The sequence below is a fragment of the Pseudorasbora parva genome, chromosome 2, assembly GCF_024679245.1.
Source record: "Pseudorasbora parva isolate DD20220531a chromosome 2, ASM2467924v1, whole genome shotgun sequence".
NCBI classification, from domain to species: Eukaryota; Metazoa; Chordata; class Actinopteri; order Cypriniformes; family Gobionidae; genus Pseudorasbora; species Pseudorasbora parva.
Genome location: NC_090173.1, coordinates 15111688 through 15255866, shown reverse-complemented (window position 1 = coordinate 15255866; position 144179 = coordinate 15111688). Strand labels below are relative to the sequence as shown.

The 144179-nt window shown below is 40.6% G+C and overlaps 5 protein-coding genes across 5 annotated transcripts in view; 1 reads left to right on the top strand and 4 right to left on the bottom strand.

Annotated features, from left to right (window-relative positions):
* Nucleotides 1–41161, bottom strand: part of metrnla (meteorin like, glial cell differentiation regulator a) — a 96845-nt gene extending 55684 nt beyond the window's left edge. The window contains exon 1 of the mRNA XM_067456941.1: nt 41133–41161. Coding sequence (XP_067313042.1) covers nt 41133–41146 — 14 coding nt within the window. The 5' untranslated portion in view covers nt 41147–41161. The remainder of the gene's footprint in view (nt 1–41132) is intronic.
* LOC137050837 (uncharacterized) lies at nt 22405–27411 on the bottom strand. The gene is made up of 2 exons (XM_067428788.1): nt 25923–27411; nt 22405–22605 (listed from the first exon to the last, which is right to left on the bottom strand). The coding sequence occupies exon 1, from the start codon at nt 26957–26959 to the stop codon at nt 25982–25984; it is 978 nt and encodes a 325-aa protein (XP_067284889.1). The 5' UTR covers nt 26960–27411; the 3' UTR covers nt 22405–22605; nt 25923–25981.
* Nucleotides 41162–46958: 5797 nt separating the features above from the next.
* Nucleotides 46959–113034, bottom strand: tbcd (tubulin folding cofactor D). Its single transcript, XM_067456907.1, has 39 exons — nt 112406–113034; nt 111065–111115; nt 110877–110974; nt 110689–110790; nt 108934–109080; nt 107999–108054; nt 106594–106726; nt 104135–104180; nt 103898–104030; nt 103669–103811; nt 103533–103593; nt 103311–103385; nt 103130–103224; nt 95307–95463; nt 83267–83324; nt 82959–82988; nt 82736–82821; nt 77912–77992; nt 77769–77842; nt 77503–77620; nt 77365–77425; nt 77251–77273; nt 77118–77149; nt 73766–73828; nt 73545–73621; nt 73382–73463; nt 71293–71411; nt 71119–71210; nt 70797–70937; nt 69291–69374; nt 69041–69199; nt 64286–64424; nt 56637–56758; nt 55503–55580; nt 55177–55266; nt 49544–49631; nt 49353–49465; nt 49175–49259; nt 46959–47133 (listed from the first exon to the last, which is right to left on the bottom strand). Exons 1-39 carry the CDS (start codon nt 112572–112574, stop codon nt 47119–47121), a joined length of 3576 nt encoding a protein of 1191 aa, XP_067313008.1. The 5' UTR covers nt 112575–113034; the 3' UTR covers nt 46959–47118.
* Nucleotides 97376–101339, top strand: znf750 (zinc finger protein 750). The gene is made up of 3 exons (XM_067428787.1): nt 97376–97885; nt 98916–100186; nt 100320–101339. The coding sequence occupies exons 2-3, from the start codon at nt 98964–98966 to the stop codon at nt 100957–100959; spliced, it is 1863 nt and encodes a 620-aa protein (XP_067284888.1). The 5' UTR covers nt 97376–97885; nt 98916–98963; the 3' UTR covers nt 100960–101339.
* A 609-nt stretch (nt 113035–113643) lies between the features above and the next one.
* On the bottom strand, nt 113644–120091 carry fn3krp (fructosamine 3 kinase related protein). Its single transcript, XM_067428786.1, has 6 exons — nt 119812–120091; nt 119159–119310; nt 118953–119044; nt 118791–118873; nt 118562–118684; nt 113644–114322 (listed from the first exon to the last, which is right to left on the bottom strand). Exons 1-6 carry the CDS (start codon nt 119962–119964, stop codon nt 113984–113986), a joined length of 942 nt encoding a protein of 313 aa, XP_067284887.1. The 5' UTR covers nt 119965–120091; the 3' UTR covers nt 113644–113983.
* Nucleotides 120092–144179: the final 24088 nt, after the last annotated feature.

Genomic DNA, 144179 nt, shown 5'->3' with positions numbered 1-144179 from the left:
AAGTCTTTAACAGTATAAAATATACTTTTATACTGTAAAAAGTACCCCCCTCCCCACCCACACACACACACACACACACACACACACACACACACACACCAAAGGCAAAATACAGACAAAAAAAAAAAGTCCATCTTCCATTTCACACTTTTTAAGAGCCCTTAACCCTTATATGAATAAATGTTTCATAAAACCAATCATTACATATTCAGGTTTATCACAGATGGGTTTTTATCCGTCACTATGATATAAAACTCTCCTGATATTAGAGTAACAGTTACAGAAGAAATGAAATAAAGCTTGTTTCCTTGTGGAGCTTGTAAGGGTTCAGTTTGAGCAGATGTTTTCCACCATCATCACTGTCCTCATCAGAGCTCATTTCAGTACATTCAGCATCTGCCTCATATTCACCATCTCAAACATATCCTCAAAACTATCATTTTCAACATCTTCAAAATCAATATTTAGATCTCTGACAGCTTCTTCAGCAGATCCGCCATCAGTGACAGTGACAGTAATATCTGATTGTGTTCAGTTCTTGCTCTGCAGTAAACCTCTGAGCCATTTCAAGTTTTTTTACTTGTAATATGTTATAATGCTACTCTGTGCTTTCACTCAGCGCTACTATGAGACACTTGTTCACACTGCAGTGAGCTAGATGGATATTAGGCACGGTAAAACATGGTACCCGCGGTAAATCAAGAAAAACAGATTTAAACAATAAGAATAACTGTGTTGAGCTGTATAACAATGATTCGTTTTCTGTTGATAAATCAGATTAACCATCAGCTCTGTTTCTGTTCACCATCAGCTCTGTTTCTGTTCTGTTTTCTGTGTTGGTTGATTGTTTGTAGTATTCTATATTTTTACTTGTTATTCATTTTTTGTTGTTATTCCCCCCCCCCCTTGTTGCACTTTGAGATTCTTCGGAATGAAAAGTGCATTATAAATAAAATCTATTATTATTATTATTATTATTATTAAATGTCTCAAAACAGTTGCTCACCTGACTCATAAAACACATAATATATTAATGCGTCTTTGGTGTTTCCATGGTTTCTACAAAACAAAACTTAAAAACGAGTGTAGAGCGGGTATGATGTCATTGATAGGCGACAAACGGCACATTTAAATAAATGCAACATATTTCTCTGGATTTAAACATTCTTGGAAACATTTGGGATAATGTACACAAGTCAACAAAATACACTCTTAAAAATAAAGGTTCTTAAATATTTGTTTGGCACGGTGTATGGTTCCATGAAGAACCTTTCCATTGCACAAAAGGATTCATTGCAGTGTAAAAAGGTTATATAGACTATAAAATGGTTGGGAAAAAATGGTTCTTTTTACAAAACGATTATTTGGGGAACCATGGCATCACTGTAAAAACCCATTCTTCCTAGAACCTTTATTTTTACGAGTGTATATAACATTATTTGAGTGGTTTTTGGATATTTGAATCCAAAAAAAGCTTACAAATTGTACCTTTACACTGCCAGTTAGTTAATTTAGCATAGGGTTTAGTGTTAGGGTATATCATTTTTCAAACACGATAGAGCATTAACCTTTTAGCACCACTCATCGGACATTTCATTTCCGAACTGCTGCAATACAGACAACCATGTAGCCAGATTCATGTTAATCTATTTCACAGACTGAACATTTCATTTTGAAAGTGTCACGTTTCGCCGATGAGCCTCAGTCGGAGCCTCAGTTTTTACTTCTGGAAACCTTTTGTTATGCTCTCAATCAAGTCCTCAATGTAGGACCAATCTAGAGAAAGACTAAAATGGTAGCTAATTTCAAACTAGCTTGCTGTATAGAATCAGAGCTGGCTTTCAAAATGTAAACAAGCGTGGCTTTGTATTTATTGGGTGACATAGATAACACAGGATTGTGTTTTGTCTGCGCTAGCTTTGAGTAGCCATGCTCACAGTTTATCTCTGCTGGGGAGTGATGTGACCTGTCAACAGGCTCAAATCTTGGGAAAAAGAGGCTGGGTTTCAGCCAAGGCGTCTGCCATTAAAAACACGAAACCTCAGTGAGATAATGACCTTGATTCACCCCGTGACTGACAGATCTTCACCCCCACACCTGCTGCACCGTAATCTTGCTGACTGTTACTATGGCATACTTGTACGAACCTGCATCTGTGTTAAGAGATGGTAAGTGTTTTTCGGCTCTTTTGTGCTTGCGTAGAGCCGTAAGCCCTAGGTATACATCCTGTTTCCAAAGCGCGCAGTGGGGCCACGCTGACCCCCGAGGGCCACACACGCATGTGGGGCTGGCAGAGACAGACACACATCCTGGTCCTGAAACAACAGGTCAGGCAGGCTCGGAGGGAAGAGCACCCTGCCTGTGGCCTGGGCCATTGTGACACTGTTTATCACCATGGATCTGTGCCCAACACAACATTTGCACATGTCATTGTTCCTACACATTGTCCACGCCTTCTTAGTAAACATCAGCAGGGAGTGTGTGTGTGTGTGTGTGTGTGTGTTGAGGGAGTGGATCAGGATTACAGTTATCACTTCTTAGCTTATTCATTTATGTTGAATAAGAAACTGTAACCATCTGCCTTTGTGTATGTAGTCCTATTTCAAGAGTACGCGTGCTGCTATTGTATGTAGTGTACAAGTATGCACAAGGTGCAGCTTTTCCTGTTAGCATATACTGCATGTGGAGTACTAAAGGGATGATGTCAAAATATCGAATATCAACCCTTTAATGCATACCTCTGGTCTTTTTGTACATTTATTTTTTTGTAAAAATGGTATAGGGTCGCTAATGACCCGAGGTGTGTAACAGTGTAAGTATATTTTTTTTTCTGCACAACAATAATTTAATCTTTGATGGCTGAATAAGTGCAGTTCACCTTTACTCCTCAAGGTGTCAGTGTCTGATACACAATGATGAAGTGTCGTTTCACTCACAGTCACAGCAGGCAGAAAACAAAAGAATAGGAAGAATCCTCAGCAAAACTTGAAATGGCTCAGAGGTTTACTGCAGAGCAAGAACTGAACACAATCAGATATTACTGTCACTGATGGTGGATCTGCTGAAGAAGCTGTCAGAGATCAAAATATTGATTTTGAAGATGTTGAAAATGATAGTTTTGAGAATATGTTTGAGATGGTGAATATGAGGCAGATGCTGAATGTACTGAAATGAGCTCTGATGAGGACAGTGATGATGGTGGAAAACATCTGCTCAAACTGAACCCTTACAAGCTCCACACGGAAACAAGATGTGCTTTATTTCATTCTTCTGTAATTGTTACTCTAATATCAGGAGAGTTTTATATTATTGCAACAAGTAGAGATCCATCCATGTTAGATATTGATCCGGGTCACTAAAGACCCAAATATGTAATAATGACTGGTGAAACATTCATGCATTTAAGGGTTAATTTAACACGCCTTACCTAGATATTTTCCTATGGGTTTTTATAAGGTCAGTGGTAAACTTGATGTTTAGTTCAGTGTAAACTACACACACTTCAAACATTATTAGTTTCTTTTTAAAAATAAATATAACAGCTTCAAAATTAGCATTTTTAATATCAGTTTACATTGCATGAGTCAAGTTATGTTAACCACAGACCTTATTTCACTCATAAATTAAAACTCCCATTATAAAAAACAAAAAACTACAACAACAACAAAAAAACAGGAAATTCTCAAATGAACCAGCGATGATTTAGACTTCTGGGTTTTGACGACATACCTGCATGTGTGTGTTGCATTCTGACTCTAGAGTGTGTGAACACTGTGGTAAACACGAACATTTCTGGTATGGTCTTTGTCAGTTATATGTTATTGTTTTTTTATATCTTTATTTGTCGGTCTAGATGATTTAGGACGCAATATTTATGCACTCTGTAGCTTGCAAAGATTTAACAAGTTCAGCCAGGAAAGAATCAATCCTTTGAGTTTTAGAGTTTCATTGAAATGGTTTAACCGGTTCACATAAAGGATCTGAATGAGTCAACAACTTGTTGAACCGAGAACCATCTTCTTTGGAAACTTTTAATAATAATAATTAACAGTTAAAAATAAACTGACTATAAAGCAGCTACTAATTCCTCCAGCTCAAACTGCCGACCATGGCAACTACAAGGTCATGGGTTACTTCCCATGATAAGATTAAAAAAGTATCTTGAATGCAATGTAACTGCTTTGGATAAAAACAAATGCCTGCCAAATGCATACATGCAATTTTGCAAAAATGTCAGGACAGTAGTGAAGCTTTTTTGTTTTAATAGTTTAGCTTTCACAGTACAGTTACAAGCTGCTTTTTCCAGAACTTCGTAATGTGGTGTGACAAAGCATTTCTAGATTGCTGTTTTTAATCTTATACATTACATTCCACATTAATCCTTGAAACAAAGCAGCTGAGACAATAATCAAACACGCTCTACTAGAATGTCTCTTTCACTCAACAAGAGCATTTGAATCATTGCTCAGTTCTTGAAACTCCCTGTGTGTCATTTTGTCTTATTGTTTGTATTTAGCATATTACTGACATTTAACCATCTGTTTTGCATCTTATATTAAATCGCACGTTAGAGTAAATTTATGTGCATTAATGCTTTATACTGTCACCCAAGTTGCAATTCTTTGTTGTTTTAGTGCCAGATAAGTACAAATGTTTTTTTAACTAAAATATATAATCTGACAATGATTGCCCTGCAGTTAAAGGGTTAGTTCACCCAAAAATGAAAATGCTGTCATTAATGACTCACCCTCATGTCATCCAACAAATGAAGATATTTTTGTTTAAATCCGATGTCTCAGAAAGGCCTTCATTGACACCAATGTCATTTCCTCTCTCAAGACCCATAAAGGCACTAAAGACGTCATTAAAACTCCATCTCAATAAAGTGGCTCTACAATCATTTTATAAAGCGACGAGAAAAGTTGTGCGCAAAAAAATCTAAATAACGACTTTATTCAGCAAGTTCTTGTCTTCCGTCTGGACTTCTGACGTGAACTCAGTTAGCACCGCGACGCATGTGCGAGAATATGATGTTTCTCACGGTTCGGGTATACAGGAAATGCACATTTTAGCACCATTTTGAGCACTACGCCAAGACGCAACGCACAATAAATGTAGAATTCAACAGTTTAGATACGCCGTGTCTTCCTCTGCTCGTAAACTAAGTTCCTCGCTTCCGGGTCATGTGTCAGACGTCATATTCTCACGCATGTGTCGTGGTGCTTCGTGAGTTCACGTCAAAGGGCCCAGACGGAAGACAAGAACTTGTGTGTGTGTGTGTGTGTGTGTGTGTGTGTGTGTGTGTCTCTGAAACATCGGATTTCAACAAAAATATCTTAATTTGTGTTCCGAAGATGAACGGTTCACATGGAAAAAATGTTCACATGGAAAAAGAACATGGGAAAAAAAAATGACCTGCCTTCTTTTCTACATCAATCTGGGAGAGTTGGCGGTGTTGGGCACCATTCAGAATTTAGTTGAGAATAACTATTAACTTCCAATTAAATACATTTCAATTGACCTAGCAAATAGGATGTCAAATTGAATGTAAGAAAAATACATACATGTGTAATTTTAAATAGAAAAGCAAAGGTTGATGAAAGTATGAAAGCTTGAAAAAGTATGGAATCTTTTTTCTATCATGGCATAAAACAACTTTAAACAAAAGATATCTTTTTCCTCGCACACTTCTGACTATTTTTCTCACAATTGCGATATAACTCACAATTGCAAGAAAAGTCAGAATTGCGAGATATACATTTGCAATTGAGAGACGTCAGTCAGAATTGCAACATTTAAACTTGCAATTGTAAGAAAAGTCAGATTTGCGAGATACAAAGTCCAATTCTGAGGAAAAATTTGGAGGGAGTTTATATCTCGCAATTCTGCATTTTTCTCGCAATTGCAAGTTTAATCTTGCAATTCTGACTGTTTTTCTCAGAATTGTGTTATATATAAACTTGCAATTGTGAGTTATAAAGTCCAATTCTGAGGGAAAATGACAGACTGAAGTAATGTCAGAATTGTGAGGTAAAAAGTCACAAATACCTTTTTTATCTTTTATTCAGAACTATTTTGAGTACATATCCCACATTATGCTAATGCAGAAATCAGTCACTCCATCAGAGTTAATAAGAACGGTTCGCAATAGAGCAGAGACTCATAATGGAGCTGTTTGACAGGCTCACAGCAGGCCCACTGGAGCAGATAACCGCAGAATTCAAAGCCCCTTTGTGGCGGGCGGAGCGGGACAGGCCCGTTTCCGGCTAGCGCTGCTCTGATCTCACCAGCCAGCGAACAAAAGATGTGCTCCATGTGCAAGAGGCAAACCACATCACACATAACTCTGGCTTTCCTTTACACTAGACAGCAAGTCTCTAAATGTACACAATATCTGATTTGAGCCCTTCTCACCCCGTCCTTCCTTCCTTTGTCTAAACCACACAAACATGCTGCGGCGGGCACAGGGAGTAGACTTTGGTAGGACACTGGCAGGCTGTAACTGCAGGCTTATCATTGAATCGCTTATCAAACATGTGCAGAAGAAGAAATGCAGCCCATTTAAACAAAACGTCCCGTCAACAGTGTAAAGGGAATCAAACCTGCAAGATCAATGGAAAAACGGCAACGAGACGTTGGGATGTAACATGAACATGTTCATAAAAACCACTTATGACAAGAAGGAAGCGGTTGGGATGGAGTTTTGCAGTTGTTCCCTACTTTCCACAACAATAACCGAGCATGGAAGTCCACAGAAACCACATCCACAACCCTGCTGACATGCTCAACATCAATTCTCGCTGACAGCCTGCTTGGTTCGGCCACTCACACCCAACAATAGGAACGCCTTGCAGCCTGGCTGAAGACAGTACAATGGCAGCATTCATGATACAGCTACAACACCTCTGCAATGGCATCAACCCATGACAGTGACTCAAGATCTGACTCAGCTCAGCTGGTGCTGTCCATTGCTCTGTGGAAAATGTGTACTCAGAGATGGAAGCCATCCTCTAAAGTGGAGGGCTGATGGAAGTGATTATAGGCGTCTGGGCGTAATTCAACTCCCCTCGGTCTCGGTTCTTAAAATAGCGTGATGGAGGGGGCGAGGGGTTGAGCGGATGTGGGAGTTCCTGTGCTCTGATGTGGGGGCTGGGACCACACGAGTATGGCGGCATGCCCACCCCCTGGGGACTTGATACGCACATGCCATCCAGCTCAAATAAGGAGACCTGCAAAGATCTTTCAAATGGATGCACCCCTTAAAGGGGTGGTTGCATGCTATTTCACTTTTTTAACTTTAGTTGGTGTGTAATATTGCTGCGTGAGCATAAACAGTATCTGCAAAGTTACAGCGCTGAAAGTTCAATGCAAACGGAGATATTGTCTTTTAAAGTTATAGCAGTTTATTGCCTACAAAAGCGGCCGGTTTGGACTACAACAAGCTTCTTCCTGGGTTGGTGACATCATAAACCCTCGCTAGTCTCCGCAGATGTGACTTCTGGCCGTAATGGTAAGGGGCGTGGCGTTTCCGGAAACCTGTGCTTGGCACTTCAGCCAATAAAAATACAGGAAACTTGGCCATCTAACCAATCTAAGACCATTGCGTTTTTCAGAGGGATGGGCTTCATAGAAGCAGGAAGCAGATGAGCCGTTCAGAGGACAGTGGAGACAGCGGTGTGGAATAAAGGCCTTATATAAGAAAAATACAGCGTAAAAAAAAAAAAGAAGTATTAAGACATGTTATACTGCACCCCATAAACACAAACAAGCCTAGAAAAAAACACGGAAACACCCCTTTAAGGGATAGCTCACCCAAAAATTACAATTACCCCACGATTTACTCACCCTCAAGCCATCCTAGGTGTATTTGCCTTCTTTCAGATGAACACAATCGGAGTTATATTTAAAAATGTCCTGGCTTTTCCAAGCTTTATAATGGCAGTGAATGGAAGCCAAAAAGTTGCACCCATCCATTATAAAAGTACTCCACTCGGCTCCGGGGGGTTGATAATGGCTTTTGAAGCAATGCGTTTGTGTAAGAAAAATAACCATATTTAACAGGTTATAAAGCTAAATACTTATAAAGCTAAATATAACAGGTTATAAAGCTAAATAAAGCTAAATAATGTAGGCTCCTACGAGTCTACACCCCCACCAGAAGCCTTCGCTCAGCTAATGAGTGAAGGCTTGTGGTACCATCACAGAGAGGCATGAAATCCCTCTCTAGAACTTTTTCTTTCACTGTTCCTGGTTGGTGGAATGATCTTCCGTCCTCCATACGCACGACTAAATCACTCGCTTCATTCAAAAGACAGATAAAAACTCATCTCTTCCATGAGCACTTAATCTTACATAAAAAATAAAATAAAATAAAAAACTCTTTCCCCCTCTACTTCTCCTTACTTCTTCCCTTTTCTGTTTTTTGCTACTCTGAGCGGTATACAAATCTTGGTATTTGGGGCACTTTTTGTGTTTCTTTGCCTCTTCTTGACGGATCGCTTCCTGTTCGCCTGAGTTGTAAGTCGCTTTGGATAAAAGCGTCTGCTAAATGCATAAATGTAAATGTAAATATGTAGCATAAGCACTTAGAACTGCGAGAGAAGAACTTTCTTCATAAGCGGGTATGACGAAGGCTAGATATTTTACTAGATGGATTCATTTTTTTGGGTTTCAAATTTTGGGCTCCCATTATAAAGCTTGGATTGGCCAGGACATTTTTGCTTTTTTTAATATAAATAATTCCGATTGTATTCATCTGAAAGTATATTCGCCATATACACCTAGGATGGCTTTCGGGTGAGTAAATCATGGGGTAATTTTAATTTATGGGTGAACTAACCCTTTAACAGCAAACACTGGGGTAACACATGGAAAATATAGACGAAGTAATCTTAAAAGCTCTGCTGTCTATAATAATATATATTTGTGTTTAGAATTGTAAGGTAGCAACAGCAGATGGAAAACTTCTACTTTGAATTCTGGCAAAGCTAGTAAATGAATCATTCACATACATTTTTTTATCAGATATACAGCGGAGGTTTTACTGATGCCATGGTTCACAGTGAAGGAATGAAAAAGCTCCCTGAAAATGATTGCATACACTTTATCACACTCTCAAGGCTTTTGCTAATTCGTGGTTAATTCGTATGAGTTAGTACAATCTCATTCTTATGCCCTACTGCCGGTTTGGTTTAAGAGTAAACATTTACTCTCTCCCCCCCCCCCCCCCCCCCCCCAAAAAAAATGGTATGCTTCTGTATTAATCATATTGTACAAATTCATACAGAATTGTCACCTCATAAAAAGTTGATGATTTGCCAAGACATTTGGGTTGTTTGTATGCCGCATAACATATTAAACTTTGTTTGTAAGAATTTTTGAGTAGCCTATTTAACACCAAAGAACTTGGAAAATGTTTCATGCTTTGGTCAGATTTTTATAGCCCACATAAGTAATACAAATAAATAACTTCACAGTAATGAAATATTGTTAAGCTCAAGCATATTCGGTTTTCTTGCTACTAAGTTTGTCAAATCTTTAGCATCTAAATCTTCTAGATCTTCTGAACAACTAGAATTTTATTGTAAACCTGCACACACTTTGGTAAATCCAGCAAGTACTTCAGCCTCCAAAGCATTCATCTAAAAAAACACAAGACTAACAGCAGTAGTCTCTACAAAATGATAGATTGGGACCATTGTGCCTGGTTCCACTACCTGGAAATAAATAAATGCATGCAGTCTGTAATTTGGGCTCCTGTTAAAGCACACAAGAAACTCTTTATAAAGACCAGTAGCGCAGGCAGCCAACTCAAACCAGAGTCAGGTCAGGTAATCATCAGTGTGTTTGACACACATCCAGCCATATCCATGAGGTTAACCATGCAGACAAGACAAAATACCCATCAGGAACACAGACAATCAAAGGGATTCAGCAGAGCTCAAATCAATCCCTAATTCTGAAAGCAGGGTTAGGTTAAGAAAAGACAAATTCGTTGCTTTCAATTAATTTCAGTGCAACTTCCTTTCCACTTACACAAAACTAAGCTGGAATGGCATAAACCTTACAAACAAGGCCTAATCTGTGTGGTTCCATAGATAAACATACACATTCTTCTGCCGTCAGTAGCAATCATAAATAATAATCAGGTGAATGTTAAAAAACAAAATGGCACAAAGTGACAGCGTCCTTTTGTTTCGTTTTTCTGGAGCCCCAGCATGCACTTCACAAGAGTTCATGTGAGCAGGAAATGCACAGGCATTGAATTAAATAACCCCAAACCCTCCCCATGCATCATATGACAGAAAATTATAACCAAACTTTGTAAAGCATAAACAGACAGACAAAGGGTGAAACACAAGGGAGATAATCTAATTTGGGTGTCCTGTGACGTGCATTTGACTCCCTCTCTCAGTCCTGGAGTCCTTGAGGGTGTGCGCTTTTCCATTCGTTTTTGATCACAAGTTCAAGGCCTTAGACTCAAGCCCCCCGATCAGCGTTGTGTCCTTTGTTTGCACCTATTTGGCAGTCACAGCATCATCACATGCTTTATCAGCACAGATCGTAATCTTTCCTATACAAGACAACGTCAGACTACAGTATGTTGCCCTGCGGGGCAGGTTCTCTCACTTTAGTGAATAATGGGTGGTGTAGCCTAGCGGTTACAGATCGTGTGGCTTTGGTTAAAACTGTCAACTAAATGAGAACGCATCAACATTAGCATTGCTGCTGTTATATACAAAAACACTGGTGAGTGCACAATAAGAGCATTGACCAATGTCTCTGTTTAAGCATTTACTGAATCTAATAACACCATAAAAGTGGAAAACTCATACTGACATAACAGACGGCGCTCTGAAATGTTGGAGAAAGCAGAACAGCGCCTATGAAGAGTTTCTTTAAGAGAAAAAACAGCAGGGAGACATTTTTAACAAAACAATGCTAACTACAGTCTGTAAACGCAAAAGGTTTATAGGGAGGAAAACCTTTCCTTAACTAATTTTCCTTAAAGCAAAGCCTTTGCCACCTGGAGCTCTCTTTCAATGATTTATGGGTGAAACTATTAAACTAATGACATCTGAAGAGTGTGCTGTAATTTAAATCTTTCTAATGGAAGTCTACTGAAGTGATTCTAACAAAATGAAACGGAAAGGTATGTAAACAAAGACTTCTGCCATGAAAAGTATAGTAAAAATAAGCCTTGTCAAGGGAGATTTTATGGAGTGCTGCTAAACGAATCAGACAAGCCGTGCAAGAGTCGGAGACTCGCGTTCGACATTTAATCAGGGTTTCAGCTTGACCCTAGAGCAACGAAATCCTGGATCCAGCTGTGCCTAAGATCCAGAGGTGTCCAGGGCTGGCCAACAGGCCCAGAGTGTGAGGAGCCCTGCCACTGACCCCTCCTGGCCTCCCTGTACGTGTTTGGATTGGCTCAACAAGATCCCAGGGAATAGCCGTTAATCTACAGAAGAACCTCTTTTTAATTATCGGAGAATTCTGAAGGAATTGAATAATGAAATCCAAATGCTGGGTGCGGGCAGGAGAGGGTACAAGGGAGAAAGGAGATACGGCTCTGTGGCTAGTGCTGACCCCTGGCTGATCCCACACGTGTATGGCCTCCGGTAGATTGACTCCAGGTAGAGCGGGTTACTGTGAGCTGGAACAAAAATCCTGAATAACATTCTGACTAATGGGATCACACTGGTCCTGACTACGTTATCCACCAACACCATGAGAGACCATCTCTTCCTGATGCAGTGCAAGGATCTGGAGTGCAGCAACCTTTGAACCCGCACTGATTGGCCTCATGTGAAGCGAGCCATGTATAAAGGCAAAAGTCCAATGTTAGACGCCTTTTGCGGGTTGAGATCTAATAGTAGTAACTCAATAGCGCTACGCGGCAGACACACCACAGCACACTGTCAAATCCGCATACAACATAATACCGGAGCAGCCTCATTCATCTTCATTCAATGTGACACACAATCATGATTATGATGCATGGCGTTCCATCTGTGTTCCTACTCCCAAGACGCAAGGGAAGTCTGGAAAGATAGAGTGGACTTACCATGAAAGGCGCTTCGCTGCAACTTAGAAAAACACCACAAAAGCAAATTACAACATCCTCCTATCATTTGCATCTGAGGACAACACACTCTCAGTGATTCTCAGTGGACCACCCCAAAAGTCGGACTGACCCCTGTGTCTCTGGCTGCGGCTGCTGGAGTTAGGCCAGACCAAACTAGTTGTCCTCCCTCTACGGGACACATCGCAGTGAACTGGCTCTACTGCTGCTCAGCCAGGCGCCGGAGGACCGTTTCGGCAGCCGTTGGCTCAGCAAGAAACAGACTCGAAAGGGGGTGGGAAGAGCGCGAAGGCTGACATCGTGCTCCCAATAAGGCTCAAAACACACCAGAGGACGCAAGGAGCAGACAAGGGTCAGGGGACCAGCTGGCTGCTCTTTTGGTGATGAGCTCATTCTGGACAAGAGCCAGACAGGCCCTGAAGCTTGAGCTTTCCTTATGAGGTCACCACTAAAACACACTCAAACCCTGCTGAGCTAAACACCGTCACAAAAGGGGTCGAGCATTGATGGAAGCACCACGGTATTTTACTTTCATGGTAAGCACTACGTCACATTACGCTAACGAAGAAGGTCCTGTTAGGCAAAGAGCAAACAGTACTGGAAGAAAAAAGTCCTGAGAAGATATGAACCAAAAAAATAATCAGTGTCAATCACAGGGTGAGATCATGGCAGGCTGGCGAGGGAGGTCAATCGGAACATTTTTTGGCTCTCAGGGAAGATTCAAGAAAGTGCCAAGAGAAGGCTGCTGTTGTTGTTTTTTAGATTGCAAGCATGCTTTAAATTGCCAATCCAATTAGCAAGAGATGAGGCCTATATTCCTGCTTCCCTCCACCACCTCGTCTCCTCACACTCACCTGGTTACTATCCTTACCAGAGACAAAGGGGGAGTACTCTGGGTAGGGATGTCCCGATCCGATCACGTGATTTCAGACTCGATCGGACGTTACCTCTCGATCAGGACTCGGATATATATGTATTCTCTATCTTTTTTTTTTGTTTTTTTCAAACATCAATATTTATGTGGTGGCACAGAGTTAGACCCTTTTAACTCCACACAGAAACAGCAACGCGTGCGGCATGACGTCACTTTTTGTTGTTTAAATCAAGCCTTCAGCACCGGCAGCACCCCTCTCAGAAACTGAAGCCTCCGCCCAGTATAGCCGCACCTCTGTGTTTTCTAATGGACGCGAGGCAAACTAAACAATCAAATTACAATTCAAATATTTGTTCCCCAAAGTTAGTTTATGTCACTGAAGGCAGTTATCATCATTGCATTTACATTTACATTTACATTTATGCATTTAGCAGACGCTTTTATCCAAAGCGACTTACAACTCAGGAGAACAGGAAGCGATCCGTCAAGAAGAGGCAAAGAAACACAAAAAGTGCCCCAAATACCGAGATTTGTATACCGGTCAGATTAGCAAAAACCAGAAAAGGGAAGAAGAAAGGAGAATTTTTTTTTGATGATTTCATTTCAAGTGTTCGTTTTTTAAAATAAGTTTCGTTTTAGTTAGTTATTTGATGCTATAAAACGGGGTGTGTGATGTCATGATTGACAGCTGTCTTCTCTGAGTGAAGTTGTCACCGAGGCACTAACAGACTTTTTTTCAGGATTTTTGGGAGCAGATTGGAGCTTTAATTTCTTAATTTCCAAAACTGTTTATTTCACACCAACATAATTAATTGTTCTGCATCTGTGAGAGTGTGGGCGGGCTTTTGATATCGCCGTTGTACTTCCTGCTCTATGCAACTCTGGTCCCAGAGTTTTTTTTAATATTTACTGTTGCACTAAAATCCAAAAGTGAAGACTTTACATTATTTATTACTTGATTATTCAAGCTACCTCACAGAAGTGCTGTGTTTGTTAACAGAGTTGTTGAATGTTAAAATAAGGTGAATTAAATAAAAAATAAGGAACATCCTGGATCGTTTTTTCGCTCTTCTTTATTCTTTTTTTTATGTATTATAGAAGTATCGGATCAGGACTCGGTATCGGCAGATACTCAAAATCAAATGACTCGGACTCGAGGGCAAAAAAATCTGATCGGGACATCCCTAACTCTGGATTCAGAGCCTTCCCGCCTCGGACAGCACGCCAAATACACATTCATTTACTTGATCTGATTATTTGCAAATACGTACTCATGAAAAGATAATAGAATCTAAAGTGGGCACTTTAGTAAGTGCACCTGCACTTTTGCAAATGCAAAACAAAAGCATGCAGATCAAGAAGCTCAAGAGGTTTAGTTGTTGTTGAAGCCAAACATCAGAACATGACAATGAGTTCAGTCCTTCAAGGTATCTATGGGATGTGTTAAAAGAGCAAATCAAATTCAGAGCTACTTCACAGAAGCTTCTTAGCTATGCAAGCTCGATTGCATTTTCCATTGTGTTCTCGAAACTCCTCAGACCACAATCATAGTTATGGATGGGAACAACACAATCACATGAGAATTCGTATAAATAATGTGTGCAATGTCGTGTAATGTATACGTCAAAATACATTTTTCGCGTGCATATGATATGCACTTTATGCACAAGCCCACCCCCCGCATAAAGTGCGTATCATAGGCACGCAAAAAAATAATAATTTGGCGTATACATTACACGACATTGCACACATTATTTATACGAATTTTCAGGCTCATGGGAATCGAAAGGACTGGAAACGTCCTGACTTCTCTTAATGATTCGCAATCCTTAAGGGTGCCATTAACAAATTTGTTAATTAATTCTGAAGAAGAAATATTTGGAAAAGAAGAAATCTTATAGCATTCTCTTCACTCAGAGGTCAAAATCAGAACTACACACTCTAAATAATGCTGGGTTAAGACTGTTGGATAATTTTTGTTGGTTTATTTGATCACATTTTAAACACCATTGGGTAGTTTCAAATTTCCAGTCGTTGGGTTAAACCTGCTGGGTCGCAATACTTGGTTGATTCTACCCAGCGCTTGGTTGTTTCACGTGCTTCCCGCCCGGATTCGTTTAAATTCGCTCCCAAACTGTCATTTTGAGGACAATGCAAAAGGGAAAGCCACTGGTTGCAGATTTTTTAAGATAAGTTCATATATTCATTAATAATCATTTTAATTAGCATAATTATAGTTTTTTTCTACTTCGAGGCAACAATTCTTAAGCTTACATGACGTTAAGACGACAAATGTTTTACCTCAGAATCCGATGCAATGTAACATTACTGACTCGTGTTAGTTTAGGTAGGCATGTGAGATAGATTAATACAGTTTGTGATTACACAGAACCATGATCCCCTTACGAAAATTGAACATGGTTATATGTAGGGATGTCACAAGTACCAGTAACGTTACTTCGGTACCAAGTACATTCTGAAATGTAAAAAAATGTGACGATAGTATAACATCGACTCACAATTAGACTATTTGGTCCCGCAGCTGCGTTCAGTCGCGTCACGCAGGGCTCCAGACTGTAGCCGAATATATACCAGTGTCTGTGTATATTAAATACTATTTAAATATTACTCTTCCATGTTTTGCTGTGTGAATGACGGGGGCGCGTGTCATATCATGCACAGAGACCCAAAAGTCACGGCAACCCGTCAAAATAAAAGTTCGATTTAAACGTGAATAAATTGACAGAATATGTTAGGTTTGTAGTTGTCATTGTTGTCAATGTTAACACATTTGTGTATTGTACCATTTGTCAAGCAATAAAAATGATTGTTTTAACAGTCTAAACATACATTCTTCATTTGTTCTTTCATGATTGTCTAGTTTTGTAGGCTAATGCACAGGAGATTTTTTAAGAACAACCCAGAATAGCAAATCCATTAATGGTAAAAAAAAAAAAAAAATTGACTACTTTTTGGGTTTTCTCAACAGCCCAGCCTGCTGGGTTAAAATACCACTGGGTTAATTTAACCCAGCAAGTGTTCTGTCCAATATTTACCCAGCACTGGGTTGCTAATTGGGTTGTTTTTAACCCAGCCATTTTTAGAGTGCATTTTGACATTTTTTTTCCCTTTTTAGGAAGCGTCATAAATGCAGTCCTTTAAAATTGGCTCCAAGTATACATCAAATAAAAATATTAAACCAAGCTAGAGCAAAACTCATAATATGTAGGCCTACAATATATACACAATCAAATGAACAGCCAGTCAGTATCTACACAGAATCACAAACTGTCTCAATTTAACTGGTTCATTTCCAGTCAGCCTGGATGCAAGTTTTAACTTTTTGTTTAGTAAATTAGTGAGATTATGTATGCACTTCGATTGATTCACAGCGTCCCTCCTTCATTTAAAAAGAGCTGGATTATAACCTTTATCTCCACACCATAATCTCACAGTGATTAATCTTTTTGAATCATTAAAATATTTAACGAGTCCAGAGACTGTAGTGTACACCACAAGTTCTTAAAGGTGTGCTCAAAATGAAGTGCTCATAAACGTAACGTCTTCTCACTTTAAACTGACTAAAGGCTTGAACTTAGCAACAGTAGGCCTGTTTGATGTCACAGCTTAACAAGCGGGTGACACTTTTAAAAGCAACTTTATGGGTGCCTTGAGGATTGTTACTGCTGGAGGATCACAAGAACAATACACGGGACTCAATGCTCGCTATGCACTGGCGTCAGCCTTTAACTACTGGTGTAAAGTGTGTTTCTTGCCTTACTCTTCCTGGAACATCTGACACATACACACACACACACACACACACACATACACACACACACAAACAGACACACATTTTTTAGAGGAATCTGGTAACTTCAGACAGAAAGTGACAAGGAAATGAGAGGCTAATTGGGGGCAGTCTACTTTATCGGAAAGCAAGTCTACAGATTCAAAGAGGACAAAGACACAGGAAGCCACAATATTCGTAGACCAGCACGACTCAGTAGCTGATTTATTTTAACATGATAAGACAGAACATATGTGCTATAATGCAAACAAAAACTTCCCGGCACATTCAAACACCAACAGCCTGGGTGTTATGACACCAGGCATAGTGACACTGGTTTTAAAGGAACAGTTCAACCAAAATGTAATGTTTTGCGAATATTTACTCAGCTTTATGTTGAGTAAATGTCCTCAAGTCAAACCTATATTACTTATGTAAATCACAGGTAACACTTTACAGTAATGTCCCGTTAGTTAAAGGGTTAGTTCATCCAAAAATGAAAATTCTGTGATTGATTCCTCACCCTAATGTCGTTCCAGACCTTCGTTCATCTTCAGTACACAAATGAAGATATTTTTGATGAAATCCGAGAGCTCTCTGACCCCTGCATAGACAGCAATTAATCAACACTTTCAAGGTCCAGAAAGGCAGGAACGACATTGATAAAATAGTCATTGTGACTCCAGTGGTTCAACCTTAATTTTATGAAGCGACGAGAATAGCAAGTTTTTGTGTGCAAAAACAAACAAAAATAATGAATTTATTCAACAATTTTGTTGCCCCTGTTCTTAGTCTTCCACTGAGTTTCCATTGTAAACAATGTTCCCTCTCATTTGTTGTCTCGCTGAGCAAAACTTCTCTCTATTGAGCGGAGATTTTGGTCTCCTGAGCAAAAATATTCTTCATACCAAATGTGTACAGCATACGTGAACACACACAAAAAGTGGTTTCATCATTCAGTTATAACTTTTAATTTTAATGTGCCATTTATATTTTATTTAACCCTTGATGTAACTTAGTGATATATTATATATATATATTCTCTTAAACTCCGAGGACCCTGTACAGGGACTGGAATGACATCGTCATGTATATACTTCCCATTTTAAATGTCTGTGGAGGAGCTCTGATGTCATATGTGGTACCATTTGAAGATTAGATATGCATCACTTTGGCATTTGTTTTACACAAAGTAATGTATTTACACTAAATTACTCTGGTGCCATTTCCCACTGGATTTGGCCTACCCAAATGGAAAAGCCTCCCATACACACATACCGTTGTCTAAGTTCAAGTTATTTTACAGGAAACCATTTAGTTACATAAAACACTGCTAAAAGGAATAAACATGTAAGTATATGTTGTGTAAGCTGTTATAACCCCCCCAAAAAAATTAGGAGCTCTTTTTTTGTTTATTTTTTATTAATACATTTTTGAAACTGTGTAACTCAGGCCATGTGTGCTCTAGGACCCTGCAGACACTCTGGGCTGCTTCCAGCATGTAAAATTAATTTAATGACACTGGAATATTGCATTTATATCACTGTATATGGTGATGGGAGGGGGTGGTGGAGGAGGGAGGGGAAAAAAAGGGGGGTCATCCTTTCAAAACCCATTTGAATAAATCTTGCTTACAACATGACACAGACAAACTTCTTTTTTCCACTATTTTCTGTAATTTAGTGGAAACAGCCCAAACTGTCTGCAGGGTCCTAGAGCACTACAGGGCCTGAGTTACACACTTTCAAAAATTAAGTTATGAAAAAAAAAATCAAAAAGCGCCTCCTTTTTGGGGGGGTTATTACAGCTTAGACAACATATACTTACATGTTTATCACTTTTAGCAGTGTTTTATATAACTTTAAAGGGTTTCCTGTAATATGGGGAACTTTTCAATTAGGGTAGGCCAAATCCAGGTGGAAATCCCAAAAAATGGCCCTGAGTGTAAGAGGGGATATATATATATATATATATATATATATATATATATATATATATATATATATATATATATATATATATATATATATATATATATATATATATATATATATATATATATATATACACACACTCTAAAAAATGCTGGGTTAAAAACAACACAAGTTGGATTGAAAAAGCCAGTAGTTGTTTTTTTTTTAACCCAGTGAATGGACCTATTCAAACAACCCAATTTCAGAAGTCAAATCAAGTACATTTTAATTTGACAGAGATTGTTTTTTTTTTAAATGCTGTTAAAAATGTAGTTCACCCAAAAATGAAAATTCTGTCATTAATTCCTCACCCTCATGCCTTTCCAGACCCGTAAGATCTCCGTTCATCTTCAGCACACAAATTCAATTTCAAACACAAAACACTGTTTTGTGCACTCAAAAACTATTCTCGTCGCTTCATAAAATGATTGTAGAGCCGCTGTAGTGAGATGAGCTTTGTATCGACGTCTTTAGTGCCTTTATGGGTCTTGAGAGAGGAAATGACATTGGTGTCAATGAAGGCCGTTATGAGCCATCAGATTTCAACAAAAATATCTTCATTTGTGTTCTGAAGATGAACGGAGGTCTGACGGCTGTCGAACGACATTAGGGTGAGGAATTAATGACAGAATTTTCATTTTAGGTTGAACTAACCCTTTAACTGTACAAATCTTCTTTGCTAAAAAACTTATTAAAAACGTCCTACATATTTTCTATATCAGGTTTTATTTATTTTTTTATTTATTTTTTAATGGCAAGGATCCCTAAACAATCCCCTTGTGAGATAAATTCTTTATAAGGCTTACAATATAATATAATTTGAACAGCCTATAATATAAAAACTAATTGAAGTATTTTAAACTGATATAGGCTATTATATCAGTTTAAATGTTTAAATTTGTATTAAAAAAAAATACAGTATACAGTGAGTATTTCCAAAGGAACATGTGAACTCTTTTATAGTTATCTAAAAATCTCTGAAACCCAAACCAACTGAAGTGTTACTGATGTGTTTTGTGTTTGCACGCTACACACTTTTTTCTGTATTTTTTTTTTTTACAATGCTGGTAACTGTACAAATATTCACCAAGAAAAACGATATCAATTGTTTTTTTAATGGCAATGATCCCTAAACAATCCCCTTGTGAGATCAATTCTTTATTAGGCTTACTATATAATATAATTACAACAGCCTATAATATTATAATATAATATAATATATATAGTAAGTATTTAAACTGATATAGGCTATTACATAAAAAAAGAGAAATAAATAACCGTGAACTCTTTTATAGTAATCTAAACCACACACACGTTACTGATGTGTTTTGAGTTTGCACCATAGACTGTAAAAATAAAAATGGAAAGAATAGGTTAGTGTCCGTGACGTCACCCATAGGATTCTGAAGAGCAGTTTTTTTTATTTTATTAAATGCATAAAGGAACAATAACAACAATTTTCCTCATTGTCACCACAATAAAGGAATAATGCACCATGGTCCTTTGTTAACACAGATACTGTAGTTCTCATAGCTTTTGTTTTTAGAAAACTCAATGGATTCAAAATGCATTTGTAAACCTTTAGTTACTGTTGTTACGTCCGACAAGTTATGACACTCTCACACCACACATCATGTTCTCACGTAGTAAAAAATAGGCTACATCACGGCAAAAGAGGAAAATGACAATGTGCTCACAGGCAAGACAGAGCAGTTTACTTCTGATATGAAACAGTCTCAACTTTCACATTTTTTAAAAAGATATTTAAACAATAAATACAGTTTTGTGGCTCTTTACTATGTCGTGATCGCTGTAGCACCTCAGTTAAAGCTGCTTGTGATCATCTCTTCCTTCTAGTTACTTTATAGCATCAAATAAACATGAATGAAAATCAGAAGGACTGTTGATTTAACTGCGGGAAAACACCAGTACACACCGTTTTTCCAAGTTCAAGTCCACTGAAGTTAATCTAACTCCCCTGACTGCTTTGTTGGACAAAATTATGATTGGTCAGATCGCCTGTCAATCAAACTCCAGGCAGAGTGAATTTACATAATCTAACTAAGTGGTTTAGGAGTATTTTTCAAGAACCGATGTTAACAAATGGAACCATAATGTAAAGTGTTACAAAACTGCACTCTTTTTCATGCAATTACACTCTACTCTATGACTACTTTTATGATATGATTTTTGGCAGACTTGTCATTTTTTGACTGAACTGCCCCTTTAAGAGTATCTGTTTATACTTCATATTAGATTTAAACAGAAGCAAAGAAAAATGAGCACAACACATTGCTTCATTTCAAATGTAAACAGAAGCAAAAAAGAAAAGATGTGAGCACAGCACATTACAAACCTAAAACGGATCATAAAGCTAAAAACATGTCAATTAGGCTAATCTATGACCTCATTAGCAAGTCTAGATTTGACATCAACCGCATGTCAGCAACCAAATATGACCTCTCGAGTCAATTAGCGAGATAATCTATAGGCGTCTTTCTGCACGCGCTATATAAAAACGGCCTGCCTATTAACCTGTGGTCTATAAAAGCACACGACTTAGCAATTAGCCCACATTCCCGGCGCGATCCAGCAGTCTCCGTCCCCAAATTACTATAATTCCTAACAACAACGTGGCAATTTCTAAGGCAGGGAGCGCATGCCTCTCAAACTGTTCATTAAGGCTTTTGGAAAGATATAAGAAAAGTGGTTTCCTGGAGAATGACCGCATCAGCTGTCATAATCATAATTATAGCATCTCTGCTATTTCTACTGTAATCATATAATTACAACATATCTGGTATTGAATCATATAATTACATTATTTGGCCATCCTCACAAAAACATATCCTTTCTTAGGCCTCTATATTTTCGAAAATGAAATATCTGTGGGTGTCCACAGATATTTATGAGCGAGCCACGTGTTTGGCTTCAGGACCTCTTGTTTGAGTCCGCTAGCTCTGATATAGATGATAACATGGTGATGAACGGGCAAGAATTTCATATAGCCTATCTATTTTCTTAAAAACATTTCCTGTAGATTCACATCCCGCCACACATGGGGATTGAGATCTGAAAACATGATTCTTTTTGAAGCAGAAACCCCTATCTGAAAACAAACAATGGCTCATTTAGTTTTTTAACAGCATTGAAATCACAGTTGTCTCAGCTAGTTTTTCATGTTTTAGGAAATTTATCTCTTTAATAAAGTGGTTCTTGACTCTGTGTGAGATAAAATGATATTTTCCTCTTTTATAGCCTTTGAAAGTTATTAGTGCCGGCAGCTGCCATGCTTTCAAAACAATGAGTTCAGGCAAAACTTTGATTCCGTAAATATCTTTCTAAAATGTCTGCACATTTTGGATGTTCCACTATACCTTAAAGGGATAGTGGTGGCCCAGTAGTGCAGCCGTACTAAATTAAACCAAAACACAACGAAATTGCCACAACACAACGAAATCGCCGCAGCACAACGGAAACACCACAACACAGCGGAAATGCTCCCGACCACGAGGGGGCTCTCGGAGTGCAATAAAGTTAGTTTCCCTTGCCATTGCTCTATAGATTGGCCAGTCTTACAAAGATTTAAACACTACGGTCATTTTTAAGTGTGTAACTGTAGCAAAGTTCGTGAATGTGAGGAAGGAAGAGGACACGGGGGTTCGGCTAGACGGTGGTTGCTCTTTTATTTTGTAACTCAATAGTCAAACACACTCAATAGTGTGGCTTCTCTCAGACTCAAAACAATAGCGATCACTTCCGGGTCGGCACTTCCGGCTTCCGGCAACTCAGTCTCTGTATGGGTTTGGCAACAACCGTCCTGACTCTCTCTCTCCCTGGTCTCTGGTTCCGCTGGTGTTTTATCCCGTCTCCGCGCTCATTACTGGAACAAGAGACAGGTGTTATTAATCTGCGTCCAACCCACTCACTTACCGCTCGTCCCGCGGCCCTCTCTCCCGCTGCAGACCTCGCTGAACCACGCCCCCCTTGCCACATACCCCCACCGCCCGACTCAGGCCGGGGAGCCGTCCGGCCTGCAGCCCCCCCCCCCCCCCCCCCATTTCTGGAGAGGAAATCGGCCACAGCCATCTGAGCACCCGGCCTGTGGACCACCTTGAACTTAAACGGCTGAAGAGCCAGATACCAACGGGTGATCCGCGCGTTGGTATCCTTCATGCGGTGGAGCCATTGGAGAGGAGCGTGGTCCGAACAGAGAGTGAACTCCCGCCCCAGGAGGTAATAGCGGAGAGTGAGAACGGCCCATCTGATGGCCAAACACTCCTTTTCTATGGTGCTGTACTTAGCTTCCCTCTTGGAGAGCTTACGGCTAATGTACAGCACCGGCCGCTCTCCCCCCTCCACCTCCTGGGCCAGGACTGCGCCCAGCCCCCTGTCCGACGCGTCAGTCTGCAACAAGAAAGGGAGAGAAAAGTCAGGGGAGTGTAAGAGCGGCCCGCCACATAGAGCAGCCTTTACTTGGGTAAAAGCCTGTTGACACGGCTCCGTCCACTGGACCGTATCTGGTAGCCCCTTTCTAGTAAGATCCGTCAAAGGGCTGGTGAGGTCCGAATAATTTGGTATAAACCGTCTATAATATCCCGCCAGCCCCAAGAACTGTCTTACCTCCTTTTTGGTCTTGGGCCTCGGACAGGTTGCAATTGCGGCAGTCTTATCAATTTGGGGACGCACCTGCCCATGACCCAAGTGGAAGCCCAGATACCTTACTTCCACCCGCCCAATCGCACACTTCTTCGGATTGGCCGTGAGCCCCGCTCTCCTCAGCGACCTCAGGACCGCCCTCACATGCTGCATATGCCGCTGCCAATCGTGACTATAAATCACTATGTCATCCAGGTACGCAGCAGCATATGCAGCATGGGGACGCAAAATCCTATCCATGAGTCGCTGAAAGGTTGCGGGCGCCCCGAACAAGCCGAAAGGAAGCGTGACAAATTGGTGTAATCCAAACGGCGTGGTGAAAGCTGTTTTTTCTTTGGACAATGGAGACAAGGGGATCTGCCAATAGCCCTTTGTTAAGTCCAGTGTCGAATAAAATCGAGCCGTGCCTAACCGATCAAGCAACTCGTCAACCCGCGGCATTGGATACGCGTCGAACTTCGACACAGCGTTCACCTTGCGGTAGTCCACACAGAACCTGACCGAGCCGTCTGTTTTGGGGACCAAAACTATCGGGCTCGCCCAGTCACTGTTGGACTCCTCGATTACTCCCATGTCGAGCATTGCGCCTAATTCGTCCTGAACTACTTTTTTCTTGTGCTCAGGCAAGCGATACGGCCGGCTGCGAACTACCACGCCCGGCTCGGTCTCGATATGGTGCTGAATCAAGTCGGTACGTCCCGGTAGGGGCGAGAACACGTCAGCGAATTCCGCCTGCAATTTCGATAAATCAGCGAGTTGTAACGGTGAGAGGTGATCTCCCCCAGGGGCCAACGCGACTGATTGTGCTTTAATGCTCGCCTCTGGCCCGAGATCATCCTCTCCCCCGATCACCGTTGCCAACAACACCGATTCCACCTCATTCCATTTTTTTAGCAGATTGAGGTGGTATATTTGACGTGCCCCGTTCCTATCGGATCGTATCACTTCATAATCGAGCTCTCCTATCTGCCGTGCGACCTCAAACGGCCCCTGCCACTTTGACATTAATTTTGAGCTCGACGTTGGGAGTAGAACGAGCACTTTCTCTCCCGGTGTGAATTTGCGTAGTTTAGTACCCCTGTTATATGACCGGCTCTGGCGGTCCTGGGCTTGCAACAAATTCTCCCTAGATAGCCGCCCCAATGTGTGGAGTTTTGTTCGCAAGTCCATGACGTACTGAATTTCGTTTTTGGCCAACGAAGGCCCCTCCTCCCAAGTTTCTCGTAGGACGTCCAGCACCCCCCGTGGCTGCCGACCGTAGAGAAGCTCGAAGGGGGAAAACCCCGTGGAGGCTTGCGGGACCTCGCGCACAGCAAATAAGAGGGGTTCTAACCACCGATCCCAATTTTTGGCGTCTTCCTGTACGAATTTACGGATCATGGATTTAAGAGTGCGATTAAATCGTTCGACCAAGCCGTCTGTTTGTGGGTGATAGACGCTGGTTCGAATGGATTTAATGCCCAATAATCCGTACAATTCGCTTAACGTGAGTGACATAAACGCCGTGCCTTGATCAGTGAGGATTTCCTTCGGAATCCCCACCCGGGAGATTAAACGAAACAGTGCGTCCGCAACACTCTTCGCCGAGATGTTGCGGAGAGCCACTGCTTCCGGATATCGTGTTGCGTAGTCCACGATAACTAGCGCAAAACGATGTCCGCGTGCGGATCGCTCTAATGGCCCGATGAGGTCCATCGCAATTCTCTCGAAGGGGACCTGCATTAATGGAAGGGGGCGCAATGGCGCTTTTGGGGCGGCCAGTGGATTCACCAACTGACATTCCGGACAAGACGCGCACCACCTGCGCACATTGTCATGAATGCCTGGCCAAAAAAATCGGGTCATTAAACGATTCAGCGTGGCCGCCTGTCCCAGGTGGCCCGCCATTGGGTTAGAATGAGCCGCCTGGAAAAGCATTTCCCGGCGGCTCTTTGGTACTAACAGCTGGGTTGTATCTAGCTTTGTCTGAGTGTCTTGGGTCACTCGATACAACCGATCCTTAATTATGGCAAAATATGGATACGAGACAGGCAAGGCAGGTTGGAGAGACTGACCGTCAATCGATCGGACCTGTTGGAAGGCATTTTTGAGGGTCTCATCTTGTGACTGCTCCAGCGGAAAGTCATCGCGGTCCGAGAGAATCAGTCTCTCGACCCCGCTCGGTTCCGCTGAAGCTGTCCTCAAGGGTCCCGTCTCAGTCTCCCCAAGCTGCACTCGCGCCGCCCCCCTCCGAGCCTTTTTCTCCCAAGCGGCATCCGCGCATAACGACCCCAATAACGCCGAAAAGGCGGGCCAATTTGTCCCCAGAATTAGCGGATGCCGGAGGTGTGGACTAACCGCCACCTCTACACTATGCTTTTTCCCCCGAAATTGTATCGTGACCGGGACAACCGGGTATTCCACCACATCCCCGTGCACACACCGCACCTTAACCACGCGGCTTGTATCCAATGCCCCAGGCTGCATCAGGCTTTGATGGATCGAGGTTTGGTTACATCCTGAATCCACCAAGGCCTGATATGTACCCCCCTTGATACTCACAGGAATTTGGTACTCTCCTGCTTGATCGGGGGTGGTCCGCTGGACGTCCGGGATCCGGATCATTGTTCCGCCCCGGCGGCGGGGAGTGGGTTGGAGGATGAGCGCGGAAAGGGGGCGGAACCAGAGCCATTGTCACTACCAGCCCCCAGCGGCCCCGCCCCCCTGGGCGGGACCCGCGAACTCCCGGACGGTCCAAGGCCCATCCCACCCCGGCCTCTGGGGGGGACGCGAGGAGGGCCTGGAGGGCGGGACCTGGGGAGAGGGACAGGTCGAGAGAGAGAGAGAGAGGGGGGAGAGAGAGAGGGAGAAGTTAGTGGGGGTTCGCCGACCCCCGGGCACGCCACCAGGTGGTCCTCCGCCAAGTTGATGGCCGTCTCCAGCGACGTGGGCCGGTGGCACTGGACCCACTCGGCGGTCTTCCTGGGGAGCCGAGTGATAAACTGCTCCAGCACCACCAGATCGACAACATGGTCCACGTCGCTGCCGCCGGCCAGAAGCCATCTGCGGCACTCGTCCCGGAGCTGTTGGGCCAACGCGAAGGGTCGACCGGACTCACCGCACTCCAGGGACCGGAAACGCTGACGATGTTGTTCCGGGGTCCGGCCGACCCGCTGAAGGATGGCCTTCTTTAGATCATCGTAGTCCAGGAGGTTCGCGACCGGTAGTTGTTGCGCGGCCGCCTGGGCTTCTCCAGATAGTAGGGGGATGAGGCGCACCGGCCACTGTGCCCGGGGCCACCCGCAGGCCTCCGCGGCTTTCTGGAATAGATCGACGAAGGCCTCCGGGTCTTCTTCCGGCCCCATCTTCTGGAGGGGCACGTGACCCGGTGCGCTGGCCCGTGCGGCGGCCTCGGCGCGGACCTCCCGGTCCATCCAGCTCCGGAACCGCTCGCGGTCCTCTTGCTGGCCTTGGACGATCGCCTCGAAGCGGCGCTCCTGTTCGGTCCGGAGGTCCAGCAACGCCTGGTGGTGTTCTTGGTGGAGGACCGCGAGGGAGTTGATGACATCCGCAAATGGCGAGGCGGAGGGCGTTGTCATGGCGGCGGCACTGTCCTACTTCCTTCCCGGGTTTCGGCACCAGTGTAGCAAAGTTCGTGAATGTGAGGAAGGAAGAGGACACGGGGGTTCGGCTAGACGGTGGTTGCTCTTTTATTTTGTAACTCAATAGTCAAACACACTCAATAGTGTGGCTTCTCTCAGACTCAAAACAATAGCGATCACTTCCGGGTCGGCACTTCCGGCTTCCGGCAACTCAGTCTCTGTATGGGTTTGGCAACAACCGTCCTGACTCTCTCTCTCCCTGGTCTCTGGTTCCGCTGGTGTTTTATCCCGTCTCCGCGCTCATTACTGGAACAAGAGACAGGTGTTATTAATCTGCGTCCAACCCACTCACTTACCGCTCGTCCCGCGGCCCTCTCTCCCGCTGCAGACCTCGCTGAACCACGCCCCCCTTGCCACAGTAACCATTGTATATCGACAGGAAATATCAACTCAAAATCACCTACAGGCATTATAGCTGCATATTTATACTCAAAACGCTTTTACTCGCTGCCATGGCGCTTGATGCCCAAGGGAACATCTGCCAATTCCACCATGCAGTTGAAACATGTAATTTGTATGAATTAAAATTACTTTTAACATTCAAAAACAGACATGTTAAAATCCCACAGCTTTTTGTATTCTAAAAAACTGACTAAATGCATAACATTAGAATTTGAACATTTAAACAAAACAAAAAAAGTAATTTTAATTAATAAAATTATACGTTTCAAACACATGGTTGGAATTGGCAGACGTTCCCTTAGGCATCAAGCGCCGTGATCGTGAGTAAAAACGTTTTTGAGTATAAATGCTGCTTTAATGCATGTAGGTGATTTTGAGTTGATATTTCATGTTGATATACAATAGTTACACACTTAAAACTGATCGTAGTGTTTAAATATTTTAAGACTGGCCAATCTATAGAGCAATGGCAAGGAAAACTAACTTTATTGCACTCCGAGAGCCCTCATGGACGGGAGCATTTCCGTTGTGTCGTGCTGTGGTGATTTCGCTGTGTTGTGGCTCGTTTCCGTTGTGTTGTGGTGATTTCGCTGTGTTGTGGCTCGTTTCCGTTGTGTTGTGGTAAATTCGTTGTGTTGTGGTTTAATTTAGTACAGCTGCACTACTGGGCCGCCGTAGATAGCTCACCCAAAAATGAAAATTAGCCCATGATTTACTCACCCTCAAGTCATCCTGTATATGACTTTATTCTTTCAGATGAAAAAGAGCGGAGTTATAATAAAAAAGTAATTGTACAAATTGCAAAAGTCCATAAAAATGCATCTGTCCATCAAATAACGTGCTCCACACGGCTCTGGGGGGTTAATAAAGGCCTTCTGGAGCAAATTGATGCATTTATGTAAGAAAATTATGCATATTTAAAACTTTTTAAAGTAAAGTTCCAGCCGATCGCCTTCCGTGGAAAATTGTTGAAAGTGCCTTCTTGGAGTTCAAGATGCATACGCGTAAGCCTTTTGAACTGCCGAGACACTTTCAATACTTTTTCCAGAAGCTGAATACGGAAAGCGATCGGCCGAAACTTTACTTTATAGTTTTAAATATGGATTTTTTTCTTACATAAATATATCAGTTCACTTCTGAAGGCATTTATTAAGCTCCCGGAGCCGCGTGGAACATGTTATTTGACAGACAGATGCATTTTTATGGACTTAAAAACAGAGCAACAAGCACTGCATTTATAAAGCTTGGATTAATCAGGACTTTAATAATATAACTTCGCTTTTATTCGTCTGAAACAAGAATGTGTCATATTCACCTAGGATGACTTTAAGGTGAGTAAATCATGGCCTAATTTTCATTTTTTGGGTGAACTAACCCTTTAATGAGACTCAAGGTCCGTTAAATGCAGACCCACCACAGCTTCTCTTCATAAAACCCTGGTCATTATCACAAAGGACTTGCCAACCAGCCTGTAGCCACGAGATGTTAATGAGCACAGGGTGTCTTTTCTCTCTCACCAGTTGTTAGGAGCTCCAGGACTTGTGTGCTGTAGTTCCACCTAGGCGTAATTAAACATCCCACATATTTATATTGATTTTATAAAGGGCCCCACATAGTCACCTAGGGCTGTGTCCAACAGAGCTGGATTTATGACTCACTGTCCAACCCTTCTACTTAATGAGATACAGAAGAGTTGGTTCCTATTAGAAACTGCTGAAATAAACATAGCAAATTAAAAATATATGTACCATGTGGAAACTATCATCTGGGTATGTACAAGAATATCATTACACACAAGGCCCACCACAAGAGGCGAACATCTGCTCTTTCTTCGTACAACATTATCCATTGTGTGTGTGTGTTTTCCCCACAGTATTGTTATTTATATAACTTTTTATGTAACGTTATCTTGATCCACTGAAATGCAAATTCAGCTGAAAATGTTACTTGTAAAGGCACATCATTTTACCGAATAATGGAAAACTGATTTGTTAGTGGATCTATTCAACAAGTGTAAGGATAAAGCAATGATTTATTGAACATTAAAAATATAAATACAATAAAATTCAAGAGTGAGCTAAGGTATTTCATAATGGTGCTCAAAAAGTTTTTATGTATCACATTTTATGAGTCGTTCATCTGTTTAGCTAAAGTGATAATTACATAATTATTATGCAACAGTGGTCCTTCCCAGGTCCAAGTCACCTTTGTTTCCACTGGTCCGGGCCAGCCTCCCTCTCCTGCCTCAGTCTTACCTCCGCTAGCTCCCTTGTCCACTCTGATGATCTAACATCTACCTCACATCTTCCTGTTGCCAGCTCCCCTAGCTCTGCCTCTGGGTGTCCGGCTCAGTTCATCTCCACTTTCCCTCCGGCTCAGTTGGTCTCCACTTTCCCTCCGGCTCAGTTCATCTCCACTTTCCCTCCGGCTCAGTTGGTCTCCACTTTCCCTCCGGCTCAGTTCATCTCCACTTTCCCTCTGGCTCAGTTGGACTCTGCTTTCCCTCCGGCTCAGTTGGTCTCTCCACTTTCCCTCCGGCTCAGTTGGTCTCCGCTTTTCCTCCGGCTCAGTTGGTCTCTCCACTTTCCCTCCGGCTCAATTGGTCTCTCTACTTTCCCTCCGGCTCAGTTGGTCTCCGCTTTCCCTCTGGTTCAGTTGGTCTCCGCTTTCCCTCCGGTTCAGTTGGTCTCCGCTTTCCCTCCGGTTTAGTTGGTCTCCGCTTTCCCTCGGGTTCAGGTGGTCTCTGCTTTCCCTCCGGTTCAGTTGGTCTCCGCTTTCCCTCGGGTTCAGTTGGTCTCCGCTTTCCCTCGGGTTCAGTTGGTCTCCGCTTTCCCTCCGGCTCAGTTGGTCTCCGCTTTCCCTCCGGTTCAGTTGGTCTCCGCTTTCCCTCGGGTTCAGTTGGTCTCCGCTTTCCCTCCGGTTCAGTTGGTCTCCGCTTTCCCTCCGGTTCAGTTGGTCTCCGCTTTCCCTCTGGTTCAGTTGATCTCCGCTTTCCCTCCGGCTCAGTTGGTCTCCGCTTTCCCTCGGGTTCAGTTGGTCTCCGCTTTTCCTCTGGTTCAGTTGGTCTCCGCTTTCCCTTTGGATCAGTTCATCTCCACTATCACTCCGGCTCAGTTGATCTCCGGTTTGCCCACGAATCAGTTGATCGCTAATTTCCCCTCGGATCAGTTGATCTCTCCTTTCCCTCCGGCTCAGTTGATCGCTGCTTTCCCTCCGGCTCAGTTGGTCTCCGCTTTCCCCCCGGATCAGTTGATCTCCGCTTTCCCTCCGGATCAGTTGATCTCTGCTTTCCCTCCGGCTCAGTTGATTGCCGCTTTCCCTCTGGCTTAGTTGGTCTCCACTTTCCCTCCGGCTCAGTTGATCTCCGCTTTCCCCCCGGATCAGTTGATCTCCGCCTTCCCTCCGGGCTCAGTTGATCGCCGCTTTCCCTCCGGCTCAGTTGGTCTCCACTTTCCCTCCGGCTCAGTTGGTCTCCACTTTCCCTCGGGTTCAGTTGGTCTCCGATTTCCCTCCGGATCAGTTGTTCTCCGTTTTCCCTCCGGCTCAGTTGGTCTCCGCTTTCCCTCGAGTTCAGTTGGTCTCCGCTTTCCCTTTGGATCAGTTGATCTCCACTTTCCCTCCAGCTCAGTTGATCTCCGCTTTCCCCCCGGATCAGTTGATCTCCGCTTTCCCTCCGGCTCATTTGGTCTCCGCTTTCCCTCCGGCTCAGTTGGTCTCCACTTTCCCTCCGGATCAGTTGATCTCTGCTTTCCCTCCGGTTAAGTTGATTGCTGCTTTCCCTCCGGCTCAGTTGGTCTCCGCTTTCCCTCAGGCTCAGTTGGTCTCCGCTTTCCCTCCGGCTCAGTTGATCTCCGCTTTCCCTCCGGATCAGTTGATCTCCGCTTTCCCCCCAGATCAGTTGATCTCCGCCTTCCCTCTGGGCTCAGTTGATCGCCGCTTTCCCTCCGGCTCAGTTGATCACCGCTTTCCCTTCGGCTCAGTTTGTCTCTCTAGTTTTCCTCCGGCTCAATTGGTCTCTCCAGTTTCCCTCCGGCTCAGTTGGTCTCCACTTTCCCTCCGGCTCAGTTGGTCCCCACTTTCCCTCCGGCTCAGTTGGTCTCCACTTTCCCTCTGGCTCAGTTGGTCTCCACTTACCCCCAGCTCAGTTGATCTCTCCTTTCCCTCCGGCTCAGTTGATCGCTGCTTTCCCTCCGGCTCAGTTGGTCTCCGCTTTCCCCCCGGATCAGTTGATCTCCGCTTTCCCTCCGGATCAGTTGATCTCTGCTTTCCCTCCGGCTCAGTTGATTGCCGCTTTCCCTCTGGCTTAGTTGGTCTCCACTTTCCCTCCGGCTCAGTTGATCTCCGCTTTCCCCCCGGATCAGTTGATCTCCGCCTTCCCTCCGGGCTCAGTTGATCGCCGCTTTCCCTCCGGCTCAGTTGGTCTCCACTTTCCCTCCGGCTCAGTTGGTCTCCACTTTCCCTCGGGTTCAGTTGGTCTCCGATTTCCCTCCGGATCAGTTGTTCTCCGTTTTCCCTCCGGCTCAGTTGGTCTCCGCTTTCCCTCGAGTTCAGTTGGTCTCCGCTTTCCCTTTGGATCAGTTGATCTCCACTTTCCCTCCAGCTCAGTTGATCTCCGCTTTCCCCCCGGATCAGTTGATCTCCGCTTTCCCTCCGGCTCATTTGGTCTCCGCTTTCCCTCCGGCTCAGTTGGTCTCCACTTTCCCTCCGGATCAGTTGATCTCTGCTTTCCCTCCGGCTAAGTTGATTGCTGCTTTCCCTCCGGCTCAGTTGGTCTCCGCTTTCCCTCAGGCTCAGTTGGTCTCCGCTTTCCCTCCGGCTCAGTTGATCTCCGCTTTCCCTCCGGATCAGTTGATCTCCGCTTTCCCCCCAGATCAGTTGATCTCCGCCTTCCCTCTGGGCTCAGTTGATCGCCGCTTTCCCTCCGGCTCAGTTGATCACCGCTTTCCCTTCGGCTCAGTTTGTCTCTCTAGTTTTCCTCCGGCTCAATTGGTCTCTCCAGTTTCCCTCCGGCTCAGTTGGTCTCCACTTTCCCTCCGGCTCAGTTGGTCCCCACTTTCCCTCCGGCTCAGTTGGTCTCCACTTTCCCTCTGGCTCAGTTGGTCTCCACTTACCCCCAGCTCTGTTGGTCTCCACTTTCCCTCCGGCTCAGTTGATCGCTGCTTTCCCTCCGGCTCAGTTGGTCTCCGCTTTCCCTCCGGCTCAGTTGGTCTCCACTTTCCCTCCGGTTCAGTTGGTCTCCGATTTCCCTCCGGATCAGTTGTTCTCCGTATTCCCTCCGGCTCAGTTGGTCTCCGCTTTCCCTCGAGTTCAGTTGGTCTCCGCTTTCCCTTTGGATCAGTTGATCTCCACTTTCCCTCCAGCTCAGTTGATCTCCGCTTTCCCCCCGGATCAGTTGATCTCCGCTTTCCCTCCGGCTCATTTGGTCTCCGCTTTCCCTCCGGCTCAGTTGGTCTCCGCTTTGCCTCCGGCTCAGTTGGTCTCCGCTTTGCCTCCGGCTCAGTTGGTCTCCACTTTGCCTCCGGCTCAGTTGGTCTCCCCTTTGCCTCCGGCTCAATTGGTCTCCACTTTCCCTCCAGCTCAGTTGATCTCCGCTTTCTCTCCGGATCAGTTGATCGCCGCTTTCCCTCCAGCTCAGTTGATCTCTACTTTCCCTTGGGCTCAGTTGGTCTCCGCTTTCTCTCCGGATCAGTTGATCTCCACTTTCCCTCCGGCTCAGTTGGTCTCTTCACTTTCCCTCCGGCTCAGTTGGTCTCTTCACTTTCCCTCCGGCTCAGTTGGTCTCTCCACTTTCCCTCCGGCTCAGTTGGTCTCTCCACTTTCCCTCCGGCTCAGTTGGTCTCCACTTTCCCTCCGGTTCAGTTGATCTCCGCTTTCATTCCGGCTCATTTGGTCTCCACTTTCCCCCCAGCTCAGTTGGTCTCCACTTTTCCTCCGGCTGTGCCTCAGTCCTCCAGCACCCTGGTTCCGCCTGAGCCCCTCCTTGTCCTCCAGGAACTAAGGTGTTGTTCGGTCTCTTTCACTTTTCAGCTCCGCCTGGGTCTCCACCTCCACTAGCTCACCTCTGTCTGTCATCTTCCTGGTTCCAGCCTCCCCACCATGGCTTCTATGTCATCTCCGCCGTTTTGTTTTCTGCTGCCCTCTCTATGTCCACCTCTCTCTGTGTCTGTTTGGGGAGGAGTTTTAATGTCAGATTTATGTTCCGCTTGTTTATTTTAGTTTTGGTTGCCTTATCTGCCTGCCCATCTGTATTAACTAGTTAGTTTCCGTTTGTTTCCATGGGTGTGTTTTATGTTTCCTGAATTTCTCCAAAGTGTTCCCTGTTGGATTTATTAAGATTATTTCTTGGAATCTCTAGAGTAATGCTATTTGTGCATTCATCTGTGATACAGCTTATACCGTATAAAACATTTTCAGGAATTTGCAATACTGTTGGCATGATATAAAATTACTCGTACCTCCAGATAAGATACTTACCAGCATGATAGTAGGGCTAATTTGGTTATGTAATTGAATATGATGGCAGCTGAGATAATGAAGTTGGATTAAAGACGTCTTTCTTTTCCTGAACAAGACAGCTATAAGAAGAAACTCCACAAGGCCACATTTTCGAATGATGTTTCAGAGACAAGTGCTGCTTCTCTACAAGAGTACACATTGTTCTAGCCAAAAGCATAATAAAAATGGATAATAATCAAACTCAACAGGTCTGGAGGAGCAGAGTAGAGGATAATTTTTTTAAGCTACACCTATTTATTTGTGCTAGCTAGTACACTGTAAAACAATTTTTAAAAATAAGTTACCTGGTGCCTTAAAAATTTGTGTTAATTGAAATAAAAAATTGGAGTTCATACAATGACCATTTTTGTAAAGACGCAGTGTAACATACCAAATTGTGCCATTTTCACGATTTATCAATTTTTTTAATGTGGTTCAGATACAATACTAATTTGAATTTCTATTCATTAAACCAATTTCCTTCACTGTATCAACTTCAAAATTTTAAGGCAACCAGGTTACTTACATTTTAAATATTTTAGTCTGTAGCGTAACACGGTTCTCCTCTACTCTGCTCCTCCAGACCTGTTGAGTTTGATTATTATCAATTTTTAATGTTTTTGGGGAGAACAATGTGTACTCTTGTCTTTGAAACATCATTCCAAGAAGTGGCCTTGTTGAGTTTCTTAAACCCACAATAAACCAACAATATATTTTTTTTACAGTATACTTGCCATTGTCTTTGTATGCAGTGACATCTGAATTGTCCGCATGGTGCAGAGATGTAAGCTTATTCATTCATACATGCACCTTACTCTCAGAGGGGCAGTTACCATGATGCAGTGCGACAGGGGATGCACTTATTCATATACGAGATCAAACTAGCTTAATAAAAGAAGCTTTCCCAGAAGAATTGAAGCTGCTCAACAAGCATGCATGGGTATCTACATACTTTGGCCTTATAGTCAACATTAAGGCCTTATAGTCAACATTAATCCAAGCAGATAAAGCTCCCTTCTTGTAAAGACAGTGGGTTCATAGTTTGCACTTTATTAAAACACTATTAAAAGAGAGACTTTAACCTCAGAATAGTGCAGATCACTACAGGCGGCACCTAATCCCATAACAAACAGCTCAGGGGAGAGTGGAAAATGCCCGGTCGCAATATCACTGCACCGCTGAGTGGATGAGAACGCCCCCCTCCCCATCGGCCTCTTTAAAAGGCCTCCATTGTACAGGAGCCATCGCCATGGCTACTGTCGGCCAACTGTAAGCCTTTCAGAATTATTAGCATTCTTCCTGACTCTCTGCACTGTAGCAGAGCCCCTCGCTATTCCAGAAAAGCAGCCAGATAAAAACTTAACTGAACTTTCCATCTCGCTCCCCTCAAAATTAATTAAATTCGAATTACAAAAGGTTGAAGTGGAGAAGGTGAAACCACATACTAACTAAACACCCAGGGTTTGAGTGAGGTGTATGAAGAGTGTGGTGTTGTTTTTGCACAGCAGTGATGGAAGAAACTTTCAACAACGATAGTGTTTAATAAGAATCAGCAGTGTGTTGCACAGTTCCAACTAAAACTGAACATTTCTCAGAACTTTAGAGTTATCTGGTCTGTAATAATGTTCTCAAACCATTAAAGGGGGGGGGGGGGGGGGGGGGGTGAAATGCTGTTCCATGCATACTGAGCTTTTTACACTGTTAAAGACTTGGATTCCCATCCTAAACATAGACAAAGTTTCAAAAACTAATGTTGGACGTTTGATGGAGTATTTCTGTGTCAAAAATAGTCCTTGCGGTTTCTCACAAGTTCCGGAGAGTTTTTTTCGAGGATGAGTCCGCTTGACGTCGACGGGAGGGAATGTCCTTGTATAGGCCGTACGGGCTCTTCTCCCGGAAGGGAGCGTGCGAGCGAGCGGACCAGAGCGATAGCAAATGCATGGTGCCCATAAACACTGCAGTCTCAGGACTTCACCAAATCAACAATGTTTCCAAAGAAGTGTGTTTTTGACGGAGCGGTCCCAACGATAAAGGTTCACGATCGTGCTTTGGAAACAGGCGGTGAGTAAAACAGCTTCAAATGTCTAGTGTTGGCTATCGTTGCGTAAGTAAACATCAGTAAACAACACGATCGTATAGTTAGTATATCAATGGAGCATGCGATGTATGGTGTGTGTTTAAATACATTTGTTTAGCTGACCACTATAGGTGTCTGTGTGTTTATTGTAAAACCACATAAACCTAGGGGACGTTCACACAAAGCACATTCAAATGCGCTACTCCAGTGTTTTTCTATGTAACGTTATACCCTAGTCTGACGTGCAAAACCATTAGCTTGCGATTGCTAAGGTTTAGTCGCATACAATAGTCCATAAACCGAATCATGTCCTCATAAACTGCGAGTAAACACACACAAATGTTGACAGGCCATTAAATACAGTACATACCACAGAGACGGACGTCCTGCTGTTGCTCCTTCTGTTCAATTTATTTCAGCCTCCAGATCTGATTCTGGATCATATCTGTATTAGTTGAATCTGATTGATAGCCATGGGTTATTTAGGGTAACGTTTTCTTCTCCACGCTTGAGGACGTCACCGCTTTCAGACGCTCTCATGCAATAGCGGCGCGCATTCGTCATTCTTTAGCTCTGCCCACACGATACGCCTCCATCCGCTCGTTTTTTTCCGGAAAGACTCAGTACAGCCTATCTTTCTTTTATAAATATAATAAAACTAAAGACTTTTCGGAGATATAAAGGATGCAATACTACTCTATAGGTACTCAAGATTGACATGAGATTGACTGAAACTGAGTGTTTCACCCCCCCTTTAACATAAAAACATTATTTATGCATTGTTCATGGAACATTTTTAAAATGTTTTAGTTGGACGTTCTTCTAATATTACTACACTGTAAAAAATATTTAAAAAATAAGTTACCCGGTCGCCTTAATTCTGAGTTCATTGAAATTAAAAAACATAGTTAATACATTGAACATTTTTGAGAATTGACAACCTTTATTCAAATATTATTAAAAGATTTTGTAAGCATATTGGGTAATAGTGTGTGTGTGTTATTTGTGATGACGCAGTGAAATTGTGCTATTTTCATGATTTATCAAAATTTGTATGGGGTTCAGATACAATTATATTTTGAGTTTCTATTTATTAAAGGGGGGGGTGAAATGCTGTTTCATGCATACTGATCTTTTTACACTGTTAAAGACTTGGAATCCCATACTAAACATAGACAAAGTTTCAAAAGTTAAGGTGGACGTTTGATGGGAGTATTTCTTTGCCAAAAATACTACTTCCGGTTAGTCATAAGTTTCGGCAAGTTTTTTGAGATCATGCGTCCCCTTTGACGTTAATGGGGGCGGAATTTCCTTGTATGGGCCTTACGGACAATTCTACCGGAAGCGCGTGAGAGAGAGAGAGGGAGAGAGCGAAAGCAACAGGCTACGCCCATCAAAGCGCTGGCTCGTAGGCTGCGCTGGACAGGTGATGTGCACAATTAACAATGACATCAAAAAGTGCGTTTTTGGTTGCCAGACCAAGACAGTCCTGCACAGATTCCCCAAAACCCCGCGGTAAGGCAACAGTGGATGTAATTTGCTTTTCCGGATCAGCAACTGAGTTGCGCGAATATTTATATCTGTTCGCTGCATTTCGGTGCCGACTGTTTCATAAACAAGGCCCAGCTCGACACAGGATTTTCCCGATCGCCTAATACTGAAGGATGGAGCAGTCCCAACGATAAAGGTCCCAACGTTAGTACCGCAGGCGGTGAGTGAGACTGCTTCAAATGTCTGTGTCTTTGCCTATGCTCATCAAGTAGCCCAAACATGATCACGTATAGCTAATTGATCAATGGAGCGTGCGATGTGTAGTGCGTGTACATTTGTTTAGCTGGCCACTATATGTGTAACTTTATGTTTGTGTATTGTAAAAGCACTCCAAACAACAATACACAAAGAGGGGGGAAATATGTTGAACTAAATAAGCGCGCTTCTTCATTCAAATGCGCTACTATTCCGTGTCTATCTATGTAAACACTAACTAATCCTGCTGTGCAAAACCGGTCCGCTTACTGTCTACACAAACCACGCGTAAACACACAAACACACGTGCACAACTGCACTTCCCACATGTACACCTTCAAAGACAAAAATACGACGATATAATTCAAGTATAAATATGTAAATAACACAAGCCGCTAAGCATATTATATAGTTAGTGTATAACTTGTACCACATAGAGACGTCCTGCTCTAGTCGTTTTTGCTGCTGCTCCTGTTCAACTGCAGCCTCTGGGTCTGATTCCGGATCATAGATGTATGGCTGTATCTGATTAAAAGCCATATTTTTATTTTGAATAAAGTTTTTTTCCCGCTGTTAGGGATTACGCACTCGACTCAACACAATAGCAGCGCGCTGCTGCACACGTCATTATTTAGCTCCGCTCACACGACACGCCCCCACCCGCTCAGCTTTTTTCGGAAAGACTCGGAACAGCGCATCTTTCTTATATAATTATAAAAAAAATAAAGACTTTTCGGAGATATGCAGGATGCAATGCTACTCTATAGGTACTCAAGATTGACATGACACTGACTGAAACTGAGTGTTTCACCCCCCCTTTAAACCAATTTCCTTCATTGTATCAACAAAACATTTTTGTTCAACAAACTCAAAATTAAGGCAACCAGGTTACTTACTTTTTTAAATTAAACCAACTATATATATATATATATATATATATATATATATATATATATATATAATTTTTTTTTTTTTTTTGCAGTGTACAATGTTCCGAGAACATTCAAAAGTATCATTCCCATGTTTGCAAAATTATAAAAAAAATTATGTTCCCTTAACCAAGACATTTTGAACTTCAACCATGTCTGTGTTACCCACATTTTTGTTATCTGGGATGTCTGAGCCAAGAAATTATAAACATCTTAAATTTTGTCTTAATACAGATGTCTGAGCATGCATGAATATGCGGGAGAGCTGCTTTATAGCTGAAATTTGCACCATAATAACTGCAATTCTAATTACTGAATTTGAAAAACACAGAGGCAGTTTTTTCCTGTTTATTATTGCTATAAAATAGTCTGGCAATTGAACAACGATTGCTATTCATATCAGATAATGGTGGAAACTATGGCTAAGCTGGCTTGGTTTTAGCTGGATGTATCTGGTTTAAGCTGGTCTCCAAGCCTGGCCAAGCTGGTGTTCATCTGGTTTTAGCTAGTCTCCCCTCCTGACCATCTAAAGAGGCCAAAACCCCTCTAAAACCAGCCTGCTTAACCAGCTATGAACATATGTCCAGCTGATGTAAACTCACATGGCGCAAGTTTTTTTCTCAACACTGTATCGCTATTATAGAATGTAATAGATGCAATTTAGACACAGACACTCATTAAGGACATCATGTAATTGTGTCCCTGATCTCCACCCAGACAATTTAAGGTCAGTTGTTAAGCTCAATTTTAGGAGAACAGGCTTAATCAGTAACAAAGGCCCTTTAGTTCTGTGCAGACGATGGCTATATGGAGACTCCCTCCACATACAGGGGACACTTTCGACAAACATAATCGGCTTAACTGGTGGTATTTATAAAGCTATTACTAAAATTTCTTCATATAGCCTATTACACTATTGTATGAAAACTCAACCTGGTTTCCCAAGACCTATTATTACAGAACTGCCTAGCCTTAATAATCACATTATTTTTCATCTGATTCTCCATTAAGATTATTCGCAAGCCTTACCAATGCTTAAACACAACAAATGAGTGTGAACCAGGTTATTATTAAAAGTTGAAAGGACAGTCCACCCAAAAGTGAAAAATCATTTGTTTCGTTCCAACCCCATATGAGTTTCTTTCTTCTTTGAAACACATTTTGACAAATGCTTTTTGTCCATTTAATGGAAAACAATGGTCACCAAAATTGTTTGGTCACCAACATTCTTCATGATATAATTTTGTGTGTTCTGCAGAAGAGAGTAAGTCATATCGGTTTGAAACCACAGGGTAAGTAAATGAGGAATTTTCATTTTGGGTTTAACTATCCCTTTTTCATTAGCTGGTCCATGTTGTTCCAACCTCATATTATTATTATTTTTTTTTCTCTCTCCGTGAAACACCAACGACTGTAGGAACTTCTATAGTGCAACCTTGTCTTTGAAATTGACATCATCCTAATTAGTCCATTTGACGTGTGCTATACTTCAACCATGTGCTTTAAAGTCATTAGCTTTGTTTGATGAACTAAAATGGTCGTCGTTCACTGACACTTCATAATATTTCCCCTCCGCTGTGACTCTCATAGGTAGCATTGGAATTGCACATTGAAAACCAAGTGTATTTGCCATCAAACGTGGCGTGATGCATCCAAAGGTGTGAAGACAATTGTGAATGAGATTTGAGGGAACTGTTATCAGTAAATAAGGTAAAGTTCGGTTTGTTTCTCACACAGAGCTTTCATACATGACTTCAGAAGACATTTAATGGACATGGAAGCATGTAGCAGACGCTATTATCCAAGAGTGACTTCATTTGAATGCATTTAAGGTACAGTAAAAAATTGTTTGTCAATTCATGCATTCCCTGAGAATCGAACCCTTTGTGTTGCAAGTGCCATGGGCCAATCACCAATGTCATGTGATTTCAGCAGTTTGGATCAATTGTCAAACTGCTGAAATCACGTGACATTGGTGAGGAAGAGAAGACAATGCTGAATAAAGTCGTAGTTTTTGTTATTTTTGGACCAGAATGTATTTTTGATGCTTCAAGAGATTCTAATCAACCCACTGATGTCCCATATTGACTACTTTGATGATGTTTTTATTCCCTTTCTGAACATGGACAGTATAGTGTGTATACACTTGGATACGCTCTCGGACTAAATATAAAATATCTTAAACTGTGTCTGAAGATGAACGGAGGTCTTACGGGTGTGGAACGACATTAGGGTGAGTCATTAATGACATCAATTTCATTTTTGGATGAACTTACCCTTTAAGCACACATGTAATATGACTCACCGGGCCACTTTATTACCTGTTCAACTGCTAGTTCAACACAAATATATAATCACGCATGGCAGCATCTTGATGCATGTAGGCTTGTAGACCAGGTCAAGATGATCTGCAGATGTTTAAACTGAGCATCAAAATGAGAAGAAACGTGATCTTACTGACTTTGAACATGGCATGGTTGTTGGTGCCAGACGGGCTGGTCAGGGTATTTTAGAAACTGCTGATCTTCTGGGATTTTCATGCACCTCCATGACTGAAGTTTAGAGAAAAATATCCAGTGAGTGGCAGTTCTGTGGATGATAATGCCTTGTTGAGGTCTGAGGAGAATGGCCAGACTGGTTTGAGCTGATAGAAACACGACAGTAACACAAGCAATCACTTGTTAGAACCGAGGTCTGCAGAAGAGCATCTCTGAAAGCACAACATTGAACCTTGAAGCAAAACACTGGGTTCCAGTCCTGTCAGCTAACAACAGGAAACTGGGGCTACAACTACAGACTCACCAAAATTGGGCAATAGACAATTGGAAAAATGATATGAAGCTAGCACAAGTTCTGCCAGGAAGACTCAATCGTTACGTCACTAATTATGTATCATCTATCCAATTATATCCTTTACCGTAGCATATAAAGGTTGTACTTACTCATGTCTGAGTTTGCAGATACTGTCGCTTCATCCTCCCCACCACCACAAAGATGGGTCCTTTCTTCCATCACAACCAGCCGGGCCCTCCTATCAACCTCAACACCACCAGATGAGATCTCCCCTCTACCCCGAAGACTTCAGGAAGTCTTTTCCTCCATCCACCCCACCACCACCAGATGGCCCCCTTCCTTACTTCACGGGGGTGGGTTGCGCCCCTGCCTTCGTCTTCAGGCAGGATACGCAGATACCGCACCCTCGGAATGCGAATTACGAAATTATTACGCCGAAGTACTTGATTGCTCGCTGAGCTCCTAAATAAATGTTCATTGTTACAGCATTAATTCTCCCGAGTCTTTCTGGTAAAACTGGTCTAATAGGCCGCAATTTCTGCTGCGACATTCAGATGCGTCAAGAATTTGGCGTAAACAACATGAAAGCATGGATCCATCCTGCGTTGTATTTAGGCTGGTGATGTTATGATGTGAGTGGGTGTTTTTGGCTACGCTTTGTGCCCCTTGGTTCCAATTGAGCATTGGTTAAACATCAGTTTTGCTGAACAGGTCCATCCCTTTGTATAATAATCTTCCAATTCTTACTTCCAGCAGGATAATACACCACGTCACAAAGCTCAAATCATCCCAAACTGGTTTCTTGAACATGATATGTTCACTATACTGAAATATGGTCCACAGTCACCAGATCTCAATCCAACAGAGCAGCTTTGAGATGTGGTGGAAGAGGAGATTGGCATCATGGATGTAGAGCTGATACATCTGCATGATGCTATCGTGCAAAATCTCTGAGGAATGTTTCCAGAACACTGGGGGTCCAGCCCAGAACTAGCAAAGTGTACCCAATAAAAGCACTTGTTTGTACAAAGTAAGGAATTGGTGATTAGTAGAAAGAAAAACTGGAACCCTCTATACTCAATGGATACCAGGTAGAAACAGTCATAAGTTTTAAATACTTAGGAACATTTATAGATAGTCTACATTTTCAACAAAACTCAAATTACTGTGTTTTTTTTAGAAGGCAATGCAGATTACATCTTATTCTGAGGCTAAAACACGTTGGCATGAGCAAGCCTATTTTAGAAATGGTCTATAGGGATCTTTTGGAGAGTATCAAGACTATTAATATGACATTGTGGTATGGAGTTGTGAATGTTAAAGCAAAGCAGAAATTGTCTATGGTGGTTAATGTAGCTAATGCAATTGTCGATAAGACACAAAGATATCTGAATGATTTATATTTAGGAAAAGTTAAACAAAGAGCATTGGTTAAAGGATTTTTCTCAACTATTACATTTTAAATTTCAGTTATTACTATCAAGATGATGTTATAGACAACCTTGGGCACTAAAAATGTGTATCAGATGTCATTTGTGCCAACTGAATTTTAAATGTCGAGACCTGAATATGAGGGATGGATATGTATTTCTTTTTTTAGAATAAATAATCATCCATTTTCATTTTATGCAAAAGAGCAACTTTCCAAGAAAGACATTCTTGGACATTGTTTCATGTAAGAAAAAAAAAAGTCAGAATGACATGCAGGCGAGTAAACTATGCCAACATATTTATCATGGAGAGTATTATTCCTTCAAGTCAAAAAAACAAAACCTACTGAAAGTTCAGGGGGAATACAAGGACATACTTGAGGCCCAAATTCTGATTACCCAACGGGCAGTAATCGAAATCGAACTACTTCATCTGCTGCGCCGCTCTAAAAGAATGAGACCCCTTCCATCCAAGGGCTCCAACTCAACAATCGGACCTTTGTTTTAGCCAGGAGTGCTGTTGTGTATTTTGAGACCATGTGGGTTCTTCTCTAAGCTCCAGTAAAGCCCGTGCCCAAATTGAGAGCCAAGTTGGGTTGGGCCGAGTGTGAGAGCGCGCCAGGCTTCCTCGTCCGGCCCACAGTCAGACATCAGCCGCACGGATACACGCTGCCAGAGGAAGCCAGGACTGAATGAGCTTGCCAAGCGGCATCTGTCCACTGCCAGGGCTTCCTCTCCTGTAAATGTTAACACTTTCCCTGGAGTATAATGAGGTGGATTAGATTGAGTTTCATTGCTAAGTTGCTTGTCTGGAAAGCTGTTGTGTTGGCTGTGACAGAGGGGAATGAAGCAGGGGAAATAATTGTTCGAGGGAGTGAGAGAAGGAAGTAATCTACCTACAGCAGGTCTCTGAGCACCTATGTTCCCTCAAAACCCAATGATCAGTTTGAAGGCGGTAAACATAAGACACCAGTGTTATTCTTACCATCACTGATGGACTATTATATTTTTTGTTAATATTTTAAATAATTTATTTGTGTAGTTTCTGTTATTATGCAAATTTTTTTTAAATTTAAGTCATTTTGCAGATTTTTATGCCATTTTAAAATGAATTTTTAATCTATGCAGCTTTTATTACGCTTTAAGTCACCTAGAGCTTAGATCTGGCTCAAAAAATCAAGCCCGACCCTCCCCGAGCACTATGAGCCCGATTTAAACCCGACCCTGTAATGAGCTGAGCACAGCGAAGCGGACCGGTGTGACTCATGTCAAAACTAACATTGATAAACTGAAATGAGCTGATAACATCACCGTTTTCTCAAGAGCAACTGTACGGCCGAAATCAGATTTTGTTGCTATACTTTCCTGTTTAACACTAAAGTGAAACTGCTTTGAAACAATCGTCAATGTAAAAGCGCTGTATAAATAAAGCTGACTTGACTTGAAACGCTCACCGGTAAAATGATGTCTGCTCAAATCCAGCTCAGACATTTTAATATAATTGCTAGTGCCATCATTATGGTACCCCTATGTGACAGATTTTTAGATTTATATTTTATAGTGACTCATTCTATTTCTTGTTTGTGCTTGTATTAGGTCTTACATGTATGCATGTTGTCTTTTGTGTATGTAGTTTTTATGTATGTATGTACGTAGTTCTTACGTCTGCGGCCTATATGTATGCATGGAAGCTCTCTGTTGGTCTTTTACTGGATGCATGCAGACTGGTTTACCTGTGTATTGTATGTGTTTGGCTGTTATGACATAGGTCATGTTCTTTGTATGGTTCTCCTCACCTTATATAATTTTCACCTTCTGTGTTTTAGATTTCCCTTTTTACCCCTTGCAACTTGTGGCACAAGCATTTCACTGTATTGCAAAGTATATGTGACGATACATCTAGCTAGCTAACTAACTAACTGACAAGACATGACATTTATAGGAATCATTTATGTTTAAATATTAAAATATTATTTGTACATTATATTCGATTATGATTATGATGCGAGTGGGTCAGAAATGTGGTTATATTCAGTTGAATATTAAGTTGTTTTATAGAAAGCCTTTCTTTTATTTTGTATAAATTGTTCAGAATGCTGCGCTTCATCGCTGCACGAGCTGTGTGTTTAATGCACATTTTTACACTAATCCTGACTTGTGCAAATTTGTAGCCTACGCATTTGTTTCTTAGTTGAAGTATTAGTCCTTACTTTGCTAAAAATATATCTATTATTTCTGATCATGGCATAGCTTTCTACCCACCCAATTAGACTAATAAAGTAATGATTAAAAAAACACAAACGCTTCATCAAGGACCCGGACCGACCCGGCCAGAGGACCCCACGGGGTCAGGTTCGGGCTCGGGCTGGGAATCTAAATTCTAAAGTCACCTTTAGTTTTATAGCTCTTTATTAAATACAGATTGTTTCTAAAGCTACTTTACAGGAAAAACAGGAAAATGATTCAATGATGCAAACATGGTCCCATCTGAGTGTAAAGTAGCTCTAAAAATAAAATAAAAATAGGGTCATTGTTCAGCTGAAGTCAGCTCAGTGCTAATTCAGGTCATCAATTATTAAATTAGTTCATGTAACACCCACATGGCTTCTTCTGTGGAACAAAGATAATTTCAAATAATCTTGAGGCTCTTTCCATACCAATGCTGCTATTAAGTTCCAAATAAGGAAAAAAATAGCATTAAAGCAGCACTAGGTAACTTTTCAACCTTCATAATATATTTTTTAAGACTCTTGTGATGATAAATCTGGGGGTCTGTATCGTTTTTAATCGTACTTTTAAACTTCGGGTTTCGGGTAGTAACCCGAGAACAAAAAGAACTACAAAATTTGACTGCTTTAAGGCATATACGTCACTTCCACCAACACCCACACTTCCTTAAATTCAGACGTGCGAGCCCAACTTTGTTCGTCGGATAATATAGTCATGTCCAAAGCAGCACAGACAAATGAGAAAGAAAAGGTTTTGTTGGAGGAAAGCAATAAGAGGAAACGAAAAAGTGATGGGATTAAAGGCAGGACGAGGATCAACATGTGACCAGCGTTTGCTCGTCGGCGTGAGCTGAAGGAGGCGTGCCCGACCGATGCTGTCATGCATGTTACGGTGATTACCTACCACTCAAACATTGAACTGAAGTATCATATAGATTCTGTAAAACGCTAACCAATAGACTACTATAATGACGCTGGCTTGTAAACGTGAGCATCGTGATTATTTGGCGTTTGAAAAAAATAAAACCCATGAAATTATAATCATATGACATGCTGAAACATGCCACTGACTGTAACGTTACCTGGGATGAAGACATTTCACACGCGACGCCAGAAGAACTCTGAACTCCTCTTGCAGTGTTCAGGTTAACTGTTAGTGCTGCACCGACCCGCGGGACGCTTTTATGAAGTTATTTGGCCCGCACCGCACCACTGTATATATTTTTACAACCCGCCCCGCACCCGCGACCATTAAATAGACATACGGGGTCCGCGGGTTATGAGACGAACCGCGCATCACTAGTTCAGGGCTATCAGGGCTGTCATGTCAACAAATGCACGCGCGATGGCATCCCCTGATGTAGGATGACAGATCTTACGACAGTAGTTGAGGACATTATTTTTTCCAAACTGTAGGGGGACCCCGAGAGCAAAAGTTGCCAAGTGCTGCTTTAAAGTATCAGAAAGCTTTCAAAGCATCGCCTTAAAAGCAGCCCATATGAGCCAATCAGTAAAATGAAATAATCAGAGAATTAATCCGATTTGTGAACCGTGGTTTATGAACCGGTTTATTTGAAATTATAGCCTGAAACAACTTTAAATCATGAAGGTGCATAAATTATGAAATAATTTTTTCGTGAACGATTTCTTGAATTTGTGTTGGAACAAGTATGGATAAGGTACCTTTGGAAGTGGATTCCCCACCTCAAATGCCTCTGAATTAAATGCTTTGATTTTTTTTTAAATTTAACTAGATTGTTTCTACAGTGTAGTAAGGTCATCTTAACCCTATCGATTGGGAAATCATAATTTAAAAAATGAATCACTTTGCCCAAAGACATTTTACTTAAGAATTTAATGACAAGTCATATACTTTGAGATTGACAACATTATCGGACAGCAGAGAAGATATACGGACATGTCCAGACAGAAGGCAGTGCAGAGAGGACGACAGGTGAGCTGTAGAGCTGCCCTCATGCTTCTGTCCTGGTGAGAACTAATGAGATGAAGTCTGAAACAAACAAACAAAAGAAATGAAAAATGCTAAAGAAAAACTATATAAAGGCACTACTTTAAATTTAAAGGAGGCATTTTTTACATTCCAAAAATAATTGTCCAAATAAATGCTGCCTTGATGAGCAGAAGAAACTTATCAAGCCAGCATTTATTTGATCAAAAATACAGAAAAAAATGTAATATTGTGATATATAATTACAATTTAAAATAATTGGTTTTCAATTTATTATACTTTAAATGATCATTTATTTTTGTGATGCAAAGCTGAATTTTCCAGATCATTCCTCCTGTCTTCAGTGTCACATGATCCTTCAGAAATCATTCTCATATGATGATTCATTTTCAAAGTTGGAAACAGTTCTGCTGCTTAATATTTTTTTCATAACCTGTGATACTTTTTTTTATAATACTTTATTGAATAAAAAGTAAAAAAGAGGAAGCAAATGTTTTAAAAATGGAAATCTTTTGTAACAGCAATATACACTACTGGTCATTACTTTGGGGTGATTCATTTTTTTCTTTCTTTTTTTGAAATGAATTAATAATTTTATTCAGCATCAACATCATATTATTTATTTTCATCAACATTTTAATATTTGAAAATGTTTTTATTTTGAATAAATGCAGTTATTTTGAACCTTTTATTCATCAAATATATTAAGCAGCAGAACTGTTTCCAACACATATCATCATATGAGAAAGATTTATGAAGGATCATGTGACACTGAAGACTGGAGGAATGATCCTGAAAATTCAGCTTTGCATCACAGAAATAAATGATAATTTAAAGTATAATAAATTGAAAACTAAATATTTTAAATTGTAATAATATATACTAAATAAATACTAAATATATACTAAAAAAAATTCTGTATTTTTGATCAAATAAATGCAGGCTTGATGAGCAGAAGAAACTTCTTTCAAAAACATTACAAATGTCCAGACTTTTGGCCTGTACTATATATATAATAGTCACTCACCACTGAGTGAGTGACTGACTATATATATAATTTTTTGGGGAGTTCGATGCACAAAGGCTGCATACATTTGATAAAAAATACAGTTAAAAACAGTAATATTGTAAAATTTTACAATAAAAGAACCTGTTTTATATTTTAATATATGTTAAAATGTATATATTCCTGTGATCAAAGCAGAATTTTAAGCATCATTACCCCAGTCTTCAGTGTCACATGATCCTAATATGATGATTTGATGCTCAAGAAACATTACTGATTGTAATCAATGGTGAAAACAGTTTACAGCATTATTTTCTTTTTTTCAGGTTTCTTTGGTGAGTAAAAAAGTTTCAAGAAGAGCATTTTCGTGTTATATTATATTGCAAATGTTTTCAAAGCCACAATGTATTTTTCGCCACTAGAGATTGCATATTCAAACAAAGGCGTGGCTTGATGATCCTTGTTTTTGCGGAGCTTTTATTATGCCTCAGACGAACGCTTCTGCTTCTTCTGCTCATGTGTATGTGGGGGGAACGCAGCACTGTTTTATCATGTTAGATACATTTGAGTGTGTTAAAAGTTATGTTATAATGGTAATGTAATAATGCGTTCACTCGGTGCTACTATGAGACACTTGTTCACACTGCAGCGAGCTAGTTGGATATTAGGCACGGTAAAACATGGTACTCGCGGTAAATCAAGAAAAACAGATTTAAACAATAAGACTAACTGTGTTGAGCTGTATAACAATGATTCGTTTTCTGTCTATCAGTTGATCACCTAATGAAACACATAATATATTAATAAAAATGAGGTTAACGCGGGTATGATGTCATTGATAGGCAACGACTTAAAAGGACTTATTTCTCAGGATGTAAACATTTGGGTGATCACACGCATTGAACGTTATTGTACACACACACATACACGTATTGCAACTTTATTATTACCAATAGTTATTCCATTGAGTGACAGCTATTTCATTGTAGCAATGGGAAGTATTGTGCAGACAGAAAGTCTTCATATCGATGGAGAAAATTCTCCCATAAAACCTTGTTAGATGCCTAAATGCGTTACCTTGACGACCAGAGTCGGCTTTTGGACCCCCAACCAATCGCAGATCTGATTCCTGTGGGTCCGCACAGTAGCAATGTCACTTTCCCTAAGACAGGAAACGAGAAACGGCCATAAAAATCAGCAGCTGCGCTGAAGTTCTTCAGCATAATCCTCCAACAAGTCTAGTTTCAACACTCACCAATTAGTGTCACTAAGCGAGGCCATGACATCGGCCAGCACTTGATCATCGCCAATGACATCATCGTAGGTCAAGAGCATCTCGTATACCTGGCCGGCGGTCGTCTTCCTGATCTATAGACCCAAGAGAGACAGCAGAGTCAGAAGTGCCTAGACTGAGTCTGGGCTAAAGTGGTCTGCTAATGGCCTCACCACAGGGAAGGGGTGACAGAGCAACATCAACAGCTGCACTAAGACATTCTTCCTGACGTCACCCTGGAACTGCACCATGCCACAGAGCCTGCGGTGAACGAGACGGAGTCAATCAGAAGACTGATAAAGCATATTTTTCATTAGTGATCGTGAAATATCTTAGGGAGTAGTGAGTGAGAGGCTATATGTGATATTACACTTTTTTATTGAAAGATGGAAAATAGCACATGCATAACAATTGCAGCATTCCGGTGAGTGAGTTAGTGAGTGAGTGAGTGACTGAATGACTGAGTGAGTGAGTGAGTGAGTGAATGACTGAGTGAGTGACTGACTGACTGAATGACTGAGTGAGTGACTGACTGAATGACTGAGTGACTGACTGAATGACTGAGTGAGTGAGTGACTGACTGAGTGACTGACTGAATGACTGAGTGAGTGAGTGACTGACTGACTGACTGACTGACTGACTGAGTGAGTGACTGACTGACTGAGTGACTGACTGAATGACTGAGTGAGTGACTGACTGACTGAGTGACTGACTGAATGACTGAGTGAGTGACTGACTGACTGACTGAATGACTGACTGACTGAATGACTGAGTGAGTGAGTGAGTGACTGACTGAATGACTGAGTGACTGACTGAGTGAGTGAGTGACTGACTGACTGACTGACTGACTGACTGAGTGACTGACTGAATGAATGAGTGAGTGACTGACTGACTGACTGACTGAGTGAGTGAGTGAGTGAGTGACTGACTGAATGACTGAGTGAGTGAGTGAGTGAGTGAGTGACTGAGTGACTGACTGACTGAATGACTGACTGACTGAGTGACTGACTGACTGACTGAATGACTGAGTGACTGAGTGAGTGACTGACTGAATGACTGAGTGACTGACTGAATGACTGACTGACTGAATGACTGAGTGAGTGACTGACTGACTGAATGACTGAGTGACTGACTGAATGACTGAGTGAGTGAGTGACTGAGTGACTGACTGACTGACTGACTGAGTGACGGACTGAATGACTGAGTGAGTGAGTGACTGACTGACTGACTGACTGAGTGACTGACTGAATGACTGAGTGAGACTGACTGAGTGAGTGACTGACTGACTGAGTGACTGACTGAGTGAGTGAGTGTGACTGACTGAGTGAGTGAGTGAGTGAGTGAGTGAGTGAGTGAGTGAGTGAGTGAGTGTGACTGACTGAGTGAGTGAGTGAGTGACTGACTGACTGACTGACTGAGTGACTGACTGACTGACTGACTGACTGACTGACTGACTGACTGACTGACTGACTGACTGACTGACTGAGTGAGAGAGTGACTGACTGACTGACTGACTGACTGAGAGAGTGACTGACTGACTGACTGACTGACTGACTGACTGAGAGAGTGACTGACTGACTGACTGAGTGAAAAAATTAAAAATGAGATGCTTAAATACAGCTCTCCTGAACTTCAGAACGCTTTGCTTAAAGTTTTCAACCTGATTCTGAGTTCAGGTGTTTTTCCAGAGGTCTGGAATACAGGGCTCATCTCTCCCATCTTTAAAAGTGGAGACAAAACTGATCCTAATAACTACAGAGGAATCTGTGTAATCAGCAATTTGGGAAAAGTATTCTGTTCTATAATCAACTCCCGGATTTCAGCCTTCTTAAAGCAGCACAATGTCATCAGCAAATCTCAAATTGGCTTTCTCCCCAAACATCGAACCACTGATCATATTCACACACTACACAGATTACTAAACCAACATGTACACCAAAAGAAGGAAGGAAAAATATTTGCTTGCTTCGTCGATTTCAGGAAGGCTTTTGATTCCATTTGGCATAAAGGATTGTTTTATAAAATCATTTAAAGTGGTATTGGGGGAAAAACATATGACTTGATAAAAAAACATGTATAACAAAAATAAATGTGCAGTAAAAATTGGTCAACAAAGAACAGAATATTTTACCCAACAGCGAGGGGTCAGACAGGGCTGCTGCCTCAGCCCAACTCTATTTAACATTTATATTAATGAATTGGCAGATCTATTGGACCAATCAGAGAGTCCAGGACTTCAACTGTTTGACACAGAAGTCAAATATTTACTGTATGCAGACGACTTACTAATTCTGTCTAAAACACCAGAAGGCCTCCAGAAAAACCTCGACATCTTAACTAAATACTGCCAGGACTGGTCCTTAGTTTTTTGGGAGTTGACTTCTAAGATCATGATTTTTCAGAAGAAACCCAGAAATCTGGAACATCAACATATATTTACTGCAAACAACAGCACAATTCAACACACTTTACATTATAATTATCTTGGTCTGGTTTTAACACCCACTGGAAACTTTAAATTAGCAATTAAAACATTAATTGCAAAAGCCCGCCGAGCCCTGCACGCTATACGAATGAAATTATTTAAAATAGACATCCCCATTAGAATCTGGACAAAGATATTCGATAGCGTCATCCTGACCATTGCACTGTACGGAAGTGAGGTCTGGGGCCCAGCGAGTAACTTCAGCCATAAGGTCTGGGACAAACACCCTGTAGAAGGCCTACATGTAGAGTTCTGTCGAAACATCCTCCACGTCCACAGAAACACACCGAACAACACATGCAGGGCGGAGCTAGGCCGACTGCCCCTTAATCTAACCATTAAAAAAAGAGCCTTGAAGTTCTGGATCCACCTACACTCAAGCTCTAAAGATGATCTTCATTTTAAAGCCCTACAAACCCAGAAAAGTAATCTCTGTGTAATGGTGTCAGAACTGATGAACAAAGCGTATACCACTGCTCCTGTAAAATCTGCAGAAATCGAAGAAATCATGAAAAACGAGAGAGAGGCATATATGCAGCATTGGAAACATCAAACCAAAGAGCAAAGCCGTCTCCAATGTTATCTGGGACTAAACAGAGAGTACAGTCTGGCTAACTATCTCATCTCAGTCAGAAACACAACACACAGAGCGTTATTAACGAAGTACAGGCTGAGTGACCACACGCTGGCCATAGAAAGAGGGCGGCATAAGAAGACATGGCTACCCACAGAAGAGCGTATCTGTAGAGAGTGTAGATCAGGAGCAGTGGAGACAGAGGCATACTTCCTCTTCCACTGTGATAAATACACCGCCCTAAGAGACTCACTGTATGGGCAAATACAACACATTATCCCTGACTTCCAGTCACTACACCATCCCCAAAAACTGAAGGTCTTACTCGGTGAAGGACCTGCTTCCACTTATATAGTACAGCATATCTATAAATGCCACAAATTGAGATGTACTGAGTGAACACATCCTGATTAATAATATATGTATTGTATATTATGTGTATATATAAATATAAATGTGAATATGTTTGATGTATGTTTCTGTTTTGCTTTGTGAAATGCTTTGGCAATATGTACCCATGTATGTCATGCCAATAAAGCACAATTGAATTGAATTGAGTGAGTGAGTGAGTGAGTGAGTGAGTGAGTGAGTGAGTGAGTGAGTGAGTGAGTGAGTGAGTGAGTGAGTGAGTGTGACTGAGTGACTGACTGAGTGAGTGAGTGAGTGACTGACTGAGTGAGTGACTGAGTGAGTGACTGAGTGACTGACTGAGTGACTGACTGAGTGACTGACTGAGTGACTGACTGAGTGACTGACTGAGTGAGTGACTGACTGAGTGAGTGACTGAGTGAGTGAGTGAGTGAGTGAGTGAGTCACTGACTGACTGACTGAGTGACTGACTGAGGGACTGACTGAGTGAGTGAGTGAGTGACTGAGTGAGTGAGTGAGTGAGTGACTGAGTGAGTGAGTGTGACTGACTGAGTGAGTGACTGACTGACTGACTGAGTGACTGACTGACTGAGTGACTGACTGACTGACTGACTGAGTGAGTGAGTCACTGACTGACTGACTGAGTGACTGACTGAGTGAGTGACTGAGTGAGTGACTGAGTGACTGACTGACTGAGTGAGTGAGTGACTGAGTGAGTGAGTGAGTGAGTGACTGACTGAGTGAGTGACTGACTGAGTGACTGACTGAGTGACTGACTGACTGACTGACTGACTGAGTGACTGACTGAGTGACTGACTGAGTGACTGACTGACTGAGTGAGTGACTGAGTGAGTGACTGAGTGAGTGACTGAGTGAGTGAGTGACTGAGTGACTGACTGAGTGAGTGAGTGACTGACTGAGTGACTGACTGAGTGACTGACTGAGTGACTGACTGAGTGAGTGACTGACTGAGTGAGTGACTGAGTGAGTGACTGACTGACTGAGTGACTGAGTGAGTGAGTGAGTGACTGACTGACTGAGTGACTGACTGACTGAGTGAGTGACTGACTGAGTGACTGACTGACTGAGTGACTGACTGACTGAGTGACTAAGTGACTGACTGACTGACTGAGTGAGTGGTGAGTGACTGACTGACTGAGTGAGTGACTGACTGACTGAGTGACTGACTGAGTGACTGACTGAGTGAGTGAGTGAGTGAGTGACTGACTGATTGAGTGACTGAGTGACTGACTGACTGAGTGAGTGAGTGACTGACTGAGTGACGGACTGATTGAGTGACTGAGTGACTGACTGACTGAGTGAGTGAGTGAGTGAGTGACTGACTGACTGAGTGACTGACTGATTGAGTGACTGAGTGACTGACTGACTGAGTGAGTGTCTGACTGAGTGACTGACTGATTGAGTGACTGAGTGACTGACTGACTGAGTGAGTGAGTGAGTGAGTGAGTGACTGAGTGACTGAGTGAGTGACTGACTGAGTGACCGACTGACTGACTGACTGAGTGAGTGACTGACTGAGTGAGTGACTGAGTGAGTGACTGAGTGAGTGACTGAGTGACTGACTGACTGACTGACTGAGTGAGTGAGTGACTGACTGACTGAGTGACTGACTGAGTGAGTGACTGACTGAGTGAGTGACTGACTGAGTGACTGACTGACTGAGTGACTGAGTGACTGACTGAGTGACTGACTGACTGACTGAGTGAGTGACTGAGTGAGTGACTGACTGACTGAGTGACTGACTGAGTGACTGACTGAGTGACTGACTGAGTGACTGAGTGAGTGACTGACTGACTGACTGACTGACTGAGTGACTGACTGACTGAGTGACTGACTGACTGAGTGACTGACTGACTGAGTGACTGACTGACTGACTGACTGACTGACTGACTGACTGACTGAGTGAGTGAGTGAGTGACTGACTGACTGAGTGAGTGACTGACTGACTGACTGACTGAGTGAGTGAGTGACTGACTGAGTGAGTGACTGACTGAGTGAGTGACCGAGTGAGTGAGTGAGTGAGAAAGTCATTTAATCAAAATGTTCATTGAAAATGGTAAATATGTTTTTCAATGGATTACATGGAAGAACTTGAAATTTTGGAGCTACATTCTAAGAACTAGATTTCTCAGTTTCCACATCCTTAAGGCAAATTCACACTGCAACAACAGGCGACAACAGACACTGCGACAGGTTTTGTCGGTTCAGTGTTGTCACTGTTGTTTTCTCTGATTGAACATGCTGAATATGCTTTAATCTAGTGATCTATCGGCGCTGATCTGCGTCTGTCAGTGCAGTTTGAGTCAGCCTTTATTTGCCCCGTGTATCCAGAGTGTTGGAAATGCAACTGCACTTACACAGCTATACATGAAAACAACTTCTGGACATCCTTGGACTTCTTGATTTCCTCCTTACAGAGTGACAGCAGCTCTACGCAAAAAGGATGACTGAAAAAAACAAATGACATCGGATTAAAACAAACCAACACACACACACACACACATTCACCCTCTTTCTCAACATATGACTTGGCCTGGCTGATCATAAGTCCTCCCAAAGGTCCCCAGTGTGAGTCCTTTCTGTGTATTTCTGTCATGATATCATCTCTCCTGCCGAGCTCTGGATGGTTTGTGTATCTGAGCCAGGGGAGGCAGTAATGTACGCTGGGCTTTCCCACGCTCACCTCTCCTCGCTGGTGAAGAGTTCAAAACAGCCATTAGCGAGAAGTTGGTCCACCATCTTCAGCAAAGGTACAGAAACTCTGTGTGCAGATCAAAATATGCAGTATAAAAATACTAAATAAAATCGTATCATTTGGTTTGCAGCCACCAAGGTCCAAAAAAAAGGCAAAAACATAAATTATGTATGAAGCATTTTTTTTTGTTATTGAATTTCAAGCATAGCCACCATTACCATGATGTTACATTACTGATACTGTGATTTAAAGGGATAGTTCACTCAAAAATGAAAATGTGATGTTTATCTGTTCACCCCCAGGGGATCCAAGATGTAGGTGTGTTTGTTTCTTCAGTAGAACTCAAATGAAGAACTTCAACCGTTACTCATATAATGCATGACAATGGGGTGCATTTCTATGAGAGTAAAACAAAGACATACGAATCCATATTAAACCCTGCGGCTCATCACGATGCATTGATGTCTTAAGACCCAAAACATTCGGTTTTGGCTAGAAACCCAACCGTCTGTTATTTTTTCAATAAAATTTTTTTCTATGATTCCTCATATCAGACGAATCTAGTATTCCCAACGCTGTTACTTCCACCGAAGAAGGTCAAAACGATGGCACGATCATAGATATATTTACATAGATCTCATTCGACAGATCCGCAAAGGCATTAATGAGGAGTATATATAAATATATTTATAATCGTTTTTTTGACCGTACGCTACGGAAGTAATGGCATTGAGAATACTAGATGAGATTCGTCTGATATGAGGCAAAAAAATAACAAAAGCTGTTCGGTTTCTCACAGAAACCAATCGTTTCGTGTTTTAAGACATCAATGTATCATCACGATCCGCAGGGTTTAATATGGATTTGTATGTATGTGTTTTTTGTGGCTCTCATAGAAAAAAACCCATTGGCATGCAAAAATCTTCATTTGTGTTCTACTGAAGAAACAAACACACCTACATCTCGGATGCCCTGGGGGTAAGCAGATAAACATCACATTTTCATTTTTGAGTGAGCTATCCCTTTAAGATTTAAGACCCCCCCCCCACCTCTTCCTCACTGCATTTGTTTGACATATGCAGCAGTTCTGTGGCTATGTTGTGTTTCGTGGTACGGTTGTACCTGTCATTGCGCAGGTTATCTCTGAAGATGCGTAACAACGCGTCTCCAAACTGCTGAAGCGCTGCGACATCCTGCTGAATGCCCTTCAGGTACTCGAATAAAGACTGAGAGGAAAAACGCACCTGCAGACACACAAAAGACATTTTCACTTGCAAGAGAATGGTTGAAATGATTGCTGTTCATTATTATTTGTAAATAATACATTAACAATATTTATTATATGTATTTTACTGGCTCTTTAGTACAGTAAATGTTTTGCTTGCTTTTGGATAATAATAATAATAAATAAAAAAACAGGTCAAACCGTAAACATGTCTTGATTATATTCTTAAAAAACTATTTTGAGTAAAAAAAAAAAAAAAAGTGTATTTAAAAAGCTAAACTAGCGGTAGATTTTACAGCCAGGACTTAGACCAAAGTTTAATTAGGACATTTAAAGGGACAGTTCACTTTAAAATGAAAATTTTATCATCCTTTACTCACCCTCAAGTTGTTTCAAACCCTCAATTTCTTTCTTCAGCTGAACACAAGGGAAGATATTTTGAAGAATGTCAGTAACCAAACAGTTAACTGGAGCCATTGACTTCCATAGTAGGAAAAAAAAATACTATGGAAGTCAATGGCTCCAGTTAACTGTTTGGTTACTGACATTCTTCAACATATCTTCCCTTGTGTTCAGCTGAAGAAAGAAATTGAGGGTTTGAAACAACTTGAGGGTGAGTAAAGGATGACAGAATTTTCATTTTAAAGTGAACTATCCCTTTAAGTCATTACAGCAGTGGGCGTTTAAACTGAGGTCTCACAGCAGCCAATCACAGCAGTGGGCGTTTAAACTGAGGTCTCACAGCAGCCAATCACAGCAGTGGGCATTTAAACTGAGGTCTCACAGCAGCCAATCACAGCAGTGGGCATTTAAACTAAGGTCTCACAGCAGTGGGCGTTTACACTGAGGTCTCACAGCAGCCAATCACAGCAGTGGGAGTTTATACTGCAGTCTCACAGCAGCCAATTACAGCTTTTAAAGTGTTTTTAATAGTTTTAACCAGAGGCAGTTATCATTTTCACGTCCAGCGCCACATTGTTTAAATAGCAAATGCACTCGTGCCAATATGTTGCCCTATGGTCTTCTGGTCTGAAAACAAGGTGTGTTCAGGCACATTGCTATTTTGAGGCAACTGAAAACGGCATTGACCAAACAAAAACCTGGTCTAAAGTCAATAGCGCAGTATTTCTTGTTTATTTAAAGGGTGCATTAAGACATCAATCAACCTATAGGCAGTGCACAGCGCACGTACACTCTGCTTATTACACACACAGGAATGTGCCGCAGCACACAAACATTTCTAAATATTAAAAATAAAAGGATTCCTCTCTGGAGAAGCCTTCAGTCTTTCAGCTCGCAAATTACGCCATGGCGCGGTTGCAACTGGCTTTTAAAGGGAATGGGAGATGAGACTCTGATTCGTTTGTTGCATGTTATGCCCAAAACACACCCGTGACTCATTAAGAGACTAGGGACAACCCTTTTGGACCATGCGTCTGGTGTGTCAACCTTTTTTTTCCGTCGTTAAACTAGCAAAGGTGGATTCGTACACACCCTAAGGCTGCATTTACACTGCAGGTCTTGATGCACAATTCAGATTTGGTGACTATATTCTTTTTTTTTTTTGATGACCAGCTTACATTATCTTTTAAAAGCGACCCCTATCCGATATTTGCATTTACACTGTACACTGGCGAAACAGCCCAAGACGTTCTTAACCGGAAAAGGAAGTAAAACGGCACAATATGCAATTGACGCAGACAAATTTATTATACAATGTTTGCTGTCTGCACTAGGGCTGCACGTTTTCAAGTTTTTCATTAACCGTTAACCGAGGCCCTTAGCGGTTAATACTCGGTTAACCATAGTGTGCGTCAGGGTTATTATAGTGAAACCGCCTATAGAGAGAAATGCACATCATGGATTACCTAATCAGAGAGAAGCCTATTTCTTTTCGTTTTAAATTGTTAAAAGACATTTCAAGCTTTCTTAAGATATATTTCCTGTCTGTGAGGCCTACGCTGAGTTTCGTTAAATTAGGATGAGATGCGCTCCAGTTCACGAGCAACGCAAGTGGCCGCGAGGGCGCCTGCATGATTAGGGCATGTAGTAAAATATGCAGCCGAGATTGATTCACACAGCGTTTGACTCTCGCGGATGAGCCTCTCCCGGCAGAGAGTTCAAGCATCTGTGGACTCGTTCCTTCAGCTCTGGCCATCTTGCTTTCAGTCCGCGATTAGCTTTTTTGTTTTCTTCATTACAGTTAAAGTAACGTCTGCTTTTCTCTAGTCCCTCACAAGTTTCTCACTTCAAACTTTCTTTCTTCTGCTCCGTTATGCACAGCGCGCGGCTCCCGCTCTGCTTCTGCCCTAATGCGACTTATAGTCCAGTGCGATTTATGTTATTTTCCTCTTCATGATGCATTTTTTGACTGATGCGACTCATACTCCGGAGCGACTTATAGCCTGAAAAATGCAGTAAGCACTGCATTGCAATACTTGCATTTTGCCCGGTCACTCTCAATTTTAAAGTGCTCCCACGTTTTCTTTGCCCGCTTCATTGCCCGCTTAGAAAGCTGGTCATGACTTCTTCTTGTGGATATTACAAATGTCTGGGAGCGCTCTGGCGGTCTTCTAGGGGTGCTAAAATATATTACAACTAAATTCAAAGCACGTCATTGACGCCACTTAACCGAGCAAAATGTTTCACTCGGTTACGCAATTTTTAACGGTTAATTGGTTAACCATGGACAGCACTAGTCTGCACTGTTCCACACATCTTTAAAGGTCGGCAAAACATTTCTCTCGTAAGGTGGAGAAAAAGAGGAGAGCCTTTGTACGAGTTGCCAGGTTTTCAAAACAAAACCCGCCCAATTGCAACTCAAAACTGTGTTAAAGTAGCCCAATTCTGCATGAAAACCGCAGACTTGGCAACACTGGCGCTTGATCGCAGTACGTGTCCACCTGAGTTGACGTCATTCACCTCTGTCCTTTTTTCAATGACGTACGAATCGCATTTACTGGGGAATATCCGATGTGACCGCTTACATGGCAGACGCAAATGCACGGATCTGATTTAAATCGGATTTATCATCACATATGAGTGAGGCCTGAATCCGATCTGAGGATATAGGAATCCATGCGTTTTTTTACTGCTTACACATTCACGTCATATACGATCTGTGAGAGGAAAAAAAATCACAATTGGGTAATTTGAACCATGCAATGGGGCCTAAGGCCGTGTGTCCACCAAAGCGTTTTAGCCAGCAGAAAACGCTAGGCGCTCAGCTGAAAACGCCTCGCTGTGAGCGCTTTGGCAGGCAGCGTTTTCTTTTTTCTTCAGTTGAGACTCTTTGCTTGTTATGATACGGAAAATCCGCAGAAGTCTTACTAATTTCACAGGTAATTTGTTCCTGTATTGATTCTATATAAAACTGCAGATACAATGTAAAGTATTTGCGCTGGCTTTTGTTTTAAATCATTTTATTCCGTTATTATTGCTTGTTTTCATCTGATGACGACACGCAGAATGTGGCAGTTGGTCTGTGTTGTGTTTGTCCCGCCCCTCCTCCACCGTGATTGGACGGCTGAGTGAAGAGTGACAGTGATGAGCGCTGCGTTTTACTCAAAGTTGAACATTCTTCAACTCTCGGCGACCAATTAAAAAATGCTGAGCGCTCAGCGCTTGATGCTAAATGTGGAATTATCACAATATCAATATATAGAACATGTATTTATAAATAGATAGAAAATATATGTTAATAGCATTTCAACTTGAATTCAGACAGTCCGATTCAGTGCAAGTCATATGAACTCATCGTAAATGGAGCGAAATGTACAACACAGCATGTTCCTACATTTTCATAGAGAAAACCAGCAGAGAAAGCAGCACTTTCACTCCACATCTTGAACATTTACCCACTGCACTCGCACTGAATGCAAACATCTCCCATGTAGCAGTGTGGGGTCAGATGTGCATGATCATGTAAGATATCAATCTGGACTTGGCTGTCCAGAGGGAACTGAGCTTGAGAGAGAAGCTCGATCCTTCAGTGCCGAGTCTGTGAGAACCGCTCATTTATCCAGCAGTTCTGGCACAGAAAGATCACCCAGTTCCAGGCTGAAGGTGAGAGCGTAACCTCCACCGCGGCTCTAATCAAAGGAGAGGGGGAGGAAAACTGACACATCTAATGGGGGACTCATTTATAGGTCCAGTTGGCAGACGAGCTGACGTTTACTATGCACAAAGCTCCCGTTAAAGGCTTTTACATTATTTGTTCTTCATCAATAAACACTGGTGGCTATAAATAACAAAAGTGCTTAAAATCATGCTGATGTCCCAACATCTACAGGAGCAGAGGCACCGAGCCTAAAACACTAAGACAGTGGGATGGAAAAATTATTTATATCTACCATGCTTCATATATAGATATAAGATTTTAACCTCTAAAGTGTGACTGGCCCACCGGTGGGCCCATTTGCCACTGCATGTTTAAAACAATTATATCCTATATTTATCCTGATCTAATGTTGACAAACTATATATCATTCGAAAGCTCACGAACTCAAGATTCATCCTGTGCAAACCGTTTTGAAATCGGACCTTGCGTTACCATGGAAACGGTGCTCTAAATTATTCTAGTGGGCTCCTCCCCAAGTGGCGTCGTCATGTTTCATATTTATTTAACTACTTCATAATGAAAACCTTTTCTAATCTTGACAAAACGCATATCGTCGGAAAGGTCTGAGTCTCACGGTTCTATATCTGCAAACTGTTTTGTGATATTTACACAAAAATATATACATTGCATTAAAAAAAATCAATGGAATTTCAATGACACCCGGTGGCTATTTATGGTACAACGCCTAAACAAAACCTCATGAGAACTTAAATTTTTGTGATATCAACTTCAAATTTGGATCACAAATTGATTAGACATATGGCTTTGATTTGATAGTAATGTTAGAGTACAAATTATTTTGTAACATATATATTTATATTAAATATTAAATATCTAGTACAGTATATTTAATTTACAGTACATTTAAACTTCCATAACTTTATACTTTAATTTTTTGAAGTGATTTCACCTGAGCAATACTCTGCTGACTGTCTTTAAAATGAGACCAAACTTATGTCTATATTCCAAAGAATTCTTGAATTACAACCATTTAAGTTTGGATAGTGAATTTTCATGTATATTTTCAAAAAGGGGGGTGACACTTAAAGTGGTTAAATAACGAAATCCATAACATTAACATTGTTCTAGTGGTTTTTGGATTTTCTTTAAGCCTAAACTAACCATGTGGTTTTAGATTTTAGTGATCTTGGTTGCACTAAATGACTTCATTTGTATGTTTGAATTGCATTTTCATTCAAATACATTTGTTATTAACGGTTATGAAATTTTAAAATCAAATGACTAATGTGCAATCTCTAATCTCAAAATGAGCAAGAACAAGTGGTTTTCTTTAGAAAAACATACATTAGTATTGAAAAAAAGGTCCACAAATATATGAAGCAGTGTAAATTGTTTTAACACTGATTATAGGAAATGTTTCATCATTAGAATGGTTTCTGAAGGAACATGTGACACTGAAGACTGGAGAAATGATGCTGAAAATCATTGGAAGATTTAGTATAGAGAGTAAGAATAGGAAAAAATGCTCATCAAAAACAGCATTATAGAGAAAAGGAGAAGGGAAAAGATCAAGTGTACGAGAGCTGATGAGCTGAAGTTCCCCCCCGAAGGGCCCTCAGTCACCACCGAAAGCATGAGTGCAAATGCGAAGGGACACGGTGCCAATCCCACTTGCTCCGTTCCAGCTAAATTTGTTTTGAAGGAATCCTGGCACACTGGAGGAGCTGTGGTTTTGCCTCTAACCCGTTTACACCCTGTGCACTTTGAGGCCAGGATGGGCACAGATTTGCATTTGTGGCAACATTTTCAGTTTATTCAAACACATGTGAGAAATATTCTTAAAACACCGAAGCGTTTCAACACCAGCTTGTTATGGAAAACCCAAAATAACTGACTACTTTTGTGTTGCAATTCTTGCAAATCTGAAATGAAGCAATGCAAAGTAAAACTACATGGTCTAATGGTCTCAATTTCCCTGAAAGTATTCCCACTCCTGACCACAGTCACAACAGACACTCTCTGGAGAACAGTGTCGACGGCTCCCTCTGTTGGTCACTTTTGTCTTTGCTCACCATGCTATTTATTCGAACTGAACCATTTCTCATCTGACTAACCAATGGTATTTCCCCCTCACAAGCTTATTCTGATGGCTGTGGTCTGGTTCTGTGGAAGATTTATTTTCAGTCAGAGGTCTGTGAACCCATTCCATGGGGTCAGAGGAGCAGTTACAGTAAGATTTATTTTTAATAAATTGATACTTTTATTCAGCAAGGATGCATTAAATTGAACAAAATTGGAAGTAAAGATATTTACAATCTTACAAAGATTATATTTCAAATATAACATTTAATATTCATCAAATCATCCTAAAACAAATATCATGGTTTCCACAAGAATATGAAGATTTCAGCTTTGATATAATCCTCATATTAGAATGATTTTTAAAGGATCATGTGACACTGGAGTAAGTTGAATACAGAAGGCGATCTGGCGGAAGCTAGATATTTCACTTTATAACGTGTTAAATATGGATATTTTTCTTATATATAATATATATATATATATATATATATATATATATATATATATATATATATATATATATATATATATATATATATATAAATAAATAAAACATTGATTAGCTTCAGAAAGGTCTTAATTACCCCCCTGAACTGTGTGGAGTACTTTTATAATGGATGGATGCACTTTTAAGGGCTTCAAATTTTGCCCTGCCAAATTATAAACCTCAGAAGAGCCATGCCATTTTGTAATATTATATTTGTCTGAAAGAAGAATGTCATATACACCTAGGATGGCTTGAGGGTGAGTAAATCATGGGGCAATTTTCACTTTTTGGGTGAACTATCCCTTTAACTAACATGAACAAAATTAAACCTTGTTGTAAAGTGTTGCCTTATTAATCTACAGAATAAAATTGGTGTTTAAAGGAAGTGTATGTTAGATGGTGGCCAAAACTGGTACTGCAATCAATATCCCCTCTCCCTCTCCCCCCTGAATCGAGGTTGCCAGATTGGCTGCTGGATCAGCAGGAATGTTTGTAGCTGAAGCTGTGGTAACTAGAGCAGATCTGGCAACCCAGATGCCGAAACACTACTGACTTCGTGATTGGTTGATAGGTGGAGGGCGGAGCTTCAGGCCAAAACACAACATGTCAACATCAACATCAGTTGAGGGCTGCAACAACAACTTTTAAATGACAATATCCTGGCCGGGCTACTGTTGTCAGCGATATAAGTATTTGAATTTAACATGATTTATTAATGTCTAGAGACGTATTAGGGCCATTTTATGATTAATTGAAATTCATTTCTTACATACAGTTCCTTTAAAAGTATAACTTAAAAAGGTTAAAATCTCCCCCTTTTTTAACACATTATACTTAAAGCCTCTCGAAGGAATAAGAGGTGGCTGAGGGTGAATTGTGTTTTAGTGGTAACCTACTGTCGATTCGGTGAGGCCTCCCACAGACACGGACAGGCCCAGGAGTGTGTGGTACTGGTACTGAGGCAGACGCAGCAGCTGCGTGATGTGAGGAAAGGCCTGTGCCGCGGCGTTCCAGTTCAGGGAGTGTGCCGACTCTCTAGGGTACACGAAAAAGAAAAAAAGAACAGGTATCAGGGATCAAAATGAATGGAGCATTTGGGATGAGACTTTTATTGAACTTCAGCTAACATGGTAAGAAAATGTGCTATCCAAAAACTTCAGTGAAAAAATGCACCTGCCTACTTTAATGACATAACGTTAGCCGTGTTAATGCCGGACGCATCCATTGCATGCGAAGCAGAGGTACAGAGAGGTGTAGGTAGACAACAAAGACACCTAAACCAGTATAGAGGCCAAAAGATCCATTCATTTTTGCTCAATGTCAAATAAACTAGAAATTACTGCTAATTAATAATTGTTTTGATGATTGATGAGTTTTGTAGTTTTTCTACAATCAGAGAGGATATCCAGAATAAGAACTGTTTGTGAAATTAAACTATTTCTATAAGTGTTTGTGAAACATTTTTATATATTTCAACAACAAATCATTAAACATTTGGTATAAAACTGTGTTAGGTGCAATAATGTTTTAATATGCAACTTTTCATTTGCAGGTTGATTACTAGACCATACAATTTGATCCCTACAGAGTAAAATAGGATATAATGTTGAATATAAACCAAAAATACAATAGTGGGCTACAAAAATGAAATTATACCTACAATTGACCCAAAAGATAAACATTAATTTCCTCATTCCTCTTGCGCTATCAAATAGTGATGCAGCAAAAAAAAAAAACACAAAACACCTGTTCTGGTTTTTTTTTTTTACAGACACCAAATAAAACGGAGAGTTTATTAAAAAAAATCAACTAAATAATCACATTTATAATGATCAACCAGCAAATAAAAGTAATATAAAATCTTAATTACACATTGGCATTATATACTAACTTTTAAATGATTTGTTGTTGAACATGTGAACAGTGACTGTCATAAAAACGTGTTGTTTTTTAAATTTATTTCAACATACATTAAAACAATGAAGATGGAAGTTAAAAATATGTAATCCAGTGCATATCATTAGCAAATGTTCCTCTTTAGAAAATCTGACTAATGAGTTTTTGGACGTGGAATGGCTTTCCTGAGGTAAATGTTACATTATATCGTTTATAGGCTGTTTTATTAACGTCTTTCCAAGGTTAAAACACTGATCAGGGTATATGCAGATATCCTGAAGTTAATTTCAAGACCTTTTTAAGACTTTTTAAAGACCTTCTCAAAATATTTTAAGACCTCATCGCACTTCAAGTTCTAATCGGCAACAAACCTTTAATAAACAGTTGTAGTCGAATGTAGACTTAAAATCTCTATCGTAGGTCAATTTTGTATCGTTTATATTGCATATCTGTTTCGCGACGTATGGAGGGCGACACATTACCTAACTGCGCATTTTGCAAAATACATGACGTCACCCATAGACAGCGCTCGCCAGGGATGGAAAATAACTTTTTTCAAAGTCTACCACATAATGTTTTTACCAGCCACTTTTTTGTTTTTAACTGACAATGTGTAACTGCATGTGAAAATTAATACTACAAGCTCTACAATACTTAAGCAGTTTATTTAATCTCAAATCTCAATGAAAAACTGACATTTTCACGATGATTTGTGGTCTTTTATGGCTTCCAGTTTTATGGTTTTTAGTCCCATGAATGAAACTATTCATTCTGGCATCTTTGAAGCATGTTGACAACATACCGAGCAGAATATTGTCAGTAGGGATGCACCGAAATCAAAAATCTTGGCCGAAACCAAAAAAGAAGAAACAGAAAAATAAAATCCAAACTAAAATGTTTAACTCGACCTCACTCATGTGATCATTAAATAATAATGTTCATGCCTACTGGCCTGCAGAAAGGTACAGAAATTGAATAAAGTAATCAAATGTAAAATAACTGCATATTTAACTGTTTAAATTAAAGATTAATCCTTATTAAACTTACAAAAGCTATTTAATCAAGAGCATTTTTTAATGTCAAACTAAATATAAGGACATCAGTCAGGCAGCAGTAAAGGCTACTGCGCCTTTAAGACCTGAGGCAGGGATATGCTCTTCTTTCTCTTAAGGCATATTCAGACTATGTCTGCTAGGATACTCATCAAGATGGACATGTTGACATACTTCTTATGTGAGTTTGTCCGTTTAAGCGCAAGACTTGAAAGAGAACTCAATATTTGCGCGCTGTGAGACGCTGAAACGACTGGTTATATGCGCACATACGGCAGCACTCGCATGCATTGAACAAAGTTTACAAAGAGGTGAAACAGCTCGGTAGGTGAAGCGAGTTTACCCGCCACAACTCAAAATCAGCCGCATTTGGCTGGTGGCGGTGCTAATTTCCATCCCTGCCGCGCGCTCTCCGAGCCGATCTCAGACTGAGCGCCCCGTTGTTTTTTAATACTTATGGGGATTAAAAGAAATTTATTCATAAATACTTTTTGGAGTCAAACTCTTTTGACAAAGCTTAAACAAAATACTTTCAAAATTTAAGACTTTATAAGGGTCTTAATTTTCCCAAAATTGATTTATCACCTTTTAAGACTTTTCAAGACCCCGCGGATACCCTGCTGATAGAGTGATTTAATGAAACATGACATATTTCAGAAAGTTATACTGTATTTTTCAACATACATTTTGTTGTCCATTCATGTTTATTTGGTGACTATGACTAGTAGTAAAGTAGACGAGATGATCGGTTTGAATGCTGCTTGAACTGAGGCACTACAGCGATCCATTACACCAAATTATAGCCTCTCAAAATGACAGTATTGCTTGAATTTTGTAATAAAATTGACAGAATTTGAAAGCTCAAATGTTACTGCACTGAAAACAGTATAGACTAAAACAGGTGTTTTCAAACTTTATGATGCCAAGAACTCCCAAATATGACCCCCTGTATGAGGGAACCCATCCTAAAATCCACATCCAAACATTCAAACTGTTAGATAGTAAGTGTGACATTATGAACACAACATATTGTTTCCCATTTTAAGTTGTATAAAGATGTATAAACCTGAATTAGAAGATTTTCAATTAAAAATAATTTGTAAATTAACTTTCACAATACATATATTAAGAAATCTGCCTTTCAACCCCAGTGAAAAAGATAAAAGGGACTAAAGTGAGAAAAACTCACTAAAGACACAAAGCAAACATGTACAATCTTGGAATGTATATGGCAAGAAAGGAGAGAAACATTTGAATATTCGGTAGACTTAATCCATTTTTGCTTTGTCTTTTTATTATCTGACATTTTTTGGGGACCCTTTAGAACCTTCTGGAGGACCCCTGGGAGTCCCCGGACCCCAGTTTGAAAACCCCTGGACTAAACGATCTTGGTTCATCAAACTTAAGAATGATTGATTTAAAAGACTGATTGATTAATAATAAAAATTGCTAGTTAACTAGGGGGTGAACGGCTTAGTAGAACGAAATATGCTAGAAGTTTTCAGTTTCTAAGCTATTTTATTGATAAAACACAGAACAATAGTATGCGTTTATTTGTCATTTTAATTGTTGAAAACGGAGCGTGCGGGTCAGGAAATGGCTTATCCTGTTGCGCCCTCTATAGGCCGGCAAGTAGTCGACGTCAAGCTTAAAGCATCATCGCAGAGCACTGAAGTCGGTTAGTTGACTAGCCTGTGCAACAACTATAGTCAACCAAACCCTAACTTCCACACAGTGCTGATTTATTAACTACAACTGTTTTTGGCAATAATAACTTTGTATTGGTCAATCACGTAAATATTTGCTCCTGCCGTAGGATGAAAGACTGAACAGACTTAAAGAAAAACATGCTACCCCATAAAAGTTGCTCTTTGCACATGCACAGTTGATATTTTTAACTACCCGTGTGCTTATTTCCCATGATGTGTGCACAAAATAGACACTGACAAAGTCAAAATGCGGCATCAATAAAATGTTATAGTTGCATCAATTACCTTTTCAGCCAAAAACTGATCAGCTATAACAAGCAATTTAGGCAAAACAATTACCTGTGATTGTCTGCCGCAGAATATCTGCTATTTTCTTCACATCTGTCCAACTGAAATGTTAGCATTAAAGCGGCCTGTGCAAAAATGTATGGAAACGGTGAATTGTCACTTTTTTTAGTGAGTGCACCCTCGTGATTTCATGGACGCATCAAGTGTAAATCATGTTTTTGGGTCAGATTGGTTTGTTTGCTACATTCTGATTGGGTGAAAAAACCAGCACTACCACGCAAATATGGCAAAAAAATGTTTAATGACGGAATCAAATCGGAGATATTATTTTTGAGTGTCTTGACCCAAAGATTCCAATAATGTAAGGATCTGAGACGAACAGTCTAGGAGCGATTTCTGATTTTCCGTTACTGTAGCGCCCCCTATGGGCCAATTAGGATAACTCTGAGCTTGAGTAGCGAGCGATAGTTCTACTGTTTGGTGTTTCACGTCTCTAGACCTTACGCTTTTGTCTGCACAATCAGCTTAGGAAAGAAAAATTATAATAATAATTAATAACAAATATAGCTGCAAGCAGCAATTATCGCGGTTCAAGCGCTTTCGAACACATTTTACGCAAAACACAAATATGGCGATTTGTGAGCAAACAGTAAGTCTGTTTGTAAAACAGTGTTCCCGAGCACGATTAGACCCCCGTGGCACTCACGGAGGGAAGATGCTCAGTAGCTCCTCCCGGTGGGGAATGTGAGGAACTGCGGGCTCCGTGCTATGAAGCAGACGCAGGAAAACTGTGCCAGCATGGGCTCGGTAGCGGTCGATCTTCTCTGCAGCCTGCTGGGCCAGGCAACACATCATCCGCTGAACACTATAGAAATTGAGAAAGATTTCGGTGAGCAGTCTGCAATGTGCATTTGGTTAACTGTGACTGAGGTTAAGGGAGACTGAGAGTGCCTCACAGGTCAGGGGAGAGGAGGTCTGGAGCAGACGCCACCACCAGCAAGGTCACGTCCATGAGGCTGCTCATTGCTGCCGCCCTCACCCTGAAAACAGAGCGAGAGCGAAGATCATGAGCTACACTGAGAACAACCACCGCACAAAAGATGCTTTAAATATTTGTCGAAGCTGTGCTCGTCATGAGGACATTATGACAATTACACATGTTGATTGTTGACATTTTCAGCATAATGATGAGGTTTTGCTACGCCTGGAGGCACCTGTGGGGAATTTGAGGAATGCATCACTCATGGGGCAGGCCGAGGGCAGCGAAACGCAATCAATATGCTCCGCACATGGTATAGAACTGCAATAGCTAGTTTAAGTTTAAGTTCCAGCCAAACTGAGTAAAATTTGAAATTGGCTAAATTTAAACCTTTAAATTTAAAAGCTATATTAAGTAAATTAATATACCTGGGCCATACATGATTGTATTAAATTACAAATAAATAGATACTTTAAATAACACTTAAAAAGATTTGAATTCAAATTATGTAAATGCTTAGATTGTATTGCATTATTTTATCACTAATCAAACTAAATGAATACCTTGAACTGATTCAACTTATTATTATTATTATTAATACGGATATAAAGAAGAACTCACCCAAAAAATTACTCACTTGTTTTAAACAAGAGCTGTTTTATGGAACCTATTCAATATTACTATACAATAATAATAATAATAATAACAATATTATTAATAATAATAATAATAATGTTTTTTATTTTAATATGTTATAAAAATGAAACAAACAATAAAGAAATAGTATAGCAAAACTGTTGTACTGTAAAATAAAAAATATATATAATAATAATACTTTTATTGTCATTAAAAAAAACATATTTCACTTAATTGCAATCAAACAAACCAATAAATAAATATATTACTATGGTAATAACATTATACTGTAAAATATTTTTTTTAAATAATATGTAGTTTTTGTTATTATTATTATTATTATCATTAAAAAATATTATTAAATTATAATAATTAAATTACCAACAAAGAAATGTATTGCTATAGTAATACTACTGTACTGTAAAATAAAGGTTTTTAAATAAATAAATAAATAATATTAATAGTTATTTTTAGCATTAAATAGTTTTATTTTTTTAAATTATAATAATTAAAGAAATGTATTACTATAGTAATACTACTATACTGTAAAATAAAACCATATTTAAATCAAATGAACAATACGTTTATTTTACGGACCAACAGTAAAATGACAAGACTAATAGCTTTATAAAAGCCGTTTTAATTTATTTGGTTTTAACGTTAAACCATAGAGCTTTTAGCAGAAAACTGCAGGGAGAGTGTTTTGTTCATGGTGTAGCAGATGCAGTTCATGTGTAGCAGCACTTACTGTGACCCAAGGCAGTGTCTTTATTTTGAGGTTTGAGGTACAATGATGGGACTGTTGCACTTGTATATTGTGCAACACAAAAAAGGCATGTGAACTTACCAGGCCCCTACGTCCCCTCTGCTGTCAGTGCTGTAGTCGTTCATACAGCCCAGCAAGGCTTCATACACAGGCCTTATGTTGCCCTCACACAGGACACGGTCCGGGCTTCCCCGCGCACACACTCCTACAGCTACACACACCCTGAGAAGACAAGAAAGCACAGGACACATGGACACGCAGTGCAAGACGGGACAAAGCAGTGAAACTAGACATGAATTTCAGGTCCTGCAGGAAGGAGCAGGCGTTGACCAAGCTGGCTCGCGGTAAGCTCCGGCAGACTGGTTCTTCAAGCGCAGAGGAGACAGGAGAAGCTCTTACTCACTGAGACATGGCTGTGGCCGCATCCCTCCTGGCTTCTGTCCGACTCTCCTGTTTTTGGGCCACTCTGCAGGCAGCCTGGAGCCCAGGCAGGATCTGAGGAACATGTAAGAGTATGTATAACTCAGCCTCAAATTCAGACATGAGCTGAAAACAAAGAGGCGTCATGAGGTGCGACCTGCTGTAGTTTGCCATGGATCATAAACGGAGGCAGCGAGCCCAAGGCGAGAGCGCAGCCGCAGCGGGTCAGGACCTCGGGACTCTCCAGGGCCGACAGGTATTGACTAACCAACTGTTCTGTATGGCAACAAATGGATGTAAACAAACAATAAATGCCAATAAGTATGTGGACACCCAATAACCACAGTGCTCATTAAACGTTTAACTCTTTCCCGCCATTGAAAAAACACAGATTGCCAGAAAAATGGGTACATCTCGTCACTGTTATGTGGTAGGGGGTGCGGCTGTTACAGATCTTCTGAAATAGTAAAGCATCTCTAGATCCAAAAACAAGACGACGATCTGCGCAAACCAGAAGGAGCGGATAGAAGCATTGCTTACGCACAAGCCACATCCCAAGAAGCATGAACAATTTTTCTTAAATTTGCCAACGAAAAGTTTACCTATAGAGTCAGAGCAGAAACTGCTGAGCAACACACAGCGGTGCTTCGTTTCTAAACAAATTTCTGTCAATCGGGGATCAATGACTTTTGTAAAGTCTATTCGATGCTTTTCTCATTTAACACAATGACTTTAAATTCTCTTTTGGGGGGTAACTTCTCAGTCAAATTTGAAGTGCTGATTGATTAATTTGTGATTAATTACATTAAATGTGCACTATGTAACATTGGCCAGTGTTATATACAGTGGAGTAACTTTGTTTTAAAAAGTGGGTGGGACATAAATTGCGTATCATATGCACGCGAAAAACTGCGTAGGCTACTATATGCACGCCAAAGCCCATTTTGACGTAGGCTATGAGGGGTGCTCATACGTCAAAATGAGCATATGGTAGGCAGTTTTTCGCGTGCATATGATATGCACTATATGGTGTATTAAGGGGGGTTGCATTGCTGATACAGTGTTATATCAGATGTAAAATATGTACAATAACAATTGCAGAAAAATTTGTATTAAGATGTCCGGAAATCAATTAAATAGTTCATTTATTGATATCGATCTCGTTTAATTATAGCTTCTAAACACAATATAGCGTTGTGCCAAGAATTTTCACGTGAATAAAGACATATAGATTTGCACACTTTATAATCCCTGGTCTAGTCTGTTAAAGTTGTCAGAAGTTCTCATTTCTAATCTGCCCTCGTAGCCTATTTTTTCTCTCATCAAAACCGAATATCATCAGTACATCAAGAGCAGGGGCAGCTTTTGTGCATTTTGTTTTGTGATCTGACCGGAACAAATAGAAAGTCTCTGCAACGGCGTTATATCGTTAGATTAAAGCGCTCGTCTGTGTGAAGACTGCATGAGCCGCGAGAGAAATCTGCAGCACTGATAACAGCGGCAACGAGCGCCAGATCGCCTCTTATTTAACAAACGAACAAAATGATGCTCTTCTAGTTAACCAGAGATGTTTTGTTTGTATTACTTAGGTTCATCCGTGAAGCAAGATGTTTTAAAAAAAGTGGTGGGGACATGTCCCACCCGTGAATTACGCATATGGTTATATATTTTGTTCAGTTGAGTACTTAAAATATCCCAAATGTTTCCAACAATTTTCATGTGTTTGTGTAACAGTCGCTCCAGTGGCCGTGCTCAGCTCCTAAACACTCAGCCCTGCTCTGCTTCACACTACAGTAACGTTAATAATCCCATCCATGAACATGATTTCTGCTCGAGTCCTATCCCGATTCTTTCCCACCGGCTGTGAGGTGAAGACCACATGTCCCAAGATTCTGAGCTCAAACTTGTGTCATCAAACTACGGCTGTGTTTTGAATAGACGACCTCTAACGGTCGGAAAAGTTACATAGTGCAGCTTTAATTAATCACCATATCATGTAAATTAATTTCTCAACAGCCCTGATAAAAATATAATAAAAATGTAAAATAACATGGTTGTTTTGCCGTTCTTTCATTTGATATATTTACAACTAAATATTCTGGGGTTTTGTAAATATGATAAAAAATGCTGGTACTGACTGGCAACTTAAAAAAGAAAACGCTGGTGGGGAAAGAGTTAATATCATAAACATAAGCATCGATCACTCCCTTGTCTGCTATTGTGCTAATTGAATTAGTTTCCTGTACCTTGCATTTTCAGGTCGGCTACTCCAGGTTCAACCTGATAATACTGCAGACACAACGCTGCCAATGCCGAGACCGAGGCATCCTACAGAAAACATTATATTCTCAGAACGGCCACATTCGGTAGAGTTGTAAGGCCTTCTGGGCGCAGATGTGGGGACCGTACCTGTATACCCCGTCTGGCCCCGCCGGAGAACAGGTGAAGGTTCTTCAAGCTGTCATCTATTAGCCATTGCCAACCAGCTGCAGGAAATAAGAACACACATTAACCCACAATGACAAATAAGCCGACAACATTACAATTCCATCAAACAATCACTCCTCCGTGAGACATTTGTGGTCAACACACTTTAATAATGCGATCGTAAAGAGGTGTGGTACACTCACAGATAACTGGGTCATCTTTAAAAGGCATCTTGGAGAGAGAGAGCTTTTCAATGAGGCAACAGACTGAAAAAAGAAAAGACAAAGGAAACCGGTGTAAAAAGACTGTAAATAGGCCTCTGTTTTGTTGTTTTGTTGCTCAGATTTAGACACATCGGCAATTTCTTAAACTTCTTTTTCCTGACTATTAATCACTGATATTTAAGATATGGGACAAAACACATCCTTCAACTTTCTCTGCCATTAGTTTTTATGATGGCCGCATTTCCACTTTGAATCAAATGAAAATTTTCAAATGGATAGTATTTAACTTAAAATAACTTCGTTTTTATCCTTATATAATGACAATACATCTGATGCCCATCTCATTCACCTTAATCAATACCAAATTCTGGTATGATGCGATTCACGAGTTCACACTTACATATAATTATATAGAGTAATATAAATGCGTATTTGGCGTGCTGTCCGGGGGGGGGGATTCGAGCTCGAACTTGGCCCGAACCCAGAGTACCATCCCCCCCCCCCCCCCCCCCCTCCTTCGTGTAAGTGGTTAGAACTAAAAGAGCAAAATGTGGAGAAGGGGTGGAGGAGGGATGCTGATAAACTGTCAACAGAATGGAGGTAAGACTGCTGTGTATATATATATGCACCTCTCGTTGATTAGCTGAGTTCTATCCACCTGTGTCAATTATCTGAAAGCCCTCCTCCCGAATCTTTGTTAATTAACATCGTTTAAAATATACAATAAACTTTTCAATAACAGAAACATATGTATGTATTTTTTTAAAGAAACAATGTAACAATTATAAATAAAACTAACATTTTTACATTTTGCAAAGAAAAAGATGGCCGTGCTTGCCCATCCAAAAAACAAACTTATTTTTTAATTATTTAAAAATTATTTAATCCAAAATGGTAAGATGCTTAATGAATGTATCAGGTAGCATTTTAGGAACATAGCTGCATTTGACAAGTGAACGAGAATAATTTTTGTGTAAAAAATAATAATAAGATTACAGGTTCTACGTCAGAACGCTGGCTCATTATTGGCCAGCTCCTGCATCAGCATCACACACATCGCATGGGTGTTACTCACGTGAACAGCGCTGGCCAATAATGAGTTTACTGTAATGCGTTTACTACGTCAACAGCATAGGAGAACGACATTGAAGAGAAGAGATTGTTGACTAAAGTCATTGTTTCAATCACATTAAGGTTGACCCACTAGAGTCTACATGGACTATTTTAACGATGCCTTTACTACCTCTCTGGGTCTTGAACATTGCAATGATGTTGCTGTCTATGTGGGGTTGTCTATGGCCCTATTCGGACGGTAATTGTTTCTCATGTGGACGTCCGTAAAAATACATTTGCATGCCACCTCAGTGATAAAACTCGTGCATTCGGATGGTGATTTATTCATGGCGGAGGAGCGAGTTTTGTGATCATGCGCACCTGGGAACGCTGCTCACATGGTCAGTCGAATGATTGTTTGTCTGCTGTAAAAATGTCATATGCTTGGAATAATCTGAATAAAATCATATTTAATTTAATAATAGGAAATTATTAATTATTTAAATGTCCTGTTTAAAAAAGTTAATACAATGCTGCAAATTGAACCTACGATAATTAATGCCATAATAATGGCTCATTTAAAATGTTTACATGTTGTACGTCTCTTTCTCTTTTGATCGGTGATGGATGATTATTCTTGTAAATATTTTCTGCTTTTTAGTAATAAAAGTGGCTAGATCTTTAAAATGCATCCGAATTACAGCGAAGCAGGGGTCAAAAAGTATATAAACAGTTAATTTTGAAGCAATCTCTTCTTGAAAACTCGAAGATGATGATTGATGATGACAAACGAGATGTGGATTCAGACGGCAATTAAATCACCACACGAGCTTGGTGTTTGTCTAAAAACAGAAGGTAATTCGGCCAGGGATTTTTTACGCGGGTGGTGGGAGAAAAACACTGAGATTCTGGATTCGGACGGCAATAAAATCACAGACTAGCCGCTGTAAATGATGAAAATACCTAACGACCCCACGAAAAACAATTACCGTCCGAATAGGGCTTATGTCATATTTGCTGTCCGTGTCATATTGTCTATGTCTATGTCATATTTCATCAAAAACATCTAAATTTGTGTTTTCCGAAGATGAATGATGGTCACTGGGGTGAGTAATTAATGATAGGATTTTTTTGTTGTTGATGAATTAACCCTTTAAATGAAGTGTATGTAAGATTGTGGCCAAAACTGGTACTGCAGGTGTATCCCATCTCCCTCTCCCTCCTGAATCGAGGTTGCCAGATTGGCTGCAGGATCAGAAGGAACGTTTGTAGCTGTGGTAACAAGAGCAGATCTGGCAACCCAGATGCCCAAACACTACTGACTTCGTGATTGGTCGATAGGAGGAGGGCGGAGCTTCAGGCCAAAACACAACATGTCAACATCCACATCAGTTGAGGGCTGCAACAACAACTTTTAAAAGACAGCATCCTAGCCAGACTGCTGTTGTCAGTGATATTGAAATTAACATGATTTCTTAATGTCTAGTGACATATCAGGGCCATTTTATAATTAATTGAAATAAATTTCTAACATGCAGTTCCTTTAAGAATATAGGGGGCAATTGTGGACACATCCCACAGAAGCAGTAGCACAATAATAGTGACGCAATGTGTATGTTTATAGAGTAATCATTTCGAACAACATCACAATCAAGGAACGAAACGATCCGTTTTATAATATCCATTTAAAACATGAAGCACTTAAAGTGAATCCCAGTGCTGAACTCCTATCAAGCCAGTCGTGATGAAAATACTGTGTGCTTTTTATGATTAATATGATAATCTGTAGGTGGCACATAAAGATGACCTTTGAGGTGGTTTTCATTGAGTTGATCAGAGTCTTCGTCAAAAACCACCATACAATTGTATAAAACACCAAAGCCTATAATTTTCTTCTGAAGAAAATGTTCTGGTGGTTTGCTAGGGGATTTTTATACTAGCCCAAAGTCAAAAGAGCCTTATTGATAATCTGGCTCCTATTTGACTTAGGTCCCTCCTTCCACCTTCAAGTGGATTTCTGCACCCTGTTTATGTTCAGGCTGAACAAAATTATAAGTGGTACACACCTCTCCTTAATTTGCAGTCTTATTCATGTCTGTATCAGAAAGCGAAATATTTGTTCAAACCACTAACCATTAGTATGATCTACGGTAGTAATGAGGCTTGCTTTATGTCACACACACTTAAACATTGGTTTGTCATTTCAACACAAGGACACAATCAATTCTACAGAAGAAAAAAAAAAAGTAAATTGTCAGGTAAATTATCAGGTTCTTACCAGCTGGTCTCATTAGCTCTCCACCAAATCCCCTAGGGTTAAATAAAAAACATCAGTTACAAGCTCTAGACAAACAAGTGCCTCTGAAAAGCTTTGATGTCAATTATTGCCAGGTTATGAAGCAAGTGCTCACCTGTACTGCTTTCTGTCAGAAAGCTGAAGGGAAGAAACATACGAAGGATCAGTTGCAATTAACTGCTTTGGATTTATATTTCACGAAATAACACAAGAGACTCATTCCGCAGACCTTTTGATGAATGTCTTTAAGGCCTTCGATGGTGTCAGAGGACAGGAAGTCAGTCACTGACCTACAAGGAAACAAATGCATTAAAAAAAGAAAAAGTTATGGATAGGCAAAGCTTTAAAAAAGAAAAGCAGGTGTAACCTATTGCTCTGGGTGGCCAGCTCATAGAGAGCATGAGTGATCTCAGCGCAGGCCAGGATAGCGCCGTGACGAGAGTGCAAATCCATCCCTGTTGCCATGGGCAGCAGCTGGGCTAAAACTGAAATAAATGTAAACAACATGACGAAAATGTGAGTTTTCTGTGACTAAAACTTGACTAAACAAAAACAGGACAAGGGTGAGTAAACATGACAAAAAAATGAAAGTACATAAGACTAAATGAAAAGAAAAATGAAAGCAATTCTCACCTGTGTTGGCCATGTATTCAGGAGCCTGGGCAGTTAGATTGTGGAGTGCTTTCGTGGCCAGCTCTCTGATCACCCTGATAAATGCAAATACAGCTTCAGTAAAAAATATAAAACCAAAATACCCAAAACAGTTACATACTTACCCGTCCCAGTGATTGATCTTCATAGCCACCAAGTGGTCAATTAAGGGTTTGGTGTACTCCTCAAAACCAGCGATGTAGACACTGAAAAAACAGTCGTAAATTAGTTTTACACAGCCATTTCTGACTGTTAGAATACCAAAGGCAGATTTTGCGATTGTACTTAAGAACACATGTAATGATAAAATGATTTGCTCATATGCGTGCCTATGTTTGCGGGCGGTCATATGCTAGAGCAATTGGATTTTTTAGTTTTTTTTGACCTGGCTGTTTTATGGCTTAGTTTGGCTTATTTAGGTATATATACGAACACGGCAATCGTGACTCCACACCAAAACAATTCTGCCCTACAAAGGCAAAAGACCTTAACTCACTGGAGTGTGGAACACACTGGAGAAAAATGACTTTAAAGATTTTTTGTTGTCCAGCCAAATTAGTTATAGGTAGGACACTGAAAATCTGGCATTTAGATGTTTTAGTAATGACAATTATCTGCATACACTTTTTTTTTTACTCAAACTTGACTTTTGACCCCTATTTTGAAGTTACGGCACTCTGCCTTTGTATTGTCTGCAAAAAATGTGGAGTCATGCCAAGGCAAAAGGCAGTAACTTCCATATTATCAATATTTGGTTGCTGATCACCTTTTACAAAATCAATATAGTAACACCTTTATAAAATCTAATGATCATGGCATTTATTTTGGATGATTTACAATTAATTATAGCCATCTTATTATTATTAAGGACACAATACCTCTAGTAAAGAGAATCTTCATTGGTGTGCAGCAAAACTTACAGGTTGATAGGTGACACTGAATTATATGAACAAGATAAGATTATTTCTAATGAGTAAACATTTGCATATTTAATGCAAAGATATAAAAAAAATAGAACAAATAAAAAATCTTGTAAAAATGCATGGGATTGGAATAAGATAAATAGCAAATAGTGCCGCTGGTTAATCAAGGGTTAAGTTTGGCTATCACGCTCTAATGACAGCACTGACTGGATCGGATTGCCCATTCATAGGCTAAACAGAGTAATTATTTATTGCAATATGTTTTTAATGTTTTTATCTAGTAAAAAAAGATACAATAGGCTACATCGCTTATACTTTTACATCTTTGAATGAAAATCGCCAAGCCTAAAAGGACAACTTTTAGATTGATGTGAACAACAAAAGTAGGAATAATTCTCAGAATGCTTGTGGATTAAACATCTCCGATGACGTTCATTGCCATGGATTTTATCGGGTTTACAAGAAAAGGTAGGATATATGGATATAATTGCGAACTGTTACTAGCCTACTGATTGTATGCGTGATCGCACGCTGTCACGGCTTTCGAGTAGCCTACACACACTCGTGCAGTGGGCAGCCCCAGACTGCCTGACAGCGCGCTGAGAGAATATTCTGCATTATGAAAACATGTATTGTTTTCCGTAACTTAAACGCGGCAGACTTTAATAGACAGTAAAACAAAGGCGAAACACCATAACTGCATGTCGGTACCGTAACTTAATTTAGACGCATGGCTAAACAAAGGCAGAGTACCGTAACTCAGTTTGAGCGTTCACAACAAAGGCAAAGAGCGGTAACTGCTGTTACGGTGTTCTGCCTTGGTTTCTCCTGGGCTTTTGGAAGTTACTGTTCAGACAATCCATAATTTTCTCGAAAAAAAACAACATAATTGACTAACGATATTTATCCACATGATAAAGGAGGTCTTGAATGTCCCAAAAATGTCAATAACTCATTTTCGACCAAAAACGAAGTTACGGCCTTTTGCCTTTGCACGGCAGAATTGGTCTGAGATTGCCTGTACGAGGTGGGTTCCCCCCAACTGAAACATGAAGTCTGGAACAGTTGCGGTGTGAAATCAATCCGACCCAATGGATCAACGAACCAAGTTGTATCATAATAAACATCAACACTGCAAAAAAGGCTCTTCTTACTTTTTACATATTTTTTTCTTGTTTTCAATCCAAATTCTTACATCAAGATGAATTTACTAGATAAGTAAAATGACCTAAGATATTTTTCTTGAAAATCAAATCAAAATTAAGTGGCATACACATAGAACATCAAATGGTGCATCGACACTACATCCTCAATAAACCCGTCTTTGGCGTGATGACTCCAATCTTTCGAATAATCTTACGAATATCTATTGATCTAATATGACTTCAGACCTGAAATTTTGTCTGAATCATAATCATACACTGTTTGTTTGTTGACACCCCGACTGAACCCAAGGGTTTTTTCTCCATTCTGGTCCTGAAGGAATTTTGTTTCCTTGCCAATGTTGCGTTTGGCTTTTGGCTTGCTCAGTTGGGGACACTTACATTTCAACTGTATTACTTTTTAGTATATTTTACTATATTACTATTTAAAAACAACTGGACTTGTAAAAAGCGATGCATAAATAAAGTTAAATTGACTTGACTTAAACTGCCATTGGTCTCCTCAGAAAGAGGTGCATTGCAAGGATGCTTTCTCGATGGGAGCCTTGACTGCCTCTGAATCAGTTCGAGTGAGAATCCTGGCTTCAATGCATTTACATATACACCAATCAGGCGTAACATTATGACAACTTACAGGTGAAGTGAATAACACTGATTACCACTTTGTAACGGCACCTGTTAGTGGGTGGGATGTATTAGGCAGCAAGTGAGATTTTGTTCCTGTCTGCAGTGGTCAGTATCTATCAAAAGTGCTCAAAGAAAGGAACAGTGGTGAACCGGCGACAGGGTCATGGGCGGCTAAGGCTCATTGATGCACGTGAGAAGCGAAAGTTGGCCCGTGTAGGCCGATCAAACAGACGAGCTACTGGAGCTCAGATTGCTCAAGAAGTTAATGCTGGTTCTGATAGAAAGGTGTCAGAATAAATATTGGCGGCATATCCACACACCAGTCAGAGTGCCCATGCTGACCCCCGTCCACCGCCGAAAGCACCAATAGTGGGGATGTGAGCATCAGAACTGGACCACGGAGCAATAGAAGAAGGTGGCCTGGTCTGATGAATCATGCTTGCTTTTACATCACGTGGATGCCAGGTGCGTGTCGCTTGGTACCTGGGGAACACATGGCACCAGGATGCACTATGGGAAGAAGGGAAGTCGGCAGAGGCAGTGTGATGCTTTGGGCAATGTTCTGCTGGGAAAGCTTGGGTCCTGCCATCCATGTGGATGTTACTCTGACATGTACCACCACACCAACCTAAGCATTGTTGCAGACCATGTACACTCTTTCATTGAAACGTTATTCCCTAGTGGCTGTGGCCTCTTTCAGCAGGATAATGCTCCTGCCAAAAAGCAAAAATGGTTTAGGAATGGTTTGAGGATCACAACAACAAATTTGAGGTGTTGACTTTGCCTCCAAATTCCCCAGATCTCAATCCAATCGAGCATCTGTTGGATGTGCTGAACATACAAGTTTGATCCATGGATGACCTCGCAATTTACAGGATCTGCTGCTAACATCTTGGTGCTAGATACCACAGCACATGTGTGTATGTGTGTGCGTGTGTTTTTTTTTTTAAAGTTTCTTTGTAAAAGTGAAATTGAACCAAGAAAATAATTCCCAAAACAAAAGATATTTACAGTAGGTCTAAAAACATCATTTAGCATGCTTATTGTTCTGATGTCAACAGTTTCTGAATGGCCTAGCTTTAAAGCGTATGTTTACTAAAAAGGTCTGTCCAGGCTGCTAGGATGTTCACACTTGTAGTTCGGTTCTCTAGGTTCTTTTAGACCAGACCGAAAAAATGGAAAAGCATTTAGTCCTGGTTCGCTTTGCATTCACAGTCATATTTTACACCGAACCTAATGATACAAAAAGCACACACACAAAAAAAAAAACCCTTTTATGATGTATATTTTGCGACTGAACATCCGAAAGAATGCTGTGTTCTGGGCTAAACTTGGTGAAGAGCTTATAAAATGTGTAAAGGAGTCAAAACAGCAGCAGGAATCCCTCTTCTCACACAAAACGAAGATCTGCTGTGAGGAGACGCGGTTCTGATGCCTGTACGGAACTGTAATGCGTAACAATTACGACTATGACCAGAAAAAACAGGTAAGCTTGAGCACTCTGTGCTTTTTAGGGTCTCATCTTCCTGTTTTTAGTTTCTTTACACGTCATTGGTTCGTGTTGCGTTCATATTTAATTCGAACCGCACCTCCTTTGGAAGCGGAAACTTGTTTGATGCACACATCATGGTTCACATGGCAGCGTTCACACTTATTAACCGCACTAAGCTAACATTTGCACCAGAGCTCGTTTCAATCGAACCAAACATGTTAAGTGTGAACACACCCTATGCCCATGAATCACTCTGCCAGTGATAAACCAAAAATCAATGATGTTATAAAACAGTTATGCTTTATAGTAACACATTATGAACCATTTAATTTCCGGTTTTGGCTAAGAGGAATGGCCAGAGAATTGAACTAAAGCAAATCTCCATGTCTTTTAACAGCGGGCTGCGCACGTAAGCCTCGAGTTTGGCTCTTTGCTCCCTAAGGCTAGCATTTTTCACATTGCTTTTTTTCCTGCATTGAGATGCCACAGTCAAATGGTGACATTTCTCTGGAGGGTGGGATCTAAGAAAGTGACAGGACAGACATGACAGCGTAACCGCAGCTTATCTCATTAAAGCATTCAAAACATACTGTGATTGGGCTTTGATTTGTCTCAGTTTTCTGGGGTGTTTGATTGATCAACCTGCTGCTGTAATGTTTGAGGCATGTGCTCTGAAGAACAATGCTTAAATTAAGCACGCCAAAACAGCTCTTAGTCACACACTGCCTCCTCTTTACTCCTTACCTGATAGTCAAGTAGCAGTTATTCAGGTTACCGACCGTGAAGTAGTCCGCCGCCGTGACTATGTCTATGCCATGGGGGAAGGTGCCCTGTGGAGACAGGATATCTCAGGGGATCAGATTAGACACACAGGCTCAGCTTCACAAAACACTACACTACAGATCAGTGCAGGTGTTTATAATAGATCTGAATGGTTTTGATGCAAGTGTATTTTCTTTCGTTGTACCTGTCTGCCCACATTCTCTTGGAAAGCAGCCTAAGAGAGATAAGGAAGCAAAAAATACTTATTGTATGCAATATGTGAAATTAAAGCTTTTTTTTTCCTGTTTAAAATACCTTCTCCTTTTCAGACATCAAGCAAACATTTTACCGTCATTTGATGAATTTTAAAGATACCAACTGAAAACTCCTCGGCAAAAGCGCTAATGCTTTTCACTAGATTCCCCTTTGTCTTCATTTCTAGTTTGTATTATCTTTTGTTACTGTGGAACTATTTTTAAAAGTAGCTTTATGAGTATTTCAAGATAAACTTACAGATGCTGCCTTTCTGCAGGTGATGTTCCTGTCAAATACAGTTGCGATGACCAGCGCACTGTAAAGGTAGAAACAAATGAAAAATCATTGATAGAATATCATATACATAATAATGAGCCCATAGTGTATCCTAGTGGCATACATATCCCTATTTGCATGTGATTTGAGAGTTTATTTGATTAAATCTCAAAAATCTTAAAGGTGTGTGCATCATACCTGACACCTAGATTAAAACTTTACAGTTGGTTTTATGACCAAGTCTTTAATTACGATAGCGCCTTTAAAAGTACACCCCAAAGCGCTTTACAGAAACAGATAAGACAAAGTATAAAAGAATAAACAATAACCATAAACAAATTCATAAAATGTAAAATCAAACCAGTTCAAAAACTATATAAAATTGATACAAATGTTCAATTAAAAGCTACCCTAAAAAATAAAAATAAAAATAATAATAAAAGTTTTAAGGCGAGATTTAAAAATGCAATAAGACTGAGCTTGCCTCATCTCAATCGGTAAATAATACCATACTTTTGGAGCTAATGAGGACAAAGCCCCATCACCCATCAATCTTAAACAAGCTTTTGGGAACAGCTAAAAGACCAGTTTCAGATGAACGTAGGTTACGCAACAGAGTATTGGGAATTAAAAGCTCAGACAAGTATTGTGGTGTCAACCCATGTAAAGCCTTGTAAGTAAGCATCAACATTTTTAAAGAAGTGGTAAAACATGATTTCACTTTTCTAACTTTAGCTAGTGTGTATTGTTGCTGTTTGAGAATAAGCAACATCTGCAAAGTAACAACGTTCAAAGTTTAAAGCAAAGGGAGATATTTGCTTTTAAAGAAATCAATTTCTATGGACTACAGCAAACGGCCGGTAGGGGCTAAAGACATTCCTCCAGGGTTGGCGACCTCACCAGCCCCAATATTAACATAAACCCCTCCTGCGAGAATATTAAATAATTAAATGTTTTATTGCTGTGGAGAAGCATTGTTGTGGTATAGTTAGTAGGCTGGAGTGTTGATGCTGTAATGCTGACGAAACGCTGTTATTTTCATCCGGAGTGCAGGTCAACTTTGTTCAGCCTTCCTAGGGACGGGGGAGTTAGGGATCAATGGTTAATTTATTTTTAACTCGGTCCCTCATAATTATTACCCAAGTCTCGCGCTCTGTGCTGCACATTTTACGGAGGAAAGCTTCCACAATCGTTGCGAGTTCAATGCAGGATTCGCACAACGGCTTGTCCTGAAAGATGGAGCAGTTCCAACTTTAAAAATGAGCCACAACCTGTAAGTATGATTTATTTTTCGTCTATGTGTTTTCCTGTAATAGTTTGTACCGTAGCAAGTAAACAAATGACGGACAGTTTGTTAAATGCTCATTCATACTTAAACGTTATCCAACAACAAAAGCTAACTTGAAAATAGTGTATATAATTCTTTGATTAGAGCTTTTATGTATTGTTTATCTATATCTATTATAGCTAAACATGGTTCTGTTTTTCATTTGGCTACTATAGTAAAGCCGGTGTTTAGTGTTCGTTTTGGGCTAATAGTTCTTGAGACAGATATTTGACTATAATCAATCTAAAAATACAAAAGATGCCATATTCAGTAGTGATCACTATAGATTACCGGTAAAGGTAAGGGGTTTCTGAAACACGTGCACTAGGTGGTTAGCGAATCACAGCACACTGGGCAAGCTAACCAATCTGAGCCCATTGCGTATTTTTGAGGGACTGGCTTCATAGAACCTGGAAACCATCAGACCGTTTTTACAAGGAGGGGCAGAGCAGTGTAGAATAAAGGTAAAATATATGAAAAACAATGCTTTTTTTTTTTTTAAACGAAGCATGAACACGTTACAGTACACCCCACATAAACAATAAAGCCTTCGAAAGAATGTTTTACCTCCTCTTTAATGTCAAGCCCTGATTAAATTTGTTATTATATCTTTATGCGCATCCTCATTTTGACAGTTAGTTTGGGAGCCTGAGGTGATGCACATTTACCGCTTTCACTCAAACATGCACAGCTCTGAACCATCAGATCTCTCACCCTCAGTGATGAGGCATATTATTAAAAACAAGTGTGTAGTTTTCATCTTAAAACTCATCTATCATTTCAGTGCCCCCATAAACCTGTTGCACTCCTTTCCCTTTATTCCACCACTCCTCCTCCTCCTCAATCGAGCTGTGTGAACGTGCCCGCAAGGTATTCCCACGTCACTCACAGCCTGAGAGAATGAAGTACACAAACATACACAGTACACACGCACAAGCCTACGGGCTTAACACGGCCGTGCTGGTTTCGATGAACAACTGATAGTGGCCTGGAGCAGCATAAAAATGGACAGGGACTGAACAGGCATGCAGAGCTAGACGCGTCACTCTTACTGCTTAATAATAACGCCTTACAGAAACCATTGAATACTTCTGCCTGTGCTCTGTAGTTTACTTTAAGAGATAATTCTTCCTTACTTTCTTCCGGTTTTATTTGTCACACTTCAAAATTGCAATTAGAGAGAATGGAGACTGAAAACTTAAGATTCAAACTGGATTTAAAAGTATTATTAAAGTCCTTTATTCAGATATATTCAAAATCTTTCGAAGCCATACAACTAGATTGTGTGAAGAGCAAACAAGAACAACCAGTACGATTTCTTCAAATTTCTCCTTTTGTTCCTCTGAAGAAAGTATATTTGGAACAAGATTTTGTTTGATTAAGTAAAGATAGAATTACATATCTGAGGGAACTTTTCATTTAAATGAAGTGACCCAAAAATGACGATTGATTGATCAATCTTAAGGATATATTTTGATATTTTACATACATACAGTGAGGAAAATAAGTATTTGAACACCCTGCTATTTTGCAAGTTCTTCCACTTAGAAATCATGGAGGGGTCTGAAATTGTCATCGTAGGTAAATGTCCACTGTGAGAGACATAATAAAAAAAAATCAAAAATCCAGCAAAAAATCCTGAAATCACAATGTAGGATTTTTTAACAATTTAATTGTGTGATACAGCTACAAATAAGTATTTGAACACCTGAGAAAATCAATGTTAATATTTGGTACAGTAGCCTGTTTGCAATTACAGAGGTCAAAACTGTAGTTTTCCACCAGGTTTGCACACACTGCAGGAGGGATTTTGGCCCACTCCTCCACACAGATCTTCTCTAGATCAGTCAGGTTTCTGGCCTGTCGCTGAGAAACAGTTTTAGCTCCCTCCAAAGATTCTCTATTGGGTTTAGGTCTGGACACCGGCTAGGCCACGCCAGAACCTTGATATGCTTCTTACAGAGCCACTCCTTGGTTATCCTGGCTGTGTGCTTCAGGTCATTGTCATGTTGGAAGACCCAGCCTCGACCCATCTTCAATGCTCTAACTGAGGGAAGGAGGTTGTTTCCCAAAATCTCGCAATACATGGCCCCGGTCATCCTCTCCTTAATACAGTGCAGTCGCCCTGTCCCATGTGCAGAAAAACACCCCCAAAGCATGATGCTACCACCCCCCATGCTTCACAGTAGGGATGGTGCTCTTGGGATGGTACTCATCATTCTTCTTCCTCCAAACACGTTTAGTGGAATAATGACCAAAAAGTTATATTTTTTCTCATCTGACCACATGACTTTCTCCCATGACTCCTCTGGATCATCCAAATGGTCATTGGCAAACTTAAGACAGGCCTGGACATGTGCTGGTTTAAGCAGGGGAGCCTTATGTGCCATGCATGATTTCAAACCATGACGTCTTAGTGTATTACCAACAGTTACCTTGGAAACAGTGGCCCCAGCTCTTTTCAGGTCATTGACCAGCTCCTCCCGTGTAGTTCTGGGCTGATTTCTCACCTTTCTTAGGATCATTGAGACCTCACGAGGTGAGATCTTGCATGGAGCCCCAGTCCGAGGGAGATTGACAGTCATGTTTAGCTTCTTCCATTTTCTAATGATTGCTCCAACAGTGGACCTTTTTTCAACAAGCTGCTTGGCAATTTCACCGTAGCCCTATCCAGCCTTGTGGAGGTGTACAATTTTGTCTCTAGTGTCTTGACCATGTTAGTAGTTGGATTCTTACTGATTGTATGGGGTGGACAGGTGTCTGTATGCAGCTAACAACCTCACACAGGTGCATCTAAATTAGGATAATAAATGGAGTGGAGGTGGACATTTTAAAGGCAGACTAACAGGTCTTTGCAAGTCAGAATTCTAGCTGATAGACAGGTGTTCAAATACTTATTTGCAGCTGTATCATACAAATAAATAGTTAAAAAATCATATATTGTGATTTCTGGATTTTTCCTATTTTTTAGATTATGTCTCTCACAGTGGACATGCACCTACGATGACAATTTCAGACCTCTCCATGATTTCCAAGTGGGAGAACTTGCAAAATAGCAGGGTGTTCAAATACATACATACATATATATATTGGAGTATACTACTGTTTTTTATCTATTAGAAAGGTTTTTTTCTTACATTTCTTACATTTTTTTAGTCTCTAAGCCTCTAATGCTCACCAAAGAAGCATTTTTTTGATAAAAAAAGTTAACATTTACAAAATAAAATATATTGTAAACTGTAATTTATTCCGATGATCCAAGCTTAATATTTGGCATAATTTCTCCAGTTCTTCAGTGTCACATGATCCTTCAAAATGCATTCTAATATGATGAGTTCATACTTAAAAAATATTTCCTATAGATAGTAATGTTGAAAACGGTTGTTCTGGTTCTTTTTTTTTTTCAGAAAAACACGATTCTTATATATTCAAAACTTGTTTGATGAAGAGAAAGTTCAGAAGATCAAGTTTATTTGAAATAACACTGAAATAAATACTTTTTTGTTAGAAAGTAAGCAACTTTACTGCCCCTATTGAATGTAATGCATCCTTGCTGGATAAAAGTTAAATCTTACTGACCCAAAACTTTTGTATGGGAGTGTATAATAAAAGAAAAGAAAAAAAAACAATAGTGCAGTTTCAAGAAATGACACAGTTTCTGCAAGCGTCAGTAAGCTCATAGAAACAGCTTATGACTGCTGACGAAATTTAAACAGGACTCGACAGGCCTACAGCCCGGGTGCCAAGTGGCGACCGAAACCCACGACAACAGACGAAACCTGGCAGCACCGTGGGGGCAGGGAGGAGGGAAGTTGCGGGGAGGGCCAACAAACCGAAGGAGCAATGAAAAAGCACAGTCAGTTACACGCAGGCCCGCACTTGTCCTAAACAGGGAGAGGGGGGGGCAGCGGAGCATCTTTCAGCTGTCACTCTATTAATATCATTATGTTTTTTACACTGACTGAAAGGTTTGCTGTTGAACCTTGGGAGGGGAAAAAAATGCTTTCTGCTGATGAAACCGTTTCGCTGAGCTGATTCACCACTACATCACCACACAAACCCAACGTGGCAGAGCTGCTAAAAGAATTACAGAATACAGTTACACAGCAAAGTTAAATACAGCAAACCCCTAACCATAAGCCTGAGTAATAACACCCAGCACCACAGTTAAAGCAAATACGCAACGTCCTTGTGGGACGCCGCAGAAAATACGTTAGCTATATGAAAAAGATCCATGAAATAATACTTGCTGTTAGGGCTGTCACGTTATCGCATTTAAACTGGGGACGAAAATACCAGAAATGGCACATTTCAAGGATGAGAATCCATGAACCGCATTATTAGACAGGTTTATAAGGCAGCACGACATATTGAAAACACTTAAACATGATAAAATAATATATTGTGAAATGTGAAACACAATCCCTGCGATTCATTTAAATAAATACATGCAGCGCGCTTTTCACAGCGAAGCGCGGCGCTTTAATCATTTACATGAGTGCATGTTACGTGTTTCTTTAAGCGTCTTAGATCGGCTCTGCTGCTCCACACAAACCCAGTCTCTGCATGTGCTGTCCGAATGGCAGCGTTTAAACGTGTTCAAATAAACAGCACTGACAGAGAAATTGCACCAGTGCTCCTTTTTAATTGAACCAAACCTGTTAAGTATGAACATTAAGAGAGATCTGGACTTGATCCAAAAACCATGACATTTCATTATAGCAATGAGAAAATGGCATCTAATGCTGCAGAGAAATATGAAAGAACAACGCCAACTTTTTTGTTTTTGTTTTTCATAAGTCAACCACATGGAATCTGTGCAGATTTCCAAAGAATCAACAAGGTCTACACAGCCTCCACACCCCTTGCTTGTTCTTTTCTTCAGTTATTTAAACTTTACATAATTTGGTAATGCTTTCAGCTACTAAAAATAGTGATTGGTTAACACATTTTACCATTCTTAAATCCATTCTGCAGATTTAAGTATGTTAACAACTGTAAAAATACCATGTCTCATGAGTATCAAAGCAGAACTACATTTTTGAATAATCGAAGTGGGTGTGCCAGTGTTGTATTCTACAACAATTTGTTGTCCATTTTAGAGGATTGGCAGAAATGAATAGACTGTCAAGTAATAATTTTGGTTTAATCACCACACAAAGCAACTTCAGAAGCACATCCGTCATATGGACTACAAAGCGCTTTAATGATGTTTTATTGTCCTTTTTGGAGCTTAAACTGTAAAATAGCCATTTTGAAAACTCTTCATATTTTTCCTTTTCAGTTCTTTTGTTTTGTTTTTTGACAAATCAAAGGGAGTGGTTTTCATTTCAGGTTTGCGTCCATGTTTGTTACAACGTGAGGGCTTAGGGTGAACTATTCACGTCATTTTTTTGACTCATTTATCAACTTTGGGAAGTTGGTCACCTTTTGTCAGGTTTGTCAAAGCAACACCCAGGGTTCATACACATTTTTTTCCCTTTTTAATTTCCATGACTTTTGAGGCAATTATTCATTATTAAGTCTATGCATACATGGAAAATAATAAAAATCTGTGTCCAAATGTATCATAACATATCTTAACTAAAATGACCAATGCTATTTGTTTTTTAATAAAAAGTACAAGCTGTGACTGTGCCAGGCATGACTCCATGCAGAGAACATAGTGTAACGTGACTGATTGCCCGAATGCTAAGTATTGTAATTTGTATAACCAACATTATCAATTAATCTCAGGGCCTGAATTTAGTTCATCCTAATGGGCCTTTCACACAGGATGCAGAATGCCCTGTGCTGGCCGCTGGGTTTAGCATAGCCCTTCAGATACAAAGCGATTTGCGCTTCGCTGGCCGAAGCAAAGTAAGCAGAGTTTTTTAAAGCTTTTACAGGAGTTCAGTATGTCTAGTTATTTGATTGTCGTTCCACCTTTCGGTCAGCAGCAAATATGCATCTGTCCTGAGCTAAGAAGTGAGCGATAGCACTAGCCCTGCTAGTAGTAGTAGTAGTAGTAGTAGTAGGAGGAGGAGGAGGAGGAGGAGGAGGAGGAGGAGGAGGAGGAGGAGGAGGAGGAGGAGGAGGAGGAGAAGGAGGAGGAGAAGGAGAAGGAGAAGGAGAAGGAGAAGGAGAAGGAGAAGGAGAAGGAGAAGGAGAAGGAGAAGGAGAAGGAGAAGGAGAAGGAGAAGGAGAAGGAGAAGAAGAAGAAGAAGAAGAAGAAGAAGAAGAAGAAGAAGAAGAAGAAGAAGAAGAAGAAGAAGAAGAAGAAGAAGAAGAAGAAGAAGAAGAAGAAGAAGAAGAAGAAGAAGAAGAAGAAGAAGAAGAAGAAGAAGAAGAAGAAGAAGAAGAAGAAGAAGAAGAAGAAGAAGAAGAAGAAGAAGAAGAAGAGCAGCAAGGAAGAAGAGGCTGTGGTTGCATGAAACCCTCAGGCCCAGGGCAACACTTTGGGGAATTCAAGCTCGTGAAATACATTTTGCCTTCCGTGCTCGTTTCGATGCACTGCTTCTATTGGCCCCGCAGGTAATCATCACAAAGCGCAGCGGAAAAAGTTGAAATATTTTGCAAATATGATGAAATTTGTGGCCTTGTGCGTACAAGCTCATCAAAGGTGTGCTCCGCTAACACACGCAGAACACAAACCGTCCTCGAGCGGCGCAAGCCATTGAAATTAATGCTTGAAATTTTTTGGATAAAATGGTTGGGTCATCATAAGCCATAAACAGACATTCTTCGAATTCCCTGTGTGACACTTTACAATTGATGGTTTTTCATTTTAATAATTCTGTTGTTTCTTAGTTTTATAAACATTAGGGTTATGTTACTTCTTTTCTTATCTTATCTTATCTCATCTTAGTTTTGCTTTTTTACTGTGACTGTGCACACCTTTTATATATTAGTATACAGTATCACACTTTGGTAAATATCTCGTCCCATACCATTTGTGCTAAAGACTTGTGCTTCACCCTGAAAAAAAAACAACAACTATTGAATATATATTACTCTTGGCTCTTATTTCACAGTTAACTTTACTATGTAATTATGTAATTATTCTGTAAATAAATATTCCAGCTCAATAGATTTCCTGTGTGGCAGGCGTATGGAATAGATCAAGAGTAATTCATCTTAAATATAAATATATGAAGATATATTCTCTTTCCCAACTTTGGAGGCAAACTGACTCCTTGTACGCCCACTATTTATTCAAGCATTTGGTGTGACCTTTCTTAGATCTCTGAAGGTGTTTTTGGATATTCTCCAGTATGAAAGCTCTTTGCACCAGAACCAACTGTGGTAAGAACTGATCTGATGTCAGTGACAGGTGAAAATGACTGCTCAACTTGGGTGGCTCTGTTGACATAACGGTTACACTTTCTCTCCAATGAAAATAGCTTTTTTTGTAAATGAGGTTAGTCTGTGGAATTTGATTAGTGAGGCTGGCAGCAAATCTGCAGCCCACATACTGAGGGCTATTTGTTCTTTAGTCAGCAAGCCCTACCGTATGTGGCAAGACCAACGGACCTTTTTTCTCCATGCTACCTGGTAATTATTTAAAAAAAGTTCTGTCACAGCAAATTATATTAGAAAGAAGGTTATGGTTGGATATAACCCCATTTTTTCACTTATGGACATTAGGGATGAGTCACGATTTTCGAATATTCGATTAGTTGATTTAATTATAGAATATCGAATAGGTTGTGCGATTTTCGTCCTGTATTTACCTGTAACTTACATTACCAGTACCGTATTTTCCGGTCTATAAGTCGCACTTTTTTTCATAGTTTGGCTGGTCCTGCGACTTATAGTCAGGTGCGACTTATATATCAAATTTTATTCATACTGACTGACAAGAATAAACATATAGCCGCAAAAGGGCAGTCTATGCTGCTCCTGTAGCCTACCACGGAAAAAAATAACTGAAAACAGAAAAAAACTTAACTGAAATATTAACTTAAAGACTGAACACAACTTAGAAAGACTGAACACAAACAAAATGCCCCCATAAAGAAAATCCTATTCTGCAAAATACAAACTGCATGTAGTAAAATATGCAGCGGAGAACGATTCACACAGCGTTCGTCTCGCGCGGATGAGCCTCTCCCGGCAGAGAGTTCAAGCGTCTGTGGACTCGTTCCTTCAGCTCTGGCCATCTTGCTTACAGTCCGCAAGTAGCTTTCTTTTTTTTTTCTTCATTACAGTAAAAGTAACCTCTGCTTTTCGCCAATCCCTTACAAGTTCCTCACTCACTTCAAACTTTCTTTCTTCTGCTCGGTTATGCAGTGAGCGGGCACGTGCATGCGCGCGCGGCTCCCGCTCTGCCCTAATGCGACTTAAGCCGCCTTTCCACTGCACACGACATTCGGACACGACTGTCTGAGTTTTCCCCCTAGTGCCAGTCGCACGGAAATGTTATTATGATCGTACACGGCAACATGGGAGAGATCTTGCGGTTTCAGATACCCCCATTCTGTATGATACTTCTCTAGAATCATATTGCAACCTTCTCATATACGGTAGACAAAAACATGACGACACACTGCGTCTTTTAAGTGGGTTTTTTTATTCTCTGATCTGTTCATTCTTCCAACAGCCATAGGACCGGACCAGCCGCCTCAAACTAGTAAACTAGATCACATAAGTTAAACTACTAAGGTGAACGGCTTCACTCTCACAGACACACACACACGAGCGGCGCAGCGATCGTTACACAAGAGCCAGACAGCAGCCGCTGACCTATCTAATATCAGCACTAAATTAATGACTTCCGGTCCGACGGCGGGTTGTTTGTCGTGTGCAGTGGAAAGGCGGCTTTATTTTCCTCTTCATGACGCATTTTACTCCGGAGCGACTTATAGTCCGGAAAATACGGTATATGGTTTCGGTGCTGATGACGCATTCATTTTAGGCTTCTCCTTTTTAAATTTTAGACATTTTATTATATTAATACATTAATTAAAAGAAACTGTGAGAACTAGTGGAAACAACACGAGACCATGCGACTAGAGACGGGCTCGCAGTGTATTCAGAGTCTGCGCCAGCAGCAGCGCGCGTTCCTTCAGTGCAGCTGGAAGAGTTATGGCCTTTTTAAACCTGCACACTTCATTTGTTTTCTCTGATCAGATCTATCCGATTGCGAAATTACCAGGAGAAAATGCCTTTCTAAATTCTTTCGAGACGGATTAATATCCGACCACTAACACGAATCAATTATCTTGCGGTGTTTGAGCATGAGCTGATGATGAATTAAATGCAGCTCATATCTGTTACTTTCGTTGACGTGAACTCCGTTTAATGTGCATATAGCACGGGAATTGAAGATTGGATTTATATTAATTTAAGGTAAGACATCCAGTATGTTTTTTGTAATATTATTTATTTATTTTTATTTGTAGATTGTAGGCCTTTATAGGCCGTTTCGTTTGCGAGCGCCAGTGTTGCAGTGTTGCGAGCAGCATCAGCCCATGCCTCAACATGTCAAAAACGCCTTTTTACTGTGGTGGTGATAGCAAACATAAACATTGTGATAAAATTGAAGTGTTTTATATCTATTGACTTTAGGCAAGACAAGTCAAGTGTTGATTTGAGAGGCAAAATTTATCAAACGTGGTTAACTCACTGTTTAGCACTTTAAAAAACAAAAACTTGAATTGAACAAACCAAAAATGCTCCACACATTTTTTCTAAATTAATTTAATAAAGAAATGAAACTAAGTAAAACTACTTTAACATTAAAAACAAAACTGACCTATTTTAGTGACTGCAACAGTGTGAATGATCGGATGGGAGGATTAAAAAAAGAAGACAAAAAGCGTGAATACACTGGCTTTCTCTCGGTCGTATCTAAGGTAAATCCTCAACAACACGATCATCATCCCTTACATTATTGAACTAATGACCTTGTAATCAGCTAAAATGCACACGCTGGTTACTTTTCTTCCTGAACAAACGCACACCCGAGTGTTGCTCACACACACTGTACACTGGCATACATACATAATTATATGGCTTGAGTTAATATAGCCTATTCCTTAATGAATTAAACAGTTTGTTATTATACAGTATGAGTGTGTGAATGGTCTCTCTCTCTCTCTCTGTTTATGTGTTTATGCGTGTATGCCGGAAGGAGTTGCGATTTTCGAATAATAAGCGAATAATTCCCATCGATCTTCGAATATTATTTTTGCTTGAAATGCCCATCCCTAATGGACATATGGAGAATGTTTTAGTGAGATTTAAACTTCCAGGAGGGAAGGACAAGGATTATAACAGCCTCTTCTCATACCTGTTCTCCTGGCTTGGAGTTATTTACCGCCTTAAAACCAGTTTATACACCTCTCACAGCTCAGAACCTCTCCCTACTGAGGCAGCACAGTACAATCTGTTGGTCTATGTATCTGCTAGAACAGTAAAGTACTCTCTTTGAGAAGCAACAACAATAAACTAAAATGTACAGTTAGCTTTCAGCTCTATTGTAATTATGATGAAAGAAAACATTCAGCAAGACCATGGTGTTTTGTACCTTTAAAATATACTGACAACCACCATTATAACACGGGAGGTACAGAAGTCCACATGATTCATGATTAAAAATTCATCACAAGTAGCTTTTTTTCACCTGCTTAAGGTTGGTAACTTAATTAGCAAATTTAATAAATGGCAAAAATAACATGCATAATGTCTCAGGTGGTGGTGTCAGGCTCGTACCTGGCAATCTGGTTGACATAAGGCTTTAGTTCGCTTGGCTCGTAGGCACGGGCAAAAGCCCAACACACGTAGCAGGCTGCATCACGTACATTTGATCCCAAACTGCATGCTCCCCTTTTCTCGTCATATATCAGAGCTTTTAGAACCAGAGGCACCACTGCAGGAGTCATAGAGACAAAGCATTAACATGGAAAAATTATTAGTTTTGCAATCCAATCCAATTATATATATATATATATATATATATATATATATATATATATATATATATATATATATATATATATATATATATATATATTAAACACAGTAACAGTGAGATAAGACTGTGAAATACAATTAAAAAAATGTATAACTGTTTTCTGTAATTGTAAACCATCATTACTCCAGTCTTCAGTGTCACACAATCCTTTTAGAAATTTTATTATTTAATTTAATATTATTATATGCTGATTTGATGCTCAAAAACCTCTTATTATTATTAATGCTAAAAACTGTTTTATTAATTAAAACTTAATGCTAAAAAAAAACTATTTTTGTGAAAACAGTGATACTTTTTTTTCAGGATTCTGAGATACATAGAAAGTTCAAAAGAACAGCATTTACTTGAAATAGAAATCTTTTGTAACATTATAAATGTAGCTAACTGTCACTTTTGATGAACTTTTCTGTGTTTTCAATGTTATACGGTAGGGAGCGCTAATTACACACCTTCTGAAACAATACTGAATCCCCAGATCAAAACACATGTGAAGAAGATGCAGAAACAAGCGATATGATATGCATATGTAAAATAATATGAGATCCATCAACATTAAACAGCATATAAATTAAATCTGTCTAATGTTACTGAATGAAATGTTGTCCCAGGATAAGCTACAGGACTGTGAATCATTAGGGGTGTTGATGGACTCCATCTGTTTATGATCATTGTTCAGAATCTGATCTGGATGAAGTCTTTCACAAACACTTGATTTTCTCAGCTTTTTGTTAAAAATGCTGATTTATATTTTATTTTATGAAACTTACCCACATTCAAGTGTTGATAAACAAAATGTATACAACATTTTTTTAAACCAGCTGCTCTATTCTTTCTTTTAAAGGGAAAGTTCCCCCAAAAAATGCCCTGGGGGTACACACAGAAAAATAGGGTGTCAAAATTGTACCTTTAGCTTGTCGCTGGGGCAGTACCCTTAAATGGACATCTTTGTACCTGTTTTACTCCTAAAAGGTGCATATTAGTACCTTTGAGTACAAATGCGTACCTTAAGGTACTACTATGAACCTTTTTGTGGTAAAAATGGTACAACGTTGTTCTTTTAAGGGTACTGCCCCAGCGACAAGCTGTTGTACCCCTAAAGGTACAATTTTGACACCCTATTTTTCTGTGTGTAAGCAGATAAACATAACATTTTCATTTTTGGGTGAACTATCCCTTTAATACTGTATGTTCAGATATTCATACAACAAAATATTCTAGGGGCCACTAAATTGTAAAAATTATCAGACGCTGGTGGTGGCTGACAACTTAAAAAAACAAAACAAAAAAAACGCTGGCAAACAGTTGGTTTAACACACCCTTACAGAATAAAAGTATTTAATTCTTTAAAAAATAAATCTCACTGAACAAAACCTTTTAAACTTTCTTTAAACTTTTTAGATATACATACACATACATATATATATATATTTGTGTGTGTGTGTGTGTGTGTGTGTGTGTGTGTGTGTAATAACTAAATATGACATACATAATTAGATTTATATTTTATATTAACTAGATTACATATTCATAAGAAGTTGTGAGCGATGCTCAAGTATACACAGACACACGCCGAAGAAGAAGAGAGTATTGATAAGTTAGAAGAAGGACCTTATTACAAGGAACTGTCTTTTTTTTAAACTTAGGTGGGGCCAACATTTGAAGCATTAAGAGTTCATGATTCATGCTATTTATGCAAATGAATGAGAATACATTTCAAATCAAAACTTTAACATTAAATGTATACAAATTGAGATCCAGACCCAGTGTAAAATAACTGCGCAGAACAAACATTTTCATAATCATTCTGAAAGTCACATCAGGTGCAGCACACATTTGGCTTCATGCAAATCTCACTGGTTGTCCTCAATATCTCCACACCCCTCTGACAACATCCTCAAACCTGCTTCACACCTAACTCTACCACTCCTGGGCTAAATCAACCATTTAGGCAAACAAAAGACACAAACAGTCTTGTCTGGCTTCTAGTCCATGTGGATTCTCAGCAACAGGTGAGGCAGGAGGAAAACTAGCAATGTATCGTGGCTTGGGGCTTGCCTAATATTAGGCACATTGATGCTGCCTCAGGGCTCTACTGCTTGGGCATAGACTCCACCCACAGAGTCAACACCTCAGAAAGCAAGAGACTCATCAGACTAATCAGAAACGCGACAGAACACCTAAAGAGCAGACACTCGCTTTCAAGGACAATCACGACGGCAAAACCGCTCTACTGTGGGACTGCCATAAGCTTCAGGAGGTCCGCTCTGGATATAATCCATTGCCGATACGGCCAACATCCCGTGGAATCAGACAACAGGTACGGTTGCAATAGTTAACCCAAGATTTTCAATGGCAAATGTTCTTAATGCTGTTTGTATGTACGTACTTTTAGCATTTGTTGAGGCTGTGTAATGTACTTTTTGTAGCAGGTGTTTCAGGGCTAGACCTAAATTGCTTATTATAGATGCACCTGATAGACCACATCTGGCAGAAAATACTCTTTTGTATTTGACATGTGCTTGTACAAATATATACAATGTCTAAATAGTGAAAAATTCACAATTTATTGTATTGCACTAATATCACAAGATATTAGTGTACTCATAAAAAAGTGATTAAGAACCCGGAAACAACGCATAACACAGCAAAATGAAATTTCCCCATACAAAAATGTTCTTTTAATTTGTGCCTTGAGGAGGGAGAGGCTTCATATGAAACATGGGAGTCAAAACCTGAGCCACCACTTCTTGCGACAGCGTGTGACAAACAGGTTCCTTAAGGCGGAGTCATTTTCTGCATAACTTGCCTGGCAATCTCTTTCTTCAATCGTATGCTTCCCAATACAAACCTTCAGGCCTTAAAATCTTTGCACACTGACGGGACCATTATGTATCCTCATTGTAGTGAACAACTGTCAAAGTAGAAACACGGAAGCAGTCCAATCGGGTACTTGTGTTATAACAGAAGAGATTTCAGTCTAATACCTCTGCTAGTTTCTCTGCATTTACAGTGTGAGTGAGATCAACATTTAAATGTCTGGAGTTTGTATCTTGCAGGTAAGGTCATGGGAAACAGGTGTATGTGGTTTCCCACGCCATCAGGTTTTGATGAAGGGGAGCGTGTTTCTACAGGCCTACGCTGGCTTCACTAGTGCAGCTAGAGCATGCCATGCTAACACGCAGGCCAGCAAACAATACAGAACTGCCACAAACTTGAAAATCTTGAGGGATTTTGTGAACACGCAAAATCCCTTTATATAAACCTCAAATAGTGACCCAAAAAACAGAAGATGCTCTGCTACAGTGGGTGGCAGAATTATTTATGTTTTTTTCTTCTTCCGTTTCCAGATAAGGCTGTCAAATAACACAGTATTGGATTGGAACAACTGCACCAGTATGGATATACTCCAGGGGAGAAAACCGAAGAAACCCCATTACATTCCACGCCCTCCTGGCAAACCTTTCAAATATCAGTGCTTCCAATGTCCCTTCACCTGCAACATCAAGTCTCATCTCTTCAACCACATGAAGTACAACCTTTGCAAGAACTCCATCTCTCTGGTATCTCAGCGCATGGAGCAGACAGGAAAAACAACCAGAGCTTCCCAGCATAATCTTCCTTTAAACCACAACAGCATAGAGCCACCCGAGGAAGCCGAAGCCAGCAAACCTATAGAAAGGGTCAACGACAAGGTTGAACAAGAGGAGATGGTTAAAGAAACTAGACAAAAGCCTGAAAGTCCAACCAATGAGGTCAGTAAGGAAGTCCCTGAGCCAGTCTGTGAGATCATGGACAAAAGTGCAGACATGGAGCGTGCACAGAACAAAATATCTTCGGCTTTCTCACCAGTTGCACGAACAGTTGAAAGTGAGACTCTATCTCGGTCTCCACACAACGATCAAACATCTTCAACCATTCCTCAGTTTTACAATCACATGTCACCTTGGGTCCCACCTGCTTCCACAGCACCTCTTCTTCCTTTAATACAAGACTATCCTTCATACATGGTCCCTGAGAGGCCCTTGCACTCCATCTACACGCCCTACCCACACAACCAAGCAAACACCCCTGCCTACCAACTTACACCTCGAGAGACGCAGAGACCTCTGGTGCCATCACCTTTGGTTCCACCTAGTCCTTCTCTTCTCCACCCTTATCACTATAGATATGCTCATTCTATTATTCCCGGTCCACCCCTACCCTACAGCGTCTACCAACACCCTGAACTATCCATGTCCTTACAGAGAACCAGGTATCTTCCTCTGGATGTGTACAGCAACAGATTTTATCCTCGAGAGTACGGAGGACACATGGTCCCCATATCTCATCCGGATTCTTACAGCAGACTTTGTGAGGACAGGGCTGTACAGGAGCACAGTTCAGGGGACAAAGGTACTCGCCAGAGTCCTTTAGCTGGATGCGCCGCCTCTGGGTCCCCCGACAGGCCCAATACCGCAGATGTTCGTTTCCCTGTTACAATTAGGCTCACTTCCCATGGGGAGTCGCTCCCAGTCAGTCAATCACAGCATGTCTTACCAGGGCCAACTACAGCAGCCGCAAACTTAACCAAGAAATCATGTGGGCAACCTCAAGAGAGCATGTTACAAAAGAGAGAGAGGTGGGTAAACTAAAGTTCTCAAAGACACTTTGCATAACAGTCAAATTAAATCTGGTTATGTTGCCCACAAGCAAGTTTTCTCTATTGTTTACAGAGCTTGACATAACATTGGTATCTTGTTTTCTCCCTCTAGGAATGAACCACAAACCACAGATTCTGCAAAGAGCAGTGAGATTTCATCAGAAAAGGAAGAGGACAAAGAGAATGAGGAGGAGCCAGGTCCTCTTAACCTTTCAAAGAAGGACCAGGCTGTATCCAGCAACATGACACACCACTACTCTGACCAAGAGCTCCATTATGATTCAGAAAGTAGTCAAGAGGCACCGCTCAACCTCTGCCTCAGGGGACAATCCAACAACCAGGCTTTGCCCAACACCACAGGCTCTGAAACTCCAGAAAGAGGCTCTGAAACTCCAGAAAGACAAACCATCATAAACTCTGAGGAATCCAGAATTGCTTCACCCAGAAAACAAGACCTAGACCCATGTGACCAGAGGCACTCAGCAGCCTTTGCTCTGTGTCAACTAGCTAGCTCAAGGGACATTATCAATGACTCCTCGATTGGCCAACAAGAAATGACAGAGGGCCAAAACACAAAAGACCTTCCTCCCTCAGACAAGTGCCCAATCAAAGACACTCCAGACACACCCAAACAGAGCACACGGGCACTGGGACAAAAACGGGCAAATACCAGACCTCTGAGGCACAATACCAAAAGGGCAAAGGTAAAAGAACCGTCCCGAATTCAAAGAAAGAGGTCGCAGAACTGCTGATGCAGAGATTTCAAGGAATGGACTGCTGCAATTCAAAGGGTTGACAGAAAGGAGTTCCAGTGAAAAGATCAATACTCAAAGAGACTTACAGGAAGATGGTCAACATTTTTCAGTGGTCATGGGATCAATTCAAAGACATCAATTGATAAATTGTATACCTTTAATCCAAAGCAAGTTGCTTTGGACAAATTTGTAGATATGCAAATGTAGATAATTCTAAAATACAACATTATGCACTGATTGGAAAAAGGCAGCAGCCCAGATTTAAACTAAAAATCTTCTGCTCTTTGACAGACTATAAGTATGTATAAGGTTATTTAAAAGGAGCTGGGTGGTGGTATTTTTTTATATATTTTTAAATAAATAAAGAAGCTAGTCAAACTTGCAGTATTTGAATAAAGTGTTTGCATTAAGTGAGGTATGTTTGCTTATTGTTTTTTTTTTTTTTAACTAAGTACATTGTAGGGGATGTACAATGTTTAGATTGAGATTATAGTGACAATTTATGTGAAAGTGTGAAGTGAAATTTAAAACCAATCGTTTTTTTAAATTTAAAGGTTGGGTTAGTGATTTCTGGTAACCGAAGTTGATATTTGAAATTCCCAAAACAAACACACCCGACCCCAAAAGTGTCTCGTACCTATTTTGATAGCTCCGCCCCACACATACGCAAGCAACGACTATGCTTTGAGTGCCTAGAAAAGCACTATGTAACTGTAACAAATTATTAAATGAATTATGGCGAAACCTGCTGTGCCAGCCGGCCGAGGGTACGATGTCATCAATAAGTGAAGGCAATGTGTGTTACTATGGTAATCCAGGTCGAATGTTCAATGAAAAAGTCATCCCTTACATCCCAAAAACACAAACACAGTTCTCACGAACAATTCGATAGCACGAGCACGACCGTCCAACTAACAAATATATATCAATTGTGACACGATTAGAGGGTTATATTGATTACTAAAAGAGGAACCAAAGAAAACAAACATATATTAGAAGTGTATTGTCTTACTTTTCGGACATTGCGAGCTGACGCTTGAAACAGGTTTATACGATGTGGAAATGAATGGGTCTTTATAATAGCTGAAGTAAGCTACAATACGATTGCAAATGGACAAGCAAGTGAACATGACACACGAGCATATTCAAGTAAAAGCTAGTATATATTAGTTCTGTGAAACCAAAAAAACAATGTTACACTCCTATTGAGAAGAAATAAAGCGATTACAGGCCTTATCGCTCCTTGAGTTCTCTCCAGCACTGGAAAGCTGACACTTCTTGCCTGATCGTAAGACTTCTTTTGTTCCAAAGACATTTTCCACGTGTTTTTTTTATTTGCCATCTCTTTTTCCGTCCTTGCCCGGCTAATGTCCGTCCTGTGTCGTGTCTTTTGAAAAATTACGTTCACAGAACGCGCTCTTCTCACCATCATTAGTAGACACGCCCCTTACAGCTGATTGGCCACAAGTTTGTTTTGGTCCTCGGCCTGAAACACTTTTATAAAGCATTTTTTAAAGGTCCCGTTCTTTGCGATTGCATCTTTTTAAACTTTAGTTAGTGTGTAATGTTGCTGTTAGAGCATAAATAATACCTGTAAAATTATAACGCTCAAAGTTCAATGCCAAGCGAGATATTTTATTTAACAGAAGTTCCCTTTCAAAGCCTACAGCGAACGTTCCCTTGGTTTGGACTACAACAGGAAGTGCAGGGATGTAATGACGTCACTAGAACCGTTTGTTGACTAACCCTCCGCCCACAAGAACACGCAAAAAACGGGGCGTGGTCTGGTTGCTCTCCCACGTGGAGAAGAGCGCGCATTCAGCGCTTTCATCTCCCCGTTATGGTAAGAGGCGGGACCTTTCCGGGCAAAGTGTGCTAAGCTGCTGTCCAATCACAACACGGGAAGCGCTGGCCCAATCAGAACTCGTTACGTGTTTCTGAAGGAGGGACTTCATAGAACAAGGAAATCATCAGGCCGTTTTTAGGACAGAGGAAACAGCGCTGTACAGATAAGTCAATTGTGTGAAAAATGCGAAAAATAAACTCATGTTACATTGCACACTGTAAACATAATCAAAGCTTTGAAAAAACGCGAAGAACGGGACCTTTAACTAACACTTACCCCATCTTTAATACAATAAAGAATAAAAAAAGAGAACAAACCAACCATCTGAAAGACGTGAAGGAAGCAGAAGTCCTCTCCGGCCTAGCTCCGCAAGAGCCAGGCAACCTCCATGCCAGGCATTATCCGTTTCCTGGAAACTGCAATATGCAGAAAAATACCTCACTATGTATTTAAAAATATACTTCATTTCACATCATCACATCTCAGTTATATCATACCACACCTGAAACACTCTAAAACAGACTCAACCACTTCATCTGCGAGCTCTTTAGGTAGTCTACCAGTCACCCTTCCAATCCTGCATGTGGTCAAAAAGAGAAAGACCAGTTGAAAAGGATTCATTTTAGTACCCCAAGGATTATTACAGAGAACTATGGCATTTAAATAGGGCACTCTCACACCATGACAGACCAAAAATGTATTTCATAAACTTGACTGTTCTTACCCCTTTGCAGAAGACCATCGCACTATTGTCTCTTTGTCTTTCAGACCCACCAATAGTTGCTCTGCAAATATGAATAAGAAAATTAGCAGTAACAAGATAGCCTTAAACAGACATGAAAATCCGCATGGAGACTTACCAATGACATTCTCTACCTCCTGAGGAATGTCATAGTCTTCCTCCTGACTGACAGCCTCTAGATCAGGTTTTGTATCCTCTACACTTCCGGTGACAGAAGACTGGGACAGGTTCACTGCGAGTGACCGACTTCCTCTCTGGTATCTGGATGCAATCATAAAAAATGCTTACACTTTTGAGCAGGTCTCGTTTCATTTGAGGTTTTTGTCAGTCGGTCACTCCTCCGTTACCTCCATTTGGCTAAACGTGGTTTTAGACAGGTCAAGCCAAGTCTCTGGACAACTTTTACTCCCAGCTTGCGCAGCGTGGCCTGGTTACTTTCAGCTATTCTCTTCTGGTTCAGGCACTGAAGCACTGGGGGGGCTGCGAACGGAGGGGGTCAGGTAAATATGAGTGAACATTGATCTGTTTTGTATATTTTGGTGTTATAGAGACCAAAAAAAAAGCCCTAGAAGACATATACAAACCATACTGCAGGAAGTCATCACGTTTCCCATGCTTGAAGAGCTGGGCCTGGTGAGAAATCAGCACTTGATTAGGATGGTTGCAGTGTTTGCTAACCTGTTGTCATCTTTTTAAACAAAATCTAAGTAATTCTGCTTAAAGTGCTGCTGAACACATAGCCCTGGTTGGAAAATACCGAACTAAGCCAGCTACCCATAAAAAACCTTTTGATCAGTACTTTATCTATATATATATCATTAGGTTGATGTGGAGTCAAATTTATTAAAATTAATTAAACCCATTTGCAATGCGTCTTGTAAAATGCTCAGTACAGTTACACTTAATGCCAGCAGCAGTATCTTGTGATTATTAAGTTTAAAAGCGCACCGCACAAATTTCTGCTCCCTGCCTTGTGGCACTTAAAGCATATATGCAAATCTTTGATGGCAGTTTTAGCACCCCAGGCGTTTCCAACACACAGAGCCAGTTTTGAGCGCCTCGGGTGACAGTGACATGCTTCACAAAAGAATAACAGCTGCAGGAATGTTTTCACAGCTCTCTGGACTTTAAACCATGCAGGATGTCACACTGAAAAGAAACCAATTCTGATAAGGATCAGTCACTAAAATGAACAATTACAAGCATTTGAACACAGCAGTAACTTCTGCCTCTCTCGCATAGTATGTGTAGCTGCAAATCAAGCATGAATTAAAGGCTTAAGGACCGTTCACACCGATAACTACATTAGTGTCAACACCAACGGACAATATTGTTCTGTTTATTATAAGCACGCGCTGCAGTTATGTTATCTTCCGCTGTGCTGTTATCATTACAGTTGTAGCGTGGACTTGCCTATTCTCATTGAATGAGAATGAGTGACTATTCAAAATAGTATTATTCAATTATTAAAGTTTTTCAAACTTTATAGTATCATCCTTGGAGTAAATGAGCCCTAACTATTTGACTGTAACTTTGACTATTTAAAGCTAACAAGTCAGCAAGAACCTGAAAGTTGAACCCTCAAAATTTTGCTGAATTAATAATGCATAATAAAAATAAAAAAAAATTAATATACAGTTAACATACACGCGCACACACAGACACACACACACACATATATATATATCCTCCTGGGACATTATATTTTAGTGAGTTTCTGTGACATCATACACGTCACAGTTTTGAGTCAGGATGTCCTTTATAGAGCACATTCAGGGCTTTGCACAGATACCAAATGTTTGGAGGTTTCACCAGGATAACAACAACTTCTTGGTCTTTAAAAATGGCTGACCTTAATGTTAAGCACTCTTACGGAAATATCATAATATTTTGTCATTATAATTTAAATCTGATTAATTTTCTTATTGTTTGTTATAAATCAACATCTCAGGAAAATGCTATGGGCTTTCTAATCAAAATAGGACTTTTTGTTACAAAACAGGGCATTGATTTCATAAATGTCAACTGTAGAGGACGCCAGGACTTGAATCATGTTTATCAGGCATTTTGGAGACACAACAAGTTAATAGGAAAATAAATTACACATCAATATTCCTATGAAATATTACATACTATTATGAAAATGTTGCCAATTGTTACTCCTATTATTACGCTTCTTTTTTTCATTACATTTTTCATTTCAGAACACAATAATATGCTAATTAGATGCAGTGTATCGATACATTGTATTGAATGGGAAAATCCAAGTATGGCCATTTTACCGACATATATTGCATAAAGATGGTATGTAGAAGCATTCAGTTATACATTTATAACATAGCTCAGAATCATCTTTAAAAAAAGTTTGTTTTAAAACAATCCTAAAACTTAAAAATGTATTCGTAAATTAAAAATTGTTTTTGCCTATACATGCAATTTCATTTCATTAATTTTTTTTAACAACTGAGTCCTGGTGTCAACTACACATATCATAACATATCAATACAATATAATTTTTAAAAAAAAATAATGTGTCCATCTGGTTCTTATGCTCTAAACAATCTAATGACATGAAAAAATACAAAATTCGAAAAACTTTTTATAAACACACACACACACACACACACACACACACACACACACACACATGCATCTGCAACCATGCATTTTATGTTTATGCACCGTTGCAACTATTCACTCAAATTTTATACATAAACATTTTTAATAATGTATTAATGAATTAAATTAATGACATGTAAATATTTTATTGTTTGAAATTCCAGGGGGATTCAGGTGAAATCACTTAATTCACCTTAACTGTCAGAAAAAAACTGGGAGCTCATGTCCATCAAAACCAAAAGAAAAGTGCTTCAGACATTTTCAGACAAGAAGACAAAAATGCATGACATAGTATTTAACTGAGAATCATCTCGGATTGTTTCTTCCATGTTCGAAAATCTGATTTCTCATGAGAAGAAAGGGAGGAAGTGGAGGATGGACACAGCCCTGTATATGTGAGATAAACAGTGGATTGGAGGCTCACCAGGGACTGCAAAGCTCCATCAAGGGCCACGGTTCCCTCCATGGTCAGTTCACTGGTCTGAGAGATGGTGGTCAGACACCAGTCCAGAAAATCACCCAGACGCTTCTGCTTCACATCCGGACGGGTTACAAACCTGTGCAGATAATACAGAGCTTTCAAGCAAAGAGATCAGCTAAAAGTGTTTAAACAGTGCCCTCTATTGCTCAGTAGGTACATCTGACAATATACTGCAATTAACACCTACTTTTGGATATTTTAAGAGCGCCATGTACCTGAAATCAACATGTACCTGCTTATATAGTTTAATACATGGAGGCTCATAAGTGATGTTGCAAATTAAATCAGTGTTTGGAAAAAAGTCATTGAAATTAACTGTCTGAAAATAACTTACAAGCTCAAAGGCTGAGTACTAAAGTGTAAAAAATGAGAGTCACTATTAAATTAACTGTCTTATAAAAATAGGAATGGTGAATATTGTATTGTGTTTTTCTTTAAAGTAAAAATAAATAAAGGCCAAATAAAAAAATAAAAATAAAATTGTAATATTTACTCTTTTCAGGGCTCTCCACGGTGAGCATGTCGGTCACATTTGCAACAGAAAATTACTTTTACACTGCGTGTGACTGGAAAAAAATGTGACTGGAAATACTGCATTTGGGGCTTGGGGCAAAAATGCCACCAAATACATACACATATATATATATATATATATATATATATATATATATATATATATATATATATATATATATATATATATAAATATAATTGGTGGCATTCTTTTTTTTCCCCTGTATGAGTTCTTGATTTTAATGTTTCTTTCTGTTTCTCAAAGTATTGGCATGATTGTAAATGTGATAGTGATATTGTACAAAAGTCCAATAAACAAGTTGGTATTAAGTGACTTAAAGCCACAGTATTGTCTGTTTTAGCTCTATTTTGTGAAAATAGTTTCACACAAAGCCACACCAGAACTGTTCAGCATCTCCAAGCAACCTATGATTCTTGAATGGATGAATCTGCGTTTTTAAGATTGAATGAATGGCTCGTATATTAAGCCTTGCCGCCACCTACTGGCGGATTTATTTTCATATACTTTGCATAGACTGTTTTCATTTCAAATATCCAACTTTTAAAGTTACATTTTTACATATTTCTTAATTCATTCATACAATATTTACCAATGTCACAGTGTAAAGGGAAAGTTAATATATATTATTGATCAGAAAGTGCTCCTACATTTGTTTACTGTACTCCTATTTTTTCTTGTAAAGACAAATGTTAGCACAGAGCCCTGCTGTTGCTTAATTTATGTGAGAAAAACCATTCAAATATTTAAGCCCAATTCTATAATAAGCACACGTATAGTAAACTAGTAAGTCACATAACATGTTACTTAACTTACTTTGATACAAGCACTGATGCAGCATCTCGAGATTTGTCACTGACTCTCAGAAAGGACTGAAAAAAAACAAACACACATATACATTATATATATATATATATATATATACCACAAAAGCCAAGTTAAAGAGTTCACAAAAAATATATATATTCTGATATTAAATCCTCTTCCTCATATTATTCCAAACCCATAAGACCTTCATTCATCTTCAAAACACAAATGAAGATATTTTTGATGAAATCCGAGAGCTCTCTGACCCCTGCATAGACAGCACTCAATGGACACTTTCAGGGCTCAGAAAGACATCAGGAAACATCGATAAAATAGTTCATGTGACTTCAGTGGTTCAACCTCAATTTTATGAAGCGACGAGAATACTTTTTGTGTGCAAAAACAAGCAAAAAAATAACTACTTTATTCTACAATTTCGTTCTGGCCTGTGTCCTTCTCCTACGCTGTTTGCGATGCCGGCAAACGCGTCGTGGTGCTCACGTGAACATCATCGGCTGCTGTAGAACTTGAACCTGAAAGTGACTATTTACTACAAAAACTGTGTAGGAGACATAGCACATACTAGAACAAAACAGATAATAAAGTAGTTATATGTTTTTTTGCTTATAAAAAGTATTCTCGTCGCTTCATAAAATTAAGGTTGAACCACTGGAGTCACATGGACTATTTTATCGATGTTTTTACTTCCTTTCTGGACCTTGAAAGATGAACGAAGGTCTTACGGGTTTGGAATTGCATGAGGGAGAGGAATTAATGACAGAATTTTCATTTTTGGGAGAACTAACCCTTTAAATGAAATACATATCAATAGTAAAACTGGCAATAAATGAATTAACAAAATAAAAAAATTATAATAATACACTTTAACCAGCCTCATTAAAATTAACACGTCGTCTAAGGTGGTCTGTGATTGTGGGTGTCACCTTGGCAACAGCCAGAATACGATCCATTATGGTCTCTCTGTTCAGCCCGGGGTCAGCGGACAGGTGGCCATCCAGACGGGACAAGTCAAAGGGAATGAGACATGTCATGGACAGCCAGAGGAGGAGTATGTAGCGTGTTTCCCAGGTCTAATACAGAAACATACAGTTAATAACTAGATGATGTACAATGTTTCTGCTGTGCCGAGGATAGATTACAAATAACACATTTTTCCAGACATAAATGATGAACTGCCGCAACTAATACTACCTAAAGCTATTCAGTGGTAATTTTTTGAACTCAATAAAACGTCAGACAGACGAATGTTAGAGCATTAAGTATGAAATGAGAGACTAGACAATACAGCAGTATCAAGCACAGTACTTCTGAACGCTTGCATAAGTGTATACCCACCTGCTGAGATATTAGTGTGAACGCTGTAGGTTTGAAATGTAAAAATATTTTGGACTTGCTGTTGTTTATAATATCAGCAACTATCTGAATAATCATCTTGATATTGTCAAGAAAAAAAATATAAAATCACTGTTCTTCAATAATTTCTGAACATTTAATAAACAAGGCATGTGTGTGGCTCTTATATGTTTAGCAAGCATGGTCATTTTTTTATATATAAATAATTGAACTTGTCAGATCTTAAATAAACAATTAAAGCTGCACTATGTCACTTGTTTTCCGTCCCTCTCTAGAGGGCGCCTATTCAAAACAAAGGCGTAGCTTGATGAAGCCAAGTATGAGCTCAGAATCTTGGGACATGCGGTCTTCACCTCACAGCTCACACCTCACACATGTTGATGGATGTGATTATTAACGTTACTGTAGTGTGAAGCAGAGCAGGACCGAGTGTTGAGGAGCTGAGCAAGGCCGCTGGAGTGATTGTTATGCAAACACACGCCTCGCGAGCAGCGGGACTTTTATTATGACGGGACACAGTCGCCGGCGCCATTTCCTCTTTTCCTGTCATGAGTATGAGGTAACGCAGCTCTGTTTATCATATTAGACACATTTAAGTGTGTTTAAAATGATGTTATGACGTTACTCTGTGCTTTCGCTCAGCGGCTGCTGTGACACTTGTTCACACTGCTAAGAGTAAAAGCGCTTCTGCTGAATAAAACCAGAAACTGAGAGTAACGCAGATATGACGCCATTGATAGACGACTCCCTCAGACGTCCCGGCTCATTGGTTAAAATATAAATTTTCTCACGATTTACAAAATAGTTGGTAACGTTTGGAATATTGGAAGAACTCAATTGAACAAAATGTATAACACATGCCTGGTGGTTTTTCGATATTTTACAGATTTTTTTTTTTTTTACATAGTGCACCTTTAAGCATAACAACTTTATGTAATTCATGCCCAGACTAACATTTTTGTTTTTTGAGTCTTTGGCCCACTTACCTACTTGCACTATTCTTTTATTAGAAGTGTATTTGCTTGTTAAATAATGAAAACGTACAGTAACTGTTAGACCTCAAAAATTCCTTCCTATGCCAAAAAGAGTATTTACTGAAACCAAGCTGTAAAAAATAACCCCTTCTGAACTGCAACTTTCTCACCTTAGACAGGTGAATGCATTTGTGTATGCAGTGTTTAAATAGTTCCACAGCTAGAAATAATGTCTTGTTTAATCCTAAGCATCAGAGAGAAGGCACAAAACTGATACAAAACTTACATTTACATACCCGGATACAAACCCTTTACCTATAAGCAAGTAATGAAACTGTGGAACCAACTCACCTCAGTGTCTTTTTGGTCCTGTCTGCATAAAAGATCCAGAACTGGCTGAACGTCCGACACCTCGTGGGGGAACAGCTGCATGAAAATCTTGTAGCCTCGGACCTACGGAAGCACCAGAAATTCAGTCACAAATCTCCCTACCATGATTTTAGAGAGAGGATAAGTCCAACTTCCGTGCACCGTCTTGCCTTTGAGATGATATAGAGGAATTTGAAACAGAGATGGACTAGCAGGGGTGGCGACTTCTCATTGCGGATCATCTCTAACAGCATACTCAGCATCCACCCTGAGCAACAGCAAATTACTGCATTACTAACAGTGTTCAAACACAGAGCACAATCATCATGTCCATCACTGCTATTTTACTTTCTCTTACCCAGATGAAGGTCCAGAAGATGTGGCTGCTCCTGGTAACGATCCATCATAACTGCAACAGCAAACAAAAGCACAAACTGACATAATCTACAAACATTTGTGAAAGAATAGGTCACTCGTAGGACCTCAGTGAACTCAAGCGTGGTACCGTGATAGGTTGACACCTGTGTAATAAGTTAACTTGTGACATTTCCTCACTACACAAAATTCCACAGTCAACTGTTAGTGGTATTTAAAACAAAGTGGAAGCAATTGGGAACAACAGCAACTCAGCCATGAAGTGGTAGGCCACGTAAAATCAGAGTGGGGTCAGCGCATGCTGAGGTGCACAGCTTCTGCAGAGTCAATAGCTACAGACCTCCAAACTTCGTGTGGCTTTCAGATCAGCTCAAGATCAGTGCGTAGAGATCTTCATGGAATGGGTTTCCATGGCCGAGCAGCTGCATCCAAGCCTTACTTCCACCAAGTGCAATGCAAAATGTTGGATGCAGTGGTGTAAAGCAGGCTGTAATGGGACTCTAGATCAGTTGAGACGTGTTCTCTGGAGTGACCAATCACACTTCTCTGAATCGCAATCCGATGAACGAGTCTGGGTTTGGAAGTTGTCAGGAGAATGGGACTTGCCTGACTGCATTGTGCCAAGTGTACAGTTTGGTGGAGGGGGGGGGGGGGGAGTATGGTGTGAGGTTGTTTTTCAGGGGATGGGTTTGGCCCCCATTTCTAACGAAAGGAACTCTTAATGCTTCAGCATACCAAGACATTTTGGACTATTTCATGCTCCTAACTTTGTGGGAACAGCTTGGGGAAGGCACCTTCCTGTTCCAACATGACTGCGCACCTGTGCACAATGCAAGGTCCATAAAGACATGGATGAGAGTTTGGTGACCTCAACCCAATAGATCACCTTAGGGATGAATTAGAGCAGAGACTGCGAGCCAGGCCTTCTCGTCCAACATCAGTGCCTGATCTCACAAATGTGCTTCTAGAAGAATGGTCAAAAATTCCCATAAACACACTCCTAAACCTTGTGGAATGCCTTCCCAGATGAGTTGAAGCTGGTATAGCTGCAAAGGGTAGGCCAACTCCATATTAAACCATACAGATTAAGAATGGGGTGTAAAGGCAGGCGTCTCAAAACTATTGGCAAACTATTGTTAACAGACAGACAGACAGACAGACAGACAGACAGACAGACAGACAGACAGACAGACAGATAGATAGATAGATAGATAGATAGATAGATAGATAGATAGATAGATAGATAGATAGATAGATAGATAGATAGATAGATAGATAGATAGATAGATAGATAGATAGATAGATAGATAGATAGAATTCTTACCGACAAATTTCTCAATGGTGGTCTCTCTGCTGACCGTGTCGTGATGGATGTCGGGTAAACTGCTGATGAGAGCTCGAGCCTCTGCGCTATCGCTGAACTCAGACAGGACACACGCATGAGCCGTCACCTCAGACTCCTCTCCATTACACACTCCCTCCATGGCCGACATGATCTATCACTGCTGTCTCTCACTGACCAGATCAAAATGCGATGAACGTGCGTATTGAGGTTTGTTTAGACTGACTTAGACTGAAGGATCTGTGACTGATTCAAGATGAAGTCGCAACCGCTCCTTACAATGACGCACTCAGTTCTCTTCAAACTCCAGCTCATCACTTCTCAGGTTCTTTAATACGCTGCAAAACTTACATTAAAAGCAACTTCAGCTGTCTTCTTCAAAATACTGACATATCGTCTTACATATGACATAATAAGAAACGACCATAAATGCTTTTAGGTGCACCCCGCTTATTATTATGATGCTCGCGCTGCATGTTAACGGCAAGTCGCGAGGTTCAAAAACGCGTTTTTTTTTTTTTTTTCAAGTTTAAAGTCCTTTACACCTTTAAGGGGAAATATTGCAGTAAGAAGCATTAATAAATATTTAAAAGAAAGTACTAATATTTAGATGCGATTAATTCGCACCTTTAATTTATCTAGAATGTTTTAAAACTTGTATTCCATTTTTTTTTCTTGCCAAAATAACTTGTTGTCTAAAGGAACAACTAATACGGCCAACCTAACTAGCTTCAGCAGCATATATATATATATAGAGAGAGAGAGAGAGAGAGAGAGAGAGAGAGAGAGAGAGAGAGAGAGAGAGAGAGAGAGAGAGAGAGAGAGAGAGAGAGAGAGAGAGAGAGAGAGAGAGAGAGAGAGAGAGAGAGAGAGAGAGAGAGAAAATTCCGCCACAGCTCAAGTTTTTTCCACTAAAATTCTTGGAAAGATATTTTGCAGTGTTTCATCAGCAGAACAATCCAAACACGAATAACAAACCCACTGCAGAGAAGTCTATCCCTCACAGCCTCATTTCCATTAAAACATTATATATATTTCTATATCCACTGAATTTTCCAAATCAAAATTAGCTCACTGGATTTTACATTCATTTATAAAATAATAATAATATCGTTGTTATTCAAATCCAAGATTATTGTTTTCTTTTTGAACCGATTGACAAGGTCATATTTGTAACTTGCGAGCATATTTCTGAATCTGGTAATCAAAAACACACAAGGTTATTTTTAAAGTTTTATTTGAATGTTTATACATTATGCAACTGAAGCTGAAGAGGCTCTCTTCAAAAGCATATTTATGCAGTAAAGTTATAGTGCAATTCGCAAAAAGGGAATGATGCATGAACTTATGTTTTTGCCATTGCATGGAAACATGCATTTACTCACAGTTTTATCTTTTAAAATATATAATATATAAGAAATGTATAATTTGTGCAAATTATTTTAAGACAATGTAATTTCTCATCTTGTCAATGCATATCAATTAGACAGGTAATGTTAGATTCAAAGTGTGTGGTGTTCATAAATGAAGACTTGGAAGGGCTCCTTCAATGGAGAGCATCTACTTTGTTAGATCCTTCATGATCTTTAGAGAAGAGCCCCTGTAACCCCCACCAAAATGATTCCAGTGGTTCAGATAGTGGAACAGCTGGTACAGTTGCTGCCTCTTTGCAAACCCAGTGCTCTTGGGGATCTTCTCATGGTATGCATTGTGAAACGAGCTCCCAAACCCACCAAACATGCCACCAATAGCCAGCTCGTACTCCGAATGGCCATAAAACGATGCTGGGTCAAAGATGATGGGACCATCAGAGCATTCAGCCACATTTCCTCCCCAGAGGTCTCCATGCAGCAGAGCTGGAACCACCTCTACGCCAGTGAACAGCTCAGGGATCTTCAGCTAAACAAAGAGAAATGGGAAACATTTGTGTGCCGTACATATACAGCAATGTATACTTATATGGAAGTTTTGATTTCCATTGTATTTTTGTCCATTCAATTTAAGTCATTGAAAACCAACATTCTTTAAATCAGCACTAGGTAACTTTTCAACCTTCATAATATATTTTTAAGACTCTTGTGATGATAAATCGACTTACAATAGGTTAAATGACACGTCTGCCATAGCCTGATGGGGTCTGTATCGTTTTTAATCGTACTTTTAAACTTCGGGTTTCGGGTAGTAACCCGAGAACAAAAAGAACTACAAAATTCGACTGCTTTAAGGCATATACGTCACTTCCACCAACACCCACACTTCCTTACATTCAGACGTGCGAGCCCAACTTTGTTCGTCGGATAATATAGTCATGTCCGAAGCAGCACAGACAAATAAGAAAGAAAAGGTTTTGTTGGAGGAAAGCAATAAGAGGAAATGAAAAAGTGATGGGATTAAAGGCAGGACGAGGATCAACATGTGACCAGCGTTTGCTCGTCGGCGTGAGCTGAAGGAGGCGTGCCCGACCGATGCTGTCATGCTTGTTACGGTGATTACCTACCACTCAAACATTGAACTGAAGTATCATATAGATTCTGTAAAACGGTAACCAATAGACTACTATAATGGCGCACGCCGCACCACTGTATATATTTTTACAAAACCCGCCCCGCACCCGCGACCATTAAATAGACATACGGGGTCTGCGGGTTATGAGACGACCCACGCATCACTAGTTCAGGGCTATCAGGGCTGTCATGTCAACAAATGCACGCGCGATGGCATCCCCTGATGTAGGATGACAGATCTTACGACAGTAGTTGAGGACATTATTTTTTCCCAACTGTAGGGGGACCCCGAGAGCAAAAGTTGCCAAGTGCTGCTTTAAAATATTGTTATTTTAAGTTCCACAGAATGGATCAACATTGGATCAACATGAGGGGAGTAAATGATAACAGAACTTTAATTTGTGGGAGAAATATCAATTTACACTTTTGAGACAAAGCCTATTATCTTAATTTAAATGTGCAATAGTTACATTGTAAATACTAGAGTTAGTACAAAGTAATATTAATTAACTTCATGTACTTGCTATAGAGTTACTGTTAGGGTTTGGTTAAGGGAAAATTACATCCTCTTTGTGGCCTTATAAACATGTAAAGATAAACATGTAAAGATATAAATATTGATCTTAAATACACTAAGTAAACCCCAGCGCTCAAGATACTTAATTGGTTTGAGTATGACAAACTTAAATCAAATAAATTAGTAATTAGTTCACAGCACTGACATTCTTCAAGTAAACTGAACTGTTTTATTGTTTTGAGTTGTATGAACTCAGGATTAACGTTAAGTTGGAGGTTTAGTAGTAAATATATATTATTTGTAAATTTAGAAGAATTTCTGTTAATGTGGGTTTCTGTACTGTCATGGTGAGAAGTTTGGTTGAGAGCAGGTAAGTTACATGTTTTAAAGTTGCTCTGCTCATTCAGTAAGTGCTATTGATAACATTTTAGCGAATTAGCCATGTTCTGAATTAGTTTGCTATAGCTTTTAAAATAATTACTTAAAGGGTTAGTTTACCCAAAAATGAAAATTCTGTCATTAATTCCTCACCCTCATGTCGTTCGACACCCGTCAGACCTCTGTTCATCTTCAGAACACAAATTAAGATATTTGTTGACAATGGTTGAAATCCGATGGCTCAAAAAGGCCTTCATTGACACCAATGTCATTTCCTCTCTCAAGACCCATAAAGGCACTAAAGGCGTCGTTACAAAGCCCATCTCACTACAGTGGCTCTACAATCATTTTATGAAGCGACGAGAACAGTTTTTGAGCAAAATAAATAAATAAACAACAACTTGTATAGTAATGGGCTGATTTCAAAACAAAGTTTTGTAATGTTATGAATCAGTTTATCGATTCATGATTCGGATCGCCAAGTGACGTGATTTCAGCATTTTGCCGTTTCGATACGCGATCCCAATCATGAATCGATACGCTGATTCATAACCGTTTGAAACTTTGTTTTGAAATCTTACCGGTGTCAAACGACATGAGGGTAAGTTATTAATAACAGAAAAGTACATATCTCATGTGAGTTAATTAGCTAAATCTTTTAATTGCTATTAAAATGTATGAGTTAGCAAACTCAGTACTTCTAGTTAGGACCAATAACATGCATAAGTACTACAAACTCAAAACTTGATAGTTCTGCTTACTTAAAATTGGGAACATCATAACTGGTTACCTCAAATTTATGGTTAGCCCAACTTATTCGGTTTTACAGTGTAGGCTATATTTCATCATGTATACATGCCTATCAGTAAAAGAGCAAGAAAGGGTGTGTTAGGTCAAGCTGCGAGGTAGCTCTACATAAAGATGCAGGTACGCAGATGTACAGCTGGCTAATCAGAGGTCAGTACCCAGCAGGCAATTCTGCATTTAAAAAACGTCTAATAGCCATCCAAACACAGCCCTGTCGTCTAGGCTAAAACAAGGCTAACTTTGGGCTGTTAGTGAAAATTAAATAGACATCTAACCAAAACCCAAAAATAGACTAGTCATCTAGAACATGAACATGTCAAAGAAATGAAACCAAACAACTTGTAATCACTGTTGACTTTGCTTACATAATGGAATATCTCGTAAGATATTTGGGCAAAAACGACATGTAACCAAATTCAAGGATATTTTGCCTAGAAGTGGGTTACTCATAGCCGGACTATATCGGGTCTATAGTTACAGAGACAGAGAAATTACCACTTTTGCTAGCTTATATGAGTCCGCAATTTTGTGACGTAATGGCGCTTTGACTGTCTGGAATAAGTCTGCTGAGGAGCTTGCTTCAGTGCGCAAATCACCCATTAAGCTCACAAGCACCCTTCTGAAACCCCTAAAATGACAAATGGGACACCAAGCGGCAACCTCCCCCAGTTTCTGTTGAAACCAATATGGAAGTTACTTAAACTGCAATTCCTCAACGGGCCACTAGGAACAGGCTCCAGAAGAGAGCAGAATCTCATTGAGCCCCAAGTTAAAACTTTACAGCAAAAAAACATGTTTACAGTCAGTGATGGATACACAAATTGTGGTTTTGGTCTATACGGCTAATTTTGCCCTTAATGACAACTGTGAGGGGGGGGGGGGGGTGTTTTTTTTTTTTATAACTTATTCAATTATATGAAGCCATAAAGTTCTGCATAATTAAGGGGCGTGGCCACTTTGAGTGACAGGTGGATAGCTCTTCAGAATCCTATGGGTGACATCACGGACACAAACATCCATTTTTTTACAGTCTGTGGGACACACTACAGTCTCATAGACCAGGGGTTTTCAAACTGGGGTCCGGGGACCCCCAGGGGTCCTCCAGATGGTCCTAAGGGGTCCCCAGAAAATTTCAGAGACTAAAAAGACAGCAAAAATTCATAAATTCTATTCTGTTTCAACTCTAAATATTTCTCTCCTTTCTTGCCATATAGGCTACTTTCATGAATTGCGTATGTTTACTTTGTATCTATCTTGCTCACTGGGATTGTAAGGCAGTATTTTTAACACAGTATGTAAGCTGCTGTGTTAAAAATTATAATAATTTATTGTGAAAGATGCGTATACAAAAACATTTTTAATTGAAAAAAAGGTTCTTAAGGTTTTTACAACCAACAAATTATTCATTTTGGAAACAATATTTTGTAGTCAATAATGTCACACAATTTATCTAACAGTTTAAATGTTTTTTTCATAGGCCTACATAAAAATAGATGGGTTTTAGGAAGGGGGTCCCTATAAAATATTCATCATATTTGGGGGTCCTTGGCATCATAAAGTTTGAAAACCCCTGTCATAGACTATTATTGCGCACACACACCCAGCAGCCATTGTCCCCAAGAAGTCCACAAGAACCAAAAGTGCACATGAAGTGTGCCATTTAGGACAGTGCCAACACGTCTGTAGCGAATGTCATGTTTAGTGAGAGTGATAAAAGAAAAGAGTGTGCAGAATGCCCCTTATATGGACAAGGCTTGGGCGTGTTATATGTAAATTATCTCAGAGGCACTCATTTAGAATACTCTGAATTCATCAACATTAAAACAAGGTTTTGAAATAGGCATAATGTATATGTGTGAATAAATATGTATAGTGTATGTAAATGTTTGCGTGTTATTTTGCTGGAATAAAATTCTGAGTAGTTTGGTTTACTTGGAGTTTGGCCCACAGTTCCCTGGCCTCTCTGTCGCCGTACGACTGCTCCACCAGGCCGAGCTGGTACTGCAGCCTTTGCTGGGAGTAAAAGGACACCCAGTCATCCTGCCAATCGTTTACCTGAAAACCAAAGGAGAGATAAAAACCTCTCATTGTAAATTATGTTTGAATGTAAATCACCCCATTTGTTTTTACGATCAGACACCACACAGAGATAGACTCTGACCTGAGGGATATAACCACAGCAAGTGCTCACGTGAAACCCAAACCTGTTGGCTGTTTCAACCTCAGACTGTCCTGAGCCTTTGCCTTTTTGAACACAGAAATTATGATAAATAATAAATGGCACTGAACAGTCTCTATCAATGCAATATTAATAAGACATTACCAACAGTCTGCTGCTCCTGGTTTTGTTTCTCGATCTGTCTCTTGTTGTAAAGATGCAGGTTAGCTAGTTGTTCCCCCAGTTTTGATGAGTGTCTACACAAACATAACATATTTAAAGATGAGCACTTTCCAACAATGCCTAAAATGTTAATGTGATTTTAGTCCAATTCTCACTCCTAAACAGACTCCATGGGTTCACATGATTACTTATTTAAGCTCCTCATATCCACATGCTCCATTACAAGAAGAGCTCCACTTCTCTCCAGATCCAAGACCTTCACAGGCCTAGGCACTTTCACCGTGTTTGTGGACAGGATCGCTTCCAAGCTTGCCATCTCTCCATCAAACATCCTTCTAGCCTACACAGAGACAGAGAGACAGAGAGAGAAAACATTTAAACATACATTTTCAACATGCCATCATCATCAACATCACAAATAGAAACACAATTACAATATGGTTTCATATTTTAACATTAGGCAGAACTAACTATGAGCAAATACATTGTTTGTTACAGCATCTATTCAACTTTGTTAATAATGTTAGCTAATAAAAACGCAATTGTTTATTGTTCATGGCAGTTCACAGTGCAATAACTAATGTTAATAGATACAAATGTAGTTTTATGTATAAATGCTAAAATGACCACTGGCTAAGATGAATACATGATGTAAAAGTGTTCATTGATAGTTTATATATTTATTTTTACTTTTAGTTATTAGTATTTTGACCACAACTAAGAAAAAAAGAAATAATTACGTTCGATGTAAGTTTTCTATACCAACCGTACTGTACTATAACGAAACAAATCATATTATTGTACCAAATTTGATCACACATGTGTATGCGTGCGCGCGCACCTCGTTCTTGTGGTTGATCTTGACGAACACTCTGCCAGTGTCAGTGTCAAAGCTCTGGCCTTCACTGATGCATCCTCCTCCTGAATGACCAGTGCCCTTCAGAACAGATGTGCCCAGCTCTCTCTTCAGCAACGCCTCCATCTCACTGCACATACACGCTCATACAGCCATACAATCAATATAAAACTGCGTTTCTGCAAAATTGGTTCATAAGCCTACAAGAGCTGAGCTGAGTCTCTGGTGGGATAACAACACAGGCTAGACATGTCAAAATAAAAGTCCGTCTCGGGATGTGAAATCGCAACTTTCTGATTAGTTATTTTGCATGGTTAAAAATAGGCATAGATAGGGTTACAGCTAATATATATGGGGCATTTCAGGGATTTGGTAATATTTCAGTCTCCCGGACTATTTAAAGTTGTTGTTCACCAAAATTAAATATTAAAACGTTTGGCGCTTTAACGGTTAATAAGCAAAACTGCTGCATGTGTAGCTCTAGTTCAGTCAGGGGCAGGGCACTGATCATGGAGTCGGCCCATGCTGATCCTGACTGCTGAAATAGGGAGCTGATTGAGATGCAAGGCAGACCGAGTACAGTTAGTACAGGGGTACATTTGAGACACCTCAAATAACTTGCGTGCACAACAAGTCTGATCTATGATATTTGCTTCGCACATGCATATTAACGTCCTCCTCAGTCGTGGAAAATGTGAAGTCTGGTGCGCTTCTCCAGTCAAGATATTGGTGAAAGTTTTTTTTTTTTTTTTCAAGGTCAATTTTTCATTTAACCACAGCTCTTGCACATTGAATAGCTTCTCATCCTTACATGACTGTTAAAGTTAACTTACATTTTCGTAAACCTTAATCTGTGCTCTGAAAACTGGCATATTGCATGACGTGTCGTAAAATATGGAGAAATATTTCAAGTCCAAACATCAAAAACATTAAATAAATAAAAATTATAAAGTAAGAAGTATTTACTAGACTAGTAAAAATTGTTTTGGGATTTTATTTTAATTTTCCTATAGCCCGTTTTTGCTTAAAATAAGCAAAATAATCTGACAATGGCAAATGGAAGTTCATTTTTGATAAATAAACAAACAAAATACTGAATGGAAAAAAAAATTGAATTCTCATTTTTAAAGGTATTTTACAAATTCAATAAGATTCCGTAGCGGAAGGAAGTAGGTGAAGAAAAAGAGGGTTTTTAAATGTACTTCATTGTTTCATATTTATTTACTTGTGCTGTCGAACTGTTTTATATCACACTTGTAACCATGCAGTGCAATATTGTAGCACAGCTATATCCCACTGCTACTCATAAATTGCTCATTTACGTCGCTCACAACAGACAAGTGACCAATCCTGTGGCAATGTAACTTCATGGATTCTACCAGCACGACTCAGCACAGCTAGACAGTCGTGCCAAGAATTCTGGGCCGAGAACGTTTTGTAATCGTGCTGTACCAGGCTCAAGTGAACAGAACTGGACCCGTCCTCACCATTCTAAGAGCCGACGGTGGCTCAAGTTGAAGAGCGGGGGTACAAGGTTAAATGCCTCAGGGGGAACTCCACTCTAAAAAGTTTGAGAAACACTGGATTATTGTAAATGAAACTCATCTTTAGGTCACAACTGTAAAAGAGTGAGCTGTAATGCTTGAATGAGGGCATTACCATCTCAACAGTGTAAAGGCTCACTGAAGTGCCCTGTGCAGTATTATTCAATGTGTTGACATAATTTCCACTGAAAAAGGAAGACCGGGAAGAACATATTGCACAGCTCCTCCCCTTTTTTTAAAACAGGCAGCGTTTAGTTTATATCACAGCTTGTCCAAATCCAATAAACTTGGTAAAGCCACAGTTTCCTCCTAATCGGTAACAGTTTCTACTCCTAATGTCCTCCATTATTTTAAATATAATATTCTGTGCAGAATTATTTTGTGGTCCGCACCGACTCAATCACATGATCCGCTCTGTGTTATGATGTGGACCTGGACCCGAGCAGACTTTGAGCTGCAGCGGTTTGTGTGGCATAAATGTAAAAAAAACACTTCATCCGCCCCGTTGGAAAGCATATTTACACTGTCTGAATCGTTCCCTATACCTAGTGCAGTATGTGCCTTTCACCATGTGATAGATTTCCCTAAGTGAGTGTGGATCACCCAGCTAGATGGCTTAAATGAACACTCCACCATTTTTAGAAATTGGGCTTATTCAACTTCTTTCCTACATTTAGATATGTGGGCAAATGCATTTTTGTCTCTGTGCATGCATTGTTTTAGTTTGGCAAGGTCGCCGCTAGCTTAGCTTAGCATAATGAATGGAATCCTATGTTGCCAGCTATCATGTCCCGAGTAAAAGGGATCCAAAAAAAAAAAAAAAAACACCCACCTAATTACTTCTTGTGACTTGCGTATTCACTACGAGTACAAAGCAATGCAGATTAAGACGATTTCCTGGGCAGATACTGACTTGGGACTATATTATGGGGAAGCACAGGTGAAGCACTGCTACTTGGGCGCAGAGATATCACTGATCTCATCCTCACGTCCTATGGCTTTTGAGTGATCGTAATCAAGGGGGTAATCTAGCACTCGGAAAGCGTTCCACCCCTAGGGGCTGCCATTGCTAACCAAGCCATCACCTGCTGTTAGCATCCCATTGACTCCCATTCATTTTTGAGTCACTTTGACAGTGAATAACTTTACATCTGAGACGTTTAGAGACTCCATTTGTCCATTGTTTATTTCTAAAGAAACACGACAATGTACAGTCTTGTTCAAAATAATAGCAGTACAGTGTGACTAACCAGAATAATCAAGGTTTTTAGTATATTTTTTATTGCTACGTGGCAAACAAGTTACCAGTAGGTTCAGTAGATTGTCAGAAAACAAACAAGACCCAGCATTCATGATATGCACGCTCTTAAGGCTGTGCAATTGGGCAATTAGTTGAAAGGGGTGTGTTCAAAAAAATAGCAGTGTCTACCTTTGACTGTACAAACTCAAAACTATTTTGTACAAACATTTTTTTTCTTCTGGGATTTAGCAATCCTGTGAATCACTAAACTAATATTTAGTTGTATGACCACAGTTTTTTAAAACTGCTTGACATCTGTGTGGCATGGAGTCAACCAGCTTGTGGCACCTCTCAGCTGTTATTCCACTCCATGATTCTTTAACAACATTCCACAATTCATTCACATTTCTTGGTTTTGCTTCAGAAACAGCATTTTTGATATCACCCCACAAGTTCTCAATTGGATTAAGGTCTGGAGATTGGGCTGGCCACTCCATAACATTAATTTTGTTGGTTTGGAACCAAGACTTTGCCCGTTTACTAGTGTGTTTTGGGTCATTGTCTTGTTGAAACAACCGTTTCAAGGGCATGTCCTCTTCAGCATAGGGCAGCATGACCTCTTCAAGTATTTTAACATATGCAAACTGATCCATGATCCCTGGTATGCGATAAATAGGCCCAACACCATAGTAGGAGAAACATGCCCATATCATGATGCTTGCACCTCCATGCTTCACTGTCTTCACTGTGTACTGTGGCTTGAATTCAGAGTTTGGGGGTCGTCTCACAAACTGCCTGTGGCCCTTGGACCCAAAAAGAAAAAAAATTCTCTCATCAGTCCACAAAATGTTCCTCCATTTCTCTTTAGGCCAGTTGATGTGTTCTTTGGCAAATTGTAACCTCTTCTGCACATGCCTTTTTTTAACAGAGGGACTTTGCGGGGGATTCTTAAAAATAGATTAGCTTCACACAGACGTCTTCTAAATGTCACAGTACTTACAGGTAACTCCAGACTCTTTGATCATCCTGGAGGTGATCATTGGCTGAGCCTTTGCCATTCTGGTTATTCTTCTATCCATTTTGATGGTTGTCTTCCGTTTTCTTCCACGTCTCTCTGGTTTTGCTCTCCATTTTAAGGCATTGGAGATCATTTTAGCTGAACAGCCTATCATTTTTTGCACCTCTTTATAGGTTTTCCCCTCTCTAATCAACTTTTTAATCAAAGTACGCTGTTCTTCTGAACAATGTCTTGAACGACCCATTTTCCTCAGCTTTCAAAGGCATGTTCAACAAGTGTTGGCTTCATCCTTAAATAGGGGCCACCTGATTCACACCTGTTTCTTCACAAAATTGATGACCTCAGTGATTGAATGCCACACTGCTATTTTTTTGAACACACCCCTTTCAACTAATTCAACTAATTGCCCAATTGCACAGCCTTAAGAGCGTGCATATCATGAATGCTGGGTTTCATTTGTTTTCTGAGAATCTACTGAACCTACTGGTAACTTGTTTGCCACGTAGCAATAAAAAATATACTAAAAACCTTGAATATTCTGGTTAGTCACATTGCACTGCTATTATTTTGAACAAGACTGTATAAAAGGCTCCATTACCTTGTATCTTACACTATCGCCCGCAGAAGCTGTTTTTGTAAAAATAGGCTAACTATTGCGTCATAACCAACGCGACCCTGTCGCACAGTTGAGAAATTACCGTATAGACCTGAGGAGACGCTCGCAGGCAATCTTTACTGTCTATGAGACAGTCGGGGGGACGTGGAGACATGTCCTGGAGACTAGTCTGATAAAGTCAAGGGGGAAGAATGGGGAGAAGCCCATAGTGAGCCAAAAGCAACGGGAGAAAATATTTAAACAACGTGATTCAGCTTTCGCTTTCCACATCTACTAGAAGACTCACAGCTGTCAGACAGGAGGCTCACGTCACATCTACGTCGTCAAGCTCAGTCTGAGCCGGCGCAGTTCGCTCAGCCATCAGGAAGTGAGTGCCCCTAGGTTGACTTCATTCTTTCGCCGTTGACGTCAATGGGAACGCTCGGTCCATTTCTTTTACTGTCTATGATCGTAATGGTTTGCATGATATCTCTGAGCTCAAGCAGCAGTGCTTGTGCTTCCCCATAATATAGTCCCAAATTAATATCTGCCTAGGAAATTGCCTTGTCTTAATCTGCATCGCTATTTGTACTGTGCCACAAGAAGTAATTAGGTGGGTGTGTTTTTTTTTTTTTTTTTGGGATCACTTTTACTCAGGACATGCTAGCTGGCAACATAGGATTCCATTCATTATGCTAAGCTAAGCTAAGCCAAAAAAAAAAAAATGCATACACTGAGACAAAAATAAATTATATTATTTAAAGGTCCCGTTCTTCGCGATCCCATCTTTCAAACTTTAGTTAGTGTGTAATGTTGCTATTAGAGCATAAATAATACCTGTAAAATTATAAAGCTTAAAGTTCAATGCCAAGCGAGATATTTTATTTAACAGAAGTTCCCTTTCAAAGCCTACAGCGAACGGCCGGTTTGGACTACAGCAGGAAGTACAGGGATGTAATGACGTCACTAGAACCGTTTGTTGACGAACCCAACACGCAAAGGACACGCAAAATAGGGGGCGTGGTCTTGTTGCTCTCCCACGTGGAGAAGAGCGCGCATCCAGCGCTTGCATCTCCCCGTTATGGTAAGAGGCGGGACCTTTCCGGGCAAAGTGCGCTAAGCTGCTGTCCAATCACAACACGGGAAGCGCTGGTCCAATCAGAACTCGTTACGTGTTTCTGAAGGAGGGACTTCATAGAACAAGGAAATCATCAGGCCGTTTTTAGGACAGAGGAAACAGCGCTGTATGAACTCATGTTATATTGCACACTGTAAACATAATAAAAGCTTCGAAAACATGCGAAGAACGAGACCTTTAAATGTAGGAAAGAAGTTAAATAAGCCCTATTTTAAAAAATGGTAGAGTGTTCCTTTAACTCCTCTCTTTGCTGGGAAAGAGGAACTGATGAATTGAGGCCGCCATCTCTTGGTTAAAGTGCAATTGAGAAATTTTAATCAAGAGCTGATTTGAACTGAACCATCCAAAAAGGCCACAAAATGTAGTCACCTCTCCTTCCCTATGGCCTTTCAATTACCAGTTACAAGCCCTGTGCTTCACTGTAGTAATCTCACTGTTCAAAGTGCTCATTCCCACAGATATAATCCATATGATCCCATTCTTTTGTTTTTTCTAGCCAGGCCTTTGTGAAGTTGGGTCAAGCCGGGTTCACTCGTTGCACTAGCTTTCTCTTTCTCTAACTGACATGCGCCAACATTAGAAACTGACCTGATTTTTATGTGAATGTCAGATACTTCATCTCTGGGATGGGGCTCCTGTTGCCATCTAAATTTTGGAGCGGATATACCCTAATGCAATATTTCACCTTATTTGGCTACAGAGCTAAGATACAGACACAAACATCCCATGATTCCCGTGTGCATACAGAAAGTATTCATGTATAACCATACAGCAAACGGCTTTTATCATCTTTGAGCTTTCAGATCTCTGACACTTCATTCCAAGCCAAACATCAGCATCTCTTCATGCAATATATGTGTCAGAATTTCTGTATAGAAGCTTAAATATAGTTTTGAAGTGTATAGGGTCCAACAATATATGTAAAATAAAGGAAGCTTGTTACAACTACCAGTTGTAAAATGGCATCAATAATTATTTCTATTGATTTATTGATTTATTTTTCTCCCCTACAATGAACTTAATGTCTTAAACATCAAAAAACATCCAGATTATTTTCATCTTTTAGTCTATCTCTTTTTTTGTAGATGGAAAACAAACACATCTGTCATCTTTGCAGTGGAAGCACATTTTGAAATAAAAGAGGAGCCTTGAATATGTCTTGAAAATGGAGCCTTTATGTTAAAAAAGGTTGAGAACCATTGAATTAAAGAGCAGCATTAAAGACATTCATTCACATTCTAGGCTTGATTTGATCCTGATTGTTATTATGACAGTGATGTATGCATTAAAGTAGACTACTGCAGTGTCATAATCAACGGAGGAACACAATTACATGTTTCCTGTTCCCTGTAGAGAGAGTAAGTAAGACTTCACACTGACAGACTCGCTATAAAAGGTTTGGTACAGTTGTGTTGTGGGAGAGGGAAATGTACAAGTAGAAGGGGGTGGAAGGAGAAGTGTGTAAGCATATTGTGCATTGGACCCATTTTATATTAGGTGGCATTAACTACTATGTACTAACATTAAAATTAATAATTTGATACAAGGCTCTTATTGTGTACATACATGTTGTTACATTGCACTTATATTTAAAAAAATACCTGCATGTAATTACATCTGTAATTAATTTCTGTAATAAACTTTATAATTACTATGTTGACACTTCCATTACACCAAACCCTACCCTTAAACTGACCCACACCACCACACCTGTCCGTAACTTTACCCTTAAACTGACCCACACCACCACACCTGTCCGTAACTTTACCCTTAAACTGACCCACACCACCACACCTGTCCGTAACTTTACCCTTAAACTGACCCACACCACCACACCTGTCCCTAACTTTACTCTTTAACTGACCCACACCACCACACGTGACCCTAACTTTACCCTTAAACTGACCCACACCTGACCCTAACTTTACCCTTAAACTGACCCACACCACCACACGTGACCCTAACTTTACCCTTAAACTGACCCACACCACCACACCTGTCTCTAACTCTACCCTAAAACTGACCCTAACTTTACCCTTAAACTGACCCACACCACCACACCTGTCCCTAACTTTACCCTTAAACTGTCCCACACCACCACACCTGTCCGTAACTTTACCCTTAAACTGACCCACACCACCACACCTGTCCCTAACTTTACCCTTAAACTGACAACAAACCACCACACCTGACCCTAACTTTACCCTTAAACTGACCCACACCACCACACCTGACCCTAACTTTACCCTTAAACTGACCCATACCACCACACCTGACCCTAACTTTACCCTTAAACTTACTGTTAACTTGGTCAATGCCCTCAAACAGAGTGAGGATCCAAAACTGCCTTAACAGCTTAGCAACACTGACCTGGATGTACCAAGGGATGGAGGCTGGTAACTGGGTGACGGAAAAGGTGTTTATTTACAAGGTGCAACGTAGAGGTAGTTCCCAATAAAGTGCTGGTGATATTTACAAGTCCTTATTTACAGTAAAAAACAAACAAAAAAAAACAAATATCCAAAAATGTATTTACAACAGGCTGTGTAAAAGATTTAGCAGTGAAAGGCTAAACCAATAAATTGGTCCCATTCACTGTAACATGATTCAGGTTTACTGACTCACTCAACGAGCCCTGAACAATGCTGCATGAAGCATTTAAATAGGCTAAGCCACTTAATAGGACTAAACCAAAAATAAAGGAAGAGGTAACATAGAAAATTAACAAATACCTGCAAATGCAAATGCAAAAAAAAAACACATAAACTTTCATAATATACAAATACATAAACATTTAGGTAAAGAAAAGAATGTAATACACAATATGAAGTATATAAATACCCTCAATTTAATGTTACCCTGTGGGCAAAACTCCCCCTGTTCAACTACACAGTTGAACCGCACCTTCTAGTGGTGGGAACGGGATATACAAAATGGCGGACGTAAATACAACTCAGTTTGACTGTTTGGAATGGGATGATGAACGAATACGTAAGTATATCTGTTTGTATTTGTAAATGGATGTAGGAAAAATAAAAAACGTTTAACATGAACACTTGTTGTACGTTTCTTTTGAATTACACAAACACAAAGTAACGAAACATTAAACTTCTAAACAAACAAACAAAAAGTCAGGGATGTGGACAAAGCCTCAACAACACACACACAGGTGGAAATACAAACATTTCTGTGTTAACTGATGTATATTCTTGCGCAAGACAGAGATGAATGTATGTGTATGTGAGGTGATGTAGAGAGTCCAAATCAAAATAAAAGTTCTTTCATAATAAAAGTCACTTGTCACAGGTCTCTGTGATTTGTTTACATTCTACTGATGTAAACAACTGGTTTGAGTTGACCTTGTTCCTCTTGAAGGAGCACAGCACCAATGCCCTGTTGTGAGGCATCAGTCTGCACTGTAAACTGTTTGTCAAAATCAGGACTCAGGAGTACTGGCTCTTGGCAGAGTACATCTTTCAAGTCTTTAAAGGCCTTTTCACATTCCTCAGTCCATATGATCTTGTTAGGCTGGTTCTTTTTAGTTAAGTTAGTTAAGGCAATTGCCCTGGCTGAAAAGTTTGGAATAAACTTCCTGTACCAACCAACAAGTCCAAGAAAAGATCTAACCTGTTTCTTTGTCACAGGGTGCTCTGCTCCTTTAACAGCTTCCACCTTCCCCACCTGAGGCCGGATCACACCGTGACCCAGCACAAATCCAAGGTATTGGGTTTCTGATTTGGCAAGGGCACATTTATCAGGGCGGATGGTTAGTCCTGCAGTCTTGATACGTGTCAAAATGTCTTTAAGATGCTTTTGATGCTCCTTCCAGCTCTGGCTAAAGATTATGATGTCATCAAGATAAGCTGCAGCATAATCCTCTGTACCACGTAGAAGTTGATCCATCATTCTTTGGAATGTAGCGGGTGCCCCATGAAGGCCAAATGGGAGAACGCAGAAATGGAAGTGACCAAAGGGTGTTCTGAAGGCAGTGAACTCCTTACATTCTGGTTTCAAAGGTACCTGCCAGTATCCTTTGCAAAGATCCAATGTGCTCAGGTACTTTGCCTTCCCCAGTCTCTCCACTAGTTCATCCACTCGTGGCATTGGGTAAGGATCAAACTTACTAATGCTGTTCAACTTTCTGAAATCCAAGCAGAACCGTAGAGTACCATCTTTCTTTGGTACCAGCACTATGGGACTGCTCCATTCGCTTGAAGATGGCTCAATAATACCAAGTTGTTGCATCATTTGTAACTCCTCTTTCATTACCGGCAGAAGTTTCTCTGGGACACGATACATCTGCTGACGCATAGGTTTGGAGTCTTTGAGAACAATGGAATGGTTTACCAGTTCTGTCCTTCCTGGAGTATCCACAAAGAGCTGATCAGGTATACAATTCAGCAGTTGATGTCTCTGCTCCTCAGCTAGGTGTTCCAAATTCAACTTCTTGTCACTGAGACATGTGGGTAAGTATTGCTCATCCACTTCCTCTTCTCCTTGCACAGCTCTTACCAACATGGAAACATCAGCATGTTCCTCTGGTTGCACTAGAGTTTGCCGTGGATGCCATTTCTTTAACATGTTGACATGAAACACTTGCAAAGGTTGAGCTCGTGAAGGAATTTTGATCTCATATGTAACTGGACCTATCCTTCTTTGTACCTGGTATGGGCCTTGCCATTTCGCCAACAGTTTATTCTCAGATGTTGGGAGCAGTAACAAGACTTCTTCACCTGGCTCAAAGCTCCGTGACCTTGCTGCTTTATCATACCAGAGTTTCTGTTGTTCTTGAGACTGTATCAGGTTTCCTCTGGCAAGGGCACTGGCCTGTTGAAGTTTCTCCCTCATTTTTATCACATAAGTGAGGATGTTTTTCTTCTTTGACACACCAGTTGTTTCCCAGCTCTCTTTCAGGACATCTAGGGGACCTCTCACCTGGTGAGCGTACAGTAACTCAAACGGAGAGAATCCTGTTGAAGCCTGAGGAACCTCTCGGTAGGCAAACAGGAGGTAAGGAAGCCATTTGTCCCAGTCTTTCCCAGATTCTGAAACAAACTTCTTTAACATAGTCTTTAGAGTTTGGTTAAATCGTTCAACAAGACCATCAGTCTGAGGGTGATATGGGGTTGTTCTTACTCTCTTAATACCTAACAGTTGGTAAACTTGGTAAAGAGTGTGACTCATAAAGTTGGTACCTTGGTCTGTTAGAACTTCTTTTGGTATACCCACTTGAGAAAAGAGTTTTAACAAAGCAGAAGCTATCTGCTTAGCTGTGACATCTCTTAAAGGGTACGCTTCAGGGTATCTTGTGGCATAATCTGAAATTACCAGAATGAACCGGTTTCCTGCCTGACTCCTTTCAACTGGTCCAACAACATCTACCCCTATTCTTTCAAAGGGTACATCCACTACAGGTAAAGGAATGAGGGGTGCATATGCAGGGACACGACCAGTAGTGCGCTGGCATTCAGGGCATGTCTGGCAATATTCTTTAATGTCTGTGTACATTCTAGGCCAATAAAATCTTTTAGAGATTCTTAAGCATGTCTTAGTGAATCCTAAATGACCTGCCCAAGGGATGGAATGACCTAATTCTAGCACCTCTGCTCTCTGTGCTTTAGGTAATACCAACTGAAGATCTCCCTGCTTAGTCTGCTTATACAGAAGTTCATGTTTTAACAGGAAAGGGTCATCAGAAACAACATTAGTGACATTCTTCTGTTTAACCTGATTAAAACATACCGCTAGGGTTGGGTCTTCTCTCTGGAGTCTGGCTAGATCATTTGGAATCATTACATCTGCTTCAGACAACTCAGGTTCATCAACATCCTGAACAGAATATTCTGGAGTATCAATCAGTTCCTCTACCCACTCTCTACGCTGTTGCAACCTATCATCCATTGTTGGCCTTGATTCAGCCTCAATATCAGCAGTGTTAAAAGGCAAGGTTTGCAAAGCATCATGAGGTTCTGAGTCAAGTGTTGTCTGTGATATCTGCTTTGCTTGAGATCGTGTAACTACTCCACACCAAGCTGTATCCTGCACTAACTCAGGCAACACTGGCATGTCTGTGCCTAGCAGAATGGGGTAAGGGAGAATCAGAATCAGAATCAGAAAGAGCTTTATTGCCAAGTGTGCTTTCACACACAAGGAATTTTTTTTGGTGCTGAAGCTTCCAGTGCACATAAACAATACAATACAACACGGTAATAAAAAATTCTAAGAATAAAAATATGAAGAAAAAATATGAACAGTATAAGGTCACGGTTACGTTTAGTCAGAAGACGTAGATTATGAGCATTTACAGTATTTGGGTGGAGAGAATAAATATAAATAATAAATAATATAAGTAATATAAGTAATCACCTGAGTTTAGGAGATATTGCACTAAAAAGTGGGAATAATTGCACTTACAGGCATTGCCTTGGGGGGGGGGGGGGTTTAACTGTTCAAGAGGGAAATGGCCTGTGGGAAGAAACTGTTCCTATGCCTAGATGTTCTAGTGGCCAGTGATCGGAGTCGCCGTCCTGACGGTAACAGTTCAAACAAGAGGTGTCCGGGGTGAGTGGAGTCTGTGATGATTTTACCCGCTCTCTTCCTCACTCTGGAAGAGTACAGGTCCTGGAGGGTTGGCAGTTTGGCACCAATAATCCTCTCTGCAGTCCGGATGGTACGTTGCAGTCTCCTGATGTCTGATTTGGTAGCTGAACCAAACCAGACAGTGATGGAGGTGCATATAACCGACTCAATGACAGCTGAGTAGAACTGAATCAGCAGGTCCTGTGGCAGGTTGAACTTCCTCAGCTGACGAAGGAAGTACAGTCTCTGCTGAGCCTTTTTCACATTGGAGTCAATGTGATTGTCCCACTTCAGGTCCTGAGAGATGGTAGTTCCCAGGAACCTGAATGACTCCAGTGCGTCCACAGTGCTGTTCATGATGGTGAGTGGGGGGAGTGCTGGGCTGTTCCTCCTGAAGTCCACTATCATCTCCACCGTTTTGAGCGCATTCAGCTCAAGGTTGTTATAACTGCACCAGACAGCCAGCTGTTCAACCTCCAGTCTGTAAGCAGACTCGTCACCGTTCTGGATAAGGCCGATGACAGTGGTGTCATCTGCAAATTTCAGAAGCTTGACAGAGGAGTCTTTAGAAGTGCAGTCATTGGTGTACAGGGAGAAGAGCAGTGGGGAGAGAACGCACCCCTGGGGGGCACCAGTGCTGATTGTAAGAGTGCTGGATGTGAGTTTACCCAGTCTCACTCGCTGCTGCCGGTCTGTCAGGAAGCTAGAGATCCATTGACAGATTGAGGATGGTATGGAGAGCTGGGTCAGTTTGGCTGTGAGGAGATCAGGCATGATGGTATTAAAGGCCGAACTGAAGTCCACAAATAGGATCCTTGCATAGGTCCCCGGTCTGTCGAGATGTTGCAGGATATAATGCAGTCCAATGTTGACTGCATCATCCACAGACCTGTTTGCTCTGTAGGCAAATTGAAGAGGATCCAGCAAGGGTCCAGTGATGTCCTTTAGGTGGGCCAATACCAGTCTTTCAAATGACTTCATGACAACAGACGTGAGAGCAACAGGTCTGTAGTCATTTAGTCCAGTGATTTTGGTTTTTTTGGGGACGGGAATGATAGTGGAGCGTTTGAAGCAGCTGGGAACTTCACACTGCTCCAATGATCTGTTGAAGATCTGCGTGAAGACTGGGGCCAGTTGGTCAGCGCAGGCTTTCAAACAAGCAGATGAGATGCCGTCTGGGCCTGAAGCTTTCTTGGTCTTCTGTTTTTTGAAGACTCGGCTCACGTCCTCCACACAGACCTTAAGCTCAGGTTGGATGGCAGGAGGGGGGAGAAGAGGGGGTGCAGGAGGTGATGGTGAGGGTGTGAAGTGCAGATCAGGGTGGGATTGAGGTGTGAGACTGGGCTTTTCAAACCTGCAGTAGAATGCATTCAGATCGTCAGCCAGTTGTGGATTCTCTACAGCTCGGGGGGATGGTGACTTGTAGTTGGTGATGTTCCTCAGGCCTTTCCAGACTGATGCAGGGTCGTTGGCTGAAAACTGGTTTTTCAGCTTTTCAGAGTAGCTTGTTTTAGCAACTCTGATCTCCTTTGTCAGTCTGTTCCTGGCTTGGTTATACAAGATCTTATCCCCACTTCTGTAAGCATCCTCTTTGGCATGACGAAGCTGTTTGAGTTTCCCAGTAAACCATGGTTTATCATTTGTGAATGATAAGAATGACTGGGTAGGAATGCATGTGTCCTCACAGAAACTGATGTATGATGTTACAGTATCTGTGAGCTCATCCAGATCGGTGGTAGCAGCTTCAAAAACAGTCCAATCAGTGCAATCGAAGCAGGCTTGTAAGTCCTGCTCTGCTTCATTAGTCCATCTTTTTACAGTCCTTATTACAGGTTTAGCTGATTTCAGTTTCTGCCTGTAGGTCGGTATAAGATGAACCACACAGTGATCAGACAACCCCAAAGCTGCCCGTTGGACGGAGTGATATGCATCTTTTATTGTTGTATAACAGTGGTCCAGTATATTACTGTCTCTGGTGGGACATGTAACGTGCTGTCTGTATTTTGGCAGTTCACGGGAGAGATTTGCTTTGTTAAAATCTCCAAGAATGATTAAAAGAGAGTCTGGGTAGCTTTGTTCTGTTTCAGCTATTTGTTCAGCCAGCCGCTGCAGTGCCGCGTTCACACACGCGTCTGGAGGAATGTAAACATTCACGAGAACGAACGAGGAAAACTCTCGTGGCGAGTAAAAAGGTTTACAGTTTATGAAAAGCGCCTCTAAGTTAGGAGAGCACATCTTCTTCAGCGTTGTTACATCTGAACACCAACTTTCGTTAATGTAGAAACACAATCCACCACCTCTCGTTTTCCCTGTAAGTTCCGTGATGCGATCCGCTCTGAACAGCTGGAAGCCCGGCAGATGTAGTCCGTTGTCCGGAATGGCTTCACTCAGCCAGGTTTCAGTGAAGCACAGTGCAGCAGAGTTATTAAAGTCCCTGTTAATGCGGGAGAGGAGAAGAAGTTCGTCCGTTTTGTTAGGAAGGGATCGGAGATTCGCAAGATGAATACTGGGGAGTGCAGTGCGGAGGCCGCGCGAGCGGAGTTTAACCAGCGCGCCGGCTCGCTTCCCTCGTTTGCGTCCGGCCGCGCGTTTTAAAAACACAGCTGCCCCTCCAACGAGAATGTCCCGCAAAACGTCCGAATATTCAAAAAATGTAGATATGTTGTCTGGTGTGTGTGTCCTAATGTCCAGTAGTTCGTCTTTGGTAAAACGGATCGGAAAAGAATGACTAAGCGCAGAACAAACAAAGAAAAACAACACAATAACAGAGGAGCTCCACACCGAGGCGGCCATCCGCGGCGCCATCACCATTTAGAAGAGCAATTCCAACCTTCTCAGCAATTCCAACCTTCATAAGATATGATTGGCTTAACACTTCAATATACACCTCAGCTGTGGGCAAGGGCGTGTTATGACCATGCACACAGCAAACAGTAACTGTGTCAGTATCGTTCCAGTCTTGTCTAGGTACAAACTTGCTCTGAACTAGCGTATATGTACAACCAGTGTCCACCAGAGCTAAAACTGGTTTACCATTTAACAAGACAGATATAACAGGTTGTGAGTTGCTTTTCAAGGGGAATGACTGAATAGGATGGGGCACATAACAAAGACTTGCTGTTTTGGGTTTCTTCAGGGGGCAGAGAGGTCTAGTATGGCCTGGCTGACCACAATGAAAACAAACCACATCCTCCTTAACTACACTCTGCAAAGTTGTATCTGAAGTATTGGAGTTAGCATGTGAAACCTTAAGGATTTTAGATTGAGAGTTTGAACACCCCATAGCCCCTTCAGACTTACCTCTGGTCGAAGACAGGATGCCTGCATAGCGGAAACTGCCTGCTCTTTTATGGGCAGTGATATACGACTCCACAAGGCCAGCAGCTTCTTCAGCAGTAGCTGGACCACGCTCCTTAACCCATGTCCTCACCTCTGGATACAAGACTCGTAGGTATTGCTCCAGCACAAGGGTCTCCATAACATCCTCCTTAGTACTGGTAGAGTAGTTAACCCACTTGCGAAACAATACTTTCAATCGGATGTAAAGTTCTTGAGGGGATTCATCAGAAGGAGTATTCAGGTTATGAAATCTCTGTCTGTAAGTCTCTGCATTGATCTCATACTTCTTAAGTATTGCAGTCTTCACAGCATCATAATTTTGTGTGTGCACAGGATCCATTGCAACAAATGCAGATCTGGCCTTACCAGTAAGCAGCGGTATCAGACGTATAGCCCAGTCTTCTTTAGGCCATTGGTACACCTCTGCCAGTCTTTCAAATGTTAATAAATAGTGCTCAATGTCATCCGTGTCCTCCAGTCTTGCGAGACGAGGCTCCCGGTCTATCATTCTAGGCTTTGGCTTATCTGGCCCGGCCCCATGGCGGATACTCTCCATATCCAGTTGCATCTGGGAGACATGGTGATTAAGCACTTTAACATGTTGTTCTCGTCTCACTGCTTCTCTCTCATAACGACCATCACGTTCTCTTTGAAATTCCATAAAGGACTTGAACATTTCAGCCAACTTCGTGATTGCAGCATCAGCTCCCGCCGTAGGAACAGTTATTGGCTGCGCTCCTTGTTGAGGACTTTCCTCCATTGCATCCTGTTCCAGATCTGGCACAGTGGTCTCATCAGGCTGCTTCCTCGTTTTGGGAGGCATGACTGGATGTACACTGCATGAAAAGTGGGATTTTCGTCCCCGTAAACGGCCGGAAATCTCCCTGATTTTCGACAATTAACGTCAGTTTACAGCCTGTGAACGTCGCGTTCGTCTGTGCCACATATTGACGGAAACGAACCATGACGTATGTGGAGCTTGCGGAGGCATGCTGGCGCCGGCGCTAATGGCTCTAATTAGCATATGAATAGCAGCTCTAGGCGGCGCCTTGCCGGAATGGCTTGAATTTCCTCACTCAGTATTGGTTGAAACTACTACATTGAAACAAGAAATATCACTCGTGATTGGTTGGCAGATCTGTTACTATTGGTCAACCTGGGTAATAAATTAATAAATTTAAACCCCCAAATTATAATAATTTTACACATATATATATAAAATTATGATTTGCATATTATTTTTTAATTGTATATATTCATATTCATGTGATATGCTATTTTGTGTTATATTTATGTCATTGTTATCCTATGGACTACGCTATTATAACCATCAAGGACATTCATTTATTGAGGAAAGGAAAATATGCCAGGGACGTGCAGTTTATTCAAAGAAAGAGCTTTATTAGAACAAACACAAACACACAACCAAATGCAAAACGTTTGAGATCTGCCCACACAACAATAGGAAGCTCACGCGAAGCCCAAAATCCTACAGCACCATGAAGTCTCCGTTTTCCGCTTCAGAGCTGTAGGTAACTAGCGCCATTCTGTCTGTTTTAAGTCCATTTTTCAGACGTCTGTCGTGCGTTGCCCTGTTCTTTGGAATCGCCTCTAATATCGATTGCAGCGTGGCACAGAGCTCGGCGAGCTCCTGGCTGGTCAAACAGTCCATCCAGACACCGCGCGAACGATGCCGTCTTCCTCATCAGACATCAGGTCTATGGTAGCGCACTTCCAAAGGCCCACCTCATCCTCAGCTAACACACTCTTTCTTGCTTGTAGCAGCTGTAAAAACAAACAATAAAGACAATCAGTATTGCGCGATGTACTGCGTAAAATGCACCTGAAAAATAGTCACACTGACCAAAAACGGATCTAATCTAATAAATCTTACCCTCTTCTCAATCGACTCCGAGCTGAACTCTTCACAGCTTCTGCTTGCGATGCAAGAACTGGATGTTTGTACCTCCTGCGTACTGTCTCTGTGTCTTACATGCAGCTGGAAAACAATTAAATGAGTGTTATGACGAAGTTGTGAAGACGGCGTTCTGCTTCCTGTAAAATGACCAGAAAAAGAAAACACTTTTATAAAGCAACTTACATTTGTTCTTTTACAAGGCTAATTTCAGCTTGTGCTACTTAAAAAGCTTTGCTTTAGGTTACTTTAGCTTAGATAACAGTCTTACCGCAATCTTAGGACTGGTCTTCTCTTAGGCACTCGTCTTCTCTTCTTAAAGTTAGTATCTTCCACACAGTTTTTCGACTCCAAAGCAAGCAACCTATCGTCTATGGACAGCAACCTGGAGATTACTAAAGTTAACTGCTCGTTAAAATCGGCAGCAAACTGAGCAAGCTGACGAGATAGCCCAATGATTGGATTCAGCTGTTTATTCCCGCCGGTGTTACGGATCCACTGGGGATCATGTTATCTGGGGACGGGCGCGTGCACGCAGCTAGTTTTACCTGGATTTACAGCAGATGTTAGACGAGGACAGATTCGTCACAGCGGATTTTCCACTGAACAGATTTAAAACGCTTTCCACATTATCTGTAAATGTTTGCATAATATCAGGCTCTGTGTTTTCCTCTGTCGCTGCTTTGCTGTATATTTCAAACGCAGTTTAAGGGAATTTTTAATGTGGTTTCATTTCACAACACAGACCACGCCCACATTTTGTTACATTCTTTTCGATGAAAGTCGTATCCAATGACAATTACATTTAATAAATTACATTGTGTCGTATTAGTATCGGAATTTTTATTTTATTTTTAACTATTGTTTTTGTAATTTGCTTAGGGTATTTTTTAAATTATATATATATATATATCCTAACTAAAATAACTCATAGCCTGTCATATTACCTTTCTCATATTAGCCTATTATAATCTATTATATTGCCCACCCCTTGCCCACCTGCACATCCCAGCTGATATACAAGATTTGGGGGGTCATTCTGCATTTGAAAGTTTGAAAGGGTTTTAAATCTTCTAAATAAAGTAAAATGATTCAAAATCAAGTAATTTATATATGCCAAAGTCAACTTTAAACATATACAATGTAATTTCCAAACAGCAAAATTGTGGCCAGTGAAAATGCTGAGTGGCTAGTAACTTTGGAAAACCACTAGCCACGGTGGCCGGTGAGCAAAAAAGTTAATGTCAACCCCTGTATATATATATATATATATACATATACATATACATATATATATATATATATATATATATATATATATATATATATATATATATATATATATATATATATATATGTAGTGCCGTTAAAATTAATTTGCGATAACACGTTAATTTTGACAGGCAATGATATATGATATATAAAGTTTGCTGATGTATGACGCCGCTTATTAGCAGGAGACCGCAATGATTGGTAAAAGTTGCGGTGATTGGTCAAAATTGCGAGTCGCACTGAATTCACGGGGACTGATTGCAAATGACACACAATAAATAATCTAGAATACTTTCATCAAATATATAAATTCAAGCTTAAGTTTAAGATTTTACAATTAGGCTATACTGAGCCTGATCTATCTAAGAGATTTTCTTAGAAGGAAGTTAATACCTTTTAGAAAAATGTCACATGGGTTAAAACTCCTGCTACCCTGATTTGCATTTGTATAGCTCACAGCATGTTCATTTACATGTTAAAGCCTCCCCTGGAGTTAAGGGAAGGGGGGTCTTGGGGGGGACAACTGCCAAGCAAGGCCCACGTCAATTTCTGACAATTCACGGCAGTTTTCGGTGTCGCCTGCAAACTGCCGTGTACAGTCGTATACCTGATCTTCCACGACAATCTACAGTGCCGCTTACTGACGAAAATCCGACTTTTCATGCAGTGGTAATCATTCACGTCACCTCAGGGGTACAAAAACTTCTGACACCAAATGTTAACTTGGTCAATGCCCTCAAACAGAGTGAGGATCCAAAACTGCCTTAACAGCTTAGCAACACTGACCTGGATGTACCAAGGGATGGAGGCTGGTAACTGGGTGACGGAAAAGGTGTTTATTTACAAGGTGCAACGTAGAGGTAGTTCCCAATAAAGTGCTGGTGATATTTACAAGTCCTTATTTACAGTAAAAAACAAACAAAAAAAAAACAAATATCCAAAAATGTATTTACAACAGGCTGTGTAAAAGATTTAGCAGTGAAAGGCTAAACCAATAAATTGGTCCCATACACTGTAACATGATTCAGGTTTACTGACTCACTCAACGAGCCCTGAACAATGCTGCATGAAGCATTTAAATAGGCTAAGCCACTTAATAGGACTAAACCAAAAATGAAGGAAGAGGTAACATAGAAAATTAACAAATACCTGCAAATGCAAATGCAAAAAAAAAACACATAAACTTTCATAATATACAAATACATAAACATTTAGGTAAAGAAAAGAATGTAATAAACAATATGAAGTATATAAATACCCTCAATTTAATGTTACCCTGTGGGCAAAACTCCCCCTGTTCAACTACACAGTTGAACCGCACCTTCTAGTGGTGGGAACGGGATATACAAAATGGCGGACGTAAATACAACTCAGTTTGACTGTTTGGAATGGGATGATGAACGAATACGTAAGTATATCTGTTTGTATTTGTAAATGGATGTAGGAAAAATAAAAAACGTTTAACATGAACACTTGTTGTACGTTTCTTTTGAATTACACAAACACAAAGTAACAAAACATTAAACTTCTAAACAAACAAACAAAAAGTCAGGGATGTGGACAAAGCCTCAACAACACACACACAGGTGGAAATACAAACATTTCTGTGTTAACTGATGTATATTCTTGCGCAAGACAGAGATAAATGTATGTGTATGTGAGGTGATGTAGAGAGTCCAAATCAAAATAAAAGTTCTTTCATAATAAAAGTCACTTGTCACAGGTCTCTGTGACACTTACCCACACCACCACACCTGTCCCTAACTTAAACTGACCCACACCACCACACCTGACCCTAACTTTACCCTTAAACTGACCCATACCACCACACCTGACCCTAACTTTACCCTTAAACTTACCCACACCACCACACCTGTCCCTAACTTTACCCTTAAACTTACCCACACCACCACACCTGTCCCTAACTTTACCCTTAAACTGACCCACACCACCAAACCTGTCCCTAACTTTACCCTTAAACTGATCCACACCACCACACCTGTCCCTAACTTTACCCTTAAACTGACCCACACCACCACACCTGTCCCTAACTTTACCCTTAAACTGACCCACACCACCACACCTGTCCATAACTTTACCCTTAAACGTACCCACACCACCACACCTGTCCCTAACTTTACACTTAAACTGACCCACACCACCACACCTGTCCCTAACTTTACCCTTAAACTGACCCACACCACCACACCTGTCTCTAACTTTACCCTTAAACTTACCCACACCACCACACCTGACCCTAACTTTACCCTTAAACTGACCCACACCACCACACCTGTCCCTAACTTTACCCTTAAACTGACCCACACCACCACACCTGTCCATAACTTTACCCTTAAACTGACCCACACCACCACACCTGTCCCTAACTTTACCCTTAATCTGACCCACACCACCACACCTGTCCCTAACTTTACCCTTAAACTGACCCACACCACCACACCTGACCCTAACTTTACCCTTAAACTGACCCACACCACCACACCTGTCTCTAACTCTACCCTAAAACTGACCCACACCACCACACCTGTCTCTAACTTTACCCTTAAACTGACCCACACCACCACACCTGTCCCTAACTTTACCCTTAAACTGTCCCACACCACCACACCTGTCCCTAACTTTACCCTTAAACTTACCCACACCACCACACCTGTCCGTAACTTTACCCTTAAACTGACCCACACCATCACACCTGTCCCTAACTTTACCCTTAAACTGACCCACACCACCACACCAGTCCCTAACTTTACCCTTAAACTGACCCACACCACCACACCTATCCCTAACTTTACCCTTAAACTGACCCACACCACCACACCTGTCTCTAACTCTACCCTAAAACTGACCCACACCACCACACCTGTTCGTAACTTTACCCTTAAACTGACCCACACCACCACACCTGTCCCTAACTTTACCCTTAAACTGTCCCACACCACCACACCTGTCCCTAACTTTACCCTTAAACTTACCCACACCACCACACCTGTCCCTAACTTTACCCTTAAACTGACCCACACCATCACACCTGTCCCTAACTTTACCCTTAAACTGACCCATACCACCACACCTGACCCTAACTTTACCCTTAAACTTACCCACACCACCACACCTGTCTCTAACTTTACCCTTAAACTTACCCACACCACCACACCTGACCCTAACTTTACCCTTAAACTGACCCACACCACCACACCTGTCCCTAACTTTACCCTTAAACTGACCCACACCACCACACCTGTCCATAACTTTACCCTTAAACTGACCCACACCACCACACCTGTCCCTAACTTTACCCTTAATCTGACCCACACCACCACACCTGTCCCTAACTTTACCCTTAAACTGACCCACACCACCACACCTGACCCTAACTTTACCCTTAAACTGACCCACACCACCACACCTGTCTCTAACTCTACCCTAAAACTGACCCACACCACCACACCTGTCTCTAACTTTACCCTTAAACTGACCCACACCACCACACCTGTCCCTAACTTTACCCTTAAACTGTCCCACACCACCACACCTGTCCCTAACTTTACCCTTAAACTTACCCACACCACCACACCTGTCCGTAACTTTACCCTTAAACTGACCCACACCATCACACCTGTCCCTAACTTTACCCTTAAACTGACCCACACCACCACACCAGTCCCTAACTTTACCCTTAAACTGACCCACACCACCACACCTATCCCTAACTTTACCCTTAAACTGACCCACACCACCACACCTGTCTCTAACTCTACCCTAAAACTGACCCACACCACCACACCTGTCTCTAACTTTACCCTTAAACTGACCCACACCACCACACCTGTCCCTAACTTTACCCTTAAACTGTCCCACACCACCACACCTGTCCCTAACTTTACCCTTAAACTTACCCACACCACCACACCTGTCCCTAACTTTACCCTTAAACTGACCCACACCATCACACCTGTCCCTAACTTTACCCTTAAACTGACCCATACCACCACACCTGACCCTAACTTTACCCTTAAACTTACCCACACCACCACACCTGTCCCTAACTTTACCCTTAAACTTACCCACACCACCACACCTGTCCCTAACTTTACCCTTAAACTGACCCACACCACCACACCTGTCCCTAACTTTACCCTTAAACTGACCCACACCACCACACCTGTCCCTAACTTTACCCTTAAACTGACCCACACCACCACACCTGTCCCTAACTTTACCCTTAAACTGACCCACACCACCACACCTGTCCATAACTTTACCCTTAAACGTACCCACACCACCACACCTGTCCCTAACTTTACCCTTAAACTGACCCACACCACCACACCTCTCCCTAACTTTACCCTTAAACTGACCCACACCACCAAACCGGTCTCTAACTTTACCCTTAAACTGACCCACACCATCACACCTGTCCCTAACTTTACCCTTAAACTGACCCATACCACCACACCTGACCCTAACTTTACCCTTAAACTTACCCACACCACCACACCTGTCCCTAACTTTACCCTTAAACTTACCCACACCACCACACCTGTCCCTAACTTTACCCTTAAACTGACCCACACCACCACACCTGTCCCTAACTTTACCCTTAAACTGACCCACACCACCACACCTGTCCCTAACTTTACCCTTAAACTGACCCACACCACCACACCTGTCCATAACTTTACCCTTAAACGTACCCACACCACCACACCTGTCCCTAACTTTACCCTTAAACTGACCCACACCACCACACCTCTCCCTAACTTTACCCTTAAACTGACCCACACCACCAAACCGGTCTCTAACTTTACCCTAAAACTGACCCACACCACCACACCTGACCCTAACTTTACCCTTAAACTGACCCACACCACCACACCTGTCCCTAACTTTACCCTTAAACTGACCCACACTACCACACCTGTCCATAACTTTACCCTTAAACTGACCCACACCACCACACCTGTCCCTAACTTTACCCTTAATCTGACCCACACCACCACACCTGTCCCTAACTTTACCCTTAAACTGACCCACACCACCACACCTGACCCTAACTTTACCCTTAAACTTACCCACACCACCACACCTGTCTCTAACTCTACCCTAAAACTGACCCACACCACCACACCTGTCTCTAACTTTACCCTTAAACTGACCCACACCACCACACCTGTCCCTAACTTTACCCTTAAACTGTCCCACACCACCACACCTGTCCCTAACTTTACCCTTAAACTTACCCACACCACCACACCTGTCCGTAACTTTACCCTTAAACTGACCCACACCATCACACCTGTCCCTAACTTTACCCTTAAACTGACCCACACCACCACACCAGTCCCTAACTTTACCCTTAAACTGACCCACACCACCACACCTATCCCTAACTTTACCCTAAAACTGACCCACACCACCACACCAGTCCCTAACTTTACCCTTAAACTGACCCACACCACCACACCTGACCCTAACTTTACCCTTAAACTTACCCACACCACCACACCAGTCCCTAACTTTACCCTTAAACTGACCCACACCACCACACCAGTCCCTTACTTTACCCTTAAACTGACCCACACCACCACAACTGACCCCAACTTTACCCTTAAACTTACCCACACCACCACACCAGTCCTTAACTTTACCCTTAAACTTACCCACACCACCACACCTGTCTCTAACTCTACCC

Coding starts and splice junctions, on each gene's coding strand:
- fn3krp (XM_067428786.1), bottom strand. CDS start 119,964: ATGTGCAGTGAGATGGAGGCGTTGCTGAAGAGAGAGCTGGGCACATCT. Junction 119,045..119,158: donor GATATGAGGAGCTTAAATAA/GTAATCATGTGA, acceptor ATGTTTGTGTAG/ACACTCATCAAAACTGGGGG. Junction 118,874..118,952: donor CCAGGAGCAGCAGACTGTTG/GTAATGTCTTAT, acceptor GTGTTCAAAAAG/GCAAAGGCTCAGGACAGTCT.
- LOC137050837 (XM_067428788.1), bottom strand. CDS start 26,959: ATGACAACGCCCTCCGCCTCGCCATTTGCGGATGTCATCAACTCCCTC.
- tbcd (XM_067456907.1), bottom strand. CDS start 112,574: ATGTCGGCCATGGAGGGAGTGTGTAATGGAGAGGAGTCTGAGGTGACG. Junction 82,989..83,266: donor CCTGCAGAAAGGCAGCATCT/GTAAGTTTATCT, acceptor TATCTCTCTTAG/GCTGCTTTCCAAGAGAATGT. Junction 71,412..73,381: donor AGCCGACCTGAAAATGCAAG/GTACAGGAAACT, acceptor GTTGCCATACAG/AACAGTTGGTTAGTCAATAC.
- znf750 (XM_067428787.1), top strand. CDS start 98,964: ATGGATATACTCCAGGGGAGAAAACCGAAGAAACCCCATTACATTCCA. Junction 100,187..100,319: donor ATGTTACAAAAGAGAGAGAG/GTGGGTAAACTA, acceptor TTCTCCCTCTAG/GAATGAACCACAAACCACAG.